Here is a 144,179-nt window from a genome sequence, read left to right as displayed (position 1 = left end):
AGTGTCTATTATATTTAGTTTTAGTTTTGTTTTTTAAAATTTCTATGTCAGTTTTACCTCAACTGCATTTTTCTTTTAAAATTTATTTAATTATGTATAGATTAATTGTATTTAGTTTTTAAATTTATCTGGTGATATAGGAAGATAGGTATTATTATCTCTAATAAAGCATAAAGAAATTTTAGCCCAATGTGGACAAAGCAGTGTCTTGTATTAGTATAAATTAGCACTAACACTAGGACTCGAATGAATGTTTTGGGTTTCACAATCCACTTTTTAACAAAATGAAACAAATTGCAAGCTCTTTGACAGGAGACAAGTTTCATTTTCAACTTTCATTACCTATTTGTACTTTGAAAAAAATTGTTTTGATTAAAGAACCTGTGTGCATGAAGCCAGTGGTATAAGTGATTAGAATTTAGCATGGCTTCTGCTTATTCAATTTTTACCTTTTCCCCTCATGAGCACATGGTGAAGACATCTCTCATTGTATTGCTTTAGCACTATCTCTTAACAGACCATTTCTGCAGTTCCAAGGGTATAACCCAGAATTTTCTTGCTGCACCATAGGATGGTCCATAGGTTTTTCTTCTTGACCTGAATGCTAAGATCAGGGATGTGTCCTAAATATTTTAGTACCCTTTAGAACCTTGTTATGAGAGTATGGCCCAAATTTGGAAGTTTTCTCTTTTTTCAAATTGCAAGGATTTTTTTGCTTAATGAATGTCATGTATTTACTCTTCCTTTGTGGAGTAAGACATATTTAATGTTTTAAATTTAAATTGTTTGAGTTGCAAGAGAATCTCAGCTTATTAATTAGTCTTCCAGGATTCAGTGGTCAAGGTTGTATTCCCTCAAGCTGGTCCCTTCACCATTTTAGAAGCAGTAGTTTTATTCTCCTCTCAGCCTTCATTTTCCAGACTAAGAGTCCCTAACTCTTTAGTCTCTTCCTCTGAGGATGTGCTACACACATAAATCAGGCTTCCAAGAAAGCTAAAGGAGGTAATTATTATTTACATTTTGGGCATTTAAAAACTCAAAGCTCAGAAGTGAGGATACTTAATTCTAGCTACTTCACCAGATTATAAACTTCTCCTGGGAACACAGCTCCTTCTGTTTGTTTTATCTACATCTCTACTCCTTAAGATTCCAGTGATACAACCATTCAGGTAACATGACTCTAGGGCTCTGAATAAGAAATACATTAAGACCCATCAATTTATTAATCCCAATTCTGGTTTCTAGGTCTTTCTCTGTAAAAGATAGTAGACTTGTGTTATTATCTAAGGGATTACTTTACCAAAGAAGGAGTCTGTTTAGATCACTGAGGTGAGAAATTTACTTTTACCTTCTATATTACAGAACTATTTCTGTCTGAATGATATGGATCCATGTTTACCTCTCTTGAGTGATGTAGGTACAATCCAAATATACTGCGAAAAATCAGCTGCCCCAAACTGAATGGTTTCCTATATGGTTTAGCTGCTACCAAAGGACAATGCAGAAGTCTTTTACAAGGTCTTTTTTAGACTTTAAATCAAATTTAAAACATCTTTTTTCTCCTTTGGCCTCAAAGTTACATTTTAATTACAGTGCAATAATTTGAGGAACATTGGTAATGGGGAAAACTTTTAGACCTTTTGTTCTTTAGTGCAGTCAAGGGAAACCTCATTAGAGAGGATTTTCTTAGTTAGCAGGGCTTCGAGGTTAATGAGCTGTGAGTGATAATATATAGTAGTAATCCCTCCTGGCAGTAACAGGTTGTATTTTATAAATTCCTTAATCTCAGTAGGAAAGGAGGTGATGGGAGAGGGTGAGAAGGAAACCAATTTAAGGGGCTTGGGGATGTTCTAAAAATCCCACTACTGGTATGAATCATAATTGAAAACTTCACATGTTCAAACCTGAAAAGCTAAAAGATGAGTGGATAGAAACATTTCTCCATAAACTGATTTCAGTGAAAAAATGGTGACTTGTGATTTTTCAAGCTGAACTGAATGAGGTTCCCTGATATTTGGCATCATCAGGGGCTAATTTCCTTTTCCTGTCACAAGAAGGAGCCAACAAATTTTGGAGTCACAAATTTTGGATAAATCTGATAGAGATAAGAAATAGTAGGAGGATGAAAGTAGATGAGGGTGGTGTTAATAAGGAGACATCCTGAAATAAATGCAATTTGGGGGATAAAATATATACAACTTAACTCCAAAATATAGATTATTTCTCAAATGAAACTTTTTATTAAATAGTCTTACTTTTAGTGACAGCACAGTGCTCTTTAAGAACCTATTTAGCCCATCCCATTCGGTATATTCTTTGTTGTTGGGGACACTCTAGAAATCAACTCAATTCATGCTGTAAGTTTAAGGAGATGAAACTGCCTTTCTAAGCAAGATTCAAAGCTCAGTTGGCTGAGCTACATGTCATCTTATTTGTGTGACATTAGACAACTTTATGCAAAGAAAGTAAAGGAGGGAAGGAAGAAAGAAGTTCCCTTTTTCCTCCTTTGCCAGTTTTGCCTTTATAAACTTGCATCCCAGAAATGCAAGTCTTTAAAGGCATCTACTGTTAACAAAATAAAGTTCAGAATCCTTGTTCTGACATTCAAGGTCATGCATGATTTGGCATTATCTAATCTTTCCATGTTATTTCCCATTTCTCTCCTCCACAAACTCTCTGTTAGAAACAAGCTGGAATACTCATTTTCTCTTAAACATGCAAAGCCTTTTTCTACCTTCGCTTAGCAGGACACTGCTTCACGGAATGTACTACTTCACTTCTAGTTATGTGCCTCCTTAAATGCTTCCTCAAGTATTTCAAGCCCCTGTTGAGGTTCCCCACTAAATGAGAACTCTCTTTTGTTTATCTCGAAGGATGGGATAAGACAAGGAATCACTCTGAAATTTTCTTTGACCAGCTCATGGCCAAAGCACATGAAACATCAAGAACACTTTAGATTGAAATGCATGTCTACTTTGTTTCACCCAGGGATAAACCAGGGAGTGTCAGGGCACCACAGGACTCTTCAGCCCTGCACTCTGGCTATTCTTTCTCATGTCCCTGCGTTGCAGGGACTGGGTCTAAGTGTGCTCTGCTTCTTTATCTTTGTAAGATCTGAATTTTAAACTCAGTTACTTGTATTCTATCCTCTACTTGAATTACCTCTTTTCTTTTCACCTACACATACCCTCTTTTATAATATTCAACAGTTTACAAAAACTCTGATTTCCTGTTTCTGTTTTGTCACATTGATTTGGGACCTTTGGTGATTTCAAAGACACTTAGGACTCACCTGTAATGACTACTTCAGTAGGAGTGAGGTTAATTACTTAGTTCTTTAATTTTACAACTTTTATTTTTGTTCTCAATATTTCCCAGGTCAAGATCTAATTGATAGAATAAACATTGTTCCTTTAAAAGGAAAATTATAAGCCAATAGAAAAATATATATAGACCATTTTTCTATGCTTTTTAATGAGATACAGTTTTAAAGATGAAAATCTGGGTGATTGGGGCGACTTGTGCCTTTTTACTCAGAATCATAATTTTGAGGTTTATATGCTAAAATAAATAACACTATCTATATAAATCTTATAGCCTTGATTTAGAAATTTAAGTCCTTAAGAGGACATATTGGCAATGGGATAGAATTTTGTTATCATTGCAGTGATGTCCTTAAAGAATTGTCTTATTTTTCAATCTCTCTTAGATAAAGTAGTTACCTAGCGTTTTGTAAGCAAACTTGAAAAAATAAGGTCCAAAACTTTTCCTAGAGTTTAATGTTAATATAGTCTTATTTCTTAATGAGATCAGTTCTAAAATATTTTACTGAGAACTCTAAATAGCTGAGCACAGTGAAGGTTACACTCCACCAGAGCTCATTAGGCTGGGAAGTACAACATATATGAAGCTGCCACACAACCCTAGAAATTGAGATGCTTTACCCATAACCTTTTTCTTCATATCTATATCTGGTGTCATACCTCTCCTCATAAATAAAACCTTTTAGATATACTATTTACAATCTATTTTTTCTTTTATTCATGGTTTAAGTCCTAACATTGATCTTGATGTTCCCCTTACCTGAAATATAAGAACAAATATGACTGGAAAAAAGAAGGATGCAAAGGCTGAGTCCACTGTGCTATATGCTCTGGGCCAAATGCTTCAGGTTTGTCCAGAGCCTTTTCTTTCTCCCTCCAGTGGAATAAATTGTTACCACTGTGGTTTCCTTAGAAATAGGTAACATCAACCTTTAACAATTCCTGAAATTAGTCCATTGCTTGACTCTATTGTATTTACTTTTCCCAAATTACTAACATTAATAATCTGTCCTCAAATTCCACTTGGACTAACTCCACTAAGTTTTCTGGATTAATTCTTATTTAATTTAATTTATTTATATTTAAAAATACTGCAAACACTATATATAATGAACTGTTAATGTAGAAATCATTTGAGTTTTGTTTGATTCAATCTTCTCATTTACTGAGTGTTCACTATGTTCAAACCAACTGCCAGGTACTGTGCAGAGGTAAAGGCAATGATAATTGTAATGATTATTCCTAAAAAAAAAACCCAAACAAACAAGCAAACTAGATGTGGTCATGAGTCTAGGTTTTAGAGAAGATTCCTCATTCCCATGTTCTACTCACACCAATCCATAACCCATTCCTGTCATCACACCCTCCAAAATATATTTCTAGTTCTGTTACTTCTCTACAGCTCCACCACTGCCATACTCATTCAAACCACTATCATCCTTTACCTGGACAAAAGAAATAGCCTTGTGAATGTCCTTCCTCCCCCAACACCTGCTTACCAATCCTTGTAGTACATTTGTCCAAAAGCAGCCAGATTCATTTTTAGAAATTTCAAATTAGATCATGGTCCTCTACTGCCTTAAATTTTCCCAATGAATTAAAATAAAATCCCAAATCATTTATCTTTTTTTTTTTTTGCTTTTTCTCATAACACTACCAGTCAGTTAAGGCAGTGTCGCCTGGGATCAGCATCACTCTAGGTCAGAATCACTGGGATGGAACCCAGGAACTGGCATATTAACAATTCCTCCTAAGTGATTCTGATGCATGTTAGAATTTGGGCTTATTGACCCACAGCCCTTTTCTCCTTGCTGTGTTTTTCCCAACACTACATAATTTATTTCTGATCTTTGAACCTGGGAATACAATTCTATTGTCAGGACCTATAACCCTTTATCTGCCTGGAAGGTACCTACTCTTGATCTTTGCATGGCTTTCTCCTAGCCAGTCAGGTTCCTGTAAAATACTATCCCTTCAGAGATGTTCCCCTGACCACAACACTCAATGTTGTCCTCCTCATCCTTTTCTCCCATGTTAAATTTAATTTTCCTAATAGTGATCATTACTATTTTAACTTATTTGTTTGTGTATCTATCATGATAATAGACTGAAACTGAAGTCCTAAGACAATAAATGCCTTATTCTAAAGCGGGGTGCAAGGCTGGCCACAGGACTGGTAAAAGGAGGATAGAAAAAACAAAACAAAACTATTTGGTACGCTTGCAGAATCATTCAACTCCAGTGTATAAAAGAAGTTTGAGATGCCTGGAAAAGCACTGTATAATAGAAAGATTAAGTGAGGAGGTGGCTGATGTGCTCTGGGTCTCACCCTCTTCCTTAGGTAAGGATGGGCATGTTTTCCTCATCATCTCAAATGACAACAGAAGACCTCAAAGAATTGAGAATTACCATGTGTAGAACACTGGGTTTGTGTCTGAGAGAATCTCAAGTGTGAGAGATGGGCTTGTTACTTGTTCTGGCAGTGAAAGGGTGGAAAAGTAGTTGGATACCTTGGGTGATCTGTGCTCCTAGACTTGAAGAGGAAAAACAGGTATGGTAAGCATCTCTCTTAGGCCACATGGTGTACACTTAAATACCACCCTAAAGTTCTTCCAGAAAGGCAAAAAAACCTCATAGAAAGAAGTAGAAGGTCCTCATGGATGGCCTTAGTCTAAAGAGGGTGTTCTGAGCAACCAGCTGTAGGAGAGAGAATCAACCACATAAACGGAATGACAGGTCTCCCAGCAGCCCACTTGGACAAATCAGTTTTACCAACCTGCCCAGACACAGAGAGTGGGCCTATCTCACATTATTAGTCAAGTAAGTACTCCACTCACCTACTTGCTCCTCCTTTCTTAGCTCTGAGCCTGAAAATATCAGCATAAGTCAAAGTTAACAAACTGGAAAATGAATAAGCTATTTGTAAGCCAGGGACATGCAGATGCCAGCCATGCTACTCTTTGTGCATTGCAAAGGTTTTGTCTATAGCCTGCTGGGCTAGGAAAGAGGAGTAACTATAACACTGAATAAAATGTAAGGTTTTGATTCTTACTGTATCTGGACTTTTTAATTGTCTATATATGTTTTCTATATATATGATAATGCTGTATGCAAACAGAAAATTTTAGTAGTTCTTGTAGTTCTTTTTCTTGCCTAATTGCTCTGGCTAAGACTTCTAGTACTACACTGAATAGACATGGTGAGAGTAAGTATCCTGGTCTTGTTCTTAAAGGAAAGGCTTTTAACTTTCATTGCTGAGTATGATATTAGTTGTGATTTTGTCATATATAGACTTTATTATGTTACGGTACAGACCTCCTATACCTAATTTGAGAGAGTTTTATCATAAAAAGGAAATTGAACTTTGTCAAATGCTTTTTTTTTAATTGTTATTTTATTTATTTATTTTTAACATCTTTATTAGAGTATAATTGCTTTACAATGGTGTGTCAGTTTCTGCTTTATAGCAAAGTGAATCAGCTATACATATACATATGTCTCCATATCTCTTCCCTTTTGCATCTCCCTCCCTCCCACCCTCCCTACCCCACCCCTCTAGGGGGTCACAAACCACCAAGCTGATCTCCCTGTGCTATGTGGCTGCTTCCCACTAGCTATCTATTTTACGTTTGGTAGTGTATATATGTCCATGCCACTCTCTCACTTTGTCCCAGGTTACCCTTCCCTCTCCCTGTATCCTCAAGTCCATTCTCTAGAAGGTCTGCATCTTTATTCCCATCTTGCCCCTAGGTTCTTCTGACCATTTTCTTTTTTTTTTTTTCTTTTTTTTTTAGATTCCATATATATGTGTTAGTATACGGTATTTGTTTTTCTCTTTCTGACTTACTTCAGTCTGTATGACAGTCTCTAGGTCCATTCACCTCACTACAAATAACTCAGTTTCATTCATTTTTATGGCTGAGTAATATTCCATGTATATATGTGCCATATTTTCTTTATCCATTCATCTGTTGATGGACACTTAGATTGCTTCCATGTCCTGGTTATTTTCAATAGAGCTGCAATGAACATTTTGGTACATAACTTTTTTTGAATTATGGTTTTCTCATGGTATATGTCCAGTAGTGGGCTTGCTGGGTCATATGGTAGTTCTATTTGTATTTTTTTTTAAGGAACCTCAATACTGTTCTGCATAGTGGCTGTATCAATTTACATTCCCACCAACAGTACAAGAGTGTTCCCTTTTCTCCACACCCTCTCCAGCATTTATTGTTTGTAGATTTTTTGATGATGGCCATTCTGACCAGTGTGAGATGATATCTCATTGCAGTTGTGGAATCAGGCTCCCTGACTTCAGACTATACTACAAAAGTACTGTAATCAAGACAGTATGGTACTGGCACAAAAACAGAAATATAGATTAATGGAACAGGATAGAAAGCACAGAGATAAACCCATGCACGTATGGTCACCTTATCTTTGATAAAGGAGACAAGAATATACAGTGGAGAAAAGACAGCCTCTTCAATAAGTGGTGCTGGGAAAACTGGACAGCTACATGTAAAAGAGTGAAATTAGAACACTCCCTAACACCATGCACAAAAATAAACTCAAAATGGATTAAAGACCTGAATATAAGGCCAGACACCCTCAAACTCTTAGAGGAAAACATAAGCAGAACACTCTATGACATAAATCACAGCAAGATCCTTTTTGACCCACCTCCTAGAGAAACGGAAATAAAAGCAAAAATAAACAAATGGGACCTAATGAAACTTAAAAGCTTTTGCACAGCAAAGGAAACCATAAATAGAACAAAAAGACAACCCTCAGAATGGGAGTAAATATTTACAAATGATGCAACTGACATAAGATTAATCTCCAAAACATATAAGCAACTCATTCAGCTCAATATCAAAAAAACAAACAACCCAATCCAAAAATGGGCAGAAGACCTAAATAGATATTTCTCCAAAGAAGATATACAGATTGCCAACGAACACATGAAAGAATGCTCAACATCATTAATCATTAGAGAAATGCAAGTGTCAAATGCTTTTTCAACATCAATAGAAATGATCACATGATATTTGTCCTTTATTCTGTTAATGTGGTATAAAACATTTATTCATTTGCATATATGGAAACATCTTTGAATCCCAGGAATAAATCCCACTTGATCAAGTTGTAGGATCCTTCTAGTGTGCTCCTGAGTTTAGTTTGCTAGTATTTTGTTGAAGATTTTTGCATCTATGTTCATCAGAGATATTGGCTGGTAATTTTCTTTTATGTAGTGTTCCTGTCTGGGTGTATATCCAAAATAAATAAAATCAGTATCTCAAAAAGATATCTACACTCCCACATTCATTGCAGCATTATTCACAATATGCAAGATAAGGGAACAACTTAAATGTCCTTCAATGGATGAATGGATAAAAATGTGATACACACACACACACACACACACACACATTCACTGGAATATTATTCAGTCAAAAAAGCTACTGAAATTCTGCTATTTGCAACAACATGAATGAAAATGGAGGGCATTATGATGAGTGAAAATCAAACAGAAAAAGACAAATACTGTATGGTATCACATATGTGGAATATTAAAAAAATTTAAGTCAATTTTATAGAAACATAGAATAGAATGGTGGTTGCCAGGAGCTGTGGGGAGGAAGTGGAGAGATGTAGATCAAAGAGAACACACTTTCAGTTTAAGTAAGTTCTGAGGTTCTAATGTACAGCATGGTGACTATAGTTAGTAATACAGTATCATATACTTGAAATTTGCTGAGAGGAAACCTCAAGAATTCTTACCAAAAAAGTAAAATAAAAAAGAGTTAATTATGTGAGGTGATGGGTGTGTTCATTATCTTGATCTTGTTAATCATTCCACAATGTATATGTACATCAAATCATCATGTTTTACACTAAATATATACAATTATATGTCAATTATTCTTCAATAAAATTGGAAAAAAATTTAGTTATCTAAAAGGGGACCTTTTATTACTCGAAAATCACCCCCAAATCATGGGAATTTACATACTTTTTACCAGGAGTATGAGAATACATTTAAAGAGATACAGGGAGACAGACAATAAATGTATTTTCCAATTACACTGTTATTAGAACTTGTTCAACATACAGGTTGCACTTACTTCCTGCTCAGCCATAAGCACCAAGAAACAGGGATCTTATGTATTATTGTTCACTGAAGTATTCCTAACATAAGATCAAAGCTGGTATCAAAGACTGCTAGTCACTTAATGAAATGAATATCTGTGAATGAATCAATAATTGAAAGAACAAATCCACAAGCAAAGAAATAAATACAATTGGTAGATCGGTGTTTAAGTTATGACTCTGCCATTTACATCACTGAGTGATAATTACTAAACCTCAGTTAATTTCTAAATCAATCAATCAATAAATAGATAAATAAATAAATAAACAAAAGCACCTACCTCTGAGGCAATTGTACGAATGAAATAAAATAATGCACATAAAATGTTTAGTATAGTGCCTGACCCATAATCATTATTATGATTATATTACTTTATTTTAGGAAGCAAGACATATACATGTGTAATATTACATTAAAATACAAAAACAATTAATCTCTTAGTGATTAAAAGGTCATGAAGGATTCAAGTTCTGAAGCTTTAAAAGTGGACAGGATTTATAGAACTGTAGAGGAGCTGAGGGGTCAGAAGTGCAGAGTCAGGAAGGAGACAGGAGGAACATTCCAAGTGTCTGGGCCCTGCTGGGTAAACACTATCAGCGTTCATCCCTTTATCCCCACACACCTAAATTAACTCATCAGCCTCCTAAATGATCTTAATGTCAGCCTTTACCTTTTTATTTTCCTCAAAATACTGCTTTGATGATGGCATTCCCATACCAAAAAATTAACAAAAAAAGCAAAAAACAGAAACAAAAAATACCCAATCAAAAATGCCCCACAGAAATTCTGTACAGTATAAAGCTGCAAATCTTTACATTGGTGGTCTAGGCCCATTGTTAAATGTCAGAATGTCTGGCTTCAAGTCATATTACTCCTCAGCAAGAACTTTCTTCAAGCCGTATTCATCTCTTTACTGCCCCTTGTCTGTATAACAAACATTTAACACCTGAAGTTTTTATTCATTTTGAATTCTTTCCAGGGAAAGCCCCTCTCCACTCTCAGCCTGCCTCCCCCCACCTCCTTCTTCAGAGTCCAGCTCAAGCTGACCATCCTGGGTTCACTCTCTCCTCCCTCTGAAAAGCCATCCTTCTACTTGGTCATAAAGCCTTTCTGTCCATTTATCACATGCCTTAGTACCACCTGCTTACTGTGCTCTCATATAATCTCATAATTATATGAGATTCTATTTCATATCAATACTCTGTTGACAGATACTCTATTTTTTACTTCTGTTCATCCTTCTCAGTAACTAATAGAATATTGTGTACATGATCTGTTTCATAGAATTGTGCTGTGATGTGCACATTGTGTGTCCTGATGGCTAAGGGTACTGCCAGCATTAAAGTTGTCACTACTTCTTATCAAGGGAACAGATATGACCCCCTGAAACTGTGGATCACCTTGAGGAAAACCAAGGGAGACACATGCTCGACAATAACCCCAGCCTCAGTCAGCAGCATCAACTTCAACTATTAAGACTTATTATGCTCAGTCAATATTGAGAATATCTATTTCTGGCTAGTTGAAAAGAAGTCAAGTACTTTTTCAATGTTTCTTTATATTTACTTGGCTTCTGGTACAGGGAAATAATAGGAGTTGGAAGAAAGAAGAAAAATTTGTATTGGTCACATAACCCCAAATAGGCTCTAAGACAGACAAAAATAGATAAAGAGGGGTTCAGATCATTTGTGCTATTTAGAATGAATTATTTAAATATCTCTGATAGAAGCAGTTGAAATAAATTTGGAAATAAAGGTAATATTACCACAGTCATATTGGTGACAAGAGAGCTAAAACAATAAGGAATAAATAACTAACTGGTAATATTTTAAAGGGTAACCAATGCTCACTAGCAGCTGCAGTAAGACATTAAGTAATAGAGCACAGTAATGTTAACTGCTCTCCTGGTAAGAGTAGTAAGTGAAATAAACCCCAGCATCCGGGGTATCATTAATCTATAGTGAATAATGGCAGTGGTAGTGTAAGGAGATTAAAAAGGGCATTGTAAACATTTGTGGCTGTATAATATACAAATTAAAAATGTGAGAATGCTTGCAGCTGCATAATCTACAAATTAAAAAGTGTAATAGCATGGCATTAATTACTGGCTGATCAATTTCCCCATAATTGCTAGCATGTATATGAACAATTATAGGTCCAAAATGTTATTTGAGAAAGAGACATTGACCTTGGAACTGTAAAGAATGATACTCTGTTATAAGGTAATACTAGATCCTATCAAATTCGGTTCCAGTATTTGTAGCAGCCGCCAGCTCAGCGCAGGGCTGTAATCACTGCACTATTTCTTTCGATGATGGAGCCAGAGGGGTTACACTTTGTTGTCTCTTTTTGAACAGAAACACCCAGTGACCTTCAGCCTTCTGAAAATGGGACCATCAGGCTTCATTTCCAAGTTCAAACAGTTTTAATAAAAATGAAATAGCAGGAGATAATGCACTTTACCCTTCTAGGCCAATGAAACAGTTTGAAAAGTTAGAAAGACACACTTCGTTCAGTGTGGACATTCCAACTGGGATTATGGCTGTAGATCTAAACATTTCCAGACCAGCTATTTTCAAGTTGACAGCTAATAGTAAGTAACCAGAGACTCAAATCTTTGATTGACGTTGGAAGCCAGAACACTTACCTCCATCCTCTAGCCCTCCTTAATGGCAGATGACACAGCAAAGCAGTGCTCTTGTTGACAGTTTGCTGCGACGGTGACCAATAAAAAAAGTGAGCTGAGATTCAGCACAGCAGTTGCTACATCAGATGTGTGGCTTCAACCAGAGTGAGCTCTGTTAGTGCCATTCTTGACACTGAATTACAACCTCATGTCCAGGAGTTACCAGCATTCTCAGTCCCCTTCATTCATTTGCTAAATGTGACAATCTGTATTTTTCTCACTACCCTTCTCTCTTTTTTTTTTAAAACAGATCTTTATTGGAGTATAATTGCTTCACTATACTGTGTTAGTTTCTGTTGTACAACAAAGTGAATCAACCATATGCATACATATATCCCCATATCCCTTCCCTCTTGTGCCTTCCTCCCACCCTCCCCATCCCACCCCTCTGAGTCGTCACAAAGCACCGAGCTGATCCTCCTGTACTATGCTGCTGCTTCCCACTAGCTAACTATTTTACATTTGGTAGTGTATATATGTCGATGCTACTCTCACTTCACCCTAGCTTCCCCTCAACCCGTGTCTTCAAGTCCATTCTCTATGTCTACATCTTTATTCCTGCCCTGCCACTAGATTCATCAGTAACTTTTTTTTTTTTTTTTTTTTAGACTGAAACTGTCTTCATCAAGATCACACTATCTGCCTAATGGACATTTTTCACACCTAACTTCATCTCATCTTGTGGGACTGGACTCAGCTGACCACTCCTTGCATTCAGAAACTCCTTTTTTAGGCTTTGTTGACCATCTTTCATGGCTGCCTGAGTTTTCTCTGTGTTGCTGGCTTCAGTGATAGTAACAGTATCAACCTCATTCCTTTTTTCTTTCTTTCTCTCCATTCTTTCCCAGTGCAGTTCCTTTCATTCTAGTATTTCTCAGAGCTAAATCTTTGGTTCAGACCTCTTCTCTGGGCTTCACAGTCTACAGCCAAAACCTTACTCAGCATGAGGAAAGGGAGGGCTCAGGCTTTCATACCAGCCATAGACTTAAAAATACTCCTCCTGTTCTGCTAACTGTGACTGGTACCAGAGTTCCACTCCATTTTTCAGACTCCCAAACCCCTGATGCAAAGTCAGTCATCATGGACTGTTTATATCAACCTCTAATTTTTTCTGGAATCTTCCTCTATTACTTTCTTTCACTGTTACTCTCTTCTTTGTTTTTTTTCCCCAAGATTTTTATCATAGTTTCATAATTTTTTCCTCTTCCATTTTAAGTACTGCCCCCAAAACACATCTTTCACCTCATTTTCTGCAGGGTCATCCACAGTCATTAACTGGACCACTTGTAACTTTTCAATTACTTTGTATTTTTACTGAGTAAACTTAAGCCTTTCATCATGACCCCTTCCACAACCAGGTCCCAGATTAAGTCTGCAAATGCATGTGCCATGGCTTTCTGATCTTGCATGTTTTCTTTAATAACAATTAAACACAGTACATGCTTTAAACAAGGCCAGCTTTATTAAACTTCAAGGCCTTGAAAATACTGTTCCCTCTGCCTAGACTCCCACTCCTTCCCTTGTTACCTTAAGGAGTTTCTCATTATCATTTTTCAAGGATCGATTTAGGATAGCCCTCTCTTATTTCCTTATCCCCACAGATACTTCCATTCCACACCTCTCAAAGTGTGCTGTTTGTCTAAATGGTTGTTCCCCATCTCCTGTGTCTTTGTAAATGTGCATCCTATCAGAAAACCTGACATGTAGTAGGTGCTCAGTAATTTATACTTTATGAATTGTATTGAAGTTGGTAAAACCAAAAGAAGTGCTTGAAAATTGGAAATAAAAAGGTAGACAAAGGACTGCTCCATTGGGGGTACTTTGCTAATGGTAAAGCAGTTGCAGTGACGATAACAACAACAGCAATATTAGCAATATCAAATGCTAACACTAGTCATAGTGTAACTAGCAATAGTAACACAAATATGCTAATCACTTCCTATGTACCAGATATTGTGTAATTTGGGGGTGGTGGTGCTTGAATTATCCCATTTGATCTTAACAGATAAGGTAACTGAAACTTAAAGAGTTAAAAGAAAAAACACCTTTCAGAATCACACAGAAAGTGGTGAAGCTGGGATTCAGTCCATGGCTGTCTGATTCCAGAGTTCATTCTATTAACCATTAATTATCACACCTCCCTGATCCACCTCTTCCCAGTCCTACTTAAATTATATTTTCATTGAACAGCTCATTTTTTTTAATTGAAAATACCAAACTTACGTGTTATTTTGGATTTATTTAAACCCAGAACATTTATCTCTGTATAGTCATACTCTTAGCCTGCAGATTTTCTTTGTAAAAAAAAATCCTAAATACTTTGAAGTTTTCATTAGAAATATTTTAAACAATCACATATCACATGTACACACCAAACAAATTTTCAGATAATACCAGCTCCTTCTCCCAAAGTAATATTCATCAATTTCTCCACTTAACTGTTCATTCTATTCAATACAATTATGGAGATTTGAAATACACAATAGATATTGATTCAGTCTCTCACATAGAGACCATTTTAAAATAAGAACTTGGGAGAACATTTTGAGTGAAACTATTTACATAAAAAAAAATTCTGACATATAGCTTGAGTTTGGCTTTAAAAGAAGACAAAAACATATAAAATTAAAGAAGTAACTATTGTTAGGAAATTTTAATAGACTCTCTCTTTTGTGCTAATCAAAATAATTAGTATTTATATTATTCCTTTGGAATCTCACTATAGAACTCTTCACTAAATAAAGGAATTCAGTAGTTTAAAAAAGTGATTAGCATTTATATTATTACAGGGGCAACACACTAGAACAATATTTCCTACGTATTAGAATTCATAGTTATGAAAGCTAGTATTTCTACTACATTGCTGGAAATTTGTGTAAATTTACTAACCATGGAAAGGAATTCACTAAGGAGGTCATGGGACTGGACCTACAGAAGAACAAAAAACAAACAGAAAGAAACAAAACTGAGAGGTGAGTGATTTTCAAGTATCAAAATGAATTTGTATTAGGTGTCCTACCCATAAGGTAGGCAGTCAGTAACCCCTCAGAATGGCTCCAGAGCATATTCCCCTGGGACCAACCTCATGCTCTTGCTTCTGCCCTGGAGAAACTGAGACTGCTAGCAAATCTGAAAGTGTAGGAGGAAGAATGTTAGACTTCTAGTTCTCTACTGGTTTCTCCATGGGAAATATTTTAAAGAAAAAAAAATCTCAAATTTAGAAAAATAATAGGTTGTTTAAAAATATCATCAGGTAATCTGGTTATTATTGTAATTAAATAATTTTCACAAAAGTCTGTTTCCGTGAATAAACCAACCTAGTATGAGTGATGCAGCACAGATACAACTTGCATCAAGAATGTGACAGTTCTTCATTTCCATGGCATCACTGTTTTGTTTTGGTTTGGTTTTGAGGGAATTAGAAACACTGACAAACCTCTCTACAACTCTACAATGTTCCTCAGTAACTCTCTATGTCCCCTTCCATTATTCAGGTCACTAGGGAAAGCTCCAGCCTGTTCCTCTTCACCTGACCCTAACCAGCTCAGATGTAATGAAGAGGTTCATGGACAAGAATGGATCAGGGTAAAAGTCCCTTATTGGGATAAGGTATCAAGTCATGGTCTGTTTCTCTTTCAGGGTTCCCTCCTCTGGGTCCCTCTTCAACTGTCCAACAGCAGGCAAACGTGGAATGAGCCTCAACCTCTTCTGGCAAGAGGGGTTGGTCTAGCTGAGAAAGATCTGGGAGAGGCAACTTAGAACTGTCTGCACTAGGCTCATGACAAATTTCTTTTTTTGTAAAATTCTTCTCTTCCTCTCTTTATCACTTTTTATTTTTTAAAAATACTATATATAAAATAGGTAACTAATAAGAACCTACTGTAGAGCAAAGGGAACTCTACTCAATACTCTTTAATGACCTATATGGGAAAATAACCTAAAAAGGAGCAGATATATGTACATGTATAACTGATTCACTTTGCTGTACACCTGAAACTAACACAACATTGTAAATCAACTATGCTCCAATAAAAATTTTTATAAATGATACTATAGTGTTCCACTTGCATCATGACAAAGAAGTGCCCTCTAGTTACCCATTAACAGTCAAATCCTCCTCCAACCTTAACCTTAACAACCATGTGTGACACAGTCTTCCTTTCCTTCCTCCATTTTTTTTGCCTTTATTCTTTCTAGACCACCATAATATGTTCCTGAGTTACAAAAATTACCTCTACATTGCCTTTCATCGTCTGCTTCCACCAATTTACTCCCCACATTGCAGCAAGATAGAACCATTTAAAATACATGTGATCATGTCATATCACTGTTTTATTCCCTATCTTAATGACATCTTCTATACTTTTAAAATTCTAGATTCAGTATTTCTTCCTAATCTGGCCCTTCTCTGCACCTCCTCCATGAATTTCTTATTAACTTTTCCCTTTGACTGCTGAAATCCAGCCTTATGGAAATGTCTTTCATTATCTCAGTTTGGTTACATTCTCTCTGAATCATCTTTCTCTTGCACATGCCAACTATTCTTTAAGGAACATGCTTCTTTCTCTTCTTTTTTCATCTGGATGATTCCTCATCTTACTCAACCCCTGCTTCTCAGCTTCAATGTTATTTCCTCAAGAAATCTTACTCTCATCCTCCAAGTTCTTTTTATGTGCCCCTTCAACTGTCCCTCATAAGACCTCGTACTTCTCCTGACATAGCATTCATCACACCCCATATTCTAAGTGTCTGTTTATATGTGTGTTTTCTTCATTATGCTGTAAACTTTAAGGGCAGGACTGTGACTGGCCTGTTCATAACTCCATCCCCAAAGTCTAGTACAGTGGCTGAAACAAGCTAAGTGCTTAATAAATGTTTGTTGAATGCATTAATGGGGAAAACATTTTCTCTGGATCACAAAGGGAATCAGGGAACATAACAGGACAATAAACTGTGGGCAAACAAGTAGAGTTAAAGTATTGATAGGATTGATAATGGAGGAAAAAGTTAAGCTTTTTCCCACAACTATATTTTTCTATATGCTAGTATTAATTACATATGTGGTGAGTATACCTTATAATAAAGATCTCTATTATGTCACATTCTATATCATCATTTCAAAATGATGAGTAAAAGCATACTGTATGCCGTGAAAAATGATCCTAAACTAGTTGCAACCCATTTCCTATTATGGAGGAGTATCCTTAGTAAAGCTTCACTTCTCAACTGCAGATATATTTGTGCCAGGTTGGAGCAAAATGAAACCCATACATCCCTAAAACTGTGAAACCAGTCATCACCCTAAATGCGAGTCAATAAAGCTAGAAAGACTTTCAGTTCAGAATACAGAACACCTCATCGCACATTTCATATTCCATATTCCTAGACTAAGTTATTAGAGATGCGTACACCATTTGCTGTTGCTTTGTGACATTGGCAAATGCTTTTAAATTTTCTAAATGTTTTTTAAAATGTGTGAAATGTGTTCTTTTCAAGGACGTGAACTGAGGCCAAGTGGCAGTGGGTGTGTTAGCTATAAATCTATTCAATTCATAAATATATGCATATTGAATTTTTCATCACTAAGTTGACTATAAAATATCTACCCTGTTGAATGTGTTATTTGTAATGTGCAAAGTTCACACTTCTAAAAGAACCATAAGTTTGCCTTCATATTTTGTTCTGTGACATGTAAAAGTGAGTTTATTTTTCCTAAAACATAAAAACTAGACTTTTGTGAATATAACACTGCATGACTAAGAGCTAGATTACAAAATATCTTGACCATTAAAGAATAGATATTAATATAGCATTTTACGTTAATTGTAAAGATTATTTTTCCCAACATACTTAGAGTATATCAATTTTTTGTTCTGTTAATCTTCTGAATAATGGAGCAGACATGGCAATTAATTTTTCAAAAATTTAATTTAAAATTATCTATTTGGACTTTATACATTATATATACACTCTCCATTATACATATCTATTGAATTTTTGAAATTTGTAATGTTTAGACATTTAGTGGATGAACTGTTCTACCATGGTTGTCACTTGACACCTTATAAAAAGAAGGAAAAAACACTCTTACTTCAGTTGAGCATGTCTCATAGAAGCTGTCTCCTCTTAAGTAAGTAAAAGGATAAAATATCAGTGAGAACAGCACCGTCCTTTGGAGAAAGGACCTTGCCTTTAGGTTTTTGTAATCTACAACTGATTTAATAAGATTTATTCTTTTTATGATTTATGAAACACTACTTGTATTTGAGAAATAACTCAGAATTATTCTAGACAGGATATGAAGAATGAATCTTTTCAGCATATAAAAGGAACTTATTCTGCTATTCTTTTAGGCAAAGAAATAAGATTGCTAATCTTATACACTGTTCCCCTGCAGATGGTACTGAACAGATCTAGTTCCTGTGGATGAAATGTGAATTTTATGCCTTTACTACAGTAAAAGGATTGAACTGTAACTTTAAAAGGAGTATGTATTCCTAGGTAAATGGAAAACTGTTTGACTTCACTCTGAACTGCAGTACTTGCTGGAAGCATTCGTTTTTCATAGTTGGCTATGAAAAATAAGAAAGACTCAAATGCATAAATTGCAGCAGATGCTTCCTTAACTTACCCTAGTGAAATAATTTTGATGGGTGGTTATGAATTTGTAAGTAATGTTTACTTCTGAAATGGCATAATTCCTTTTGGAACTATTTGAGGCATTTTGAATTGTATCTGTTTTTATTGTAATATGGAATTGTATTGCCATTTTATGAAGTGACATCTTTCTGAAACATGGAAGTTCTGAATACATTTGTTATCCATCATGAGGAAACCAGATAAGTAAATATTACAACTATAATTGAAATTCTTCTTTTTTACATGAATAAATGAAAACTATTTTGAATCCGAAGGCAGAAATATCTATCTGCAGACTGACAAATTGTGTATTTGTTTGGTTTGAAAAAAATGGTGTCTGGCTTCTATAGTATGACTGAGGGAAATGCCTGTCTCCTGCATTACAGAGCTTCTGAGATATAGGAGCTCTCTCTTTGGTGAAGGTGGAAGAGACCAACTGAATGGACCATAAAGAAAAAGATCCTTTATCTATGTAATTACTATTGAATGGAATAAGTCCACACACAGTATTTCCATCTGAAATGCTGTGTCTTAACTATATTGCTACATCCCCAAATCCCCCTAAGTTTTCTAATTATTTCCATAAGCATTTATTGAGCACATAATTATTGTTAAGATCCTTTGAGCACTGAGAATTTATAATGACATGATTAATTTGCCTTTAACATAATCCCCAAACATTGATCATATTAAGTAATATTTTTCTTATGTGGTTCAACCTAAAGATGTAGGATCTGGATTTCTCAGTGGCTAAATCAGTACAACTAACCTTTGAAGAGAGAATTATCTCATGGAAAACTGGTCAAGCAATTCAAAAGAACAACCAGGACTTTAGCTTCTGGCCTTTACCTGAGGTTAAAAGAGATTTTCTGGGAGGCCACCATGAAGTTAATTATGCAGTAAAGATTATATTGGGGAGGATGACTTGTTCTTGTTGAGGATTGTTTAGACGATATATAGAACATGTTATACAATGCAGACAAATTTGTTGGTCAGATAAAACATGGTTAGGAAGGTGATTGGTTGCAGGGATATTTAGAGTGAACGTAACAAGTTTGAAGACAGACAGAGAGACCACCTATACCAGTGCTTCTCAAACTTTAATGTGGATACTCTTTGGGGAAATCTTGATAAAATTCAAACTCTTATTCAGGAGTTAGACCCAAGAATCTGCATTTCTAACCTGTTCCCATGTGCTATTAGTGGTACTGGCCCATTCAGCACACTTGAAGAAAGTGAGATGTTACAAAGAACTTGAAATCCATGTACAGTATCTTCACCACACAGTGAATAAGGCAAAATAATGCATTAATAAATAAGTTTGACAAAGTAAAAACAATGTTCCATTTTCTTTGCTACAATTCCAATATCTGTTCACAAAGTTCATCTCTGTGTACTGATGCCAATATCAAATCCCACTTCTTCAAGGGCAATGGCATTATTATTTTACTTTCTCTTAGGCATGGCTTTTTTCATTCATACAAAAAAAGGAGATGAAAAATGTCATTGTTATTTTCCAAAGAGGGATCAAAGAAATTATTACAGACTATATAAATCAGTAAGAATGATCTAACTTCCAGACATAATTCTAGAATAATTATTGAAGGTCTGGTTTGTAAGTGCCTAAGTCACAAAAGGAGGACTTCCTGAGAATTTACTAAACACAAGTCATATCCCAATAGCCTAGCTTCTTTGGCAGTGGACATAACAAGTCTAGATTTCCACAAGACATTCGACAATGTCTCTCTCATTAAATTTAAGAATAAAGGAAATTTGTTTTTACCAATTATTATTTGAAAAATCATATCAAAATGAGGGTGATTAATTGGTTAGACTGGATAGAATTTTCTAGAATTAGAATAATGGGTTATGTATGTTTCTTTTTACTTAACATTTTGTTAATGTATTTGATAATAATTATAATAAAAAAGACATTAGCATCAAAAATTGTATATAGCATTGATCTGTGAGAGATAGCAAAGTTATTAACAGGTGCTGTGGATATACTGATACATACAGTTGATTGATGTTTTAATAGTTACAATAAGTCATATATTAAACCTATATATAAATAACAGCAATTAATGCTTTTATTTAACAGTTCTTATCTTGAAGTCAACAACAAAGTTTAAATACATTAACTCATATAACCAAATGCATAATTTTATGAGGAAAAAATTATCAGATTCTCAGAGGAGTTTTTTTCCTCTAAAAGTTAAGAATCATTCTTAAATAGTCCAAGATATGAAGACAGAGAGGAGAGCTGAGATGTGTTCCATCAAAGAGGTGGGGCTGGAGTTTGTCCATGTGAAGGAATTGATGGACAAATGGACAAGTGACAGTGCTTGTTTAGATTAGTTAAAATTGAAGGGAATATAAAAAGGAAAGGTGTAGGATCAAAATGTGCATGGCTTCTGTAGCAACATGCAAGAGTCTACCCATAAGGAGATGCAAATATTGTGTTGAACTGAGTCAAAGCAATGCAACCTAAAAAATTATAACATTGTCACATGTTTAATTTCATTTTTTAAATCTCAGAGCTTTTCCCTGTTTATTAACTATTTTCAAAATGCAGTTAATAATTTTCTAAAAACCCATAATACAAATCTTTAATAAAAGAATGGGAATCTAAGTGAATAAATGACACAGGATACTTTTTTTTTTCTTTTTGAAGAGGTACCAGTTACTCAGAGCAAGAGGATTCCTGGGTACCTTAGTCTCGAGGTCAAAGGCAAGGATGTGGATTTCAGGAACCTCTTGCCTCACAGTCCAGCAAATCTGGAGACTCCATTGCTCTGGCCGTACTTGCGTGAGCTTTTTACTTACTTCCAACTGCTCTCCATATCCTCACTGGACCTGACTTGGCTTTCCTTGGTTGAATGTTTTAATAAAATGTAAATGGAATTAGGAGGACTGTGAGTGTGTGTGTGTGTGTGTGTATGTGTGTGTGTGTGTGTGTGTGTGTGTGTGTGTGTGTGTGTGACTTCTAAGTGAGGTACATCCTCCAAGTCACAGCTGGCCCATTAGAAAAAAGAAATATAGTAAAATATATTCTCATTCACAATTTCCTAGAAGCCCCTTGGTTGTTAATTGAAACTTTTGCCTACTTTATTGAACAATAAAAGTGGCAGCAACTACTCCCAGGTGTCCTTCAGAATTAAAAAGAGGATAAAGTGTTCCTGGCAAAGGTGACAGAAATTAATGTGGTGAGCCCAGCTATCAAACATTCTGATATGTGAATTGCCTGATATTTTTATAATGCTGTCTTATGATTGGAAATGTTATCGCTTCTATTGAATCAATAGAAAATGTTAAAGCTCCACAGAACCCCAATTACAAACTAAAGCTGGAAGGTTAACATCTGGGAGCAGCAGAGATAGAAACAATCTCTATTGTCATACCTTCCTGACAAGTAAATGTCAGAAACATAACGTCTTTGCCTGGTCTCAGCATGGAGCACATGTAAAAGAGTGATTGTAAGGCTGCCTCAAGTCAAATCGCCTGTCATCTCAGCTTTGACACAGAATTATTTTTGTTTTATGAATCTATTAACCTTGAACTATCAGCATTTGTTTTAATGTTCCAGGCTGAATGACCTAAATGCTCTTCTCTCACTAAGAGGGGATCTGTGAGAGGAGAGAGCAGGTGGCCAGAGTTGGAGCTGGTCTGTTGGGAAGGCAGAGTGAATGTGACCGGAAGGACCACCTTCCTCCCAAATGGCGATGCTCTGCTTTGAAGTCCATTACAAGGGTATTCTTGTGTGTTTTAAACAGTTGCCCTTTTCCTAAGAGTCTCCTGTGGAAATGTGAGCATCATACATCATGGAGAGATCACATATGATCATTGATCGTATGATTATCACACAATCTATTTGGAAGACATCCTTGGCTCAGTCAGTATGGGAGGGGCAGAGGGAAAATATAACCTCTGTTTCTTACAGTGGAAGATAAGGCAAAGAGTGATTAAGTAACTTGACTTTGACCTGAATCCTGATGTCATCTCATTTCTCATCTCTTTTCACTCTTGTTAGACCTTGCATATTAAATGCTTTGCATCTCACACATTACCTTCAGTATCATCCTTTAAAGAATATCCATTTCAGGTTCATTTCAACATTACACTAGATAAGGCAAGTTGGATAGTTTTGTGACTAGCTCCAGAACTTCTGTTCTAGTGCTTTGTGTGTGTCTGTGTGTCTGTGTGTGTGTGTTTGCTTAATCCCAAGGCAACTTCAGTTTCATCTAACACATGGCCCCAAATTATGAAGTCATTATTTTTCTTGTATTGTTTTATTCAGTGTTGTGTATCTGAGTCTGAGCTCTAGAAATCCTATTTTGCCCTTGATTCAATATTTCATGTACCCAAAAGCACATTTTGAGCATAATTTGCTCAAATCTTATTGTCCCAGATGAGCTTCTTCCTTTTTGATGTCTAGCTTCTTCAGCTGGACTTCTAGGCTGGATGTAGCTCAGTTTTCCTAAGAAAGAAGTAACGCAGTGAAAGGTTTTATCTGAACCGTGGTCTATCTTCAACATAAACTCTTTACAGCGATCAGAAAACTTCTGAGTCTTCCTATCTGCATTCTCATCCACCTTTCCATAAGGCCAATTTTCTGCATTTCTAAAATCTTGAATTCTCAACTAATTTGCAAAGAGAGGTGACTAAAATACTTTGCTTTTCCTGGTTCAGGATCCTGGCTCTATTCAGTTCCTGAAGTTTCCTTCATGACTTATCTGGGCACATATTCATGGCCACTCTCCTGTTCCCATCAATCACAAACTCTGAGCATGGGGTCCTGGGGCACATAATCATTCTCTTAGATAGTAAGCCTTTCTGTGTTGTATACTATGTGCCAGTAACTACTATCAGAATTTAAGACCTGTAACCTCATGGACTTTCCATAAGAATCTTATAAGATAGAAAGTCTTATGTTCCTCATTTTATAAATGAAAAAACTGAAGTTCAGAGATGTGTAGCCTGAAGTCTTAGAGTTAATAATTAGTAGAAGTTGGAATTGAACCCAATTTGCTTTTAATCTCTGCTGCACAACCACCCCACCAGCTACCGAAGGAGCTAAAGTTTAAAAAAAGAAGAAGAAAAAATATTCATTTGAACACCTATCATAAACTAGACACTGTGACTATTTAATATAAATATTTTATTTCATCCTCACAAAAAACATATATTATAAGGACTCAACAATGAGAGAAAGTAACTCACACAAGGACATACAATTGCTAAAACTCTGACTCCAAACTCCAAGTATATATAACACTTGATGTGGTACTCACTAGTGATCCTGTGGCATAGAGAGTATGCAGTGAAGAATATAGGGTTTTCATCCTAAAAATTGGAGGAGTAACCAAAGCCATACAGTCTATCCCAATGAGCCCTGTTCCTGGACACCAACATTTTCCTCTAATCCTTTCCATTTCCAGAATCATTATCTATATCATCACTTCATTTTAATAAACCTCTTTTGCCAGAAGTTACTATCTTTATAGCAGGGATGAACATTGCATGGTCAGATAAGGAAGATTTAAGACAATAGCTTTGAGAATGAAATAATGCCGTTTGCAGCAACATGGATGGACCTAGAGATGATCATACTAAGTGAAGTAAGTCAGACAGAGAAAGACAAATACCATATGACATAATTTATATGAGTAATCTAAAAAAATGATTTAAATTAACTTATTTACAAAAGAGAAACAGACTCACAGACATCGAAAACAAACTTATGGATATCAAAGGGGAAAGGGAGGAAGGGATAAATTAGGAGTTTGGGATTAACAGATGAGCACTACTAAATATAAAATAGGTAAACAACAAGGACCTACTCTATAGCACAGGGAACTACATTCAATATCTTGTAATAACCTATAATGGAAAACAATCTGAAAAAGAATATATATATATATACATATATATATATATGTATATATATATATATGAATCACTTTTCTGTACACCTGAAACTTAACACAACATTGTAAATCAGCTATACTTTAATAAAAAAAAGACAATAACTTTGAAAAACATGGCACCTCAAAATCAAATTAGGTATGCGTTTAGTAAGCTCAAATTTATAAAAACAGGTTTCAGTATTCATGTTGTGGCTGTATATTTTAGAGTCTTGATTGCCCTATAATCAGACCTCATGTTTATATTTATTTCTTTCCTTTGTGAGAACATCAGCTTTTGTGAACTGTTTCAGATTAGCTCAATTCTGAAAGCAAGGTGGCTGACCCCAACTTCTATTAAACCATAGCAACAGAAAAATCAAATTGTAGTAAGTGACTTCATTTTTCTATAAGTAACTATAAAAATACTGTCCACCAGTTTGGAAAAGTACTGTCTTGGTGAAATAGTGCTTGTGGCCAAGAATTGAATAATTACTGTAACACTCATTTGACAAAATTCTCTTTGAAGTAGAAAAAGTTTACATTGAAGGAAACTAGAGAACAAGATTTGATCATGACAGTATTTCTCTGTTTCAGGCCAGAGGACATTTAAAAAGATGTGTACTGCAAGAATGATTGGATCAGTTTGTCAACAGATAAGGCAATTTTATCGTACGATGATGGGGCTAACTGTAAAAAGACACAATATTACTCATATCACAAAGCTCTAATTCACATTTATGCCAGCAGTCCTGTGCACCAAATTGCTTATTTTCTTTGTTATATTCTGGAGCCTTAGGATCAAAGAACTTTAAGTCTTGCAGACAAGTTTATGAAAACCCAAACAGTTTGAGGAGAATTGTTACCCATGGAGGTCACACTGATATAAGAGCATTGCTCATTTGCCTTCTCTCTTCTATTTTAACTCAAAAAGAGCACTAATCATTGTAAGATAAAGTATTATCAGATAATTGAGTTAAAATCCATTGTTTATGTTCAGGTTGTATAAAATATATACAAGTACAAATGTACATATATGGGGTGTGTGTGTGTGTGTGTGTGTGTGTGTGTGTGTGTGTGTATATATATATATACATATAGAGAGAGGGACAGAGAGACAGAGATAGAAAGAATCAACCAAAGTATATATTACCATATGTCTAGCATTGTACAAGGGTCAGTGGGGTAGGAGATGTAGGAAAGTTCATCACTTAGACTCAACTGTCCACAGAACTTGCTTTTTAATTAGAAGACAATTGCATGCACATGAAATCAAAAAAATGGAAAAATAATACATAGCTGCATATTATATTCAGTAACATAGACTTATTATTTCAGAAACTCAAAAACTCCCAATACAAAGACTTGGAAAAGAACAGAGAGGTGTGGAGTAAAAGCCCCGCCAATTACATACAAGCAATTGGCTCATTTATGTATTAAGACAATATTTATCAGTAACTGCTGCAAAAAATGAGGGAGACTTAAAAAATTAATACAGCACAATCTCTTTCCTTAAAGAGCTTACAGTTTAGTGGAAGAGATGGACAAGTAACAAACATCCAGTGCCCAATACATTAGATGGTTGTAAGCACAAATTGCTGTATGTATTATTCAATTTACAAACTTACTTTGTGCTAGCTTTATCTGCTCTACAGGTGGACATTATGTTTGCAAGAAATAAGCAACAACAATAAAATGATAAAATAGGAGAACAGGGATTTTGCAGTGCTGCTTCTACTATTGAGACTTCTAGCCTTCAAGTAATATCCTCATGCAAAAATTTAAGAAAAATCTAACTTCTGTATTAAAAGAAACAGCAAAAATAATTCTTTACTTAATGCCTTGCTAATCTTTATATGACAATATAATACCCAAGAAATGAGTGATTGGTTAGATGAATAAATGATCCCTTTCTCTTTGAAGACATAACCTCATAATAGTTAATGTTACTAAGGTTCATTCCATAATAATTTCATTTTTCTTTTCAATTTTTCACAATGTAATTTAAACATCATATCTGTTTGTTTTCTCTGGGTAAGATTTTTGAGAACAAATTCTACTCTATGCCATTTGTAATCTTATTCATACCATAAAATAATACTGTGTATATAATAATTGCAACCCATCTCCTGAGAAAACACACACACTAAATATCTTGATATATCAAGGATTAAGGTGGATCTAGGTATGAAACCAAGTTTCACCAAGCACAAAACTGTGATTGTGACCAAGAGATGGCACAAACTTCAGTTTTTCATCTGTTAGATGAGGGATATGCTATCTACCCAATAAGGATTTTGTGAAAATTACATAGAATGCCATCTATAAAAAGCTCATAAGAATGCTTTGTCCAAGAAATGCCAGATCTATTTCTTTGGTGTCCCAAACACTCATACACACACATGTAACGAAAGAGGTGTTGCATTCAGGGTCAGTACCCACTGACACACATGGTGTAAGATGCTCAATCCAGGGGCACTGCACACATAGAACAGAAGATGAGTGATGCCCTTTGAAACTGGGGAAAGTAATTACCCGAATAGGGTCTGTTGGGTTCTGAATTATTGAAATCAACAATGGTCATTATTCCATTCAAATGGTGGAATTGGGGCTTGGTCTAGTGATATGAATAAATATCAATCTGGTACATGATTGGATACTATGTATACAATATATAAAGCCCATTGATGGTAAAATCATACACCACATGTAATATCAGTGCTATGTACTATAGTATTTTAGAATAAAATATCTATTTTGGTCAATTTTTTTCATAATTTTCTTTATGTTCTATCCCTTTGGCAATTACACATAAACTACTTCTCTGTGTTTTATGTTTTACTATTTTCTCATTATTTCTAAATATATGTTATATATGTATATACATTATTTTCTCTGTACCTTTCTTTATGTCATTCTCCTGATAAGTATATTCTTCCACATCTTCTCTGCTCTTCTGAACTCTTCCAGGCTTTGAGAGACAAACTAATTTCCAAATTCCAGTCTCATCAGGGGGCCTTCTTTCTTCTTCCCTGGGCAGCTTTAGAACTCAACATCCATACCTTATTGAATTCTTGAACAACAATTAAAGGTAGACCATTTACTCTATTTTTATACATCTGGTTGTCCAACTTTACAACTGTTACAATCTGCTTCACAACATGGACCACAAATACAGTTCAAGCACTTTAATATTTCTAATTAAGATTTTATTTCTCTCAAGAGTTCCTAACAAGAATGTGTTCTCTTTTTTGAGTCTCAGCCACCCTGCATCCCCATAACCCAATCCTGGAGGTAGAGTAGGGACTGAGTCTGATAAGACTACCTCCAACATTGCTTCTTACTCTCACATGATGTGACAGTTAAAGATTGATCCTTAAGAGCTGGGTCTTGCAGCAATATCTCCCTGACTCGTTTAGTTTATTGTAGGCAATGGGTTTCCTTAAGGAAAAAGATCCAGTGCCTCCAGACTAAGTTTCATCAACAATACACTATTGTCAAACTCTCTATGTATTACAGGCCCGTGTATACCCCCATTCTCTTCTGTTACAAGACAATCACAAAATAATGGATTAGTTTTAGTTACCCTTCTTTACCACATTTGGTCTGGTTTAGCCAAAAGGACTGGCTAGGAGATAACTTCCAGTCTCAGCCACTTCCCTGACTGGAACCAGCTTTCCTCCCAGTGCCTCCTATACATTTACCTTAAGCCAAGGTCTAGAATCAATTTCTTGATTTTCAGGGCAATTTATACAAGAGTTTCATGGTCTTTTCCTTCTACAAACTTTGAGGGAAATCACCCTGTCCAGTGACTAGGTCTTCTTCAAATCTTGGGCATTAGGAATCAAAAATCTTCACTTCTAGAACACATTTAGGAAAATGAAACTCTTTGGGCAAAATTATTCACCTTTTTTGCAAAGCAGTTTCATTTACCATGAGTCTCAGAGAGTGGAAACACTGATTGAGTCATGAAATATATATATTTTTTAAAGATTATCTTTAAACAGTGGAAGCCTACCCATTTTACAGTAAAAAAATCTGATTATTCATACAACCCTTTCATTTAAAAAAAAGAAAAGCTAAAAGAGAACAGGCAAATAAAAACAACAAGAGAAGAAAAACATGTATCTTCTCTTCTTAACTAAAGGCAATTATCTTAAGTATCTTCTTTGTATCTTCAGAAATTAGCACTGCATTTGCACATAATATTCATCAGGATATAAAAGCATATAAGCATCAAAATTAGGTATGGGAGGAAACTTAGAGACAGAAAACTTGAAATCAGACATGAGCTGTGACTAGCCCAAGGTCATCACACTAGTTTGTATCAATAGAGTAAACATATTTCATTGATTATGATAATATCCAGTTTAAATATTGTTTTGTTAAACTGTGAAGACCTCAAAGAGGAGGACCTCGACATCAACTTCCCTTAACTTTCCTATAGTAGTTAATCCAAGCATATATAGAGTGGACACGCAATGGGTTATTTCACAAGTTTTTGTTGAAAGAATGAAGGAAAACGTGAAATTTTTATATTTTGTTCCATTTCTTCCCACGCAATTTCTACATGTCATCTTGAAAATATAGACTGAGCTTAATATGAAATATTACAACTGGATTATATGGATCATACTTTGTAAATTATTTCTTACTCTTCGACAATCTAGATAAAGTAAAATGCTAGTGGCAGGCAGAAAAATTATGACATGTAAAATTTATTTTCTATCTATTGTTGTCATATTTATTGCCATTTTCAATGAATGTACTTATTTTGAAATAGCTTACACCATTTCCATATGAATCATTGCTGAAACTCAAGAAAAACAGCTAGTATCATTCAAGAATGGCCCCGTGTATAAATGAAGAAAGAAAAGTATGCCATTAGCTATCTTTCTGTGTTCCCTTTTCATGCTCCTTTAATCCTTCCAGAAATATCCCTTTGTCCACACTTAATGCTTGTTTAATGCTTATTGGCTACCTGAAAACCAATTCACTTGAACATGTTCCTTCCACCATGAAGCAACTGAGGTAATCTCAAGTCAAAACAGAACCTCCTGCTCCACTGTTCTACCAAACCAGAATGTAAGACATTCAGAAGTTTCTTCCATTGAAAACTCTCATTTATATATATATATCCAGATTCAAGAACGCATGTGAAGAATTATTTGTGGATGGAAGGCACCTGAAAATTCTAGAGACTCTATAACCATTTGAAAAAATGATTTTTTTTTGTATCATAAGGGTAACTGTGTCTACATCCCAGTGGTTTTAAACTTTAACAATTACCAAAACAGTGCTCACTCTTAAAACATGAGTAATATTCCTATGATTGAAAGCAACCAAGGTTTATAGTAACTTTAAGGGCTATTAAGCAAGTTCCTATATGAATCCAGAGAGTGAATTGTTTAAGCATTTAGAATGTGCTGATGATAAAGGGATTCATAAAAGTTGTTGTGCTGATATTATATTGATGGATGTTTGAATATAAGGTGAGTTATTAACCAGAGGCAAGTGAAATTAATGTTTAAGTGTTATGATATATGTGTAATTGAAAGTGAATTTTCTTGGCAAAATTGGGAGCACAATGAAAGAGAAGAATGAGTGCATTCAAATCAATATAATAACACAGATAAATCCATTTGCAATGCCAGTATAAGACACCAAATTTTACACAAAGCCAAGAAGTTTAACCCCTAAAGAAATCTAGTCCAAAAATATTTGAAGTGTTATATAGATTTGTAGTATTTCAGTAGATGACACTCAGTTCTGCTTCTTAACTAGATCTATGCAGTCATCTTTCTTCCTCCTCTTCACCATGTATTTTTCAATGTTTTTGCAGCCCGTTGCCTCCTTGCTTGCCTCCTTTTCCTGCTGCATTATCAGTAAAACTACTGGATGAGTTATTTACATTCTCTTTGGATGCTGTCCTAATTATTGAAAAACTAGAGTTCTGCAACCAAACCACAGCAGTTTGTTTAGCGTTTGGACTCTAGAGGCTTATCCATTTGCCCCACAGCATAAACTTGGACCTAATAATGGTTGGAAAGTTGAGACACAAAGACACATGGACACATCTCTGATTCTCCTCTTCTGTTACTTTCCACCATGGCCCTGCTGCCTTTTCTGCAAAACTACACTTCATCACAGTACCAGGGCATAAAGTGGAGAGGAAATGTTCACCTGCCAATACATATCCAAAAGAGACCTCTCATCTGTACTTTCTAGTAATGCTGTGAACATCCATCATTCACATTTTCTAAGCAGTTTTATATTACTAACCTGGTCACCTAATCTGTGCATGTAGGTATACATGCTTTTTCTCCTTTACTTCTACTCTTATCTTTATCGATACAAAAATGAACTTTAAAGGTGCAGAGGATATTTTTTTCCCTGTTTCATATTTCATGCTCAAATAATCTGATATGAATATATATATATATAATATTTACATATACATATATATATGAAGATTAAGGTACTATTTTTGACTATTTTGAGAAAGATTTAATAAGTATGGTAATGCTGAGGTGGTGTTGTTTTTATGGTTGGTTAGTTAGTTAAAGCCAAACAAGCCTATACTAGAGGGAAGAAGAAAACCTCTTCTAATACTTGAGGAAAACAAGGTAACTTCAAAACATGTTAGAGAGAAAGCATATGGATCTCTCCCACAACAAAGTTTTTATTCACATTTTATGCTGTAGGAAAAATTGAGACCAGGAAATGGAAAGTTGTTCAGCATCTAATCAGCTTAAACTCTCCAAATTAAAAACAAACATAAAAAATAAATGTTGACAATACTATATTATAGGATCATTGACAAAAAGTTTTTAAATCCTGAAGAGAAAGATATTTTTCTTAAAAAAGATTAATAACTGGAGAAGAGAAAATGTCAAACAACAATTATATCACTTCCACTTTATACAAATTTATCCCCTGTTGAAACAAAATATAAAGAAACAAACAAAAAAGTGGATATTGGGAATTAGAAAGGCTGTATTGTTTTATTATATTGAAATTCTATAGTATATTATTAAATAGATAATTGAGAATTCATTTGGATATGTTATGCCAAACTGTCCTTGCAAACATTTTCTAAGGTACATTGTTAGAAACAGTGAATTCCTTAGATCTAGGTTGTATTGCTTTTGTATAACTTCTCCCAATGTCTCACGTAACATCCTTATTGTTAAGTGGGAAAATGTGAGTTATATGACAGAACCAATATGTAGATTCATAATTAGTGAAAAATTTACTCCAGCTTCTCTCCCATTTAAAATGTCATAAATAGGGCTTCCCTGGTGGCGCAGTGGTTGAGAATCCGCCTGCCGATTCAGGGGACGCCAGTTCGTGCCCCGGTACGGGAGGATCCCACATGCTGCGGAGCGGCTGGGCCCGTGGGCCGTGACCACTGAGCCTGCGCGTCCGGAGCCTGTGCTCCGCAACGGGAGAGGCCGCAGCAGTGAGAGGCCCGCGTACAAAAAAAAAAAAAAAAAAAAAATGTCATAAATAGGTCTTTACCAACCTAAGAGTTACTACAGTTCTGCCCTTCGCCTTGCAAAACAAAGATACATCAAAAATTTAAATAAAAATATCAAAGGCTTATTTATCAAAATTGTGGTTATACAAACTATAAGAAAAATAAATAATGCCATAGGTGATTTTAAATTCAAAATTGTTCTCCTGACTGAGGTATTAACGCATCATCAATAGCATACCATAAAATTGGAATAAATTTCATAGTTTTAAATTTAGCTCCAAAAAGATTAATTTTTAAAGTTTTGGGTAGTGAAAACTGGTTTAAAAGCTGTCATGTAGAAAGATCTGAGATTTTTAGCTCACAGCCAACGAATAAGAAACCATATTGTAATGAAATTGAACTTAGACTTCATTAATGTATGGATTTTGTTGACGTAATGAGAAGTCATTGTTCTGCTGCATTTTGCATAGATCATATCACCTCTGAAGCTCATGCCTGACTAGTGGTTCTGCATTTTAGGGAAGCACTGGCAAAATGAAGAGTCGGAATCAGAGGAAGTTGCTCAATATTGCAAACTGTCTAGAAATTATATTGCTCTAATTATTATCAAAGAAACTGGGTATATTCAGCCTGAAGATTAAACTAAGGGTCATTAATATAAAAAAAACACTGACAAAAAGAAAGGCAAATGTTTTATTTCTTCTCTTCCAAACAACTTATCTTAAACCATGGCAAGGAATTTATAAGGATTCTGGATTTGACTCAAATGAGTTTTCAACAATTGAAGAGTTTGTCCTCTGTATGATGCAGAATGGAACTACTCTTTCTGAGATATTCAAGCAAAGATAGAATATATATATATATATATATATATACACATATATATATGTGTGTGTGTGTGTGTGTGTGTGTGTGTAAAGAGTTGTGAAGGAGTGTTGCTCTGGTGAAGGGTTGTATGAGAAGACTTCCATGGTCCTTTTTAGTTCAAAATTATATGATTCTACCTATGCATTGAACATAAATAGTACATGCTTGTTGTGAACAGGTGATGAAGAAGTACCCTAGATATCAGGAAAAATGGAAAATTGCCCTCTGCCTTCAGTATTTTTGTCCCACCATTTATATACTTTGTAACACACTATGATAAACTGACTTAAAGAAAATAAACTTTCTATAGGTAATGCTAATTGATTTTATGTAATTATTCATCAAATAAACCTTTTTTACATTTATAGAAATTGCATTGACAGAATTAATACTCTTTTCTTTTTTAAAAAAATGGATCTCTATTTTCATTTATTAAACAATTAAAAATTTTAAATTAATGTAATGGAATATTAATTATCATTTGCATCACCTACATAAATAGTAATAATTATACACACGTATCCCCACATACACATAGTAGAAGAGAGATTGACTGTTACAGTTTTTATTAAGGGCCATTTTTCCAACTGGTTTGTCAGTCTGGAAATGACTATATTGACAACTTAGAATCGGTGTGGCCTTGTTTTCTTCCTGGAAAACTTTAAGAAGAAACAGAAAAGGGGGCATCAGCAACCTGCTATGATCTGGCACAAAAAGCATGCTGATGAATTTGAATTCTGTGGTGCGCAATTTTGCATATTCAAACTACTTTAATGTAAGTGTCTTACTAAGTATTTGGGACGGTTGTATACTCTCAACACCTGCTATTTGTGAAGGACTGAAAAGAACAACTATTGGCTTTTATGAATCATGGAAGAGTAGTTAAAATGCAGTTAGTTTTTTAAGATGTTTGAGAGCAAACACTCCAGTGTCTCATGGAGGTTGACTGGCAGCACAGGTTGTGGCACAGGCAGCAGTTTCAGCAACAGAAGGACCAAGGTGATGTTCCAGCTGCACCACTTAATATTTGTGAGGCTCTGAAAAGGCCCTCTATGAATCTCAGCTTCCTCAGCTAGAGTCTCAGAATAGCTTTTCTTCTTTAACTATCACCCAGAGTTGTTTTGAGGATCAAAAAAAAAAACAAAAAAGAAACTTTTTTTGTGGGGGGCTTATTAAAAGACAGAATAGAGTAAGGCATTATCATCCTCAATGCACATGTGCTTTGCTTCATAATATCTTAAATTCATTTGTTTGTCTTTTGGTCTCTTAAAAGTTCAAAATTTATATTGAGCCATTTACAATGGCTCAGAAATTGCTTATTTTCAGGAACTAGAAAAGGCATAACTCTTAGAAGTCACAAGAAAATAGACATGTGATGGGGTAGAATAGGAGGTGGCCAAGCTCTTCTGGCAGCTGGAGAAAAACTGCCTGTATTTGTACTACGTGAATGTGGTAAACCAGTAAATGCAAAGAGAAACATCTGCTTCATGCTTAAGATAACATTTTGAGTTGATTAGCAAGATTAAATCTTGCTCCAAATTGACAAACTTTTAAAACCTCATCCTCAGTCTTTTCTAAGCAACCCAACAACCTCTTGTCCTTAAATAGCTTTATTTCTAGAGTTTAATAGTCACTTGGGGTAAAATTATCTGGTCAAGAACAGAACTTATGATGACTATGTCTGGTCTAAAGTTAACAAGGCCTAATGTATACCTTACAAAAAGAACTAACAGAAAAGGCGAAAGGGAATCAATAACCCACAACCTTTCCCTCTAAATGACTTTAAGTAGTGACTCTGGAAGGTTCCATTTTTTCTAAATTGGTATTTGTAGAGTAGGTTTCATGAAAAGACTCAGACTTAAAAATGTCCACTGAAAGCTGTGCTAACTCTTTAACCTAACCTAGTTAAGAACTATTTGTGGGTAACGGAACTGTGACATAATGTGTGGTAGACTGAGAGATGAGGAAAGTATAGAATAATTTTCAACAGACACTGACTTTAAAAAAAAATTCTGATTTATCTGGCATATTTCAATGAAGAAGTCTTCTCATTTTTCTATATTTCTGTATCCATCATTATTCATGTTTATTCTATGCAAGGCAGAATGACCCTAAATAGAGTGGAAAAAAGTACCATATTTTTACTAGCAAAACTGAGAGTAAAAACCCTTTAATTAAAAGAATAGGCTGTGCTGGTAATAAATTTAGTCAGACTAACTGTTGTTCTGTCTGAAGATCACCAGGCTATCTGTAAGCCTGTACAGGCATCTTTGCAGGCTTGAGGGTCATGCCAAAGCTGGTTTCCATCAGATAACTTGTTTTAAGATCTCTTCAACATGGGACTGAAGAAACAAATTTAAGGTCAACTGCTGTTGTTATAGTTACAACAAACTCCAATGTGTATCATAATGGCTTTGTTTGGAAATAATAGAATAGAGTCAATCATGGTTTGAAGCAGTTGATTGTAGAATTATTTTCACTGCAGATGTTTTATTGGTATTATCTTTATTAGCCTCATCGCCATCATTCTCATCATAATCGTCAAGTTCTTGCTACACACTGAGCTATTAGAGATAGAAAGAAGAGTTAAGTCCCATCCTCTGCCTCTGAAAAGTCATTTTGAAGGGATAGCACATATGCATAGAAGACCCAGTAATGATTCTATATAGAATGATATCAAACAAAATGCACAGGAGTTTATGGAAGAGACATCATTGGGAGCTAAAGAGAACAATGGACAAGCCTACATTCATTCATTTATTCATCTGCTCAACAATGTTTTATTTTATCGGTTAGAAATATATTTGTCTGAAATTAATGGAAAATGTAAGATTGGCTAAAATAAATAGTTTTCGCTGTTGTTGTTATTCTTCCATAATAAGAACAAATGGTAGGTCTAGCTATGCCATCAAGGACACAGATCATTTTTATCAGTAGTCACATTCTAAGTGTGTTGGATTCTGCTCCATGACTACTACCTCTCGTTTACTCGATATTGCTATAGCTCCAGGTAGTACATCTGCAATCAAGGTAGAGTGAGGTAATAGGGGCATGAAATAGTAAATCGCCAAAAGTGTTGGAGGAGAATGGAGTAAGGAAGGTAGGAAGACCGGGGGAGAAGAGATAAAAAGAGAAGATAAAGAAGTTATATAAAGGGAGTTAAAAGATAATTATTTCAGGTAGGTGAGGCAGTGTAAGCAAATGATTAGATGGAGAATGATAATGCTTTGTTTTGGATAAAAATTAGCAGCACAACAGGAATGTCTATTATAGGATATCAATTTAGCTAAAATTATTTATATATTCTGCTTAATAAAAGTGGCACATCTGGGCTTCCCTGGTGGAGCAGTGGTTGAGAGTGTGCCTGCCGATGCAGGGGACACGGGTTCGTGCCCCGGTCCGGGAGGATCCCACATGCCGCGGAGCGGCTGGGCCCATGAGCCATGGCCGCTGAGCCTGCGCGTCCGGAGCCTGTGCTCCACAACGGGGGAGACCACAACAGTGAGAGGCCCGCGTACCACAAAAAAAAAAAAAAAAAAGGCACATCTGTGATCTCAATTACCAGTTGAACGTTGCCAGGCAAAGATGAAAATAAAATGAAGTGACCTATCATGAGAATAAACCATACCCAAGGAGTTCTTAGAATTTGATTTAAGAACAGAATCGGGAGCTGCAGGCAGGCAGGCAGCAATTAGAAACAGGTAGGTTTCAAGATTCAAAGTAAATAATCATATCAGAATATATTCTTATTGATTAGAAATACTAAAGTCTCAGAGGTCAAGCCAATGCACGTGGGTGAAGAGTGGTCGGGAATCTGATGGAAATTTGCCACAATGAAAAGAGTTTAAGAATAAGTCATCTTAAGTTTAAGAGTTCAAGAATAAGTCACCTACTCAAAAATATATATATTTAAACCCCTAGTCTGTAGGTGAAAGTAAGAGCAGCACATTGACCTGACGGGAACTGTACTAAGTACCGTTGTGACATGGACAGATTCTAATATCACTTATAAACTATTGTCAGCAAAACAGTACTCTCTAGGTTTTTGTTTGTTTGTTTGTTTTTTAATTTGGAGCCAGATAATATATGTTTGATCTAAATACACTTTCAAACGGATCTAACTATTCTCCACCCCTGTACCTTATCTTATTTTGCACAAATCTTCTTGGCTCACTTTATGCATTACATTTATCAAATCTGCTAGAAATCCTGTGACATAGATGTATATATTAAGGGCTGTATAATATCAGTTCAACTCAACCATACCTAATAACTCACCAGGGCCTAGTATTACTTTTCTCTGTTCTTTAGAGATGCACTGACTTTTCATCTAGTCATTTCTTACAATCTGTTAGAAATTGAGGGTGATAAAAATATGTATTAATTTTGTTCAAGGATGTTTTCCTTAGTCATTCCAGTCTTTCCTGACTCCAAAAGACACACACACACACACACACATACACACACACACACACACACACTCACACACATTTTATTGCTACTCTTGCACTGTAAGCAGGCCATTTTTCATTATCTATGCAAAGTCTTAGACTACTTAACTGTAAAAGTCCACTGCAGGTCATCTTCTGGACTTCAAAAGAAATCCACTTCATTGCCTCTATAAAATGACTTTTCTATACTGTATCAGAATACCCTCCATGGTGGTTTGCCTGCTCTGAGATTCCATCCTGCCAGTAAGCACCATGTTATACTGACATATCCAGTGGAGGTTACAGATTTTCTATACTCACATAGAAATGATCCCTAAGATAGAAAAAACTATGAGAACTATGTGAGTTTTATTATTGTAATTATATTTCTGTTAATTACTTAGTAACCTATGTTCATGTGTTTATTTTACTATGATTCTAGACACCTAAAGAAAATCCCTAGGAAAAAAAAGTTTTAAAAAGTATGGGGCTGTCAAGTGTGTCTGTTTCCCTTCCTGTTGATTACCTACATATGGGTGAAAAATATTAGCCCACTTGCTGGAAATTAGCTTGTCTTCACATGATAAATTAAAGTAGGAAAAAAAATTAAGGAAACAAAGAACTAAGTGAAAGTTAGAGATAGGAGCATCCTCCATTCCAGTTCTAGAAAACTGGGGATTCAGCACATTCCATTCAATCTCACATATTTACTGAAGGCCAACTCAGAGTCTAAAACTTTTAATAAGTCTAATTTGGGTTACAGAGGAGGAAGTTTAGAAAGGGTTTTTTACTTCTTAGAAAAATTTTTATTCTTGAAAAAATAATATTGTTCTTGTAGCCAAATACATACAGCTGATTCACTTCACTGTACAGCAGAAACTAATACAACACTGTGAAGCAATTATAATCCAAAAAAAAATGACATGCAAATGGCATATCTCTCTAAAGAAACTGCCTCTGTAGCTACACAGAGCTCATTTAGGATTATCTGCCATCTCCGTATTGGCCAATTACATTAACAAACACTTGAGGTTAAGATCCACATTCTGCTTTGTACTGCCTCTTTGTATACAAACATAGTTAAAGTTAACCCAAACAGAAATAAATAAGATTTGAGTTTTCTGCTTTATTGTCATGTCAACTTCTGGTTTAAACATTTCAACCAAGATTTTTTGCTTGAGTGAGAATCAGCCCACTAAAGTAGAGTAAATATTTTCCTCATATTTTTTTTCTTTTTCTTTCATTTAATCCCTTCTCTCTCAATAAAAAGATTTTGTCTTTCTGTTGCCCTGTCACAATGCTCCTAAATAGCTACAAGAGGTAACTCAATGTAAAACTTGTTCTTACTGATGATGTGACAATAGTGCATGGACAGCCTAAGATGACAACACAGGTTTCCTAAAATCATGCATCATAGTAGGTAAGTTGTTCAGAGTTATTCTGATGTGTTAATTAAATGCCTTTATATCCTGAGCCAATTAAAAACAAACAATCCACTTATAATAGAAACAGAGCATTAGGTGAAATGAAAAGTTCCTCAAGAAATGGTGACTAATAGAAATTATGTCCTCCTTTCAGCCAGCCCAACAAAAATTGCCTTACTGAGTCATTTTTGACTTGAAATAGTTTCCTTTTCTCAGTCTATAAAGCCGTGAGTGCAGATTTGTGTTTCTTATGGTTGCCATGAATTTGGAAGCTGTCACTGCATCTGGGAGGGCCAGTTGTGACTTTGCAGGACCATATTTAAAAATATAACCAGAGGCAAGAATTCCTCTACAATTAGTGAGGTGTGTTTTAGGTTCTGACAGAGAGGTAAGCTCAGGACTTAAAGCAGCAACCAAACTTTTCAGGATCACAGAAGCAAAATTACCTTTATTTACTTGTCTAGGAAAGAAGAGGAAGGGAATAGAGAACTAGAAAAGCTTCTTACCATATTTCACTATGCTGGTAGAGCTCTCAAGAAAAAAATAAACCAAAAATCAATGTTAAATATAAACCATGATTATACATAAAAATCACATATTTATTTCCATGAATAAATGATATTAGGCCAATGTTTTCATTCACTCTATAGTTCCATTTTTGTTTCATGTTAGCAAATAAATTGTTTCTCTTGGGAGGTCACTCTTTACCCTATTTTCTGCCTGAGACTAGTCAAATAGGAACAGACATTTCCTAGAGTTACTGAGAGAGGAGATATCAAAAACATTATACATGTATCTCTAACTTTGCTTTAGGGATCTAGGCATACACATGGAATAATTGTTAATTCATGGATTCCAAGTAGCATGCTCAGTTAATCAGAATGCAATAGAAAAGGCTGCATTTAACACCAGGCTACAATTTAACTCTCCAATATTAATGTGCAATCCTGTATGTCACTTAAGCTGCCTTCTACAGTTTTCTCATTTCATAGTATCATATTTATCGTGTGCTTCAGCTTACACAAAGCCCTAACTGCAAAGTATCCTATCACATATATCTATCTCTATTTTAATGCATCGTCTCTACTGAATTCCCATTTTTTTCAATGCAAAAATGATAGATATTTTTTCTTCTACAAGGTCAGTTGGTTTGCCCAAAATAATTTTTTGAATAAACTTGAATATACACTTTACAGCTTATACCAACATTAAACAAAATATTTTAAATATTGAAATACAAAACACAAACCATAGAAAGCTAGAAAGAAATGAATATATCTGTGTATACAATCTTAGGATGAAGAAGAACTTATTTAATCAATGACACAAAAATAGATACTGTAAAGATAGGATTGTATAGCATTTAAAAAATACTCTCAAAAAAAAAATACTCTCAGAGGTCAAACCATTCTAATTCATTCTAGTTCTGTCTCTATTACTGACAAACTATATAACTTTGGACAAACTACTTAACCTTTCTAAACCATCTACCTGCTGCTACCTGGGAATAACAGGACTTCCATCATAAAGTTCTTAGGAGACAATGAGTGTAAAGCACTTCACAGAGTGTTTGGCTAACAAAAAACCTTTGTAAATATCATTACCATTGCATTTATAAGTGAAACACTGGATACATTTGACTATATGCCCACACAGAGAAAACTAACTTGCAGGCAATGAGTAAATATACATGGCTGCCAGTGAGCTAACATTTTTCAATATAGAAAACTTAGTAATCAATTAAAAAATTTGAATATCCACTTAAAAGATTCATGGAAAAGAGTAGACAAAACACAAAAGAAGGAATATAAACTTTCAATATTCTTGAAGTATTATTCAATCTTCAGGATGTTCACTGGTAATCAAAGAATTAAATTATGAGAACAAATCAGTTCCAGCGATCAGTTTGGCAAATATTTACATTTCCAAATTACAAAAACAATTGTGGTAAGTGCTTAGACAAACTGTACTTTTAAAAGATACAGATAGACATATAAATTGGTAGGTATGTTCTGGTGAATAATGATATATTTTCTTACTTGCACATTTCCTTTTATTAATAGTTTAAATGTTTCTTTAATAGAATATTTAATTCATTTGAAAAATTAAGAAAAAACTATATACCTATATCTTTGTGGAATACATAGGTATGGCATATATACATATATATATAATATTTTTCAATATAATTGACTATTATTTGAGAGAACAAATTTTAAGAGCTACAAAATACTTTATAGTATGGGTATATTATCAATAGAATATATGTAACCACAATTATTTTGTTGTCCATTTTAGTATGATTACAAAATTCCATCATCAGCATAATGCTACCAAGGAAAGAATAAAAGACCTTGAAGGATTGTTTTGTTTGTGGGAAGCCAGTCAGAGAAGGGGTAGAAAAGGCAGAAAAGTGAAGAGAAGGGAAAGAAAACTGTTCTAAACAATTATTTTTGCAAAGTTTTATTATGTATGTGTGTATTTATTTATTATTGCCACTTTTTAAAATTAGACATATCTTTAAGATGCCCTGGGAGAGAAGAGTGATTATGTCTTGGAAGGAAGGTTAAGAAGGAACACCTGAAAAAATTAAGAGGAAGGAAGGAAACATTTGAAGCCTGAGCAATATGACAGAAACAGCATCCCCACAGATGAAGACCAAGGACCAGGCCTGTGGTGGTGGGAGGCAGAATTTTGAAGCAGAATTTGTGTTACAAAATGTCCTGCAATATGCCCTGTTATTCATGGATTGAATTCCCTTTCTCTGCGTGCATGCTTGCAGAAGTATTTGCCTGAATACAATAAGTATCTTGTGCCAAGGATGGTTTGGGTTCATCTTAGAGAAGTGTAGACACAAAGAGAATACACTATTATGGGAGATGGTGTCTTGAGTGAGAAGAGTTCATCAGAAACAGAGATGTGAATGAAAGAAGACCTTAGGACCACAATCCCCTGGGAGTTAAAGAAATCATAGGAATTTCCATAGTTCATAGGATGGGATTAAAAGATTGCTGTATACCCGGATAGCTACTACCTAAATTATTCAGGCAGGGCTCAGACATCTTAAGAGTGTTGAGATTATTTCCAGGCAAGAAAACACCTGATCAACTAATAAACAACTGACTGCTAACTTCCAAACAAGGCAGAATGTAGTAAGTTCTACATACTGGTGAACAGAAGGGGGCCCAAATACTAACAAGAATACCCACCCCCTTTTCCTAGATCAAATTTGACAATAGAAAGAAATTTTGATAGAAAAGAAAGCAGACCCAGGAACTATGCCAGTCTGAAGATGCTGTCAGCCAGATGGATGGGCTGACAATAGCACTTCAAGGACAGGCTTATGCCTGCAGGAACAACCCTAGGTTCAAATGAAAGTGGCTTAAAACAGCTTTGTTAGCTTTGGTCTGAAGAGTAAAGACTGGAAAGGTAACCGAGGGAGTATATAGCAACCCCATCCCTGAGGATCTTTCAAAACAAGGATGATTTAGGAAATTTTAAAATTGAAGCATAGAGTCAAGTCTTGCATTACACAGTATTAAAACAACAGGCAACATTCATAGAGGTAACCACATTCACTGAAATGTATGCAAAATGGATCTTTCATCCCTGTAAGAGAGGAGAGGAGAGTTGAGGAGGATAGGAATACCAGAACATGAGGGCACAGGAAATTTCAAGGGACCGCAAAGATGGGTCACCCCGTGTGGTATCAACATGACAGGTGGAAAGTTTGCTGTCATTGAATCCAGTCTCAGCTCTGCTACAAACTGTAGCTATTTATTTTGCCTTATTAATTCTCTGAAGTTAATTATATTTTTAATTTTTGCCAAAGACCTCAAGGAATATTTCATTCCAAAATTTTGTTTTCACATCGAATCTAAGGGTAGTGCATAGTGTATAACATCATCAATTTCCAACATTTTATACATACACACACACATATACATATATTTGATTTCTGTTCTTGGAGCAGTGGGTTTGCTCCTGTACCTTTAAGACATTGAACAAGTGAAATCAGCTAAGGGAATTTAAGGTATGAGATACCTTAAATGGGAATGATATACCCATTGCAGTGCAATGGTGAGAATTAAAGGATAAGCAAGGTATCTAGAAAAACCAGTTGTTCAGTTAATGGAAGCTAATACATAGTGTGAAATAATGAACATGTGTGCAGAAAGACAAATTTTAGGGCCTTCCATGTCGTTTCTGCAGGAGACAGAATAACTTTCTGAGGTTACTTTCAGCTCTGTGATCCTCTGTTTTTCAGAAAAGCAGGCCAAAAGGAACCTATTTTTCCCTTTACAAAGACAAAGTAATGCATACTTTAAAATAGGAGTTTTTAGGGCTTGCAAAACATAGAACAACAAAAGAAAATATCTTCATCATTTAAGACCTAAAGCTTTACCCACAAAAGTCAAACCAGCATGATTTTTTTCTCATATTAATCTTGGAAGATTCAGATTTAAAAAAACCGAAAAAAAAAACAAAAAAAAAGAAAACAATCATCAATATATTGCTTTGCTTTAGAGTGGTAATCATTTTGGCCTTCTCCTGAGCTCTCCTTAGCTGCTCCCAGCACTGCTACCTGTTGGCTCTTTCTTGCCTTTTGTTGCAGTTCTTTCTTCTCCATATCCTGGCGTTTGTCTGAGACCTCCCACAATCTTACTTGGCTTCTTTCTCTTCAATCCCTGATTTTGTTTGGACTGCAGATATTCTATGTTTATTTTACCTTAAATTCCCTTAGCTGATTTCATCTGTTCAATGGCTTAAAGGTACAGGAGCAAACCCACTGCTCCAAGAACAGAAATCAAATATATGTATGTGTGTGTCTGTGTGTATGTATAAAATGTTGGAAATTGATGGTGTTATACACTATGCATTACCCTTAGATTTGAAGTGAAAATAAAATTTTTGAATGAAATATTCCTTGAGTTCTTTGGCAAAAATTAAAAAATAAAAAAAATCTGTCTGCTGAACTAAAATCATTAATGTTTCAATAGTCGAATTCCCCCCTTCATTTATATGACTATAAGTACCTAGCTGTCGAGATCCTCTGTAACCTTAGTTTATCATAAGTAACCTCGCTCTTTCCCTTATGCATTCCTTCTTTTTTTAGTCAGGCCAGTATTCTCAATGAATCCTCTAGAAAGCAAGGTTAATTTCTGTTTTATGCCTATCCTTACTGTATCACTTTTTTTTCTGAATTGTCCTTATGGCTTTCCATTTACACACTGTACTTCAGGTCACACAGCCTCCAGAAAACTTCTCCAGGACAGCCAACCTACAGTTACTTGTCCTTAGCTGACCTCACACAGCACCATATGCTCATGATGATTCCCTTACACTGGCGTATTATCTACTTCGGCATAAAGATAGGTTTTCTATCTGATAAGAAGCTAGAAGTGAGTGAATACAATCTCCTACTCACAGTAGCATAAGCATGACATTGGCATCATAAAAAATTGGAATTGAGTCCATCTCGGCCACTGACTGTGTTTTCTTGGATAAGTTATTTAAAATTTTCTGATTCTTCTCACTTATGGAATGGTAATAACACCATAAGACAGAATTGTCTTGAAATATAGAAATAATATATGTTTTGTGCTCAAGTAGTTGATTAAGAAATGGCAATGATTTATATCAATATACTTGTGATTTGATGCCCCATGGTGTCTGCAACATTACCCTAAGAAAGGTATCCATTGTACTCATGGTGTTGTCTGGTATAAGCTAGCCAATACAGAGTAAATCTTTGGGTAAAATCAAATACGCTGTTGCTTCTACCCCTCTGTTTCTTATACTTTGCCCAAATGTAGTTCATGCTTCTGAACTTTTTCTTGAATAGTTCAGGGTTATCTCCTCAATGGAACAAATTGTTCAGACCCTGTTGCTTTTCTATTACTCTTCCAAAAGAAATGCCTTATCACTATTATACAGCCTGTTTTATCAGCCTGTCGGACTGAAAGAATGGTGCTCAACTTGGGGATGTATAAAGAATTTCTAAGAGGTAAAAGACATGGATAGATTTAAGAGAATTAATTTCCAGATCCTCACTGTGGTATACAGAACCTCAACTACTTGTGATGTAGCTACTCCTTTCCTATCTCCATTTCACAGTCATAATCTGGTTCATTGACAAAAGGAAACCCAGCAGAGCACCAAAAACAGGGCAATTAGATCATGTCTTTAATAGGGTACTGTAATTGCTTTTTTTTTTTTTTTTTGGTACAATGTGTGTGTAGTTCTTTATCAATTTGTCACAGGTCTAGATTCTTAAAACCACCTCTGAAACCAAGATACAGAACGTTTCCATTAACACAAAGATCTCCCACATTCTACCCTTTTATACTCACCTCCTGCAAAACCATCCCTAACCCCTTCACCACTACTAATCTAATTTTCATCTCAAAAATTTTGTCATTTCAGGATAATAATGTATAAGTTCCATCCAAGTTGTTGCATGTATGAATACTTCATTCTTTTTGTATTGTTTTATATTCCATAGTATGGATGTACTGCAATTTGTTTAACCATCACCTATTAAACAGTATTTTAGCTATTTTACAATTTTATTTATTTATTATTCTATATTTTTATTGGAGTAAAAGTGCTTTATAATGTTGTGTTAGTTTCAGCTGTACAATGAAGTGAATCAGCTATATGCATACATATATCCCCTTCCTCATGGACCTCCTCACCCTGTCCCACCTCCCTCCCCATCTAGATCATCATAGAACATGGAGCTGAGCTCCCTGTTGATACAGCAGGTTCCCATTAGCTACCTATTTTACACATGGTAGTGTATTTATGTCACACCTAATCCCCCAATTTGTCCCACCACATGTGTCCACATGTCCATTCTCTACGCCTATGTCTCTATTCCTGCCCTACAAATAGATTCATCTGTACCATTTTTCTAAATTCCACATATATGCATTAATTCATCATATTTGTTTTCCTCTTTCTGGCTTACTTCACTCTGCATGACAGTCTATAGGTCCATCCACACCTCTACAAATGACCCAATTTCATTCCTTTTTTATGGCTGAGTAATATTCCATTGTATATATGTACCACATCTTCTTTATCCATTCATCTATCCTTCGACATTTAGGTTGTGTCCATGTCCTGGCTATTGTAAACAGTGCTGCAGTGAACATTGGGGTACATGTGTCCTTTTGTATTATGGTTGTCTCAGAGTATATGCCTAGTAGTGGGATTTCTGGGTCCTATGGTAGTTCTATTTTTAGTTCTTTGAGGAACCTCCATACTGTTCTCCATAGTTGCTGTATCAATTTATATTCCCACAAGCAGTGCAAAAGTGTTCCATTTTCTGCACACCCTCTCCAGCATTTATTGTTTGTAGATTTTTTGATGATGGCCGTTCTGACCGGTGTGAGGTGATACCTCACTGTAGTTTTGATTTGCATTTCTCTAATGATTAGTGATGTTGAGCATCCTTTCATGTGTTTGTTGAAAATCTGTATATCTTTTATAGAGAAATGTCTATTTAGGTTTTCTGCCCATTTTTGGATTGGGTTTTTTGTTTTTTTGATATTGAGCTGCATGAGCTGCTTGTATATTTTGGAGATTAATCCTTTGTCAGTTGCTTCATTGGCAAATATTTTCTCCCATTCTGAAGGTTGTCTTTTCATCTTGTTTATGGTTTCCTTTGCTGTGCAAAAGCTTTTAAGTTTCATTTGGTCCCATTTGTTTATATTTGGTTTTATGTCCATTTCTCTAGGAGGTGGGTCAAAAAGAATCTTGTGATTTATGTCATAGAGTGTTCTGCCTATGTTTTCCTCTAAGAGTTTTATAGTGTCTGGTCGTATATTTAGGTCTTTAATCCATTTTGAGTTTATTTTTGTGTAAGGTGTTAGGGAGTGTTCTAATTTCATTCTTTTACATGTAGCTGTCCAGTATTCCCAGCACCATGTATTGAAGAAGCTGTCTTTTCTCCATTGTATATCCTGGCCTCCTTTATCAAAAACAAGGTGTCCATATGTGTGTGAGTTTGTCTTTGGGCTTTCTCTCTGTTCCATTGATCTATATTTCTGTTTTACTGCCAGTACCATATTGTCTTGATTACTGTAGCTTTGTAGTATAGTCTAAAGTCAGGGAGTCTGATTTCTCCAGATCCATTTTTTTCCCTCAAGACTGCTTTGGCTATTCAGGATCTTTTGTGTCTCCATACAAATTCTAAGATTTTCTGTTCTAGTTCTGTGAAAAATGCCATTGGTAATTTGATAGGGATTGCATTGAATCTGTAGATTGCTTTAGGTAGTATAGTCATTTTCACAATATTGATTTTTCCAATCCAAGAACATGGTATATCTCTCCATCTGTTTGTGTCATCTTTAATTTCTTTCAGCAGTTTCTTACAGTTTGGTTCAGTGAGTTGTGTAGGCTTCCTGGTGGAGGAGACTGGTGCCTGTGTTCTGGTGGATGAGGCTGGATCATGTCTTTCTGGTGGGCATGACCATGTCCGGTGGTGTGTTTTTGCATGTCTGTGAACTTATTATGATTTTAGGCAGCCTCTTTGCTAATGGGTGGGGTTGTGTTCTTGTCTTGTTAGTTATTTGGCATAGGGTGTCTAGCACTGTAGCTTGCTGGTTGTTGAGTGGAGCTGGTTCTTAGAGTTGAGATGGAAATTTGTGGGAGAGCATCTGACGTTTGATATTACATGGGTCTGGGAGGTCTCAGGTGGACCAATGTCCTGAACTCTGTTCTCCCACCTCAGAGGCTTAGGCCTGACACCTGGCTGGAGCACCAAGACCCTGTCAGCCACAGGGCTCAGAAGAAAAGGGAGAAAAGAAAGGAAAGGAAAGGAAGGAAGGAAGGAAGGAAGGAAGGAAGGAAGGAAGGAAGGAAGAAAGAAAGAAAGAAAGAAAGAAAGAAAGAAAGAAAGAAAGAAAGAAAGAAAGAATAAAATATAATAAAATTATTAATATAAAAAATAAAAATATAATAAAAAATTTTAAAAATAATAAAGTAGTCAAAAACAAAAAATGGAAAGAAAGAAAGAAGAGAACAGCCAAATAAAAAACAAGCCCACCACTGACAGCCAGCACTAAAAACTACTGGAAAAAAAAAGAAAAAAAACGGACAGACAGAACCCTAGGACAAATGGTAAAAACAAAGCTATACAGGCAAAATTATACAAATAAACATACACACTCACAAAAAGAGAAAAAGGAAATGAATATATATATATATATATATTAAAAAAAAGGAAGAGAGTAACCAAGTCAATAAGCAAATCTATCAATAATAATAAACTCTAAATACTAAGCTAATGATAAAACCAGAAACAAATTAGATGCAGAAAGCAAACCCCAAGTCTACAGATGTTCCCAAAGTCCACTGCCTCAATTTTGGGATGATTCATTGTCTAGTCAGGTATTGCATAGATTCTGTAGATGCGGGATACATCAAGTTGATTGTGGAAATTTAATCCGCTGCTCTTGGGGCTGCTGGGAGAAATTTCCCTTTCTCTTCTCTGTTTGCACAGCTCCTGGGGTTCAGCTTTGGATTTGGCCTGGCATCTACGTGTAGGTCACCTGACGGTGTCTGTTCTTCCCTCAGACAGGATGGGGTTAAAGTAATAGCTTATTAGGGGGCTCTGGCACACTCAAGCAGGCGGGAGGGAGGAGTATGGAATGTGGGGCAAGCCTGTAGTGGCAGAGGCCGGAGTGACGTTGCAAAGGCCTGAGGTGTGTTGTGTGTTCTCCCGGGGCAGTTGTCCCTGAATCACGGGACCCTTGTAGTGGCAGGCTGTATAGGCTCTCGGGAGGAGTGGTGTGGATAGTTACCTGTGCTTGCACAAAGGATTCTTGGTGGCTGCAGCAGCAGCCTTAGCATCTCATACCCATCTCTTGTGCCTGCACTGATAGCCGTGGCTCATGCCTGTCTCTGGAGCTCATTTAGGTGGTGCTCTGAATCCCCTCTCATCGTGTATCTGGAAACAATGGTCTATTGCTCTTAGGCAGTTCCAGACTTTTCCCTGGACTCCCTCCTGGCTAGTTGTGGCACACTAGCACCCTTCAGACTGTGTTCACATAGCCAACCCTAGTCCTCTCCCTGGGATCTGACCTTCGAAGTTGGAGCCTCAGCTCCCAGCCCTCACCCACTCCAGTGGGTGAGAATACAAGCCTCTCAGGCTGGTGAATACTGGTCAGCAGTGATCCTCTGTGTGGAAATCTCTCTGCTTTGCCCTCTGCACCCATTACCACCCTCTTCTCTGTGGCTCTGAAGCTTCCTTCCCGCCACCCCCTGTCTCCACCAGTGAAGGGGCTTCCTAGTGTGTGGAAACTTTTCCTCCTTCACAGCTCCCTCCCAGAGGTGCAGGTCCTGTCCCTATTCTTTTTTTTCTGTTTTTTTCTTTTTTCCTTTGCCCTTCCCAGGTACTTGGGGGTGTTTCTTGCCTTTTGGGAAGTCTGAGGTCTTCTGCCATCATTCAGTAGGTGTTCTGTAGGAGTTGTTCCACATGCAGATGTATTTCTGATGTATTTGTGGGGAGGAAGGTGATCTCCACGTCTTAATCCTCCACCATCTTGAAGGTCTCTCCTGAAACAAAAGCTTTAAATGACACAATAGACCAGATAGATTTAATTGATATTTTTAGGACATTCCACCAGAAAGTGGCAGAATACACTTTCTTCTCAAGTGCACATGGAACATTCTCCAGAATAGATCACACCTTAGGTCACAAATCAAGCCTTGGAGACTTTAAGAAAATTGAAATCTTTTCAAGCATCTTTTCTGACCACAGCACTATGAGATTGGAAAACAATTACAGGAAAAAAACTGTAAAAAACAGAGATACATGGAGGCTAAACAGTGCACTACTAAATAATCAAGAGATCACTGAGGATATCAAAGAAGAAATTTTTAAAAAAATCATAAAAACAAATCACAATGAAAACATGATGGCCCCAAACCTGTGGGACGCATGAGAGAAGTTTATAGCAATTCAATCTCACCTCAAGAAACAAGAAAAGTCTCAAGTACACAATCCAACCTTACACCTACAGCAACTAGAAGAAGAAGAACAAAGAAAACCCAAAGATGGTAGAAGGAAAGAAATCATAAAGATCAGAGCAGAAATAAATGAAATAGAAATGAAGAAAACAATGGCAAAGATCAATAAAACTAAAAGTTGCTTCTTTGAGAAGATAAACAATTTTGATAAATCTTTAGCCAGACTCATCAGGAAAAATAGAGAGGACATAAATCAGTAAAATTAGAAATTAAATAGAAGAAATCACAACTGACACTGCAGAAATACAAAGGATTATAAGAGACTACTACAAACAACTATATGCCAATAAAATGGACAATCACGAAGAAATGGACAAATTCTTGGAAAGGTACAATTTTCCAAGACTGAACCAGGAAGAATTAGAAAATATAAACTGACCTATCGCAAGTAATGTAATTGAAACTGTAATTGCTCTTTTATTTTAGTTGTCTAATGCCATGAAACATATTATCCCCAAACCTAGTGGTTTAAACCAACAATATATGTATATATTTTTTACTTCTTATGATCATTTATACATTGTCTTTCTGCCTGTCTTGGTTGAGCTCACTCATGGTGCTATAATCAGCTGATGGGTTGGCAAGGGTGGTGCTCAGTGTAGATCCTAGGAGGGCTGGGCTCACCCTCTCATGTAGTTTCAGAGTTTCTTTCCCCATATTCTCCTAAGAAATCAGTAGTCTAATTGGGGCTTCCTAACTTGGTGATGGAAGTGTTTGAAAAAGGCAATGATAGAAAATCTAAGTCCTTTCAAGACTTAGTCCTGCAAGTTGCCTATACTTCACCTGCATTTCATGGTCAATGCCAGTCACTGAGCCAGCATATACCCAAGAGGAGGAAATTAGACTCTACCTTTTAATGGAATGAGATACAAAGTCGCACTGCAGAGGGGCTGCAGGATGGGAGGGAAGATTGTGATCATCATTTCAAACCATTCACCACATGCCTCCAAACATCTTATGAAATGATGTCTTTCAAATAGTACATTACTTTTTTAATGAAAATTTATTTATAAAAATTATGTTACATTTGTACAGCAAAGTGAATGCTGGCAGCCACCAGAAGCTGGAACAGTCAAGGAACAGGTTCTCCAATAAGACCTCCAGAAAGCATGCAACCCTATTGATGCCTTGATTTCAGCTCAGTGATACTGATTTTTGGCTTCTGGCCTCCAGAGCTACAAGAGAATAAATCTGTGTTTTAAACCAAAAGTTTTGTGTAAACTTGTTACAGCAACCGTGAGAAACTAATACATCAGACACTTTGAATGATAGCAACAGCAATAATTTCCAAAAAAAGAAAAAGTTTAAAAAGTTTGTGTAAATGTATTTTTAGAAAGTTCTATTACTCCAGCATATAATGTAAATAAAAACACACCTTCGTATGAAAATAAAATTATATTACATTTATGCTTTGATAGTATCTAATAATAATCATCGTAACATGTTCTGTAAGTAATATTTTAAAATTTAGAGCTCTTTGGTTAAAGAAATATTTTAAAAATTCAATTTATGTACATAATTTGTTTTAAAAATATGTTGTTGATCAATAAAATATCAATCAATAATAACATATGTACTATTTTTTTAAAAATACAATTCTGCAAGGGAAGAGGAATGGAAATGTGATTTTAAAAAGTTAAAGGATGGATATAAAGTTTCCAACTATAGAATCATAACTAATTCATAAACCATGTTAAATAAACACTGGTGGGTATTAAACTACTTTGTCATTGTATTTCATTGGAAATCTTTAATAGTTTTATATAAAAGTATTATTACCTACAGTGCACCAGAATTTATACTCATTTTAACTACATTTATAATAAAAAAAATAGAAGCCAACTTAAAGTATTCTTTTAAGGAGTACATAACCAAATTAATGTGAACATCCCTTTGCCAGAACACATTACCAATTATGCTAAGTTTATTCCAATGCTTTTAGGTCACCCTAACACTCACAGGTAGCCATTGTTTTTCAACATTCAGGAAGTCTGGTTTTCTTCTGGAGCTACCTAGCATACTAATTTATTTGTATAGTATAATTCAATCATTAGACAATAATCATGTTTCTTTCTCCTCCAACTCATCTCTTTATTCCTGAGATTTTTAACCTTTTTATGCCATGAATTCCATTAACAGCTGGGTGAAGGCTATGACTCATTCCCAGAATAATAATTTTAAGTGATAAAATAAAATATATAAGATTATACAAGAAACCAATTACATTAAAATTCAGTTACAATATATTATAAAATCTAAATTTGTGATGAGCTCTGTGTATGATTGTCTCACATAGAACAAAATTCAGCAGCAATTCAAATAACTACTATAATTTTGAGTGAAATCTCAAGGTATCTGTGGCAACAGTAATGCAATGTGAAAATATCTGTGGTACCTATTGTTGACAGCCTGAGTTAATAATGCTGTTAATAATACTGTGGTTTGTAGCCTACATTCACAATTGAAGTAAACACTAAATTTTATTTAGAAGTTAATGAAGAGAAAGATGCAATTTTTTCCCCATCCAAATTCATAACCCACTGAAATTTACACATGAATCTTTTAGGAGGTTTTTGGACTCCAGGCTGAGTCTCACAGGATTAATGTGTTTAGTTTTTATCTCCTCAACTAAACTGGGACATTTCTTCAGAAGCCCAGTGAGCATATAGGTAAGAACACTGTTCATAGGAGATGCTGAATGTATATTTAGAGAAATAGTTAATGAACTACTAAAGTTCAAGGTCACTTGCCCTAGATTGCAAAAGTATGAAATACCTGAGCTCAGACTCAATTTTTAGGTCTGACACTAAATTGTGTTCTCATGCGTTGTGCTATGCTATATGACAGTCATCAATCTATTTATTGAAATACCTATTCATTCTTTAAAAATATTAACTATATTCCTACTACAAGCCAGGTATATATTGTGTTCAGCATAAACATCTGCCTAATTATTGATCCACTCATCTTGCTCTCTGTCACCTATAGATATGTTTATACTATTCTCTGTGTTGTTATACTGATTGTTTTTCATGGATTTTACTTCTTGACACCAACAGAACATATTTATCTGAAACTCTCATCATATTTCTGGAATATGTTCATGGAATGCCTTGTCCCAGAATGAACGCATAACTCTGTTAGTACTTTTAGGCCTATAAGTATGTTTTCATATTTTATGTATTATCACATGTTCATTAGATGATGAATTAAATAGCCTCTCCAAGAAAAAAAAAATTAAGATCAAGAATGGAATGTTAACTAAAGCTGAAAATAACATATTGTCTTCAGCATAAAATAAGGCACCTGAGATTCCACATTCCCTAGAACATGCATTGTGTAAGCATTCATTCAAACAAATATTGAGTGCCTACTTCCTACTATTTTCTGTAACTGAACGTAACTAAGTTGTAACATACGTGAATTTTCATTGCTGAAAGTGGCATTCCATTGTGAACAAAATTTTCATATGTGTGAAAGCTAAATTTTGTCACATAAGAATATAAACTACAATCCAGATCTGAGTTTAGTGGTCTGACCTACTAAATTTGCCACTAAAATAACAGTAGATATTCAGATAGACTCTCCCTTTATATTCAACCCTGAGTTTAAGATTATTCTCAGAATGTCAAAGTCATCTGTCTGATACTTGGCCTTTATATCTAAATTGGTCTTACGTTTAACCTAACCCACATCTATTTGTTTCCTGTAAATTCCCTCTTTAAGCCCCTAGGTGGAGAGAAAAAATATGCTTAATGACTCTTCTTTAAATATAAATAACAAATACCACTTACTGCTCTTCTTTGAAGAATTAAAATTGATTTTCTCCTTCTGGATGAGAGACTACCTGGCTTGGGTTAGCACACAGTGGCTCCTATCACAAGTGATGCTGCAAAATTTGCTCTGAAGAAAACAAAGGGTGGCTATGACTGAGATAATTTGTCAAGCATTGCACAAAGTGTACAACCTCTGACAAACTAATCATGTTGGAAGGGTTTGCTTTGTAGATCCAAGAAAGTTTTTCCAAAACTCTTTTGTTTTCAGGCTGCAATAGGCAAGAAAGTCCTAGAAAACTTTAGAACAACATGAGCCAACATTGAAAATGGTGACTGAAGTGAAGAAAACCTACCTTACTGAAGTGAAGAAAACCTACCTTACTGATAACAGGATGACTCATCTGTAGGAGGTGCAGTTCTTTCTTCTGTTCTCATTAGCTCTAGGATCTGGGGCTAAGCATTCCTGTGTCTCAGTAGTAAAGTTGCCAAAGGAAACAAGACACATGGTCAAAGGACCATCTTGGCCCCTGGGTTTTGCAAGACCTTTGTTTTTGCAAAAGCCCTTTTGAAATGGACTAAGAGTTCCTATCCTGTCAAAGGAGAATAATATTCCAATTGACAACTTCTAGGATCAAGAACGCTTCTCAAATGATCAATCTTATGTCCCTTCCTTTTATCTCATATAGTTTCATAAGTCTCTAATTCCATGTGGAGTTAAAAACTGCAACATATTAAACATTTGGACATTTGGGCACTTGATGAATTGTTCTTCTAAAACTTTTCCTCTTTTTTTTTTTTTTAATGTCAATAACTTAGTCCTATAATATCCAACATGTGAAAGGGAATAGCATTTACATTGTTACCTGAAAAGCGCAACCAAACATTGTACTTTGCTGCAGTGCCTAACATTTGGGGAAGGTTTTTATCACTCAGTACAAATACATTTTAATTGTTTCCTGAGCAAAGACATCCCAACCAAGCTCTTTGTCTGGGTATGCACTGTTGTATTCTTGAAGTATTAATTCCTGGCAAACAGTGCACCCACCTGGCCCCAAAGAAAAATTACATAACAATGAGCATGCATTCAGCCTCAGAGCTATGTGTTGCACTTGCTACCTCGCCACATTTACTGCAGTGCACGATCTGTGGATGACAAATGTTGTCTCTCTCTACCAGACCATGAAGCAAAAGTATCCAAGTATTTCTAAGTGTCCTCTTTCTCCTTCTTATTCTTTTTTTATTTTTCTCTTTTGATATTAGGAATGATTTTAGAGATGATTACACTCAATTACCTCATTTTGCAGATGAGAAAATTGAGACTCAGAATGGCTAGGAAGAGGCAGAAGAGAGCCAGAATGGAAACCAAAACTTAAAGACAACTTTGATCTCAAAGTATTGGAGGAGGGTCAGAGCAACTTCTTTTCAGGCTCTGTTAGAGTCAATAACATCTTGATTAAAAAAAACTCATTCCTTTCATCCTATAATAGACACTATAGAAATGGAGCAGATTTTCAGAAAAGAAAGACCATCCCCTATAGATATTTGGAAAGGAGAATCATTCTTTAATTTCCAAATTAGATAATATTATTGTCATGGAAATTCCCCCATCTCTATACTACACATTTAAGGGACCCCTTCACACCATTAGTGACTCTATAAATACAAGACTAAAGACATTAAAATAAATTTCTCTTGAATTACATTTTCATTGAGATATAAGAGTTTCCTATGCATGTCTTTATACTATAGATAGATTGAATCTCCAACTTTCATCAACCTTTATCTCTTATTTGACAAGAATTTTTATACTGGCCAGGTTATTTTTGACACATACGCATACACATAAGTATGTGTGTGCATAAACACATACACACCTATACACACACATATACAGAAGGCTCATTTTATATCAAAAATCAAAAATACCATCAAATTGATTCTAGTTTTTAAACATTTTCTAAAATTTATATTTTCTGTATAAAATCCACCTTCTTAGTAGACCTCTTTACTGGCTCTTTATTTTGTCACTATCACTAAAAACAGCTTTATTTAATCTATCTGTTTCATAGAGAGCTTTCTTGACCAAGTTTTCTTTTTCAAAATAAGAAGAATTGAAGGATCATCTTCCTAGCAAAGTTCTTATGGCCAGACGATAGTGGCTGATGAAGATACTCTCTGGACTTCTTTCATGGTACAGTTCCCCAGCCAGACAGTCTGGCTAAAAGACAAAGCATTCTTAAATAACTGATGATTGTAGCTACTATGTTGTCCTACAACCTCAAAGGGAATGAAATTGAAACTTGCTTTCAGCCCTAAATTAGATTTAAGGTGGGATAGGAACAATTCTCACATATCTCTGAACACACAAGGACACGATAAGGAGTAATGAGCAAACTGAGACTGTGAGCCATGTAAGGAGGGGAACAGAGTCAGGGCTGTAAACATGCCTTCATATTATTCAGAGGACAATTTGAACATTCATTCATTTTGGTTATACCAGTAAGTGCTGCTGCTACAGCTGAAAGTCAGATCATTCTGCTTCCAAAAACTTTCCAGTGTAAGAGGAGATGCCAACAAGTTTGAATTAAAAATACAAGAGGGAAAATGGGGCAAATGTTTAGTATTTTACAAAATAAAACTGTAAGACCTATCAGGAAGTAGTATAAATATGATATAGTTTGCTCTGTCTACAGTATTTATACTTTCCTGAAGTCTTGTCCGTATGCTAACTCTTTCAATTTTAATTTAGATTCCCTCATGTCTCCTCAAAATATCCTTTAATCCAAAGTTCAAAGTTATTTTTTATTATTAACTCTCCTCTTATTTAATTGACATGTATAGGATACTGCCAAAATATTTACTTGTCAACATTCCCAGTGAATTTTAATTTTACAGTAGGTGCTTATGATTACATGAATTACAATTGGATTTTTTTATCATGTTTTGTTTTTGTTTTTCTTATTCCATACAGTTTTAAAAGCCTACACTTCACGCCAGCTACCATAGAGTTATACCCATTGTAAGCATCCAAGGAATCTATGGATACCAATAAAGATTAGATGAGTAGGCACAAAGCTTATGAAAAGGTCAATCCATATTCAACATACATTTCTGTTTGAGCTCTTGCTTTAGCTGATGTTCAAGAATAAAAGGTTAAATAAACAAAAAGAAAACAGGAAAGGAAAAGCTTTCTCAATATTTTCAACTTTTTCAAGAATAACTTGTTTCGCTTCACTGTAGTTTGAAAATATGTCATTTTGTGAGATTGATCCAATTCTGGGATAAAGAATATGTTCTGAAAATCTCTTTTAGAAAGATTTATAATATTAACCTCAGGCTACTTTAAGTCCCCGTCGATCTTTATGAAAATAGCCAAGAGATCCATTTGTTTTCTGAACAGTAGAAAGTCTCTGTTACCTTTTGTCAACCATGATTGAACAAATGACTTTGGGTCAAAGTGATTCAGTTGTGAAATGCCTGGGGTCCTGCCAGCCCCCTGGAATAGACTCAAAAAGCAGTCACTTTGGACCTGAGATGCCCATTGTAGCCAGGGGCTAAGTAGTCCTACTCAATTTTTCTGGGACTAACACCGTTATGAACCATTTTAAAACCAGGATTAATAGGAAGCAGTGCAGTGGCCACGTGTTGACACATGACTAGCATGACTGGTCAGAAACTGAAGGTTCTATCAAACTATTCAGTCTGGTTTTTCATTATTGTTTTCCTTTTATGCAACTAATTAATTATGTGATAAGTTCAGTAAAAGATTCCCTTTCTTGATTATTCCTTATTCTCCTAAAGATGCCAGAGATCTGTCCAAGGCATGGAACTAGAATGACAGACTCACTGTTTAGCTAATAGGAGGTTAGGATCTAATACCTATTACTCCTACCCTACAGTCTTGTTCAAACCCAAATCCTTTATGACATCACTATTGCCAAATAACTTCTTCTGCCAAGATTTAACCCATGTGGGCATTCCTCTTTCTTTAAACAAGTTTATTGTGTTTAAAGAATCATTAATGGTCCACATTTATATAGAGAACCTGCTTCCTCCTGATGTTTGTTCTAAATCCTTGCCCTCTTCATCACCACCCCCACCAACATCACTCCTCAGGGCACACACACATACACATATACACACACCTCATTTTGGTTTCACTCCAGCAGCCTAGTCAATTCAGGATTTTTTATGAATCTGAAGCTTCTTTCCCTGCCTTGATTCTAACTTCATTTAACCTTCATTGCTAAGGTGTCTGTATGAGTTGGTTCCAAGTCTATCTAATATATGCCAATGATGAAATTATTATCTCAAGATATAGTTAGTTTAATAATTTTCTTAATGCATTGTGTATTAATTCCTGGCTTCAGGAAGTTCACAGTCTGGTTTTGGCATTTATCTTTGGGTGCCCTTGAGTATATTTTTCTTTGACTATATTACACCTGGATTTGTTGTGCATTTTTAATTTGGGGCTCAGAGAAGACAAGAAGCTTGCCTACTTATCTTGCTCTGCAGAGAATCATTCATATATTAGTACTTAACAAGTCTTTTCTCCTGTTGCTACTGATGATGATTAATAGTGTTCTTCTCCAGCATTTTCCAAACCCTTACAAAATACATTAATTATTTCCAAAAGGACCCAGGAAGGAAAGGAAATACCATCACTGACATTTAAGAGATGAGGAAAATGAAGTTTTGTGTATTTAGGTGCATGATCCAAAAATTTACTATAAGTAAGAAACAAAATCAAAGAAAAAGAACTTGACTATCTCTTCTTCCAGCTCCTAAAATTTCCAATTCAACTTAATTCAATTTAACAATGTAATGAGTCTTTAGATATAATATTTTGTTAGGTGCTGTGGAAGGAATGAGAAAATATGGTCTGATCTCCTACCTCAAGGAAGAAAAAGTAAGAAGATAAGATACACAGATAAGTAACAATTAGACAGCAATTTATTTTAATTTAGGGTAAACTTAGGCAATACTACTCTATGAAATAAATAGTGCTAGGATAGATTCTTTGCTTGGAAGTACTCAAAATGTGCCAAAAAATAGTAGGAAAACTGGAATTTTTTTTTCAGTTTGTAATAGATCTTCTTATTTAAATGCTAAAGAGGGCACATAAAATGTAACAGCTCTGTTTAGTAAGAGACAGACATCTGAAAAGGTTTTGGAGGAAAGGTGGTAATTGTGGATTTTGTGACATTATTCTGGTGACAAACTACAGACAGATAGGGAAAGGAATAGAAATAAAGATAAGTCATTGGGGAAGGGGTGTCAAGTCTAGAGAGGGAATATGAGTTAAGAAGCTATTGTAAAGTCAAGATGAGAATGAAGGGGGCCTAAATTATAGGAGTAGTAATGGGATTAAAGAAAAGCTAATGAATAGACAGATAATTCAGAGGTAAATAAATGCAAAGAGAGAGGACAAAGAGAACAAAAATTCACCAGAGATTTCCTTCAGGCAGTAATGAATTGCCAGGTAAATTGTGCTTTATGAGGTCAAGAAGAAGGTAGAATTGTTGGGAAAGGTCTGGAATGAAGTCAGACTTAAGCTTGGTTTTGAATGATGCCTAAGGCAGATGTGTGGGATCTTTTATGATCTTCCTCAGTATTTCCTTGGCACCAGAAGTAAAGTTTGTTCTTCCCTATTTTCACTGACCTTGTCTTCTTATTACCTGAAGAGTCTTGCTGATTATCTTCAAATTTAACTCAGTTTCTTAAATGTCTGTCTAAGAAATTTAATTTTTTAATGTTTTGATATTTTTCATCTTTTCTTACTCAAAACATCTCCTAAGATAATAATTAAAAGTTTTTACCCTCTCTTATATTCAAAATTTTTCTAAAATTTGGTATCTTTTGTGAAGCTTTTCATAAGTAACTGATAGAAATAGGTTTCTGGTATTTTCTGAATGTTTAATAAGAGTTAGACAATGTTCCAAGCTCTCTAGCAGTATTAGTTCATTTCATCCTCACAATATAGCTCACTGAAGTATGGAGTATTAATAATTCCAGTTGAAAAATGAGAAGGCTAAGTAACTTTCCCAAGGTTTCACAGGTAGTATGTGACAGGCTGAACTTATAAACACTAGAATACACTATTTTTCTAGCAACTCCACACCTTAAATCAGAAAAATCCTTTTATCATCACAATCAGGTTTTGTTTGTGACAACTATAAATCATTACTCTCTAAACATGGACTTTGATGAGAGATGATTGGTGTGGGAGTACAGTTCCACAAAATAATAAGTGGGAAGTTGAATGTCCATTCTTTGAAATGGTTAAGAATCAAAAAATTCTTAAAGAACACTAAGCAAGAACTGGAAACAAACAAACAAACAAAAAAACCCAACAGACAAAAAAAAAACCACACAATTAGGACAATCGTTTAACTACTGGAATAGGTTGGTAAGAAATCATCAACTAACGATCCTTCAGACATGAATTACCTTGAGTCATTCCCCAAACTTTCCATGATTTTTCTTGAGATTCAAATTATCTGGCAAGATGACTAAAACTTAGTCACTGTACTGTTCTTTTATTAAACTACATATTAAAAAAATAAAGCTAATTAAATTACACACAGTATAGAATAGCAGTCATAGGTAAAATTTTTAAAAATACATGAAACAGATTAAAAATGAAAATGTATTATGTAGAATCAAAACATGTAGGGCTTCCCTGGTGGTGCAGTCATTGAGAGTCCGCCTGCCGATGCAGGGGACACAAGCTCGTGCCCCGGTCTGGGAAGATCCCACATGCTGCGGAACGGCTAGGCCCACGAGCCATGGCCACTGAGCCTGTGCATCCGGAGCCTTGCTCTGCAACAGGAGAGGCCACAACAGTGAGAGGCCCGTGTACCACAAAAAAAAACAAAAAATAAAAACAAAAAAAACAAAACAAACAAACAAAAAAACCATGTAGAATGCAGCTAAAAAACATTTATGATGCAGTGCTTAATTTATAAATCAGTGATTAAATCAATAATATAAGCACCCACATTAATAATTTTTAAAAAGAGGAACAATATGAACCCAGAGCAAGCAAAAGAAAAAGAAATAATAGAGAACACAAGTCAATGACATTAAAAACAAAAACAATAGAGAAAATAAATAAAATTAAAAGCTCATTCTTTGGAAAAATCAATAAAATTGACAATCCTCTAGCAAGACTAACAAAAGAGAGTAAATACAAATTACCAATATCATGAATTAAGTAATGGCCATCTCTATAGAACACAAAAGCACAAAAAAGTTAAAAAAAGAATATTATGAATAAGGCTAATCACATAAATTTAACAATTTAAATGAAATAGACCAATTCCATGAAAAACACAAACTATCAGAACTCATCTAATATAAAATAGGTAAATCTATAACTACTGAAGAAGTAGAAATTACAATTAAACCACTCTTAAAAGGGAAATCTCAAGGCCCAGAGTTTTTCACTGGAGAATTCTACCAAACTTCTAAGGAAGAATCAACAGTAATTGTACACAATCTCTTCCAAAAAAGGGAATAGAGGGGAGACTATCAAACTTAACTTTATGACTGTCAAATAGAATTTTATCATTCTAATACCAAAATGAAAAACAGAAAATTAAAAAAAATAAGACAACTACAGTTCATTATCCTTCATGAACATAGGTACAAAAATTCTTAACAAAATATTATTATATTTAATGCAGTGAAAAATCAGAACCAAGTGGGGTTTGTTTCAGGGATGCAAGACTGAGTCAATATTCAAAAGACAATTTAGCTTATCAATAAGCTAAATTTATATATATATATATATACACACTAGAAGCCCTAGCCATTGCAACAAAGCAAGAAAAACAAATAAAAATCATATAGATTGTAGAAGAAGAAATAAACTACACTATTTACAGTTGACATGATGGTTTGTATAGAATAACCCAAAATATTTTTTAAAATCAATATCAACTCTAGAACTAGTAAATGAGTGCTGCAAGCTCATAGGATACTACATTAACATAGAAAAATCAACTGTATTTCTGTAAACTAGCAATGAAAATGTGGAAACCAAAATAAAATAAAATTCTATTTTAATTACTCCAAATAAAACAGATTTAGCAAAATGTAATCAGTACTTATGCTTAAAACTAAAAATCCCTGAAGAAAGAAATCAAATAAATGGAGAAGTACTATGATTGGAAAACTAAACAGTAAATATGACAATTCTTGACAACTTAACCTATAAGTTTACTGTAATTCTTATCAAAATCCCCAGCAAGATTTTTCATGTAGATAAGCATATTCTAATAGTTGTATGTAAAGGCAAAGGAATTACAATAGCTAAAACAATTTTGATTAAATAAAAAAAGGAATAAAGTGAAGTAATAACTCAACCAGATTTTTAAGCCTTACAGTGTAAGCCACAGTATTTAAGGCAAGGTGGTGTTAGTGGAGAGATGACAGAAAGCTCAATGAAATAGAAAATAAAATATTTTCAATAAATAGAGCTTAGAAAATCAGATATCCACAAGCAAAAATATATTAAAAAATAAAAATAAATAAATAAAATAAAATTGAACCTTCACCTAAACCTCACACCTTATACATAATTTAACTCAGAATGGATAATAGATTTATATGTAAATATAAAATTATAAACTTTTAGAAAATAAAACATAGAAAAAAATTCCTTGGGCCCTAGGGCTAGGTAAAGAGTTCTTAGACACAACATAAAAATTATGAGCCATAAAATATAATAAATTGGACTTCATCAAAATTAAAAATTTTGTGAAAGCTCTGGTTAAGGGGAAAAAAAGTCAAGATGCAGATTGGGAGAAATATTTGCAAACTTCATAACTGGCAAATGACTCCTATGTAGATTATAAATAGTTTAGCATGTTCACACCAAACATATGTTCACTGTTCACTATATGACCCAGACACTGCACTCCTGGACGTTTATCACAGGGAAATGAAATCTTATGTACACATAAAAACCTATACATGAATGTTCATAGCTGCTTCATCTGTAATAGCCAAACATTGGAAATGACCCAAATGTCATTCAATGGGGGAATGATTAAACAAACTGTTACATCCATATCATGTAATAAGACTCAGCAATAAAAAAAGGAACAGACTGCTAATATACACAACAAATATGTTTTAAGGGAATTAATCTGAGAAAAAAAAAAACAAAAAGCAAAAAGGCCAATCTCAAAAAATTACATAATCCATGATTCCATTTATACAAATTATACAAAGGATAAAATTATAGAAATGGAGAATGGATTAGTAGTCACAAGAGGTTAAGGATGTTGGGACAGTGGGGTGAGACTATTGACTATAAAAATATAGCACAAGGGCGATCTTTATGGTAAGCAAACAGTTTTGTGTCTTAATGGTGGTCCTGATTAAACAAATCCACATCTGATGAAATTTCATAGAAACACACACACACAAATGAGTGCAAGTACAAATGGAAAAATCTGAATAAGTTATGTGGGTTATACTAGTATCAATTTCCTTCATTTTAATATTGTACTATAGACATGTAAGATGTTACCATTGGGTAACAAGTAGTACCTTTGTGTGCTATTTTTGCAAAGTCCTGTTAATCTATAATTATTTACTTATTTTCTAACACAGGCAAGAACAGCCAGTAACATGTTAAGTAGATGTGGCAAAAGTGTACATTCTTGCATTTTTTTTCTAATCTTAGATGAAGCAATTTTTTTTTTTTTTTACCATTAACTATAAACTTAGCTGTAGGTTTTTCATAAGTGTCTTTCAACTGTTGAGGATGTTCCTTTTTATTTCTAATTTTTTGAGAGCTTTAATCATGAATGGATACTGGATTTTTCTCAAATGTCTTTTTATGCATCTACTGAGGTGATAAAGTACTTTTTGAGCTGTGTTTATTAATATGATGTATCACATTGATTTTTAGATATTAAATAAGTCTTACATTTCTGGTATAAATCATAGTTGGTCAATGGTATATAGTCTCTTTTAAATGTTTGCTAATATTTTGTTGAAGCCTTCTGTGTTTAAATTCATTAGATATATTTATCTATTATTTCCTTTTAAAGTCTTTATATAGCTTTTTTTGGGGGTAATACTGACCTTTTAGAATGTGTGGGGAAATCTTCCATCCTTCTCTATATTCTGGAAGAGGTTGTGAATAATTGATATTATTTGTTCTTTAATATTTGGTAGAATTTATTATACATTTTGGTCTGGGCTTCCCTCTGTGGGGAAATGTTTAATTTCAATCAAATTGCTTTGCTATTGGTCTATTCAAGTTATCTATTTCTTCTTGAGTCAATTCTATAATGTGTCTCTAGGCAATTATCTTTTTACCCAAATTGTTTAATTTGTTGACATAAAGTTGTCCATGTTATTTCCTGAAAATTATTTTAATTTCTGTAGGATCCTTAGCGATGTTTCCTTTTCATTACTAATTTTTGTATTTGTTCTTTTTTCCTTTTTTTTATTTGTTCAAATAACAATTTTGTAGTTGTTTTTCTTTTTTTTCTACAAAGAACCAACTTACAATTTCACAAATTTTCTCTATTGTTTTTCTCTTTTCTATTTAATTGATTTCTCTTCTAATATTTATCAATTCTGCCCTTCTTACACTGGGTTTAGTTCCTTCTTCTTTTTCTGGTTTAATAAGATGAAAACTTCAGAATTGATTTGCCAGTTTTTTCTATTGTCGACCTTTAAAGTTTTAAATTTTCTTCTAATAACTATTTGACAGCCTCCCAGAAATTATAATATAATTTGACTTCATATACATTCACTTCCAAATATTTTCTAATTTCCTCTGTGATTCTTTATTTTACCCATTGGCTACATAGAGGTACTTTGTTTATTTTTCCGAATGTTCAGGAACTTTTCAATTTCTTTGTTATTGATTTCAAATTTGATTATAATTTGGTAGTAGAACTTAATTTGCATGATTTCAACACATATATCTGTTGAGACCGGTTATATGGTCTAAGACATGGAGAATATACCACATAAACTTGAAAAATATGTATATTTTGCTCTTGTTGATGGAGTATTTTATAGATGACAGGTATGTCTAGTTGATTGACAATATTGTTCCAATATTTATGTCTTTGCTAATTTTCTTTTTTTTTTTACATCTTTATTGGAGTATAATTGCTTTACAATGGTGTGTTGCTGTCTGCTTTATAACAAAGTGAATCAGTTATACATACACATATGTTCCAATATCTCTTCTCTCTTGCATCTCCCTCCCTGGCACCCTCCCTATCCCACCCCTCCAGGTGGTAACAAAGCACTGAGCTGATCTCCCTGTGTTATGCAGCTGCTTTTCACTAGCTATCTACCTTACGTTTGGTAGTGTATATATGTCCATGCCTCTCTCTCACTTTGTCACAACTTACCCTTCCCCCTCTCCATATCCTCAAGTCCATTCTCTAGTAGGTCTGTGTCTTTATTCCTGTCTTACCCCAAGGTTCTTCATGATATTTTTTCTTTCTTAAATTCCATATATATGTGTTAGCATATGGTATTTGTCTTTCTCTTTCTGACTTACTTCATTCTGTATGACAGACTCTAAGTCTATCCATCTCATTACAAATAGCTCAATTTCCTTTCTTTTTATGGCTGAGTAATATTCCATTGTATATATGTGCCACACCTTCTTTATCCATTCATCTCATGATGGACACTTAGGTTGCTTCCATCTCCTGGCTATTGTAAATAGAGCTGCAATGAATATTTTGGTACATGGATCTTTTTGAATTATGGTTTTCTCAGGGTATATGCCCAGTAGTGGGATTACTGGGTCATATGGTAGTTCTATTTGTAGTTTTTTAAGGAACTTCCATACTGTTCTCCATAGTGACGGTACCAATTCAAAGTCCCACCAGCAGTGCAAGAGTGTTCCCTTTTCTCCACACGCTCTCCAGCATTTATTGTTTCTAGATTTTTTGATGATGGCCATTCTGACTGGTGTGAGATGATATCTCATTGTAATTTTGATTTGCATTTCTCTAATGATTAATAATGTTGAGCATTCTTTCATGTGTTTGTTGACAGTCTGTATATCTTCTATGTCTATTTAGACATATATCTAAATGTCTATTTAGATCATCTGCCCATTTTTGGATTAGGTTGTTTGTTTTTTTGTTATTGAGCTGTATGAGCTGCTTATAAATTTTGGAGATTAATCTTTTGTCAGTTGCTTCATTGGTAAATATTTTCTCCCATTCTGAGAGTTGTCTTTTGGTCTTGTTTATGGTTTCCTTTGCTGTGCAAAAGCTTTGAAGTTTCATTAGGTCCCATTTGTTTATTTTTGTTTTTATTTCCATTTCTCAAGGAGGTGGGTCAGAAAGGATCTTTCTATGATGTATGTCATAGAGTGCTCTGCCTATGTTTTCCTCTAAGAGTTTGACAGTTTCTGGCCTTCCATTTAGGTCTTTAATCCATTTGAAGCTTAGTTTTGTGTATGGTGTTAGGAGGTGATCTAATCTCATACTTTTACATGTACCTGTCCAGTTTCCCAAGCACCACTTATTGAAGAGGTTGTCCTTTCTCCACTGTATATTCTTGCCTCCTTTATCAAAGATAAGGTGACCATACATGTGTGGGTTTATCTCTGGACTTTCTATCCTGTTCCATTGATCTATCTTTCTGTGTTTGTGCCAGTACCGTATTGTTTTGATTACTGTAGCTTTGTAGTATAGTCTGAAGTCAGGGAGCCTGATTCCTCCAGCTCCGTTTTTCGTTCTAGGATTGCTTTTGCTCTACGGAGTCTTTTGTGTTTCCATACAAATTGTGATTTTTTTTTTGTTCTAGTTCTGCGAAAAATGCCAGTGGTAGTTTGAGAGGGATTGCATTGAATCTGTAGATTGCTTTGGGTAGTAGAGTTATTTTTACAATGTTGATTCTTCCAATCCAAGAACATGGTATATCTCTCCATATTTATATCATCTTTAATTTCTTTCATCAGTGTCTTATAATTTTCTGCATACAGGTCTCTTGTCTCCTTAGGTTGGTTTATCCTAGATATTTTATTCTTTTTTTGCAATGGTAAATGGGCGTGTGTTCTTGATTTCACTTTCTGATTTTTCATCATTAGTGTATAGGAATGCCAGAGATTTCTGTGCATTAATTTTGTATCCTGCTACTTTACCAAATTCATTGATTAGCTCTAGTAGTTTTCGGGTAGCATCTTTAGGATTCTCTATGTATAGTATCATGTCATCTGCAAACAGTGACAGCTTTACTTCTTCTTTTCCAATCTTCTATTCTCTGATTGCTGTTGCTAAAACTTCCAAAACTATGTTGAATAAGAGTGGTGAGAGTGGGCAACCTTACCTTGTTCCTGATCTTAGTGGAAATGCTTTCAGTTTTTCACTGTTGAGGACCAGGTTGGCTGTGGGTTTGTCATATATGGACTTTATTATGTTGAGGAAAGCTCTCTATGCCTACTTTCTGCAGGGTTTTTATCATAAATGGGTGTTGAATTTTATCAAAAGCTTTTTTCTGCATCTATTGAGATGATCATATGTTTTTCCTCCTTCAATTTATTTATATAGTTTATTACATTGATTGATTTGCATATATTGAAGAATCCTTGCATTCCTGGAATAAACCCCACTTGATCATGTTGTATAATCCTTTCAATGTGCTGTTGGATTCTGTTTGCTAGTATTTATTTGAGGATTTTTGTATCTATGTTCGTCAGTGATATTGGCCTGTAGTTTTCTTTCTTTGTGACATCCTTGTCTGGTTTTGGTATCAGGGTGATGGTGGCTTCGTAGACTGAGTTTGGGAGTGTTCTTCCCTCTACTATATTTTGAAAAAGTTTGAGAAGGACAGGTGTTAGCTCTTCTCTGAATGTTTGATAGAATTCACCTGTGAAGCCATCTGGTCCTGGGCATTTGTTTGTTGGAAGATTTTTAATCACAGTTTCAATTTCAGTGTTTGTGATTGGTCTGTTCATATTTTCTATTTCTTCCTGATTCAGTCTTGGCAGGTTGTGCATTTCTAAGAATTTTTCCATTTCTTCCATATTGTTCATTTTATTGGCATAGAGTTGATTGTAGTAATCGCTCATGATCTTTTATATTTCTGCAGTGTCAGTTGTTACTTCTCCTTTTTCATTTCTAATTCTATTGATTTGAGTCTTCTCCCTTTTTTTCTTGGTGAGTCTGGTTAGTGGTTTATAAATTTTGTTTATCTTCTCAAAGAACCAGCTTTTAGTTTTATTGATCTTTGCTATTGTTTCCTTCATTTCTTTTTCATTTATTTCTGATCTGATTTTTATGATTTCTGTCCTTCTGCTAACTTTGGGTTTTTTTGTTGTTGTTGTTCTTCTTTCTCTAATTGCTTTAGGTGCAAGGTTAGGTTTTTTATTCAAGATGTTTCCTGTTTTTTAAGGTAGGATTGTATTGCTATAAACTTCCCTCTTAGAACTGCTTTTGTTGCAACCCATAGGTTTTGGGTCATCGTGTTTCCATTTTCATTTTTTTCTAGGTATTTTTTGATTTCCTCTTTGATTTCTTCAGTGATCACTTCATTATTAAGTAGTGCATTGTTTAGCTCCATGTGTTTGTATTTTTTGCAGATCTTTTCCTGTAATTGATATCTAGTCTCATAGCATTGTGGTCGGAAAAGATACTTGATACAATTTCAATTTTCTTAAATTTACCAAGGCTTGATTTGTGACCAAAGATATGATCTATCCTGGAGAATGCTCCATTAGCACTTGAGAAAAATGTGTATCTTGTAGTTTTTGGATGGAAAATCCTATAAATATCAATTAAGTCCATCTTATTTAATGTATCATTTAAAGCTTGTGTTTCCTTATTTATTTTCATTTTGGATGATCTGTCCAATGGTGAAAGTGGGGTGTTAAAGTCCCCTACTATGAATGTGTTATTGTTGATTTCTCCTTTTATGGTTTTTAGAATTTGCCTTATGTATTGAGGTGCTCCTATGTTGGGTGCATAAATATTTACAATCATTATATCTTCTTCTTGGATCAATCCCTTGATCATTATGTAGTGTCCTTCTTTGTCTCTTGTAATAGTCTTTATTTTAAAGTCTATTTTGTCTGATATGAGAATTGCTACTCCAGCTTTCTTTTAGTTTCCATTTGCATGGAATATAGTTTTCTATCCCTTACTTTCAGTCTGTATGTGTCTCTAGGTCTGAAGTGGGTCTCTTGTGGACAGAATATATATGGGTCTTGTTTTTGTATCCATTCAGATAATCTGTGTCTTTTGGTGGGAGCATTTAGTACATTTACATTTAAGGTAATTATCAATTTGTATGTTCCTGTTCCCATTTTCTTAATTGTTTTTGTTTTGTTATTGTAGGTCTTTTTCTTCTCTTGTGTTTTCTGCCTAGAGAAGTTCCTTTAGCACTTGTTGTAAAGCTGGTTTGGTGGTGTGGAACTCTCTCAGCTTTTGCTTGTCTGTAAAGGTTTTAATTTCTCCATCAAATTTGAATGAGATCCTTGCTGGGTAGAGTAATCTTGCTTGTAGATTTTTCTCCTTCATCACTTTAAATATGCCCTGCCAGTCCCTTCTGGCTTGTAGAGTTTCTGCTGAAAGATCAGCTGTTAACCTTATGGGGATTCCCTTGTGTGTTATTTGTTGTTTTTCCATTGCTGCTTTCAATATGCTTTCTTTGTATTTAATTTTTGAGAGTTTGATTAATATGTGTCTTGGCATATTTCTCCTTGGATTTATCCTGTATGGGACTCTGTCCTTCCTGGACTTGATTAACTATTTCCTTTTCCATATTAGTGAAGTTTTCAAGTATACTCTCTTCAAATATTTTCTCAGTCCTGTTCTTTTTCTCTTTTTCTTCTGGAACCCCTATAATTTGATTGTTGGTGCATTTAATGTTGTCCCAGAGGTCTCTGAGACTGTCCTCAGTTCTTTTCATTCTTTTTTCTTTATTCTGCTCTTCAGTAGTTATTTTCACCATTTTTTCTTCCAGGTCACTTATCTGTTCTTCTGCCTCAGTTATTCTGCTGTTGATCCCATCTAGAGTGTTTTTAATTGCATTTTTTGTGTTGTTCATCATTGTTTGTTTCATCTTTAATTCTTCTAGGTCCTTGTTAAATGTTTCTTGCATTTTATGTATTCTATTTCCAAGATTTTGGATCATCTTTACTATCATTATTCTGAATTATTTTTCAGGTAGACTGCCTGTTTCCTCCTCATTTTTTAGGTCTGGTGGTTTTTTATCTTGCTCCTTCATCTGCTGTGTGTTTTTCTGTCTTCTCATTTTGCTTATCTTACTGTGTTTGGGGTTTCCTCTTTGCCAGCTGCAAGTTCGTAGTTCCCGGTGTTCTTGGTGTCTGTCTCCAGTGGCTAAGGTTGGTTCTGTGTGTTGCTAATTTTCTTAATTTTATCAATCATTAAAAACAATATATTTAATTCTCCAACTACTATTATTTAATGGTTATTTATCTTTTTAATTCTACCAGTTTTTACTCTGTATATGTTGGGCCTCTGTTTTTAATTACATCAATTTATAATTGTTTTATCTTCCTTATGAATGAATACTTTCTTCATTGTGAATATCCCTTTCTGTCATAATAATCTTTGAATCTTTATCTCAAAAATGGCTTTAGCATTGCTCCTGGCATTTAGTAGTCATTCTATAAACAGTAAATAAATAAATGTGTTGATGCACTTATTTAATAATTATTTATCACTTACTCCATGTCAGTAAATATTCTAGGCACTAGAATATTTACTGTTATTCAATATTGACCTGTTACTGATATCTTATGCCTTTATTTATGTACAGGTGTTGTTCTATGTGGATTTATTTACTATGGTGCATATCTCCATAACATTCCAAAACATTTTAAGTTATTTGCTGTTTGGTTTAAGTCTCACTATATTTTAATGAATAATGATATATCAGAAACGTTGACTTGATTAACTAATATCCAATGTCCCAGCAACACTTGTTTTATTGAATTAACTATGAGCTCTGGTAAAAGACCACACTTTCTAGCCTCCCTTATAGGTAAGTGTGTCCTTGTGACAAAATTCTGGCTAATGAGATGTAATCATAAGTTGCCAGGTTGAATTCAACTTAAGCTCCATAAAAGGGCACTTCCTATTTTCTGTCTGGAATATGAATGTGATTATTCTCTTGTGAGCCTGCAAATGGAAAAATATGGATGCCAAAGGATGTGAGGCATAAAAGTATAAGGAACTTGGATTCTTGATGTCTTTATGTTCAGACTTAACTTCTGATTTTCTATTGAGGTCTCTTTATCATGATCCCACAACCAATTTCTAAGTAATACAGATGACCACTATGATGCTGCTGCTGATGGACAAGCTCCTGTCCAGGTCTACCTAAACTGATACCCAGTACAAAAGAAGTGAAATATGTAATAACCCAGATCTCTCAGGTTCTGGAATCATCCAAACTTGTCTATTTATTTCTCTCCAAGCACTCACTCTCTTGTTAGTGGGCCCAGAACAGATTCTGACACAGCTGTAAAAAACATATTTTTTATCATTTAAAGGCTGTGGATTGGAGACCCAGAAGTGAGTGATTAAGATTAGTGGGCTTATACAGGATTGCCAGAGGAGGTTACCTTTTCCAAGGCATTATTCATGGAATGAAAATTTATAAAGAAATAAGTCACTTAAAACATTTCCTAGATATGCTGACCTTCAGTCTTTGTTGAGTACCAATTTTCCCTGAATATTTGTTATTGCCAAGGCACTGCATTTCGACAGTGATTCCTATGACCTTGAAACCGACTTTATTGTCCTGAACTGCTGGCTACTCAGCAGATACTCAGCCTGCCCTCATCTCTAGATGCTCCGATGATGCCACATCTGCACATTCAGCTAGCTCCTGCTGACTTTCTTTCTTTTCTTTTCTTATTTTGGCTGGCTGAAAAGACAACCAAGTTAAATTTTCCAATAAAGGTCTCAAAAAGGACTAATTCTTTAAATCTATTTGCACTCATCCTTAACTGATAATTGAACTCTGTGTGCAAGGAGGCCAGAGGTGTGCAGTGAGATAGTTCCCTCACAACAGCATGCAGAATCAGCCCTTTACCACAGTTGCTGCTAATGTACAGAGCAAATAACTATTTTAATGACTCAGAGTTTGGGACATTTGAGTGATCTGTCCTCATTTTTGTTTGTAATTGCCCTCTAAACCTGATCCTCCCCCCAAAACAGGGGGTATCTGAATAAAAGTTAACTGCTACCTTAGCAGATGAAAAACTTGATTAGTTCTAATGGAAGCAGGGGAGTTCTGTTGACATTTCATACTTCCAGTTCTTGCATGGCAATAAGACATAAGTACTGATTTATAAAAGAGTGTGCGCCTATCAAGCATGAGTGAGACAGAGAGAGAAAGTTCATGTTGCACAAAATAAGCTGCTAATTTCTTTTCCATTTCACTGACAATGTGCTCTTTGAGTTCAGAGCAGCTGGGATGAGAACAATGGATGTTCCCAACCTATGCTCCATTTAACTTCTGCAACTCGACAAGGTCAAACAGCAAGGAGAGAATCTCTCTCTCTCTCAGAGGTTTATACTGTGGCAAAGCTAGGAGATTGAGGGACAATCTAAAAGACACATTTGATTTCTTTAAAGAAACTCCTGTATCTAAACAGAGTTTTTATTGGCAAAGATTTGGATGCCTTTTTGTTGTTATTTCTACTTGAAATTCATAGGATTTATATATGGTTCATTGTTATGAGCATGTGTGTTGGGGTGGAAGAAGGTGAGCATGAACACTTGAATTTGAAAAGATATGTGCTGTCTGTTGTCTAGATCCTCACTGATGAAAAATGAATCCAAAGGATTTGCTGTGCATTGTCTCTACTACCACTGACAGGGAATTTTCAAACTCTTTTTTTTTTTTGCAATTAACAATGTCTATCAGAGAGCCTTAGTGTTCAACACGCTTCCCTACAACCCATACTACCAGAATGGCAGAGTCCTTTGGGATATAGCCTTCATTTCTTCTCTTTTGATGAGTATACCAACTCCCCTCTTATCTGCTCATGTAACTTGGATCTCAATTAGCACAGATTTGTGGCATTCTGCTTTTAGTGGGTGGGAGGTGAAAGAACTAGGAATGTGAACTAATATTCAGCAAGAGCATCTTGTCAGGTTTGCAGTTCAGGAACCATCACCTACTATTAGAATTTATATTCCACCTTAGTACCTATGATATTAGGTTCTGAGAAACAAGTATTTACTTATAAAAATATAACCTTTGCTTAAATATTGGAAAGCTACACTTTTTACAAAACTTACTATTTTAGTTTCAAGATCAAAGGACAAAATTAATCTGATGGTTTGACTTAATAATTATAATTTTAAAAACATTGTTTTCTTTTCAACAAAACAAATGCATTTCATGCATACACTAATATCATCTTCAGAACTCTATTCTGGTTTATTTAATACTAAATAAAAAGTTAAGGTGAAAATATGAATTAGTTGATAAGACTAATTCTCTGCAATTTACTTTTCTAACAATTTACTGTAAAATAATTATTTGAAAAGATAAACCATGTTTTGACCCTCACCCTTTTCTCTAAAGGTACATTCTGCTTTTCTTACTTATGCTCTTCTGTGTTCTAGGCACGTGGAAAGACATACGGTTTTCCATCTTTCTTTTTCTTCATAGATTGACTTTTCTCATGTTGTAATCCCATTTGGCTGAAAGCACAAGTAACCTCTATGCTTCAAGGCCCAGAGCAAACTTATCTCTATTCACCTTTTCTGGTTCATTTGAGAGGTGTGAATTGGTCTCTCCTTGAGTTCTTCACCTTATCTGAGGACTCTTCTATCAATCATAATCTGTACACACTGAACAATGCAAGTGTTTAGGTAGCCCTCTCTTACTTAAGGGGTGAGGAGCAGGGACTATGTTTGACCTATCATTGTATCTCCATGACCTAGAACAATTCCTGACACAGAACATGGTTTCAGAAATGTTTGCCAAGTGAATGAATGTAGACCTTGTATCTATTTGTCTTTCCCAAGCTAATAATTTGCTTGCAAAAATTGTTTTCAAAAAGGCATATTTGCTTATTTAAGAAAAATATATGTCCTAATCTTAAACTTACATTCCATATACTTCTGTACTATATTAAAGGTAACAGATTACCCATTATAAAATTATGTTACTAAACTCTGATTAATGCATTTGTTAATTTTTCACCCTGTGGTGGACATTGGTTATTATTCAGTACTTTTAATATTCATGTATTTAATTTAACAGCTAGAATAAAGTGAGAAATTGAACCAGTTGTACTAAATTTTATGTCAAACTATAAAAATGTATTCAGAAACATTTATTATCCAGACTAATAATTTGGGATTAAATTAAATGGGAATTATATTGAAAAGTTAACGTACTGTCTTCAAATAAATATATTCAGTTTTCTCTCCCTTTTTTCAAGAAATTGCTTTTGTCTCTATGTGAACTACTTGAAATGAAGATGAGATGTTCCATTGGAAACTCTTGTCTACCAACATGCAATACAAGAATTGCTTAGTTAATCTCTTAGTTCTTCTTATTTAATGAAACTTCCTAACCTTGAATGTCATGTCCAAAACAAAGATCTAAAATTAAAACAAGAATATATATATATATATTTTATATTTATATATTGCCTATATAAGTATAGATCTCAGCAATAACTATATTTATAGAGTTATAAAGGAGAGAGTTGTTTCTGAGAAGATATTGCAAGGAAGAATTGCTGTTCAAAGTAGAAATTCAAATTCAAAGGCTGATAGATTCTAGAAGTATGTGCTTAGTAAAGCAAGAATGGTAACAGCAATCTAAGAGAAGAAAAGAGAATTCATTGGAGATATTAAAAATGGAAGCCCTAAAGTTTAGCTTATATTCATGACCAAATTCTTCTTCTTCATGTATACATTCTCATTCTATTTTTGATAATATAAGTAATGATTCCAGTACCTCAGGAAATTCCCCAAACCATTCCATTTCACCATAATCTCTTAATTCATTAAGTTATTATTGTGCATTGTCTTGCATCAGCCTTGGTTGTGTCAATGTCTGTCACTTACTATGTAATTTTTAATGAGATTTCATTTCCTCATCTACAAATGTAGGCTAGTCATATCTATCTCTTAGTTTCAGTCAGAAAAGAAGAACTACCATAAGTGATATAAAATAAAGGATGTATTATAGGAATGTAACCTTGCACAACTTGGGATCAGGTTATACAGTCTATGTAAGAGTGTTATCTGTGCTTATGGTTCTGGGGCTTGATGTCAGCAGTTGGAAAGGAAGGACACAAAATGGAGAAGAGCAAGGACAAACTGGGACCACAGGGTATAATGGAACTCATGTTGATGTCTCACCACCACCTCCAAGCCTCCAATATTGATGATGAGGGGTATGTACAGAAGAAGCTGGTACCCTTTTTCATGAACCTAAATATGCACCAAAACTAAGAGTTAGTTAGACATGTTGAAGCAAGACCTGACAGTAGTTAAAGGAGCTGCAGAGCTGGCTGATGCCCCATGCCAGTGAGATGAGCCAGCAGATAAGCAACATTTGTGAGCTCAAGTAGTACAAGAGTCCTGCATGAAGCATGTGATTTAAAGGAATAGGGCTATTCACTTCAACCTTTTAACTCTAATGCAAACTGTCTCTTGGATCTCACATTAATCCAGAACTTCACAAGGAGGGAAGGTCAAGAAAATGTAGACACATTAACCCAGAACTGCACAAAGAAGAAACTCAAGGAAATGTAGACTCAACTTAGCTAAGATAACAATGCAAAGCCATCACAATATCCTGTCTTCTCCGAGTGTTGGGTTTTTGGAATAAAATGTATATAAAATCATTTTAAAAGCTTTAAAGCACAAAAGTGATAAAGGGTAGTACTATTTCCAGAAAGTTTCTTTACAATGATCTGATCATTGTTTCACCTGTGTAGTTATATTGAGTATAACTAACCATAAGCATAAATAGTAGATCCTTGTGTACTGTGATTTTATAGGAGTCAATAGGCCTAAGGAACCTAAAATTTCCAAATAATTGTCAATTATAAAAAGACAAGCAACTGCTTTGTCTATTCAGTATACTCATGATATTTAGCACAGAGCCTGATCCATACCAAGAAAAAAAGAATGAAAGGAAGGAAGAAAAGAAAGAAAGAAAGAAAGAAAGAAAGAAAGAAAGAAAGAAAGAAAGAAAGAAAGAAAGAAAGAGAAAGAAAGAAAGAAAGAAAGAAAGAAAGAAAGAAAGAAAGAAAGAAAGGAAGAGAGAGAGAGAGAGGAGGGATCAAGATAATGGAGTAGGAGGAGCCCACACAAATATATCAAAATTGCAACTGCATATACAGCCACTCTCACTGAGAACAACCTGAAGACTAGCAGAATGGCTTTTCTACAGTAGCTTTAAAGAAAGAACCACATGAAGTCTGGTAGGAGAGAAGGAGAGCAATCTAGTCAGGACCCACACTCCCAGTGGGTGACCTAGATGAGTGATCACAGGCTCAGGGATCATCCCTATGGAGTGAGGGATTCAAGCTCCATATTAGGCACCCCATCCCTGAGTTCCAACACCAGGAAGATGAGTCTCCTTAGCTGGTTTGAAAACCAGTGGGGCTTACTAGAGACCTGTAAGAAACTGAGTCTCCATTCTTAAAGAGCACATGCACAGACTTGCTTGCTCCCAGTCCCAGTTTAGAAGCAGCAGATAGAAAAGTGCCTGGTGCTATGGTTGACCTTCCAGGACTTCCCCAGTACACCTCCAGCCTGTACCAGGCACATGATTTAGCACGGCTCCTTGCTAAGGCAGAGACTGCCATTGCCATCATGTGTATGTACACACACCAGAAAAAAAGTAGAGCCAGCTCAGAAGTATAGCTCCATCCCTTCAGGACTCAATGCCATTTCTAACCAAGATGGGAACCACCATCACCATTGCACATGCACATAGCAGGGGAAAAGCAGAGCAAGCTCTGAAATGCAGGTCCAAGCCCTCAGGTCCTGGCCATGTCTCATCCAAAGTGGAAACTGCCATCACAGTGAGGAAAAGCCCAACTCCCTCAAGGATTCTGCTCTAACCCCTCAGTCTCTGGCACCATGCTCCAGTAGAATAGCAGCCATCTTTGAGCCTGGGAGAAGTTTCAGCTTGCAAACGACTTTGGCTCTAGTCACCCCAGTGCCAGCCCCACGTCCCTCAAAGGAAATGGCTGCCAGTATAACCAGGGAAGAGGCAACATGCATTCACTTCAGATCCAGTTCTTCCACCAAAAACCACAGGGATGATCCCTATGTGAAGACACTCCCTCATGACTGAGATAGGTACCAGTTTCACCTAATTTTATAGACACAAACAGAGAAAGTCAAACAAAATGAGAAGACAGAGGAATATATTTCAAATGAAACAAGATAAAACCACAGAAGAAAACCCTAATGAAATAGGGACAATTTCCCTGATAAAAAGCTCAAAGCAGTAGTAATAAAAATGATCAATGAACATAGGAAAAGAATAGAAGAATACAATGAGAACTTCAATAATAAATGAGAAGTTATAAAAAAGAACTAGTTATAACTGAAGAATATGATAACTGAGATGAAAAATACACTAGAAGGAATTAAGAGCTGATTTGGTGATAAAGAAGAATACGTAAGTGACCTGGAAGACAGAATAGTGGGAAGAACCCAATAAAAATATCAAAATTAATTAATTAATTAATTTTAAAAAATGAGGATAATTTAAGGTACCTCTGAAAGAGTATCAAGTATACTAACTTTGACATTATGGGGGTCCCAGAAGGAGAAGAGAAAGGAGCAGAAAGTGTATTTGATAAAATTATGGCTTATCCCTAACCCGAAGAAAGAATAGATATCTGGGTCCAAGAAGCAAAGAGATCCCGAACAAGATAAACACAATGAGACCCACACCCAGACACATAATTGAAATAGCAAAAGTTAAAGATAAATAGGTAATTTTAAAGGCAGTGAGAGAAGAACAAAGAATCAGAGACAAAGGAAGCCCCATAAGGCTATCAGCTTATTTTTCAGCAGAGATTTTGCAGGCCAAAAGGGAGTAACATGATATATTTAAATGATGTAAGGAAAAAAATATACAAAGTAGGATACTCTACACAGCATGTTTGTCACTCAAAATTGAAGGAGAGGTAACGCATTTCCCAGATAGTAAAAACTAAAAGATTTCATCACTAGTAAATGGACCTTACAAGAAATGTTAAAGTATCTTCTTTAACCAAAAAAGAAAAGGCTATAACAAGAAATAAGAAAATATATACTGGAAGAATCAATAATGTCAAAATGACTATACTACCCAAGGAATCTACAGATTCAATACATTCCCTATCAAATTACCAATGACATTTTTCACAGAACTAGAACAAAAAAAAATTAAATTTGTATGGAAAGACAATATATCCTATAGTCAAAGCAATACTTAGAAAGAAAAATGGAGCTGGAGGAATCACACTCCCTGATTTCAGACTATACTACAAAGCTACAGTAATCAAAACAGTATGGTACTGGCACAAGGACAGAAATATAGATCAATGGAACAGAATAGAAAGCCCATAAACCCATGCACCTATGGTAAATTAATCCATGACAAAGGAGGCAAGAACATACAATGGAGAAGACAGTCTCTTCAATAAATGGTGCTGAGGAAACTGAACAGCTACATGTAAAAGAATGAAATTAGAACACTCCATAACACCATACACAAAAATAAATACAAAATGGATTAAAGACCTAAATGTAAGGCTGGATAATATAAAACTCTTAGAGGAAAACATAGGCAGAACACTCTGACATAAATTGCAACAATACCTTCTTTGATGCACTTCCTACAGTGAAGAAAATAAAAACAAACAAACAAAAAAAAACAAATGGGAAATAATTAAACTTAAAAGCTTCTGAAGAGCAAAGGAAACTATAAACAATATGAAAAGACAGCCCACAGAATGGGAGAAAATATTTGCAAACATAGTGACAGACAAGGAACTAATCTCCAAAATATGTATACAGCCCATGCAGCTCTCTATAAAAACAAACAAACAACCTAATCAAAAATGGGTAGAAGATCTAAATAGACATTTCTCCAAAGAAGACATAAAAAATCATATGAAAGATGCTCAACATCACTAATTATCAGAGAAATGTAAATCAAAACTACAGTGAGGTATCACCTCACACCAGTCAGAATGGCCATCATCAAAAAATATGCAAACAATAAATCCTGGAGAGGGTGTGGAGAAAAGGGAACCCTCTTGCACTGTTGGTGGGAATGTAAACTGGTACAGCTATTCTTGAGAACTGCATGGAGTTTCCTTAAAACCTAAAAGCAGAACTACCATGTGATCCAGCAATCCCACTCCTGGGCATATACCTCCAGAAAAAACATACTTCAAAAAGATACATACACTCCAATATTCATTGCAGCACTATTTACAATAGCCAGGACATGGAAGAAACCAAAATGTCCATTGTCAGAAGAATGGATAAGTAAGATGTGGCACATATATACATACAATGAAATATTACTCAATCATAAAAAAGAATGAAATAATGCCATTTGCAGCAACAAACCTAGAGACTATCATACTAAGTGAAGTAAGTCTAAGAAAACCAAAATCATGTGATATCACTCATATGTGAAATCTAATTAAAAAATGATACAGATGAACTTGTTTATGAAACAGAAATAGACTTACAGATATTGAAAACAAACTTATGGTTACCAAAGGGGAAACATGGTGAGGGGGATAAATCAGGTGCTTGGGATTGGCATACACAAAATGTTTACATATAAGATGGATAACAAACAAGAAGCTACTGTATAGCACAGGGAACTCTACTCAATATTCTGTGATAACCTATATGAGGAAAGAATCTGGAAAGAAATTAATATATGTGTATGTATAGCTGAATCACGTTGCTGTACACCTGAAACTAACACAAAATAGTAACTCAACTATACTCCAATCAAATTTAGAAAAAAAAATCCAGTAACAGTAATTATCCATTTCTTTTCCTAAATCTGTGTTCAACCCCACTCTCTGCATTTTTAAAAAATTCAAAAATATTTACTGAATGTCAGTGCCTGGTCCACAGCAAGGGGGACAAGAAGTTAGTTTCCTTAGGACGAAGGAGGTGCCCTCGCAGCTGCAGGACAACTTGTTGCCCCATCCATAGTGAGGAATAAGCTTCCTGTTATGACTGCAATTGCTAAGAAGCCAGCCTTGCAGTGGTTTCTACCAGAAGGTTTTTAGATAACGTGTGGTTGACAGGGCCTTGCTGTTCTCGCTGGGTGTCAGACCTCAGCCTCTGAGGTGGGAGAGCCAAGTTCAGGACATTCATCCACAAGAGACCTCCAGCTATATGTAATATCAAACAGAGAAAGCTCTCCCAGAGATCTCCATCTCAACGCTAACATCCAGCTACACTCAATGACTGGCAAGCTACAGTGCTGGACACCCTATGCCAAACAACTAGCAAGACAGGAACACAACTGCACCCATTAGCAGAGAGGCTGCCTAAAATCATAATAAATCCACAGACACCCCAAAACACACCATCAGACATGGTCCTGCCCACCAGAAACACAAGATGCAGCCTCATCCACCAGAACACAGCCACCAGTCCCCTCTATGAGGAAGTCTACACAACCCACTGAATCAAACTTAGCCACTGGGGGCAAACACTGAAAAAAACTGGGAACTATGAATTTGCAGCCTGTGAAAAGGAGACCCAAAACACAGTAAGGTAAGCAAAATGAGAAGACAGAGAAACACACAACAGATGAATGAGCAAGGTAAAAATGCACCAGACCAAACAAATAAACAGGAAATAAGCAGTCTACCTGAAAAAGAATTCAGAGTAATGAGAGTAAAGGTGATCCAAAATCTCAGAAAAAAAATGGAGAAAATACAAAAATGTTTAACAAGGACTTAGAAGAATTAAAGAGCAAACAAACAATGATGAATAACACAATAAATGAAACTAGAAATGCTCTAGAAGGAATCAATAGCAGAATAACTGAGGCAGAAGAACAGATAAGTGACCTGGAAGACAAAATAGTGGTAGTAACTACCAAAGAACACAATAAAGAAAAAAGAATGAAAACAATTGACAACAGTCTTAGAGACTTCTGAGACAACATTAAATGCACTAACGTTCAAATTATAGGGATCCCAGAAGACGAAGAGAGAAAAGAAACAGACTGAGAAAATATTTGAAGAGATTATAGCTGAAAAATTCACTAATATGGGAAAGGAAATAGTCAATCAAGTAGAGCAACAGCAGAGAGTCCCATCCAGAATAAATCCAAAGAGAAACAGGACAAGACACATAATAATCAAACTATCAAAAATTAAATACAAAGAAAAAATATTAAAAGCAGCAAGGGAAAAACAACAAAAAAAAATATACAAGGGAATTCCCATAAGGTTAACAGCTGATCTTTCACCAGAAACTCTGCAAGTCAGAAGGGAGTAGCAGGACAAATTTAAAGTGATGAAATGGAAAAACCTACAATCAAGATTACTCTACCCAGCAAGGATCTCATTTAGATTTGACAGAGAAATTAAAACCTTTACAGAGAAGCAAAGCTAAGAGAATTCAGCACCAAAAGCACCAAACAAGCTTTACAACAAATGTTAATGGAACTTTTCTAAGAAGGAAACACAAGGGCAGGAAAAGAACTACAATAACAAACACAAAACAACTAAGAAAATGATAATAGGGACATACATAACAATAACTACCTTAAATGTAAATGGATTAAATGCTCCAACCAAAAGACATAGACTGGATGAACGGATACAAAAACAAGACTCGTATATATGCTGTCTACAAGAGACACACTTCAGACCTAGGGACACATACAGACTGAAAGTGAGGGGATGAAAAAAAGATATTCCATACAAATGGAAATCAAAGGAAAGCTGCAGTAGCAATTCTCAAATCAGACAAAATAGGCTTTAAAACAAAGACTATTATAAGAGACAAAGAAGGACAGTACATAATGATCAAGGTATCAATCCAAGAAGAAGATATAACAATTGTGAATATTTATGCACCTAATATAAGAGCAACTAAACACGGCAAATTTTAACAGCCATAAAAAGGGATATCAACAGTAACATAATCATAGTAGGGTATTTTAACACCACAATTTCACCAATGGACAGATAATCCAAAATGAAAATAAATAAGGAAGTACAAGATTTAAATGATACATTAAACAAGATGGACTTAATTGATATTTATAAGACATTCCATCCAAAACCAACAGAATACACTTTCTTAAGTGCTCATGGAACATTCTCCAGGATAGATCATATGTTGCGTCACAAATCAAGCCTTGGTTAATTTAAGAAAATTGAAATCATACCAAGTATCTTTTCTGATCACAACACTATGAGACTAGATATCAATTACAGGTAAAAAAATCTGTGAAAAATAAATATACATGGAGGCTAAACAATACACTACTAAATAACCAAGAGATCACTGAAGAAATCAAAGAGGAAAACAAAAATACCTAAAAACAAATGACAATGAAAACATGACGATCCAAAATCTATGGGATGCAGCAAAAGCAGTTCTAAGGGGGAAGTTTATAGCAATACAAGCCTACCTCAAGCAACAAGAAATGTCTCAAATACACAACATAACATTACAACTAAAGCAATTAGAGAAAGAAGAATAAAAAGCCGCAAAGTTAGCAGAAGGAAAGAAATCATAAAGATCAGATCAGAAATAAATTTTTAAAATATGAAGGAAACAATAGCAAAGATCAACAAAACTAAAAGCTGGTTGTTTGAGAAGGTAAGCAAAATTGATAAACCATTAGCCAGACTCATCAGGAAAAGAATGAAGAAGACTCAAACCAATAGACAGAAATGAAAAAGGAGAAGTAACAACTGACACTGCAGAAATATAAAGAATCATGAGAGATTACTACAACAACTATATGCCAATAAATTGGACAACCTGGAAGAAATGGACAAATTATTAGAAAAGGACAACCTTCTGAGACTGACCAGGAAGAAATAGAAAATATAAACAAACAAATTGCAAGCACTGAATTTGATACTGTGTAAAAATTTTCCAACAAACAAAAGCCTAGGAACAAATGGCTTCACAGGCGAATTCTATCAAACATTTAGAGAAGAGCTAGCACCTATCCTTCTGAAAAAGAAGGAAGCTAACACCTATCCTTCCCCAAAAAAAATATAGCAGAGGGAGGAACACTCCCAAACTCATTCTAGGAGGCCACCATCACCCTGATACCATAACCATAAAAGATGCCACAAAGAAAGAAAACTACAGGCTGATATCACTGATGAACATAGATGCAAAAATCCTCAAAAAAACACTAGCAAACAGAATCTAACAGCACATTGAAAGCATCTCACACCATGATCAAGTGGTCCAGGAATGCAAGGATAATCAATATATGCAAATAATCAATGTGATAAACCATGTTAACAAACTGAAGGAGTAAAAACATATGATCATCTCAATAGATGCAGAAAAAGCTTTTGACAAATTCAACACCCATTTATGATAAAAGCCCTCCAGAAAGTATGCATAGAGGGAACTTACCTCAATATAATAAATGCTATATATGACAAAACCAGAGCCAATATCGTTCTCAGTGGTGAAAAACTGAAACCATCTCCTCTAAGATCAGGAACAAGAAAAGGTTGTCCACTCTCACCACTACTATTCACCATAGTTTTGGAAGTTTTAGCCACAGCAATCAGAGAAGAAAAAGAAGTAAAAGAAGTAAAGCTGTCAGTGTTTGCAGTTGACATGATACTATACATAGAGAATCCTAAAGATGTTACCAGAAAAACTCTAGAGGTAATCAATGAATTTGGTTATGTAGCAGGATACAAATTAATTCCCAGAAATCTTCTGCATTCCTATACACTAATGATGAAAAATCTGAAAGAGAAATTAAGGAAACACACACATTTACCATTGCAACAAAATTAATAAAATGCCTAGAAATAAATCTACCTAAGGAGACAAAAGACTTGTATGCAGAAAATCATAAGACACTGATGAAAGTAATTAAAAATGATACAAGGAGATGGAGAGATATACCATGTTCTTGGATTGGAAGAATCAACATTGTGAACTGACTATACTACCCAAAGCAATCTACAGATTCAATTCAATCCCTATCAAACTACCAGTGTCATTATTCACAGAACTACAACCAGAAATGTTACAATTTGTATAGAAATAAAAATGACCCCAAATGGCCAAAGCAATCTGGAGAAAGAAAAATGGAGCTGGAGGAATCAGATTCCTGGACTTCAGACTATACTACAAAGCTACAGTAATCAAGACAGTATGATACTGATACAAAAATAGAAATATAGATCAATGGGAGAGTATAGAAAGCCCAGAGATAAACTCATGCACATATGGTCACTTTATCTTTGATAAAGGAGGCAAGAATATACAATGAAGAAAAGACAGCCTCTTCAATAAGTGGTGCCGGGAAAACTGGACAGCTACATGTGAAAGAATGAAATTAGAACACTCCCTAACACCATACACATAAATAAACTCAAAATGGATTAAAGACCTAAATGGAAGGCCAGACACCATAAAACTGTTAGAGGAAAACATACACAGAACACTCTGTGACATAAATCACAGAAAGATCCTTTTTGACCCACCTCCTAGATTAATGGAAATAAAAACAAAAATAAACAAATGGGACCTAATGAAGCTTAAAAGCTTTTTCACAACAAAGGAAACCACAAACAAGATGAAAAGACAATTCTCAGAATGGGAGAAAATATTTACAAATGAAGAAATTGACAAAGGATTAATCTCCAAAATTTGCAAGCAGTTCATGCAGCTCAATATTATAAAAATGAACAACACAATCCAAGATGGACAGAATACCTAAATAGATATTTCTCCAAAGAAGATATACAGAAAACCAACAAACACATGAAAGGATGCTCAGCATCACCAATTATTAGAGAAATGCAAATAAAAACTACAATGAGGTATTACTTTGCACCAGTCATAATGACCATCATCAAAAAATCTACAAACAATAAATGCTAGAGAGGGTGTGGAGAAAAGGGAACCCTCCTGCCCAGTTGGTAGGAATATTAACTGATACAGTCAGTATGGAGGTTTTTAAAAAGCTAAAAATAGAACTACCATACAACCCAGCAATGCCACTACTGGGCATTTATGCTGAGAAAACCATAATTCAAAATTAGTCATGTACCACAATGTTCACTGCAGCTCTGTTTATGATAGCCAAGACATGAAAGCAACCTAAGTGTCCATTGACAGATGAATGGATAAAGAAGATGTGGCACATATAAACAATGGAATATTACCAGCCATAAAAAGAAATTGAGTTATTTGTATTGAAGAGGGTGGACTTCCTAGAGTCTGTCATGCAGAGTGAAGTATGTCAGAAAGAGAAGAACAAATACCACATATTAACATGTGTATATGGAATCTAACAAAAACAAACAAAAAAGGTTCTGAAGAACCTAGGGGCAGGACAGGAATAAAGACACAGACGTAGAAAATGAACTTGAGGACATGGGGAGGGGGAAGGGAAGCTGAGACGAAGTGAGAGAGTGACATGGACATACATACACTACCAAATGTAAAATAAATAGCTAGTGGGAAGCAGCCACAGAGCACAGGGAGATCAGCTCGGTGTTTTGTGATCACCTAGATGGGTGGGGTAGGGAAGATGGGAGGGACATGCAAGAGGGAGGATATATGGGGATATATGTATATGTAAAGCTGATTCATTTTGCTACAAAGCAGAAACTAACACACCATTGTAAAGCAATTGTACTCTAATAAATTTGTTTAAAAAATATTTACTATATATAAAATAGATAACCAACAATGATCTACTGTATAGCACAGGGAACAATACTCAATATCTTGTAATAACCTATATGTGTGTGTGTATGTATATATATATAGGGTTAGGCAAAATGTTTGTTTGTTTTTTTTTCCCGTAAGATGGCTCTAGTAGCAGTTGTCTTTAACTTCATTAGAAATAATTTTGTTAGATTTTATGTGAAAGCTCTCATATCAATGTGCATTTAAAAAAAGACATATAAAAATTGGTTAATATTTTGCAGTCATTTTAATATTGAAGATGGAAGGAAAAAAACAACATTTTTGGCATTATTATGCTTTATTATTTCAAGAAAGATAAAAAATGCAACTGAAAAGCAGGAAACAATTTGTGCAGTGTAGGGAGAAGTTGCTGTAACTGATCAAAAGTGTCAAAACTGGTTTGCGAGGTTTTGTGCTAGAGATTTCTTATTGGACGATGTTCCATGGTAGGGTAGGCCAGTTGAAGTTGATAGCAATCAAATCGAGACACTGTGAACAATCAGTTTATACCACACGGGAGATGGCAGACATACTCAAAATGTCCAAATCAAGCACTGAAAATCATTTGTACCAGCATGCTTATGTTAATCACTTTGATTTTTGTGTTCCACGTAAATTAAGCAAGAAAAAACCATCTTGACCTTATTTCTGCATGCAATTCTCTACTTAAACTTAAAGAAAATGTTCCATATTAAAAACAATGTGACAAGTGATGAAAAGTGAATACTGTACAATAATGTGGAATGGAAGAGACTGTGGGGCAAGCAAAATGAACCACCAACAACCACACCAAAGGCCAGTCTTCATCCAAGGAAGGTGATGTTGTGTATATGGTTGGATTGGAAGGGAGTCCACTATGATGAGCACCATCTGGAAAACGAAATGATTAATTCCAACAAATACTGCTCCCAATTAGACCAACTGAAAGCAGCATTTGATGAAATGCAACCAGAATTAGTCAACAGAAAACACATAATCTTACATCAGGATAATGCATGACTACATGTTTCTTTGATGACCAGGCAAAAGTAGTTACAGTTTGGCTGAGATTTTCTGCTTCATCCACCATATTCAGAAGACATTGCAACTTCAGATCTCCTTTTATTTAAGTCTTTACAAAATTATCTTAATGGAAGAAATTTCAATTCCCTGGAAGACTGTGTAAGGCACCTGGAACAGTTCTTTGCTTAAAAATATTAAAAGTTTTGGGAAGGTGGAAGTATAAAGTTGCCTGAAAAATAGCAGAAGGTAGTGGAACAAAAGAGTAAATATGTTGTTTAATAAAGTTTTGGGTGAAAATAAAAAATGTGTCTCTTATTTTTACTTAAAAAACGAAGGCATTTTTTGGCCAACCCGATATATATATATATATCACTTTACTGTACACATGAAACTAACATAACATTGTAAATCAACTCTATTTCAATAAATACTTTGTAAAAACCTGAAAAAAGAAAAAATATATGAAAGGAAAAATCTCACTGGGAAAGACAAATATATAGTAAAAGCAGTGGATCAATCACTTAAGCTAGTATAAAGGTTAAAAGATAAAAATTGTAACATCAACTCTCACTGTAATAAACACTTCAGGGATAGACATGAAGATATAAAATATGATATAAAAAACATTGAATGTTGGGGAGAGGTAAAAAAAGTACAGATTTTAGAAGGTATTTGAACTTAAATACCTATCCATTGAAAACAAGTAGATATAGTTATAGGTCAATATATATAAATATCATGGCAACCACAAGTCATGAACTTACAACAGATACACACAAAACAAAGAGAAATAACCCAAACATAATGCTAAAGAAAATTACCAAACCGTAAAGGAAGAGACTAAAAGAAGAAGAGATCAACTGAAAACAAGTAACACAATGACAATAACATACCTATCAATAATCACTTTAGATGCAAATAGACTAAATGATCCAATCAAAAGATCTGTATGCTGTCTCCAGGAAACTCACTTTAGAGCTAAAGACACACACAGACTGAAAGTAAAGTGATAGAAAAAGATATTCCACACAAATGGAAATGAAAAGAAAACTGGTTAACAATACTCACATCATACAAAGTAAACTTTAGAACAAAAACAAAGAATGCCAATATATAATGATGAAGGGATCTAATCAAGAAGAGGATATAACATTTGTAATAATATATGCAAGTATTTTATGAGCACCTAAATATACAAAGCAAATATTAGCAGACATAAAGGGAGAAGTTGACAGTAATACAATAATAGCAGGAGACATATACCCCACTTGTATTAATAGAAAGATAATTCAGACAGAAAATCAATATGGAAACAGTGGCCTTAATGACACATCAGACCAGATGTACTTAATAGATAGCTACAGGACATTCCATCTAAAAACATCAGAATAAACATTCTTTTCAAGTACATGGCAAACTTTCTCCATGATAGATCACATGCTAAGCCAAGAATCTTTCCAACCACAATGATATGAAACTAGAAATCAATTACAGGAAATTAAGTGGAAAAAACAGGCACATGGGGACTAACCAATGGGTCAATAAAGAAATCAAAGACAAAATCACAAATAACTTGAGATGAATGAAAACAGAAACAACACAACTTTCCAAAAGCTATGGTAAAAAAAAAAAAAATCTACAGGACACAGCAAAGAACAGTTCTAAGAGGGAAGTTATAGTAATTCACGCCTACCTCAAGAAACAAGAAAAATCACAAAGAGATTAAGTTTCCATCTAAAAGAATTAGAAAAAGAGGAGCAAAACAAAAGTCCAAAGTCAGCAAAAGGAAGGAAATAATAAAGATCAGAGTATACATAAATAAAATAGAGACCAAAAAAGAAAAAAATAGAAAAGATCAATGAAACAAGGATCTGATTTTTTGAAAAGAAAAATAATAGATAAACTTTTAACCAAGCTCATTAAGAGAAAGATAGAGGGCTCAAATAAACAAAATTAGAAATTAAAGAGGAGAAGTTCCAACCAATATCACAGAAATACAAACAATCATAAGAGAATACTAAGAACAGTTATATACCAACAAACTGGACAATCTAGAAAAAATGGATAAATTCCAAGAATCATACAATCTTCTAAGATTGAATCAGGAAGAAATAGAAAAATCTGAGTAGATTGATTACTATTTTAAAAATTGAATCAGTAATCAAAAAACTTCCAATAAATGAAAGTCCAGGACCAAATGGTTTCACAGGTAAATTCTACCAAACATTTAAAGAGCTAATGATATCCTTCTAAAACTATTTGAAAAACTTGAAGAGGAAAGAACACTTTCAAACTGATTCAACAAGGTCAACATTACCCTCATTCAAAAACAAGATAGACACTACAAAAAAAGAAAATTACAGGCCAATATCTCTGATGAACATAGGTGCAAAAATCCTCAGCAAAACTTTAGCAAACTGAATTCAACAATACATAAAACGATTCATATACCATGATCAGGTGACATTTATTGCAGGGATGCAAGGATGCTTCAAGATCCACAAAGCAATCAAAGTCATACACTACACTAACAAAACAAGGGATAAAAATCACATAATCATCTCAATAAATTCAGAAAGAGCTTTTGGCAAAATTTAACATCCATTAGTGATAAAATCTCTCAACAATGCTGGTATAGAGAGAACATACCTCAAATTAATTATGGCCATTTATGACAAAACAACAGCTAACATCATACTCAATGGTGAAAAGCTGAAAGCTTTTCCTCTAAGATCAGGAACAAGACAAGGATGCCCATTCTTGCCACTTCTATTTAACATAGTATTGGAAGTCCTAGACATAGCATCCATACAAGAAAAAGAAATAGAAAATATCCAAACTGGAAGGGGAGATGTACAGCTGTCACTATTTGCAGAAGATATGATACTATATATAGAAAACCCCCAAAACTCCACCAAAAGCCTATTAGACCTAATAAATGAAGTCAGTGAAGTTGCAGGAAACAATATTAATATATAGAAATCTGTTAAATTTCTATACACTATTAATGAACTTCAAAAAGAAATCAAGAAAATAATCCCACTTACAATCACATCAAGAATAAAATACTTAGGACTAAATTTCACCAAGGAGATAAAAGACCTATAGTGTGAAAACTATAAAACATTGATGAAGAAACTTGAAGTTCATACCAGTAAACAGAAAGGTATCCCAAGTTCATGGATTGAAAGAATTAATACTATCAAAACTCAAAGAAATCTATAGATTTAATGTAATCCCTACTAATATACCCATGACATTTTTCACAGAACTAAAACAAATAATCCTAAAATTTGCAAGGAACCATAAAACTACAAATAGCCAAAGAAATCTTGAGAGGAAAGAACAAAGCTGGTGGTACCATGCTGCCTGACTTCAGACTATACTACAAAAGCTACAATAATCAAAACAGTACTGGCACAAAACTATATCTAGATGAATGCAGTAGGATAGAGAGCCTAGAAATAAACGTACACACACACACGGTCATTAATCTATGACAAAGAAGGCCAAAATATACAATGGGGAAAAGGTAGTCTCCTCAAAAAGTGGTACTGGGAATCTGGACAGCTACATGTAAAAGAATGAAGTTAGAACATTTTCTCACACCATATACAATAATAAAACCAAAATGTATTAAAGACCTAAGTGTAACACCTAAAACCATAAAATTCCTAGAGAAAAACATAAGCAGTACCCTCTTTGACGTAGGTATTGGCAACATTTTTTTAGATATGCCTTCTCTTTTTAAAAATTTTTATTGGAGTATAGTTGATTTACAATGTTGTGCTAGATTCTGCCATACAAAAGAAGTGAATCAGTTATACATATACATATATCCACTCTTTTTTACATTTTTTCCCATATAGGTCATTACAGAGTATTGAGAGTTCCCTGTGTTATACAGTAGGTCCTTATTAGTTACGTTTTTTATATATAGTAGTGTGTATACATCAATCCCAATCTCCCAATTTATCCTTCCCCCCCTTTCCTCCCTGGTAACCATAAGTTTGTTTTTTACATCAGTGACTCTATTTCTCTTCTGTAAATAAGTTCATTTGTACCATTTCTTTTTAGATTCCACATATAAAACTATCATATGATATTTGTCTTTCTCTCTCTGACTTACTTCACTCAGTATGACAATCTCTAGGTCCTTCTATGCTGTGGCAAATGACATTATTTCATTCTTTTTTTATGGCTGAGTAATATTCTATTGTATATATGTACCACATCTTCTTTTTCCATTCCTCCGTTGGTGGACATTCAGGTTGCTTCCATGTCCTGGCTATTGTAAATAGTGTTGCAATGAACATTGGGGTTCATGTATATTTTTAAAGTATGGTTTTCTCTGGATATATGTCCAGGAGTGGGATTGCTGGATCATTTGGTAGCTTTTTTTTAGTTTTTTAAGGAATACTCATACTGTTCTCCATAATGGTTGTACAAATTTACACTCCCACCAACAGTGTAGGAGGATTCCCTTTTCTCCATACCCTCTCCAGCATTTATTGTTTGCACATTTTTTGATGAAGGCCATTCTGACTGGTGTGAAGTGATACTTCATTGTAGTTTTGATTTGTCTTTCTCTAATAATTAGTGATGATGAGCAACTTTCCATGTGCCTCTTGGCAAAGGAAACAAAAGCAAAAATAAAGTGGGACCTAATCAAACTATCACACTTAAAAGCTCATGCACAGTAAGGGAAACCATCAATAAAACAAAGAGCTAACCAACTGAAAGGGATAATATATTTGCAAATGATATGTCTAATAAGAGGTTAATATCCAAAATATATAAAAACTCATACAACTCAATATTAAATGGGGACACACACACACACACACACACACACACAAATACAACCAAAATGGGCAGAGGACCTGAATAGGCATTTTTCCAAAGGATACATACAGATGGCTAACAGGCACATGAAAGAATGCTCAGCATAACTAATCATTAAGAAAATGAAAATCAAACTTACAATGAGATATTACCTCATATCTGTCAGAATGACTATTATCAAAAAGACAACAAATAACAATTGTTGGCCAAGATATGGAGAAAAGAGAATTATAGTAAGCTGTTGGTGGGAATGTGAATTTGTACATCCACTATAGAAAACAGTATGGAGTGTCCTCAAAAATTAAAAAATTAAAAATAGAACTATCATATGTTCTAGCAATTTCACTCCTGGGTATATAACTAAATAAAACTAAAAAACTAAACTAAACTATAACTAAATAAATAAAAGTAAAAATTAAATAAAATAAATAAAACTAAATAAAACTAAAATTTTGCAAATATATATGCACCCCTTTGTTCATAGCAATATTATTTACAACAGCCAAGATATGAATGCAACCTAAGAGTCCATCAACAGATGAATGGATAAAAGATGTAGTACAGACACACACACACACAGAATATTACTCAGCCATAAAAACGAATGAAATCTTGCCATTTGTGACAACATGGACAGACTTGGAGAGTATTATGTTTAGTGAAATGTCAGACAGAAAGAGACAAATACATCATGTTACAACTTACATGGAACCTAAAAAATAAAACAAACAAACAAATATAATAAATAGAGAGAATAATGTTGTCTTAGCACAGATACTGGAAGAAGCCTGTCACTCCCAGTCCTCTCTTGGCACACACACACACAGAGGCAAGATCTTCTGTGCTCACAACTGCCTGAGGTTAATCCAGCTCCTCCCTTCTGGAATGTTCAGGTGCAGCTCAAGGTAGCTCAAGACAGAAGTATTGATAAAAGTAAGAAGCATTATTGAGGGAAAAGGACAGTCCATCCACCTGTATAATCTGACAGCTTTCAGCATTCAGCAGAGAGTCTTATACTTGCTTTAAAAAAATAAAAAAGCCAAATCTTGAACAAAAGAACTGAAAGACATATCATATTGGGATACAAAACTGAGGTGGACAAAGGAGAAGGTATTCTAAAAGCACTACCAACCATCATGTTCAGAAGTCAGTAGAGGAAGCTGTTTAAATTAATACATGTAAGAATATACTATATGACAGTAAAGATTACAAAAGGAAGTGAATATGTACTATTTACAGTAAGTCTCAATGCATATACTTAAAATTTATTGTCTACAATCCAGTCTAATTTTCACGACAGCTGGAACCTTGCATATCTTGTTCATTAGTGAAATTCAATGCAAATCTCTGTACCAGAATAAATAAATCCAGAAGGAGAAATAATTTCAAACTAGATATAATAGAAAGCATCAGATTGCCACTAAAATATGAATGGTTATTTGGAAAAATCATTGGGATGACCACTAAAAACCCCTATTTATTCATTATATCAATATTTGCTTTTTCCTTCTGTAAATATATAGCTAAACATTCATCACGTTCCAAGCACTAAACTATATGTTGAGTGAACAAGAAATCTAGCTCCTGCTGCCATGGAACTTATGAGGGAGCAAACAAAATGAACTTAAGATTCTAACATATATAAGTACAATTTTCAAATACTTGTATATCAATAAAATATAACTTCTTATAGAAATCCATTAAACTGCTTATATAAGAATTGATACTCGACTCAATTTTGACAAGAAGGAGGAAGTGGAAAGGAGAGTGTAGAGTGTATAAATTCATTATTGCTAACACACAGCTCCAAAACTCAGTGGTGTAGAACAATAAGGATTAATTAGTGCTCACAAATCTATGACTGGGAGGAGTGATTGTTCCTGTTATGGGTGAGCTTATCCTTTATTATCAACTGTGGGTCAGGTAAGCACCTCTCATCATTTGGCTAAACACTCTTATATGTCTAGTTATCAGCTGGTTCTACACAGGTTCAGGATGGCTCACCTGGAACATCTGGACTCTTGTCTTAGGTCTTGCTTCCTTTAGCATGTTATCTCAGCCTTGTTCAAATGGCAGGATCAGGGATTGAGACAGAAAGAGCACTTTAGTCCCAGCTCAAAACTGGAAGTGTCGGTTCTGCTGCCTTCTCAGTATTGACCAATACCACAAAAGTTCAGCTCAAACTCAAAGCATGAGGAAGAAAAGATATCTTGATAGAAGGAACTAGAAAGTCACATAGGAATGAGCAGTTTCAGATGGAAGTGTGGAGAGTTGGTCTATCTCTTCAATAAATCCACCTTACATAGAAACACTGGAATAGGAGAAAATGACAGAAACACCAGAAAGAAGTAACCATGCCATCAATGTGTAATAAAGAAAGAAGCATAATAATGGTCATGACATGTCTTAGAATTTAGTAAATACATTCAAGCAGTAGAAAAAAAAAAAAGAATCCATTTTCTATTTAACAGAGTCAGGCACTGTTTTAAACACAGGCTATATAAGGAAAACATAGTAATAATAAAGTTTTTCCTCTATTTTCCTTTGGGAAATAAAGTTAACAAATACATCAATAATTATAGATAATATAACTTTAGATAGTTTTAGAAAGAAAATCAAAGGGGACAGTAGAATGATAGGTGTCAGGGTTGCAGAGTGTGTGAGTCTACTTTAGCTAAGGGAGTGAGGACATTTCTCTTTAAGGAAGTAACACATGAGCAGAGATTTAGGTGACAGAATGAGAAAGCCAGGTGAACACATGGAGGAAATGCAGAAATCAGCCAGCACCAGGTTACTTAGAAATGAAAAAGAGTTTGACTCATTCACCCAAAAGAAAATATTTTGTGAGGTTATAGTTTACAAAGCAAGGTAGAAAAATGGGGTAAGGCCAGAACAGGTATGGCCTTGTGAAATAGGTAAAGGCTTTCAGATTTTATTCTAAGTATAACACAGGAATCCATTAAAACATTGCCATCAGGGCAGTGATGGGATATGATGGAGGTTTAAAAAAAAAATACTTGGTTATTATGAGATTGAATTAATAGGGAGGCAAAGAGGAAGTAGAAAAACTATTGTGTAAGTACAGGATGGGCAAGGATTGGAAAAGGAAAACCAGTAAGGAGATAGTTTAGTAATCCAAGATGAGAGTTGCTGGTGGCATGGGTTACAATTAGACTTTGTGAGAAAGAGTGAAGTGGTCAGATCTCTGAGCTACTGTAAAAGTAGAGCCCTCTATATTTGTTGATTAGGCAGGAGATAAGAGGAAAGAGTAAGAACTAAGGACTGAGTGAGTTGAGATAAAGACAGCCAAGTCAGCATTGGATACATGACTGATTTTTAAGGAGAGATCAAAGGGAGAGAAATAATTTTAGAGTAACAACATAGAGATGAATCTGGATAAAATAGACTTAGGAAGACATAGCATAGAAACAGCAAAAGTCTGATGAAAAAAAAAGTCTGAAATATTTAGAGACTTAGACATAGGTAGATAGAGAAAAGTATTTTATTATAAAAGAGCCCAATCATATCAAATGCTTCAAAGAGTTTGAGAAAGAAGCAGCTCATGATGCTGTGTAAAACTTGAGAAGCTCATGATACTGTGTGAAACTAGGCTCCTGGTGTAGAGATGTCCTCTAAAGTCAGTGGGCTGCAGCATTTTGGGAGAGATAATAATCCCACTTGAATCATAAAGTGACATTAGAATTCTGGTTAGGCTCTAAGCTTGGGGAGGGGGACCTAAAAGGAATGATATATTGAAAAAGACAGAATGTCTTACAGAGGTTAAATTCTGACAAAGTACTTGCAAATCCTCCTAATGAAGAGAAAAGAAAGAGTCTCTAAAATATTCATGTGGATCAAGGGAGTTTTAGTTTCCATTCAAGAAGGAAAAACAAGGACTGGATTTACCCTCCCAATGAAACAACCAAAGGAGCAAACAAAAATATATGAAACACGGGTTTTCAAGACACTAGGTATCAAGCAATAAGGGACAATGATGGCTGAGAAACAGTGACCAGGTGAGGTGAACTCTGTGATTGGCTCAGCTTGTTGCCTTGAGAAAATTTCCAGGCTGTGGAACTTTTCTTCAATAAGTACTTTGTAAGAAAAGATAAGCAATAGACATGGAGAAAATATTTGCAAATCATATATCTGATAATGGACTTATACCCCAAATAAATAAATTCAATTAACAAAACTTAATAAGAAAATAACAATTTTTTAAATGTGCAAAATATTTGAACAGTTACTTACCTCCCTTACATCAAAGAATATATATGCATGGCAAATAAGCACATAAAAACAGAGTCATTAGTCAAGAGGAAAACTCAAATTATAACCAAAATGAGATACTACTACGCACATATTTCAAAGGCTAGAATTCAAAGTTTAGGCTAAAATGTGGAGACACTGAAGTTGTCATGCCCTAATAGTGAGAATGTTATGCCCTAATGGTGAGAATGTAAAGCGTTACAACTCCTTTAGAAAACAATTTGGCAAGTTCTTCAATTTTTAAACATATGTGTAATATATGACCCCATCATTCCATACTTAGGTACTTAATCACAATAAATGAAAACATACATCAGTGCAAAGATTGTTACATGAATGGTTATAGCAGCTTTATTTCCATTAGTCCAAAACTGCAAACAACACAAATGTCCAACAATAGGTAATGGATAAACAAATGTGGTATATTCATAAAAAGGAATAATATTCAGCAGTAAAAACAAATGAATTGTTGATACATGTTATAACATGGATGAATTGCAAAGTAACAATGTTGAATAAAAGAAGCCAGGCAAAAATGTACATATTGTATTATTCCATTCATATAAAATTCTAGAAGATGAAAACTGATGTATAGTACCAGATAATAGGCCAGTGTTTGCCTGAGGATGGAGTGTTAGAGGAAGGACATTGCAGGAGGGAAGGATAGTAAAAGGGCATGAGAAAAATTCTGAGGGTTCATTCTCCTGATTGAAGTGATGTCTTCTCAGTTGTTTATATATAAATCAAAACTTATGAAAATGCACACTTTAAATATGTGCAGTGTATCATATGTCAGTTAAACAATAAATCTCTTTAAAATATAACTAAAATAAATAAAAACAATGGTGTCAATTTACAGGGACGTTTAAAAGAGCTTGGTTGAGAAAGAGCTTGCTTAGATGAAAGGACCAGGACTATAGTATAGAATGAACATAAAAAAGAATCTTATATTTATAGGTTGTGCCTCGAAGGCACAAATAAATAAATAAATAAAGGTTACAGAAAAACACTAATGAAAAACAAACAAAAAAAATAAAATAAAGACACAAGGTAAATATATATATATAAATTATGTGTGTGTGTATATATATATATATATATATATATATATATATATATATATATAAAATATACATAATTTTCTGGCTTTTCTGGCTTTCTTAATGTGCTCAAATTGCCCAAGTCAGAAGATTAGATCCCAGGATCCTGTGTGAAGTTTCTAAAGAGTTCTCAAAGCTGATGAGCATTAAGAAATCATAAATAATGGCAAATCTCTGGGAAAAGCAGTAAAAGTAAAATCTCTCAACAGTAAAGCACAACACTATATTAGACTATCTTCTGAAAGAGGGTATTAAAAAGATGCTATAAAGAAATATCTTTATAGATAAAATTAAGCCACTTTGAGCTGAATGTGTCCAATAGGTTGTCTTCCTAATGTCTTGAATTATTACACCTCAAGAGTTGTGATTTATGATAATGCCAAGTAGTAGGAAGACATGTATCATCATATTGAAAAGCTGTAGTCCAGATGTTGACAAGAGCACATATTGATTAATGAGTTTATTGAGAATATCGGGTGTGATATGACACGGCAAGTGCTGAAATTAGGCCAAAGACCTGTGTTCCATTCTGACACATAGAACTAACTCACCAGTGAGGTATTTCAGAAGCCAAATATCCTGAATTTATAGGCAGGGTTAACAAATAAATTAACTGTAGGTCCTTGCTAATAACATGGGGAAAAGCTAATACCTTTAAAGACAAAATGGATGTTTTTAAACTAAAGTTGAAATCCTTACCATACTATCCTTACATTAAGATCATTATGAAATTTGAAGATAAACTGAATTCTCAAATAATAGTGGTGAAAGCATATGCACCCAAAATTTCTCAACAGTAAAAATGCAGCAATTTCTGCACCTGGGATGAAAAGCTATAGAGCCCACTTATTGTGTGAGGAGATGGATTCCTAACTTGTCAAATGTGGAAGACAAAGCTAAGCGTGTTCACAGTCTCTCCTGTTGCTTTCTTCCATCCTGTAGCTCAGCCAGTCTTAATTCATACTTACGTCGAGAGGCAGCAGAGGGAACAAAGAGAAGAACTCAGTCATACTGGAGGGGAAATTTTAACTTTAGAATAGACAGAATGTTTTCTGAAGCCAAATTCAGCCCAGTAAGCAGGTGGAATAAACCACTATATACTGGGGGTAATATAAAATATCTCCTGCTTTCTGAAAATTATATCTTCTACTAACCTACCACAGTGCCTGGAATTTCTCCAGTTAGAATTTATGTTTGTATATAATTCATGGCTTGGTTATAGAAATGAATCTCTTACAGATACCTATTAAAAGGCAAATCACTGTAAAGAAATAACATGCTATCCCTTGGAACTGCACATGGATGTGCTTATTTAGGGAGATCCTGGAGAAAACATTTGTAATGTAAGAAATTTTTGAGGAAAGGAAATTTAAAGAAGAAGGAAACTTGGCCCAAGAGAACAGGTGGGTAAAAAACAATACTGAGGGTCTAAAGGGAGGGAGCAGAAATCAGAACAAGGAAGTGGAAAAACTCTGAAGAAAAATGTTGTCTATATCATAATATGATGGCAGTACTTCCATTGTTCTCACACAGATCTTTCACATTTATTTGATATCTGAGTCACTAACTATACTCTGCTGGTTTACTCAATAAGAATTTATTGAACCCCTACTGTTTTACAGCTTTCTTAAACTGAAAATTCTCAAAAGTTGACTCTATGACAAGGAATTAGGAGCAGATAATTTACTTATGAGGTGATTCCAGGAACCACAGATAAAGTAGAGAATAATAGCAAGAATGGAAATACTATAAAAAAAACATACATTAATGTGCAAATTAACTGATGTTCAATGCCTTTAAGGACTTCTGAGAAACTATCAATTGTACCTTTGAATCTTCCCTCAAGTGACAGGGAAATTGGGCCATGTTTCTACTGATAACTTCTGCCCATGTAATTCCCTACCCTTCCGGATTATGCTTGTTAATGGTGAAGTAAGTGCCTGTAGTACAAAAGACCTCAAGCAAGAAAAAAAAAAAAAGAGTTGGCAAACTAAGAGTGCTGGGACTTGAGCTTTGCTTTAGAGGATCTTAAAGATGGAGTGGGTATCAACAGAAACCCTACATTTATAGTCTGGAAGAAATAGTGGGAAAATAGTCATAACAAAAGCTCAAACAGATAAAATATAGACTGAAAATTCAAGTGTATAGAAAATAGACAGGAAGACATTAATTAAAACAGTGATTAAATTAAAGATGGATTCCTGAAAGAGGTTAGAATTTTACCAACTCTGAAAAGTGTTAACATGAATTATCAGAGCCTTGGTTGAGTGGTGGAGGTAGAGTGATGAGATCAATATACTTATCTAGTATATTCACACTAATTTGGAAACTGGAAGAGAATTTTGTGAATTTTGTGAATGGTATAATTGTCCTATGCTGGAGTATGAAACCCAACAAAGAGCCAAATCCAAACTAACAAGATTACAAAGTTCCAGAACTGAAAAGAACCATATACACAAACATATAGTCTAAATTTTTATCACTGAGTGTTTTTGGTTTTTGCTGTACTTTACAGCAAACCAGGTATTATGTAAAGGTTTTCTAAATTCAAAATCAGAAAAGCTTGAGACCATCAGTCTGTATGTTCTAACAAGGTTCTGAATGACTCAGTGTGAATTTTTCTTTGGAAATGTTCAATAAAGCTCACTTTATTGAAATGTGATCTGGAGCTTTGAACATATTTTTCTTCTCCTAATAATATGCATGCTATATATTTATATATATTTATAGCAGACAATTTTCTGGAAAACCTTTTCTCCTTATTTTTTTTTTTAGTAACCTGTATGAAAATGAGAAAACATGCAAATATTTTCTCTTTATGCACTAATTTATGAAAAATTTTTATAATTGCCTATACTTCAACTTGCCCTGTTGTACAGCACTCCATTAAGTATTACCAGGTTTAGCTTTAAGGGACCTAAATACAGGTGTTCATTCTTTAAAATGAAGTATCATTCTCCAACACTCCAGACAATATTATTATTTTTATTCTTGTTAGATAGATTGTAAGAACTAGGAGGGTTTTAATTATAACGAATGTGAAAAACTTTGGAGTAGGAATAACATTTTAGAAAAACAATCTACCCCATACCAGTCTAACCCAAGGTATACAATTTATTCATTTGCATAGCATTAATTGAGATCTACTATAAGTCGGATTCAAGGCAATAGCCCAGAATTTTAATTTTTATCTTAGGATAAAAACAAATAAGACAATATATGAAAGGATAGTTTTAATACATATGATAGATACAATGTATCACATGTACCATTTGTACTGTAGTATTATACAGTTTATTTGGGAAACTAGAGGACACTAACCCAGGCTGAGGTTTGGCTATGGGAAATGCCTGAACACTTCTAAGTGTCAAGACAAGTCAGAGTTGAACTTTATCTCAATATTGCTGGCATTTCTGATGATAAATTGAAGGCAACAAGTCTGGAGTCAGAGAAGAATATGGCATAGACAATGTACGTAAGAAATGATAAGAATGAGGGCATGAGGATGAGTGAAGTGGATCACAGAAACTACTTAAGAGAAGAAATGAGCAGAACTTGATGACACATTGTGACATAAGCAGATTTAGGATAAAGGTCACAGCCAAGCATAAGTTTAAATGGTATGTATGTGTGACAGGGGTGGATGCTGATGTATACAACTATGATAAAAAAAGCACATCCCCGATGAGTGTCTTTCAGAGTCATTATTATACGTTTGACATTAATTCTGTATTTAGATGTTCACATAAAAATATTCAGTTAGAACTTTGTAATTGCCCCATCCAGGAGCAACATACCCTACCAACCTACACCAATAATAACCTATACCAACCAACCCTACCGATAATATATATAATATATATATTATATATATATATGAAGATACATATATATGTATATATATAAACACATACATACATATGTATATATAAACATATACATATATATGTGTATACATATGTTGATATATGTGTATGTGTGTTTATATATTTATACATATATATGTATGTGTATATATATAAACACATACATATATATGTATATATATAAACGTACATGTATATGTTATATATATAAACACATATATATGTATATATATAAACACATACATATATATGTATACAAATATAAACATATACGTATATATGTGTATATATAAACACACATACATACATAAACATATATATACACATATATGTATACATTTATATATACATATATATGTATATATATAAATGTATACATATATATGTGTATATATAAACACATGCATATATAAATATAAACATATACATATATATGTGTATATATATAAACACATACATATATGTATATATAAACATACATATATATGTATATATAAACATATACATATATATGTGCACATATATATAAACACATATATATGTGTATATATAAGCACATACATATATATGTATATATATAAACACATACCTATATATGTATTATAAATACATACATATATATGTGTATATATATATAAACACATACATATATATGTATATATATACACATATACATATATATGTGTATATATATGTAAACACATATATATGTATATATAAACATACATATATATGTATATATATACATATAAACACATACATATATATGTATATATATACATATGTAAATGGACTTAAATTCATAAGCATAGAGAATTGCTACCAAAGAAAAGTTATAGAACAAGTGTCCGCTCTTCAACCTACAGACAATCAGACTCCAGAAACCTTAGTGTAACCATAATTTTCTCTATGTCATTAAATAATTACCCCCTACCAGGGAAGGAAGTCATAGAATTCATAAGTTTATGGATTCATCTGTGATCATTTTTTTCTCTCATCCCTTACATCTAATCCATCAACAAATCTAACTGACCCTACTTCCATATATATGTGCCAAGCTTTCTCTCCATCTCCATTTTCACACATTTATACATTCCCATGTCTTTTTATCTATTATAGTAAATACTGTATTTTCTTAGGTTAATAGCCACGAACAAGCCACATGCCCATTAACTGATGAAAGAACAAACAAACAAAATGTATACAATGGAATACTTGTCACCAAATTTTTTGTTGTTGGAATAAAGTACTGATACATGCTACCACATGGATACAGCTTGAAAACATTATGCTATATGTGTAAGAAGCCAGTTACAATGACCACATATTGTATGATTTCATTTATATAAAATGTCAAAAATCCACAGAAGTAGATAGAAAAATTAGTGAGGGGCTTAGAGATGAGGAGAGGGGAAGCAGGATGGAGAGTGAGTACTTACTAATCAGTACAGGGTTTCTTTTGGGGGTGATGAAATGTTCTAGAATTAGAAAATAGTGATGGTTGCACAACTTTGTGAATATACTAAAAAACATAATTTTTTGCACTTTAAGATGGTGAACTTTATGGCATATGAATTATATCTCAACAGGAAATCTAATATAAGGTTTCTTAATTTTGGGAGGAGGGTGATGAAAACCTTTGCTAGGGTTACAGCAATATAAAAAGACAAGCAGTAATATTTATATGGCAAAATTTGAAAGAAGGAATGAAACAACTTGGTGACAAATTGAAAATATAGCAAGGGAAGGAGACCAGCTAGGACCATTGCCTTACTGGAATGAAGTAATTTGCAAAAGTAATCCAGTTGTGTGAGAAGAAGATTAATTTACTTTTGAATATGGTGAGATTTGCACAAATATGATTTTTTACATGGAGATGCCTTTAGGCAATTGAACATATGGGACAAAAGTGCAAGCTGCTGGAGACACAAAATGAGAGTCGTCAACTTCGAGAAGGCACTAGGAGGCATGGGGAAATGTGGAAAGAATGACAGAAAACTGAGGGCTGGAATTCTTCCAGGAGTATCCTTCACTTAGGGGATGGTCTTTCAAAGGGATCTTTGAAAAGAGAAAGTGAAAAAGATGGCAGAAAAGTGTCTTACAGCATAGGCTAGGAGAGAAAAGTTGCAAGAAGGAATGAGATGCATTCTAAGGAGCTTTCAGAGTGTCTGGGTGAGGGAAAACAAAGTGAAGCAAACTGTTGGACTATTTCATTAAGTTATACACACGGAAGGGTAATTAAGAACATATCTAATTAGGATCAAGAGGAGGTGGGGGAGGTTTTAAACTGATCTGAGTTTGGCACTTTTAGATGAATGAGGATAATTTAATTTTATATATGAGAGGCACTATATATGGCCATCAAGGAAGCAAGAGAAAGGGGAAAGTCACGAAGCTTAGAACATGAAGTGCCTAGGACACCAGGCTGGGAAAAAAAAAGAGAGAATGTACATGGAAACAAGAGAGAGGCAGAAAAATGACATGATTCAATCCATTCTTAAAACTTGAGTTTAAGAAAGATATAGTGACTGTATTTGAGACTATCTAGAGACTAGAGCTTGGAAAGAGTAACAGGTGTGGAATAGAGATGAAAGTAGTACATCCAAGTAGCAAGGTAGGCATGGGTGCACTGTTCGGCAATGCACACCGTAAGAGCAAAGTCTCTTATGCAACAGACTCACTCAAGTGCAGAAGTAGATGTGATATAATTATCTGTCTTCATATATTACAAATATTGTTGGCTACTTAGTTAGAACACTAATCTTACAGAAGACATTTTGTGGATTTCTGCCTCCCTGATGTTAATGATTTGTGAATGCTATTGACAGTCCATTTTTTCCTACTTTCCTGCTACCCAACTGCCCGACATGAAAAGACAGTCTGTCAAAAAGTGAAAATGATTTTATATTTACAAGGCAAAGGAACCTTTAAATGACCTTAGAGGTTTACATGAGGTAGTCACAGCTCCAGGATGATCAGTAAGCTTGCTGTTGACAGATACCACTTGATGGACTGGAAATCAATTTGATCAGATGTTGTTATGGATTATAGTGGCCTTGACTAATTACAAAAGATTGTCTTCCTAGATCCCACAGTTTTCAGAGCTGACTTTGAGCAGATGTACACAGGATTAAGCTGCAGTCTTGACAGTTTTCCCTAATTATCTGTTGCAAGGGCAACTCTTGGATTGTCTTGACTCTTATGTCAAAAACAGGCTGAACTTTTATTTCTTAGGGCACAGGCTTTTTTTGTCAGAGTCATTTTTATTTAGGTGATGAGGCTAATCACATCATCATCATTTACCTGGACTTAGAAGAATGGAAGAGACTTCAAATATGAAGAAATGAGTATAAAGTTTTTTTAAAAATGTACCTAAAGCAGATGTGATCATTGACATGAAGGAAAATAAAATAAATATTGTGTAGATTCAATCATTCAGATATGACTAGAAAGCATGTGTTCATTATATGAATTTATTTTTAAAAGAGGTTAAAAGAAGAGAAAAAGTAAAAAATATTGTATTATATGTTGTAATCAACAGCACTCTTTACCAGGCCTAATTATAAGCAGGTCTTACAAAAATTTATGTTCACCATCAAGAGACTAAATTGTGTCATCCCTAGGAAGATTTTGACCAGTGTATAGTTGAAGTAAGTGTTTTGCTTTGTACAGGGTAACCACTTAAAAAGAGAAAGCATTCCTTGGAATATATATTAACTTATATCTGTTAACTTAAGATGATATTGCAGCTAAGTGAAAATAAAATCCAGATATCACTGCCTGTGAAGAACAAGTGTCTGTGGAGAGAGAGTTAACCTGATCATGGGTAAGACAGCCTGCATAGAGACGGTGGTATGTGGAAACAGTAAGTTAGAGAGAAGAGAGAAGGGAAAGTGGGGGAGAATAGCAAAGAATCCTTATCTTGGATGTGTGAATGAGGTTTGGGGCTTGGGAGAACAGGGTTTTAGACTGGAGCTGAAGAAATTGAAATCACAAAGATTTATGTGACATCAATCCAAATGTTTTTGCTGGACACCATGAGTGGCAAGATATATCCTTGAGTGTGGAAGAAAATCCTCCTTGTTTGTCCTGTCCAGAACCCAGTTTACACCTGGCAACATGAGGGGTTTGGGATTTCTATGTGGATCCCTGGGAGCAATTGCTGAGTAAGATGGAAAATGAAGGAAACAGGAATAATGTTTGAACAAGGAACATTATCCATAATGACAGACGCTTTTTATAATATGGATTTAGAGGTAAACTTGGCTTGATGTGACACAGTGACTTTTTGGAAAGTTAAAAGCTTATTCTAACATTCATTCAGCAAATATTTACAGTGCATGCTTTGTGAACTCTTGAGTTAGGTATTGGGGATTCATCAGTGAAAAATTAAACAGACAAAAAACCCATAATCCTGTGAAATTTGAGGTGTTGTGACCCTTTTTGTACTAACAACCTTGTGAAGTCTGAATAATATTAGGTTACATTAACAAAATGTTAAAAAAACATAAATTATATTATTACTTGATTGATTAAAGAACTTAATCTACACTTCATTTCAAAAACATTATCAGTTCTGAAGAATTTACTCATTGAAGAAACTTATGTGATCTTTTCAACTTCTTATCTAATTTTAAGGTTTTATAAATTTTTGTTCAGTTAATTACTTCTGGAATTAGAAAGAGTTACAACTGAGACCAGTTCTAGTAGGAAAAAACCTCAAAATATTTAAAAAATTACATGTTATTAGCTTACTTAGAAGGGACAGTAGTTTCATTGAGCCATTTTGGGTTGTTCCTTCAGATGCTAGACCATAAAAACAGATGATGTGTAGAAGAAACTACAACAAGTGGCCTGTAAAATGGCTGTAATCCCATCAAACACCAAGAACAATTATACTCCAAACTTATAACACTAGACCTATCAAGTTATAATTTGTATATACCTATTTTAGAATCTGCATCATTTAACCTCATTCACAAAGGTGTTAGGAATATTAACTAACTAGATAATTTCACAAAGTGCTTAGATAATAAAAGGTAAAGGGATAAATGTTAAAGATTATTGCTTTAGACCCTCTGCCAATGCTAAGAGACCAAAGTTAATCTTTTGTTTCATTTTCCACTGTCTAGGTAACTCAAGTTCCTTAGTTCCAAGAATGGGAGTGGTGTGAGGAGGGAAGTTTTGCTCCAAGAGAAAGAGAACATAGATTCACATCCCAAGGGGAGTCAAAGTCATGGGCTTTATCAGAGCATTTCTCCACTTAAAAATTGTTGGAAAACAATTTTTCATGTGTGTTTTGTGCTTTTCATTTCTTGCAAGCAGAGACACTGATTACCTTTGCTTTGGATTATCTTTACAAGGATGTTTATATACTCAACAGCCTTGGAAAATAGAGATTTTGTCTCCCTCAAGAGCCAAGGGCAGGTTTGCTTGTAACCTTAGGGCATAAAAATAGAGCTACTTCTAGAACAAAGGATAGACATGTTTATTGCCCATTTTAAAAGATTTGGATACTGTGTAATGTAACTGTCCTGCAATGTAACTCATCAGGATATCTTTGTTTCAGAGGGCTCTCTGTGTCATGCATTGGGAATTGAGGCTTAGGGAACTGGTGCAAGAAAATGCCGATAATCTGGCTGCTGCTATTGCCCTAAGTAACATAGTCCTTTGTCTCTGACCCAGGAGGCTCATGTCTTCTGCTAACATCCATGACATTGTGGCAGGCTAAATTGTTAGCCTGATAGTAGGATAAAATCTCAAACCCTTGACAGTTCTTGAGAAATACATATATTTCTTATATATACATATATATGTGTCTTAATTTTAAAAAAGTAGCCTGTGTTGGAAGCTGTCTGAAAGGATTTAAGATTTACTCTCAACATTGTCCTTAGACCCCTGTAAAGAAGTAATCATAAGTCAGGGATAGTAATTTTAGAAGTTGAGCAAAACAACATGTAGCCATGAAGCATGATTCCATTTGATGTGGAGGATTAGCTCATCAACTCTGGTTCAGTCACACTTTCCTCCTGCCATTCCATTCATTTTTCTTCTCAACCCTGCACAGTTACTCACTGAATGATTACCACCATGACCCATTCCTCTTTCACCCTAAGGCTGATAGACTGTGCTTCCCAATGTTCACTGTCTCCTGATTTATGACTGCAGCACTTCACTGAGTGAGGGTTTGTGACAATTTATGTCATTACACAAATTATACAAATTACCATTAACTGATGTAATGTACTATAAAGAAACTGGAAGCATGAATAAAAATTTATTTGTATTTCCTTTCTACACGTTTGTAATATTTTATCACTTAACTTTTCAGTTCAACTAATAGAAATATATACCCTTAGAAGAAATAGCATTTTGTTTACCACATCCATCTTATCTCCCCTTATTTTTAATTATTTAGTTACTTTTCCTTGTTAAAGTACCTCTTTTTAATTAAGGATTTAAAAAAATAATAATGAAAATCTTTGAATTACCAAATCAGCCATTATATCTAAAGTTAGAATAGGAAGAATTAAAAGTCAAATGCCATATTAAAAAAAAATTTATTCAGGGTGATTGGGGATTGAATGAAAAAAAGATCAAGTAATTAAGGAAATCAGGCTGTGTAGAACCTTATCTGAGTGATGGTATGAGTATATCTAAAGTTCAAAGTCAGATTTTCCTCATTTCCATTTCCCCCTTCCTCCTTGGATGAGTCCTAACTGTTGACTTCCAGGAAAGACATGTTAATTTGGATTCTGGCCTACCTGTTTCATGTTTACTGATTACAGAAATAATTTGGAGAGGTAATCCAATTGCAATGTCTGAAAACTGTCCAGGATCACCTTATGTAAACACAGCTGTTCTGTTGCTGCTAAGTAACGTAACATTTAGATGGAGGTCAAAAAGAAGATGTAACCAGCCAATCGAACAAACCTCACTGAGTATCTACTTTACATTACAGGTCTATAAGTTGAGGATATTTAGGAGAAGAAAACTGGAAATGGAAGAAAAGGAGAGAAAGAGCTTTTGGAGAAAATACAGAATACAGTAAGGGAAGAGAGAAAGTATCTTAATACATGATTGCTCTATGATTTCTTCCTCAACCAAACCAACTTGTCATCCCACACTTCATCCAACTTCACAACATGCTGACCTAGTCATACCCCTCCCACTTACATTTAAAGCTTAATTTCTTCTGTCTAGAATCTCAGAACATTAATGCATCTAAAAGGAATAGAGAGAAAAGATGAAAAGACAACAGAACTTGGGAGTGATGAGGATCAACCTCACCATGCTGATTAAACTGTAGAATTTTGATCCTTAACTTTAATCTTCACTTCCTGTTACAAATGTAAACACAGCTACAGGACCTAGCAATACCAATATCATATATAGAAAAAAAAAGTTATATACATTAAATTTGGACCCCTATGTCTGACTGTCTTAAGGGACCCGTAATTTGGTTTTATGAACTGTCAGATGTTAATTTTGTTAAGATCCAAGAATTATTACTTAGTACCAAATGGTATCCTTAACAATCAAAAACACTGAAATGCTATGGAGTCTGAAAATTGTAAAGGTCAAAATGAAGCCTGAAACAGGTGTTTTGATGTTTCCACATAAGCCTTTGATTTCATTGGTGTTTATAGTGTTTTATGTTAATAGAAAATTTCCCTGATATTCCCAAAAGCGTTTCCAGAACTCAGTTGGTTTATATGTCTATTATTTCTAAGAGAAAACAGTTATTAACAGGATTTGGGGGTTAATTGAAGCTCCTTTAAGTAATAGAATATAGATATAGACATGAAGCTTACCTTTTTTCTTCCTGGCAGTAAGTCCTGTCTTTCCTTACCACGGCCCCCAATTTAAAGAGTGTAAGAGTGAACTGTAGGGCAAAAGGAGTTGATAGAAATGCACCTGACCATAGATACAGAATAAGAAAACATGGAAGTTAGTTTGAGAGAGAGATATCATATAAATCATACAAAATTTTGTTTTGCTTCTGTTTTTTTTTTTTTCTTCTTCAATTGTAGAGTTTTTTTACCTCAGTACTGTTGATACTCTGGACCTTATATTTCTTTACTGTGGGGCCTGTCCTATGTGTTGTAGGATTTTTATGAATATTTTTGTCTTCTAACCACTAATTGCCAGTAGAACCTCTGCCCAAGTTGTGAAAACTAAAGTTGTCTCCAGATAGTGCCAAATGTCCCTTGGTAGTCAAAAACACCCTTAGTCTAAACACTGCTCCAGGGGACCCAAATAAGTCTATTCATTGCTATTGCAATCACGGTAATTTTGAAAAATTGATTGTGTGCCCTCGGTCAAGTTATTTTCCATTTTTGGGCTATGGTTTTCTCTTCTGTAAAATTAAGTGATCCAAAATCTTCTCTAGCACTAGGACCAGAAGAGTGTAAGGTCTCTATTCCATAAAGGTTCTCTGAACATTTTCTGACGGCAGTCAGAAGATTCAGTGATTATTTTGTTACGAGCTACCTAGGACAGATGTAAAACTTGTATTGCGGAGCCTTCTCTTTTCTGGTATAACTGACTTATTCAAGAAGGAAATACATAGTGACAATGGTATTTATGGCTGTTTGGACAGATGTGAACTACAACAATAATGACGTCTTAAATGTCTTAAATTAACGTCTTAAATTCATTCAGAATAAAATATCAAGAATCACACAAATAAGAAGACATAAACTCGGAGAAGGAGTCAGTGAGCCAGGGAAGGAGCGCTCTGCCAAATTCTACCCAAACTCCCTCACCTACTGCAAGCCATCCATAAAGTAAGAGGGCACATTTAATTGTATTACTTTATTAAGGGTCCTACATTCTCTAAAACATCAGTTAACTGTCTCTTGTCGATTAAAAAAGGTATAAACAAGACTATGATATTCAATTCAGAGATACAGGAGCTCCTCAGGCCCCTACCATATCCTGAAGGCCTGACTTAGTCACTATGAAAGACACATAATAAGAAGAAAAATAGAATATAAGCTCTGTTATTAAGAAGATTTAAATCCAGTTAAAGTGACAGGATTAACCCAAGGGATTCAATAACAAGTGATAATTAGATACTATATATTTCAGTACTAAATTGTACTTAAGCATCATAGGAGGGCTTCAGAAAAAAGAATGTGATATATTAGGTGAGACACAAAGCTTATTCAGCCCAGCATCTATGCTTGAAAAGAGCCCAAAAACATATGTTTGGATAACATCTGAATGTTTTTTTTTTTTGCATTGTATTTGGTCATAAATAAAGATTAATTTAAAAAAAAATATATATATATATATATATATATGTATATATATATATATATATAATGGGAAGCTGCCTGACATATTTTTAAAGACGATGGATGTTGCAGCTTATTTTTCCTGTATATGTTTTATTGAACTCCATTCTGAAGGGTTGTGGGGATCTGGCTTAGGGTCCAGAAGGACAGAAAGAGGAAGAACCTGCAAAGGTAGAAGTCACTGGGGGGAAATGAGTTACATGAAATGTTTCTTCTTAGATTTCTCTGTATTTCACATGACAGCACCTACTAGTGACCAAAATTGCCAATTGGAGAAGGCTCATCTTATCTTGTTTCTTCCTTATTAACACAGAGTATTAGCTTTTGCTAACCATAAAAACACAAAAGTTGGCTTCCAATTCATCTTAATAACTAGGATACCTACTTTGTAACCTTCTAATATTTTTACTTTTCATCCCTTTTGCAAAGAGGTTTTGATTAACTGAAGCCACATAATGCCAAGCTTTGATGTCAAACACTGTGTCCCTCCTGGTATAAAGGAATCATCAATTTGGAAATTCCTTTTGAAACTACTAGTAGTATCTTTGGACCTTTGTATCTATGGAATATCCCAGCCAAAGTGGGTTACAGCAGTTAATATATCTCATTAGGTAACTTTAAAGATGAATCATTCTCCCACATACAACACCCAAAACATGTTGCCTCCTGTTTGTTTAAATGGTTTTAATGTTCATCACAATGAAGTGAACTAAGTGTAAAAGTAATGTTACTTGAACCAAAGGGATATACTTGTATACTAAAGCAATTAAAAATAAATTAATCAGACTTGGAACATACACTCTTCCACTGAATGTAATTTGGTGATGTTACATCTATAGATCCTGCTTCTGCTCTTGCTTTGTTCAATTGCTCTGATACTTAATAAAGGCATGATTTGGACAAATCACATCCTATACACGAACTCTGTCTCTTCATTTTAAAATGGGAGGGTTAAACTAAATAATCACTATGACCTCCTCAACGCTAAGAATTTGTAAGTGTAATTTTAACCTCTATTTTTTATCAATCTTGTATACCTTAATATAAATAGTAATCTTACCATTTCACATGCAGTGTTTGTAATGTTAATTTAGTTTTGGAACATTTATTCTTTGTAACGATTATAATCATTATTTCTATGAACATCTTACTTTCTCAGCAAAATGTTAAGTATTTTAAGGATAGGTTTAATATTATGTACTGTTTAATTTTTTTCAGTGCCATGATTGATGATTCATAGATATCTCAATTGCATTTGACTTATTAGAACACTTGACTCCATGATAGCTTGTCTCCAGGTCCAGGGAATGGAAGAAAGGAACCAACATTTATTTAGCACTTACTGGGCCAGGCACACCTGTAAGGTAAAAAACATGTTCCCATTTTATAGGGAAGGAAACTTAAGGGAGTAAAATGTGGTAGACCTAGAATTTACTCCCTAAATGTCTGATTCCAACAGCTATAGATTTTTTCTATTAAACACATTATTAATTTTTTTTCAGAAATAATATTTCTTGACTTTAAATTTTGCCTAGGTCACTTTCTTTTGCCAGTTTGAGTCCAGTGCCATGGCTACCTATAAAATTAATATGCCACTGCCTTCTTCTTCTTTTACACACATGGATATATTCACAAGTGTACACTCACACATTCACCAGAACACTCACCAGAAACAGATAGAATTTACCTCTTAGGAAAAGAAGGAGGAAATGAGGAGAGTCAGTCATTTCACCTGATCTGCCTTTCAATCTCTCTTCAGTTTATTTATCTTTTTATTTTTCTGATAATAGAAGCTATTTGAATCATTACTAAATAAGAAAACTCATACCATAAAAACAAAACAAGACTGAACAATGTTTATTGATGATAACCGACTAGCCCTTTAAAGTCTACAGAGGACACTTGAGAACTCTTAAGCTGAAGAGCACAGGGGAGGAGTTAAACGTCTTAATTAAATGTGCTAATTTAAACATCTTTCCAACTGAAGAAAGAAGTAAGGCCAAGACCTTTCTGGAACAATTGGGAATGGAATTGTGAACCTGAAGTTTACAGCTTGCTATGATACAGGTAGCTGCTTAGGTATTGATCAACACAGTCATGAAGGCAACCAACATCATGGGGTGGGGAAAAAAATAATTTATGATGAATCTGTCCATCTCTCTCTCTCTCTTTCTCTAGTGATGTGGTCCTTCCACTGGTGAAATACCCCTAGGTATTGACACCATAAGCTATTTTACTGTGGCCCTCAAATTGTTCTCATGTTTTATTGATGTATCCAGTTTCTTTCTCATTTCCACCAGCAAATACATCTGGCCAGGGATTTTCATATCCCACTGTGAAAATAACCCTTTGATTCAATTCTTAGATTCCCTAGCCTGCTACTTAGAGCAGTCACAGAATTATATGAGATTTTTAATGCAAATTTGCTTTGCAAATAAACAAGAAGACAGGCAGAAATACACTGGAAGTTTCCAAAACTTTGGACAAAACTGTTCTTGGCTCTTAGTTTTCACATAAACTCTATCCCATCAATGATATTTAAATTTTGATTCAAAGTCTATTCTTGCTTATTTATCTACTTTTGATAATGTTGAAACTTAAGTACTGACCATGTATTTAAGAGTTTTCTCCTAGAATATATGCTGGTCTTTATATCTGGATCTAGTTTAATTTCATGTATTAATAAGACATGTAATACTAAGTAATTTATCTTATGGGTGTCAATTATTTTATCCATAAAATAAGTTCATTGAAGTGCATGCCCCTTCTCCTTTTATCTCAAAAATGCTAAGGATTACCACCCATTCATTTGTTTCTTCATTCATTCTTGGTTATTATTAATTATTAGTTATTGAGGATTTTTTCTTCACTCTTTGTATATTTTTGCATAAACTGAGTATTTGCCTTGGCCTTGTAAGACAATTTTGAAGAAGGAGGTGTTCACACCATTGAGAATTTACTGCTTAGTAATATAGAGAAAATAAAAGGAAAGAGAGTAAAATAAACATGCCAGAATCAATTAGCAAATCCCTCCAAAATTTTGATTTCAAGCTTTCTTGATTACATTTAACCTCAGAGATACCTCAAATCCACTTACCCATGCAAAATCCCAGGTTCTCAGTTCCTTGACCTCCTCACTTCCAATGAGCTTTCCGTCCATATCACATGAGCCGTTCAGTTCTGTGGTTATAATCTTGACCTTACCATTACATATACCTCTGAAATATTAAATCCTATTATCTTACAATCACCTCTCTCATCCCAGATTATTTACTCTAGTCCTCTGCACACAGTCAGTTGACTTTGCAACTTTTCTACTCCCTGTCATCCCAATCACATCTTTGTCTCCATTTTTAAGCTATGGAGGTTTTGTTCTTCAGTAATATAAACACACACATGTACATACCCTTTGCACTCCTGTCCTCTGCCTTATAAATGCTCCTTGAAAAGTCAAATCCTTTTTAAGTCTAACTAACTGCTTACTCTATGTGTATATCTGAAAAGCTGAATATGGTTATAGGAGAACACACAACTCTGTTGACTGATTTCACTTTGAATTTATCAACATGTCAAGATAGTCTTACTGTACCTTCCTACTAAATTTCTTATTTTAGAAAACTACTATTTTATACACACTACTTTCCTCTCAAATATCTAAAGTCCCTTCTTCAGTCAATCACTCACAACTCATGACATCATCTCATTTTTTATTAAGAAAATAAACAAAAAGAAAAATGACCTATCTAACCATCAAGTGGTCCATCACTTTACATACATCTCTGCCCAAATTACTTTGCCTTCTTCTGCATTATAATGAAGCTAACCTTTCCAGATGGGCCATGAATCCTTGTCACCTTCCTAGTACTCAAGGCCAAACATTGACTACAATTCTCCCCTCACCCACCTCTCTGACATCATCAGGTCTTCCCTTAAAACAGGATATTTTCCTTAATTATAAAAACATGCCTTAATATAATGTTTTGTAGAATCCTCCTTTGATCTCATTCTTTTTCTATCCTTCACCTCATTTTTTTGCTTCCTCTAAGAGTGGAACTAATAAAATATTTGCTCTATTCACAGTCTCCAATTTCTCACTTCACATTCTCTCTCCAATCACTATTATTCCATTTAAATTTCCTCTTCTCTACAAATAGCTCTTAGCAATGTCACAAATGATCTCCCTCTTTGTTGTTGTCCAAATGTGGGTTGGAAAAGAATTTCCAGACACAAGGCAGAATGTAAAGGAGATAGAATTTATTAGAGGGAAGTGTTGCTGCCAGAACAGTGGGTGGACTTCCTAGTAGTTTGGAAGAGTCAAGTCAGAACATGCGCCATAGATCAGTTTTTATAGCTAGAAAACAAAGGAATGGTCCTAGGTAAAAATTTCATTTAATGATTGGTCAAGGCACATATACCTTCTTTCTATAGGGTGGGAGTGGGACAGGCCAGATGCCTTTCCTTATTTGGGACAGGTCCCATTGCCCAGGTGGAAGTCGCCCAAGTGGGCTCAGGAATTTTGTAACCACCGCAACATGGTAGGGAGGGTGATTAAGAGTCTGGTAGGGGGTGTATCAGTGAAACTTTTCCAGGCAGGGTCGTCCTTTGTCCTTGAAGCACCATTGTTCTTGAAGGACCACACTCTTGACATTTCTGAGTGGTAATCTTCTATTCTCATCAAGATGACTTTGTATCCATATTTGACACAGCTGACCACTCCCTCTTTCTAGAATACATTTTTCCATAAGTTTTTCTATTCTGTTTTTTTTCTTATGTCTCCATTCTTTTTCAACATTTCTTATCAACCTCCATTTCTGCATCCTCTTTTGCTCAACATATTAACCTTTGAATGTCCTAAGCTGAGGTTTTGGCTTTCTCCTCTAACCACAGTCTATCCCTAGGTTAGGTCATCTGAATTAAAAATATATATATATATATTATTAATGAATTAAATAAATTTAAATACTGTTTCTATAATGTTGAATCATAAAAAATATAGTTCCAGCTCAAATGTTGGAGTTTTAAACTCATGTGTTCATCGAATACATGACACCTCTTTTTGGATTTATATGAGCATCTTAAAATCAATATGTCTAATTCAGAACTCTTTAATTTTATACTCCAAAATTTTTTTTCTGTCAGTTTTTATTAACTCAGTATGTGACACTACCATTCATCCTGCTGCTAGGACTCAGATGTTTTCTCTCACACTTCCTTCATCATCAACAAGTCTTATCAATCCTATTTGTAGAATATATCTAGAATCTGCTCACTTCTTATCATTACTGTACCTCTAATCCAAACTACCACCACCTGCCATTAAGACAACTAGAATGGCCTCCCACCTGGCTCCTCTTACTCCTCTCCATCATCTTTTCTCCACTGGTTTTACACAAAAGCCAGAATAATCTTTTGAGAGTATGCAACTGAATACATCAGACCCTCTCCAACATACATAAACTTATGACCCACCAATGACTTACTATTTCAATTAGAATAAAACAAAAATGTTCTTCCATAGACCATACAGCATATAAAGTCTGACATGACCTGGAAAATGTCCTTCAACCTGACTTGATCACCTACTATCCTTGCTTTCTACTCTCCAGTTAACCTTTCTCTTTGTTGAAAAGACAAATATTTTGGGATAATTTCACATGTTTCCTCCTCATACCACCTGAAATATTCTTCCCCTGGCACTTTGCAGGCTTGCTTCCTCCTAAGTCTGGTTTTACTTTAAATAAATTACCCCTGACAATGGCCCTTTCTGACTAGATAATCAGTGGTAGCCTCAAGCTAGCCTCTCTATACCCTCATTATTTATCACTATTTAAATTTATCTCCTATAGCTTTGTTTAACCATTAACTCTCTCCTTTCACTGGGATGTAAGCCCCTTTAGGACATGGAATTGGTCTTTTCTTCTACCCTAATTCTAGGCTTGAGTTCAACACCTATGGGCTGGATGAATAAATGTATAGCTTGCTATAAAAAAATGTATAAAATCAGGAAATCAGGAAATTCATAAAATCATCTAAATGGGAAAGGAGAAAACATGGCATAATATTATTTTAAACAGAGGTGACCAGTCAGGGAGATATGAATGTCTGGCATTTTCTGTGAAAAATAAAGTTTTCAGTGTGACCTTAAGAGGGGGGTTCATAAAATGGAGTGAGGTAGATTAGCTTGGAAAATGTGGACTCAGTTTGAAAAAGTCATCATGTGATATATTAAGGTGTCTTCACTTTACCCTCACATACTGAGAAACAAGCACAGATTTTACATTGAGTTGTAACATGATAAGTTGTAAGCATAACAAAGGTAACTGAGGTAGTTAGACATCATGAGAAAAACTGAAATTTCAAGATAGTGGAGACTGGTTAGGAGGCTTGGACAGTGACCTAGAAGGAAGAAGAAAAGGGCCTGAAATGAGGCGGGATGAAGAGCAAGGAGGATCAGCTTCTAACTCAGGGTTTTGCTTGAGTTGCCAAATGTTCCCATGTGAATTTAATTTATTAGTATCTCCAGATATTGATTCTTAATTTCTGATCCTATGAACATAACAGATGTCCCCGACTGATGGTGACTTCACAAACTTGAAGATGTCTACAAATCTCAAACTGAAACTCTGAACTTGACCCTGCTATTTACCTGATTGATCTTTATTTTGAAATGTCTCACCAAGAAATGAAACTGATTCAGCACCATATTCTAATTATTTCAAAAAACAAGTGTGCAAACATACATACATACAATCTATTCTATATATACACGTGTATATAATATCTAACAATGTGCATCACCTATATATATCTATATATTAACTGCTGTGAATGTATTCAACTATATCTATATGATACTTATCCAAACAAATAGTAAGTTTATATTGCAGAAAACATACATATAGACAGGCCAAATAAAACTAAGTAGTAAAGAAAATATTCTTTTCCATCAAATAATTTTTAAAAACTTGAATTTTGAGAAAAATGAAACATTTGTTGTTTTCAAATAGATGGGGAAGAAGAAAGTTTAAATCTAAAGTGAGCTAGTCTGATGGAAGAATGAGGGTATGAGTTTACAAGGTGTGGGGAACAGAGGAATCTGGAGCAACTGATTGTTGTACAATGACAAAAACTGAAAACTTGCCTTAGATTATTGAAAAATGTGAAACTCTGCCTTGTGAATAGTCGGGCATGACAAATCTGTCATTTCCAGTTGTAGGTGTTCAAATTGCATTTGCAGTCTAGACGTAATTGTTTATTTGCTCATCTAACTACTAATTTAAGACTTGGAAAAACTGTAGTCCATAGACTACTAAGGAGGTAACCAATGAGAATGCCTAGCTACATTTCAGGTAGAATTGCAAAACTGTAATAACATGTTAGAGATTCATAAATTGTATTAAGAATAGTGATAGGGCTTCCCTGGTTGCACAGTGGTTGAGAGTCTGCCTGCCAGTGCAGGGGACACGGGTTCGTGCCCCGGTCTGGGAAGATCCCACATGACACAGAGCAGCTGGGCCCATGAGCCATGGCTGCTGAGCCTGTGCATCTGGAGCCTGTGCTCCACAACAGGAAAGGCCACAGCAATGAGAGGCCTGCATACCACAAAAACAAACAAAAAACAGAATAGTGATACATCCTCCTCCTAAGCACGCTGTGAAGTTATGCCCATTCTACAGGCACAAGGAAGAGGGAGGCTGAAAATAGGCTGAAGATTGGATCATACAGTGAAGGACACTTGCTGTATACATTCACAGCATGACTTATTTTTCTGTTCATTTAAAATTGTTGTTCAGTCCCAACCTGGGAATAAATAGCTGTAAAGTGTTTCTAAAGTAAGGACACACAGAATGTCTGCTTTCCAGCAGTTGACGAATAATAATTCCCCTCTCAGAAAAGCCTTCAGCAAAAGAGCAACTTAGCATATAGACAGTCTCCCAGTGACCTGCCATTAGCTGAGAATAGGTTGGGAAAAAGCATCGATGCCAATGAAACCTGCCTCAGATCTAAAACTTCCATTCTATTAATGCTTTTCTTTGGTAATCATAGAAATGAAAGGTGGAAGGAGGAAAATCTGAGAAGGCAGTGAGGTATGAGAAAGAAAGAGCCATGTCTTGCTTTATGCAGGGCTTTTTCACAGCCTCCCTCATTTCCTGGGTATTGTTATCCAAGAGACCAGGTGGGGTGCTGTGTGCAAATACAAGATTATCCCAGACAATGAGTGGTAGTGCATCAGAGTTAGTCTATATGAAATAGATCAATAGCATGATCCGTAAGACAGAGAAGTGACCAAATCAAATGGGCTTTCTGTTTGCTTTGTTATTAAGGCTTTGAAGCTCTATTTTTAAAATTTCACTTTGTCTTGCTTCTTAAAGCTGGCCATGCAAGTAAAAGACCACACATTCTAGTCTGGGCTAAATACCCCTTGGCCTAATAAAGGCAAGTCAGTGCTAATTTATAGCTGGGCTTTTTTAGACACAAAAGCACAGTTTGAGATAGAGTTATACAGCACTCCTTAAGTATCAAATAAGAGCTGACTTTTTTGTGTTCTTTAGAGATGTGTTTGGATTTTGGAAATATTTCCATTATAACTTCTCTAATCCACCTTTCTTTTGGGTACTATCCTGAAAAGAAGAACATATTTATATCATGCATTCATTCTCCAATGGATGGATGTGTTTCACTGCATCTCTTACCTAAGAATTCTTATCCTTTTCAAGGTTCCCTGTGGCTCCATCAAGGCAGATCACACAGTTTGTGATCTGTAATCATCTGTTTGCATTCCTAAGATCCAAACCACTTAGAAGAAACCATGAAATTTTGCATTTCTTTACACAAACTCATCTAAATTTTCTTTGAGAAATAATAATAAGTTCATTTAGGGAGTAAAGGAAACAGAGTAGGTATTAAATGCACAAAAGAGGTTGCTACCCTTAAAATAAAAGTGGAAGGTCTTCAGAAAGATGCTTTAGGTCTAAAATGCCAACACAAGTATCTCTTACTTATGAAGTCATTGACTTGTTAGGCAACAAACTCCATTCTGGCTTCTGATCTGCCATCACCACTGGGTAATCACTAGCATGATGTCTTGAAGAAAAAGATTTAGCCATGACCATTAGAAATCCACTAAAATCTTGAAGAAATTTTAGTTATTATAACAGCAGAACATTTCAAACATAAATTTAGTAACATTTTTTCCCCTGATGACCATGAGGTACAGCATTGGTTTTCAGAATGTGATTTACTGAGTAGAAAGAGAATCACTTGGGAACCTGTGAGAAATCCAAGTTCTCAGCCCTAATGCAGACCTAGTGAGTCAAGAACTCTGGGAGTTGAGCCCAGCAAACTGTGCTTTAACAAATCTTCCAGGTGGTACACTTAAGGAGGAGAACCATTAATCTACAACATAGGGACATTTTTAGACACAAGATTTGATTTATGTTTGCTTTCATTTTAAAATATATATTTATTGTACTATCTGAGGCATATACTCTCAACAAAAGGAGATTTTGTCCCTAATGAGAGAAACTTGTTTTAAAGGGGAGGGGGTAATGGGAAAAATCTTAGATGTTACAATAGCTATTGTCCTCAAAGAGCTACTGTACACAAACAGATGTAGTGTATCTGTGGCATTAAAGTATTATGAGTGAGAGAGGCAAATGGAAAAAAAAAAAAATATATATATATATATATATATATATATATATATATATATATATATATATATATATAAAAAGTATCCTGGGCATCCCTGGTAGTGCAGTGGTTGAGAGTTTGCCTGCCGATGCAGGGGACATGGGTTTGTGCCTTGGTCCGGGAGGATCCCACATGCTGCAGAGCGGCTAGGCCCATGAGCCATGGCCGCTGAGCCTGCACATCCGGAGCCTGTGCTCCGCAACGGGAGAGGCCACAGCAGTGAGAGAGGCCCGTGTACCACAAAAAAAAAAAAAAAATGAAATAAAATAAAGAATTGAGAATCCCTAATCTAAGGAAACCCTCTAATTTAAAATCAATTTTATCCCTAAATTCTCCTCTCCCCAATTACATAAACAAGATACTAGATTTTGGATTTCTGCCAAGAATCAATTTTATTTAATAATAGGTGATTCATTCCAAAATAAAGACACACCTATATTACATATATTTCAAAAATCATAAATATATAATATATACCTATATAAAAATATTAAATATATTAAAACTTATTTTCCAGATTAGAAAATCAGAGAGGAGGAACCAAGATGGTGGATAAGAAAAAGGTGCTCTAACTCCCTCTTGCAAGAACACCAGAATCACAACTAGCTGCTGGACAATCATCGACAGGAAGACACTGGAACTAATGAAAAAAGATACCCCACATCCAAAGACAAAGGAGAAGCCACAATGAGATGGTAGGAGGGGCACAATCACAGTAAAATCAAATTCCATAACTGGTGGGTGGGTGACTCACAGACTGATGAACACTTATACCACAGAAGTCCACCGACTTAAGTGACTGTTCTGAGCCCCACGTCAGGCTTCCCAATCTGGGGGTCCAGCAACGGGAGGAGGAATTACTAGAGAATCAGACTTTGAAACCTAGTGGGAATTGATTGCAGGACATTTACAGGACTGGGGGAAAAAGAGACTCCACTCTTGGAGGGCACACACAAAGTAGTGTGCATATCAGGACCCAGGGGAAGGAGCAGTGACCCTGGGGAAGATGGAACCAGACCAACCTGCTAGTGTTGGAGGCTCTCCTGCAGAGGTGGAGGGTGGCTCTGTTTCACTATGGGGACAAGGACACTGGCAGCAGAAGTTCTGGGAAGTACTCCTTGATGTGAGCCCTCCCAGAGTCTATCATTAGCCCCAACAAAGAGCCCAGGTACGCTCCAGTGTTGGGTTTCCTCAGGCCAAACAACCAACAGGGAGGGAACCCAGCATCACCCATCAACAGTCAAGTGGATTAAAGGTTTACTGAGCTCTGCCCACCAGAGCAACAGTCAGCTCTAACCACCACCAGTCCCTCCCACCAAGTCTCTTAGATAGACTCATCCACCAGAGGGCAGACAGCAGAAGCAAGAAGAACTACAATCCTGCAGCCTGTGAAACAAAAACCACATTCACAGAAAGATAGACAAGATGAAAAGGCAGAGGGCTATATACCAGATGAAGGAACAAGATAAAACCCCAGAAAAACTACTAAATGAACTGGAGATAGGCAACCTTCCAGAAAAAAATTCAGAAAAATAATAGTGAAGATGATACAGGACCTCAGAAAAAGAATGGAGGCAAAGATTGAGAAGATGCAAGAAATGTTTAAAAAAGACCTGGAAGAATTAAACAACAAACAAACAGACATGAACAATACAATAACTGTAATGAAAAATACACCAGAAGGAATCAATAGCGGAATAACTGAGGCAGAAGAATGGATGAGTGACCTGGAAGACAAAATGGTGGAATTCACTGCTGCGGAACAGACTAAAGAAAAAAGGATGAAAAGAAATGAAGACAGCCTAAGAGACTTCTGGGACAACATTAAACACAACAACATTCACATTATAGGGGTCCCAGAAGGAGAAGAGAGAGAGAAAGGACTGGAGTAAATATTTGAAGAGATTATAGTCGAAAACTTTCCTAACATGGGAAAGGAAATAGACACCCAAGTCCAGGAAGTGCAGTGAGTCGCATACATGATAAACCCAAGGAGAAACATGCTGAGACACATAGTAATCAAATTGGCAAAAATTAAAGAAAAACATAAATTATTGAAAGCAGCAAGGGAAAAATTACAAATAACATACAAGGGAAGTCCTATAAGGTTAACATGTGATTTCTCAGCAGAAACTCTACAAGCCAGAAGGGAGTGGCATGATATACTTAAAAGTGATGAAAGGGAAGAAACTTGAACCAAGATTACTTTACCTGGCAAGGATCTCATTCAGATTCTACGGAGAAATTAAACACTTTACAGACAAGCAAGAGGTAAGAGAATTCAGCACCACCAAAACAGCTCTAAAACAAATGCTAAAGGAACTTCTCTAAGTGGGAAACACAAGAGAAGAAAAGGATTTACAAAAACAAACCCAAAACAATTAAGAAAATGGTCATAGGAACACACATATCGATAATCACCTTAAATGTGAATGGATTAAATGTTCCAACCAAAAGACACAGGCTTGCTGAATGAATACAAAAACAAGACCCATATATATGCTGTCTACAAGAGACCCACTTCAGACCTAGGGAAATATACAGACTGAAAGTGAGGGGATGGAAAAAGATTTTCCATTCAAATGGAAGTCAAAAGAAAGCTGGAGTAGCTATACTCATATCAGATAAAATAGACTTTAAAATAAAGTATGTTACAAAAGACAAGGAAGGACACTACATAATGATCAAGGGATCAATCCAAAAATAAGATGTAACAATTATAAATATATATGTACCCAACATAGGAGCACCACAATACATAAGGCAACTGCTAGCAGCTATAAAAGAGGAAATTGACAGTAAGACAATAATAGTGGGGGACTTTAACACCTCACTTACACCAATGGACAGATCATCAAAAATAAAATTTAATAAGGAAACAGAAGCTTTAAATGACACAATACACCAGATAGATTTAATTGATATTTATAGGACATTCAATACAAAAACAGCAGATTACATTTTCTTCTCAAGTGTGCACGGAACATTCTCCAGGATAGATTACATCTTGGGTCACAAACCAAGCCTCAGTAAATTTAAGAAAATTGAAATCATATCAAGCATCTTCTCTGACCACAATACGATTATATTAGAAATGAATTACAGGGGAAAAGCATAAAAAACGGAAACACATCAAGGCTAAACAATATTTTACTAAAAAATCAAGAGATCACTGAATAAATCAAAGAGGAAATCAAAAAATACCTAGAGTCAAATGACAATGAAAACCCAATGATCCAAAACCTATGGGATGCAGCAAAAGCAGTTCTAAGAGGGAAGTTTATAGCTATACAAGCCTATCTAAAGAAACAAGAAAAATCTCAAGTAAACAATCTAACATTACACCTAAAGGAACTAGAGTAAGAAGAACAAACAAAACCCAAAGTTAGCAGAAGGAAAGAAAAAATGAAATAGAAACAAAGAAAACAATAGCAAAGATCAATAAAACTAAAAGCTGGGTCTTTGACAAGATACACAAAATTGATAAAACATTAGCCAGACTCATCAAGAAAAAGAGGGAGAGGACTCAAATCAATAAAATTAGAAATGAAACAGGAGAAGTTACAGTAGACACCACAGAAATACAAAGCATCCTAAGAGACTACTACAAGTAACTCTATGTCAATAAAATGGAAAACCTGGACGAAATGGACAAATTCTTAGACAGGTATAACCTTCCAAAACTGAACCAAGAAGAAACAGAAAATATGAACAGACCAATCCCAAGTAATGAAACTGAAACTGTGATTAAAAATCTTCCAACAAACAAAAGTCCAAGACCAGATGGCTTCACGGTGAATTGTATCAAACATTTAGAGAAGAGCTAACACCTATCCTTCTCAAACTTTTCCCAAAAATTGCAGAGGAAGGAACACTCCTAAACTCATTCTATGAGGCCACCATCACCCTGATACCAAAACCAGACAAATATACTACAAAAAAAGAAAATTAAAGACCAATATCACTCACGAATATAGATGCAAAAATCCTCAACAAAATACTAGCAAACAGAATCCAACAACACATTAAAAAGATCATACACCATGGTCAAGTGGGATTTATCCCAAGGATGCAAGGATTCTTCAATATATGCAAATCAATCAATGTGATACACCATATTAACAAATTGAAGAGTAAAAACCATATGATCATCTCAATAGATGCAGGAAAAGCTTTTGACAAAATTCAACAGCAATTTATGATAAAAACTCTCCAGAAAGTGGGCATAGAGGGAACCTACTTCAACATAATAAAGGTCATATACGACAAACCCACAGCAAACGTCATTCTCAATAGTGAAAAACTGAAAGCATTTCCTCTAAGATCAGGAACGAGACAAGAATGTCCACTATCACCACTATTATTCAACATAGTTTTGGAAGTCCTAGCTATGGCAATCAGAGAAGAAAAAGAAATAAAAGAATACAAATAGGAAAACATGAAATAAAACTGTCACCGTTTGCAGATGACCTGATACTATACATAGAGAATCCTAAAAATGCCACCAGAAAACTACTAGAGGTAATCAATGAATTTGGTAAAGTTGCAGAGTACAAAATTAATGCATAGAAATCTCTTGCATTCCTATACACTAATGCTGAAAAATCTGAAACAAAAATTATGGAAACACCCCCATTTACCATTGCAACAAAAAGAATAAAATACCTAGGAATAAACCTACCTATGGAGAAAAAAGAACTGTATGCAGAAAATTATAAGACACTGATGAAAGAAATTAAAGATGATACCGACAGATGGAGAGATATACCATGTTCTTGGATTGGAAGAATCAATATTGTGAAAAAGACTATACTACCCAAAGCAATCTACAGATTCAGTGAAATCCCTATCAAATTACAAATGGCATTTTTTACTGAACTAGAACAAATCATCTTAACATTTGTATGGAGACAAAAAAGACCCCGAATAGCCAAAGCAGTCTTGATGGAAAAAAAAGGAACTGAAGGAGTCAGACTCCCTTTCTTCAGACTAAACTACAAAGCTACAGTAATCAAGATAATATGGAACTGGCACAAAAACAGAAACATAGATCAATGGAACAAGATAGAAAGTCAGAGATAAACCCATGCACCTATGGTCAACTAATCTATGACAAAGGAGGCAAAGATATACAGTGGAGAAAAGACAGTCTCTTCAATAAGTGGTGCTTGGAAAACTGGACAGCTACATGTAAAAGAATGAAATTAGAACACTCTCTAACACCATACATAAAAACAAACTCAAAATGGATTTGAGACCTAAATGTAAGACTGGACACTATAAAACTCTTAGAGGAAAACATAGGAAGAACACTCTTTGACATAAATCACAGCAAGATCTCTTTTGATCCACCTCCTAGAGTAATGGAAATAAAAACAAAAATAAACAAATGGGACTTAATGAAACTTCAAAGCTATTGCACAGCAAAGGAAACCATAAACAAGATGAACAGACAACTCTCAGAATGGGAGAAAATATTTGCACACGAATCAACGGACAAAGGATTAATCTCCAAAATATATAAACAGCTCATGCAGCTCAATATTAAAGAAACAAACTACCCAATCCAAAAATGGGCAGAAGACTTAAATTGACATTTCTCCAAAGAAGACATACAGATGGCCAAGAAGCACATGAAAAGCTGCTCAACATCACTAATTATTAGAGAAATGCAAATCAAAACTACAATGAGGTATCACCTCACACCAATTAGAGTGGGAATCATCAGAAAATCTACAAACAACAAATGATGGAGAGGGTGTGGAGAAAAGGGAACACTCTTGCACTGTTGGTGGGAATGCAAACTGATACAGCCACTATGGAGAACAGTACGGAGGTTCCTTAAAAAACTAAAAATAGAATTACCATATGACCCAGCAATCCCACTACTGTGCATATACCCAGAGAAAACCATAATTCAAAAAGACACATGCACCCCAATGTTCATTGCAGCACTATTTACAATAGCCAGGTCATGCAAGCAACATAAATGCCCATCAACAGGTGAATGGATAAAGAAGTTTTGCTACATATATACAATGGAATATTAGCCATAAAAAGGAACAAAATTGAGTCATTTGTTGAGACATGGATGGATCTATAGACTTTCATACAGATTGAAGCAACTCAGAAAGAGAAAAACAAGTATCGTATATTAACGCATGTATGTGGAACCTAGAAAAATGGTACAGATGAACTGGTTTGCAGGGCAGAAGTTGAGACACAGATGTAGAGAACAATTGTATGGACACCAAGGGGGGAAAACCGCGGTGGAGTGGGGATGGTGGTGTGCTGAATTGGGCGTTTGTGATTGACATGTATACACTGATGTGTATAAAACTGATGACTAATAAGAACCTGCAGTATAAAAAAACAAAAAAAGAACAACAGCTAATACTAAACTTTCTTTGGTTATTTGTATGGAAATATGTTAATATAAATGTTTCAGACATTACATGAAATTTCTAAAAATCTTATATGTTCTGGTATAATGTTATAAGTCATAATTCTAGTTATTACTTTAAAATGTATATCTCATAAATAACTAAATTTCCTTGTCAATTGCATTATTATCAACTTTCTTCAAATCTTTAACCGTGGTCATTTTTAAGTCTTTTGTCATTTACAGAGAGTTCTGGGTGTACTCTGATGCTTTTGCAAAAATGTTCCTATAAAAGGGTTTCATCTTCAAGGAATTCATGCAAAAGACTCTGACAAGTACAGGTTTCTGGTAACTGACTATACTGCTGAATTGAATGAATAAGCATTTTCAGAACTCTAATGGAAAACTGATGAATTCATAAAAGTGCTAACAAAAGATCAAGAAAAAAAATTAATTACATGGGACTGAGTGAACTGATGAGGATGATTATAATTTTTGTGACTTTCTGTTTGAATTAAGAAAAAAAACACAAAAAACAGGAGGTCTAAATGGATCACCAATAGCAATGACAACAGACATTTTGTAATACTTTGTAGTTGAAAATTACAAGCTTTCGATTCCAATAAACATTTGTTTAAATCCTAAAAAAACAAAAGGAAAAATAAAACAAAAAAAGAAAACACAGAAGCAATACTGTAACAAATTCAATAAAGACTTCAATAAATAAATAAATAAATAAAGGCTGTGTTACAGAGACAAAAATAAAAAAAAATAGAAAATCAAAAACCTGAAAGATTGAATTAATTAATCCACTAATTCTTTCCAAAAAGAATTTATTGAGTGATTAGTATGTGATAAAAACTATTTCAGGCACTGGTGATTAGCAGTGAGCAAAATCTTCCTGCCTTCCTAAAGCTCACATCCTACTGATCTTATTCATGGAGAGATACACCATAAACAAGATAAATAATTGAAAAGTATAGATTTTTAATTGGTGACTTATTCCAAAAAATAAATAAATAAAAAAGAAGGCTCAGTGTTGGGTGGTGTCTGGAGGATGATCAAGGAATTACTGGTAAGAAGATTATTAAGGTTGTATAGGGTAGGAAGGGAGAGATCCATGGAAGATGCAAGAGTTTTAGACTCACAACAGTGATGATGAGACAGTCAAGAAGGACTGTGGAGAACAAAGTACATATGATATCTTTGAGGGACAAGAAATAAAATAGTCTGATGACTTCATATTTTATGGAAAATAAAAAGAGGTGATAACATTAAAGAGATATATTTGGGTAAAACTGTAGAAGCCTTCAAAACCTAAGGTCCACCTCTCTGAAATAGGTAAATATTGAAGGTGTTTAAAGAATGAAAGGAGCAAGATTTAAGAGGTGTATTGATCAAATAAACAAGGAAGTAGTAAGCAAAATGTATTAGAAAGAAGGTAAGTGGAAAAAGAAGTCAAACGTCTATCAGACTACAAGCTCCTTATAGCATAGGATCTGTGTCTATATTAAAGTTAATGTCGTCTAGAACTATGGTATATGTTTTCAGTGTTCAATAAATATCTTTCACATAATTTATCTAGACACAAAGATATAAGGGCTGGAACTAGTATTCTGGCAGTGGAAAAACTATGGCTACAAGAAACCTTACAAGTCAGTTATTGAGAAGATTCAGTGAATGAATGTGGGAGACAAAGAAAGAAAGGAGCATTTCAACGGCTTAAGCCTCGTGGAGAATTATGAAGACAGTATGCTTATATTAACCAAAATTTTGAGATCGTTTTTGGACATCCAAGATGAAAGTTCCATGGATATAATTGGAAAGGAAATCTGGAAAATAGAAACAATTTGGGGGTTACTTGTTACTATAAACGTAGTGGTTAAAATCGTGAGGTTGGAACTTGGCTGGAAAATGGCGGAAGAGTAAGACACGGAGATCACCTTCCTCCCCACCGATACACCAGAAATACATCTACACGTGGAACAACTCCTACAGAACACCTACTGAAGGCTGGCAGAAGACCTCAGACCTCCCAAAAGGCAAGAAACTCCCCACGTACCTGGGTAGGGCAAAAGAAAAAATAAGAAAAAACAGAGACAAAAGAATAGGGACGGCACCTGCACCAGTGGGAGGGAGCTGTGAAGGAGGAAAAGTTTCCACACACTAGGAAGCTCCTTCGCGGGCAGAGACTGCGGGAGGTGGAGGGGGGAGCTTTGAAACCACGGAGGAGTGCACAGCAACGGGTGCAGAGGGCAAAGCGGGGAGATTCCCGCACAGAGGATCGGTGCCGACCGGCACTCACCAGCCCGAGAGGCTTGTCTGCTCACCCGCCGGGGCGGGCGGGGCTGCGAGCTGAGGCTCTGAGGCTCGGGTTTCGGTTTCAGACGGAGCGCAGGGAGAGGACTGGGGTTGGCGGCTTGAGCATAGCTTGAAGGGGTTAGTGCACCACGGCTAGCCGGGAGGGAGTCCGGGGAAAAGTCTGCACCCCTCCCGGGGAAAAGTCTGCACCTGCCGAAGAGGCAAGAGACTTTTTCTTCCCTCTGTGTTTCCTGGTGTGTGAGGAGAGGGGTTTAAGAACGCTGCTTAAAGGAACTCCAGACACGGGCGCGAGCCGCGGCTAAAAGCGCGAACCCCAGAGACGGGCGCGAGCCGCGGCTAAAAGCGCAGACCCCAGAGAGGGGCGGGAGACGCTAAGGCTGCTGCTGCCGCCACCAAGGGGCCTGTGTGCAAGCACAGGTTACTCTCCACACCCCTCTTCCGCGGAGCCTGTGCAGCCCACCACTGCCAGGTTCCCGGGATCCAGGGACAACTTACCCGGAAGAATGCACGGCAGGCCTCAGGCTGGTGCAAAGTCATGCCGGCCTTTGCCGCTGCAGGCCCGCCCCGCACTCCATGCCCCTCCCTCCCCGCCCCTCCCTCCCCACCGGCCTGAGTGCGCCAGAGCCCCCAAAACAGAGGCTACTTTAACCCCGTCCTGTCTGAGCAAAAAACAGACGCCCTCCAGCGACCTACACGCAGAGGCAGGGCCAAATCCAAAGCTGAGCCCCGGTGAGCTGTGAGAACAAAGAAGAGAAAGGGAAATCTCTCCCAGCAGCCACAGAAGCAGCGGATTAAAGCTCCACAATCAACTTGATATACCCCGCATCTGTGGAATACCTGAATAGACAACCAATCATCCCAAATTAAGGAAGTGGACTTTGGGAGCAAGATCTATGATTTTTTTCCCTTTTCCTCTTTTTGTGAATGTGTATGTGTATGTTTCTGTGTGAGATCTTGTCTGTATAGTCTTGCTTCCACCATTTGTCCTAGGGTTCTATCCGTCCATGTTTTTTTAAAAAATTTTTTTCTTAATAATTAATTTTAATAACGTTATTATACTTTACCTTCGTTCTTTCTTTCTTTCTTTCTTTCCTTCCTTCCTTCCTTCCCTCCTTTAGACAACAAATCATCCTAAATTGAGGAGGTGGTCTCTGAGAGCAAGATTTATGATTTTTCCCCCTTTACCTCTTTTAGTGAGGATGTATGTGTATGCTTCCGTGTAAGATTTTGTCTGTATAGCTTTGCTTCCAACATTTGTCCTAAGGTTCTATCCGCCCCCCCTTTTTTTTTCTAAATACGAATTTTTTAATTCAATAACTTTATTATACTTTATTTTATTTTTACTGTATCTTTTCTTTCTGTCTTTTTTCCTTCTTTCCCTCCTTCCTTCCTTCCTTCCTCCCTCCTTCCCTCCTTTCTTTCCTTCTTGCCTTCTTTTCTTCTTTCTTTCTTTCTTTCTTTCTTTCTTTCTTTCTTCCTTCCTTCCTTCCTTCCTTCTTTCCTCATACTTCTACTAATTCTCTCTACTTTTTCTCCCTTTTATTCTGAGCCGTGTGGATGAAAGGCTCTTGGTGCTCCAGCCAGGAGTCAGGGCTCTGCCTCTGAGGTAGGAGAGCCAACTTCAGGACACTGGTCAACAAGAGACCTCCCAGCTCCACATAATATCAAATGGCGAAAATCTCCCAGAGACCACCATCTTAACACCAGCACCCAGCTTCACTCAACGACCAGCAAGCCACAGTGCTGGACAACCTATGCCAAACAACTAGCAAAACAGAAACACAACCCCACCCATTAGCAGAGAGGCTGCCTAAAATCATAATAAGGCCACAGACACCCCAAAACACACCACCAGACGTGAACCTGCCCACTAGAGAGACAAGATCCAGCCTCATCCACCACAACACAGGCACTAGCCCCCTCCACCTGGAAGCCTACACAACCCACTGAACCAACCTTAGCCACTGGAGACAGACATCAAAAACAGCAGGAACTACGAACCTGCAGCCAGCAAAGAGGAAACCCCAAACACAGTAAGATAAGCAAAATGAGAAGACAGAAAAACACACAGCAGATGAAGGAGCAAGATAAAAATGCACCAGACCTAACAAATGAAGAGGAAATAGGCAGTCTACCTGAAAAAGAATTCAGAATAATGATAATAAGGATGATCCGAAATCTTGGAAATAGAATGGACAAAATGCAAGAAACAGTTAACAAGGACCTAGAAGAAATAAAGATGAAACAAGCAACGATGAACAACACAATAAATGAAATTAAAAGTACTCTAGATGGGATCAATAGCAGAATAACTGAGGCAGAAGAACGGATAAGTGACCTGGAAGATAAAATAGTGGAAATAACTACTGCAGAGTAGAATAAAGAAAAAAGAATGAAAAGAACTGAGGACAGTCTCAGAGACCTCTGGGACAATATTAAACACACCAACATATAAATTATAGTGGTTCCAGAAGAAGAAGAGAAAAGAAAGGGACTGAGAAAATATTTGAAGAGATTATAGTTGAAAACTTCCCTAATATGGGAAAGGAAATAGTTAATCAAGTCCAGGAAGCACAGAGAGTCCCATACAGGAGAAATACAAGGAGAAATACACAAAGACACATATTAATCAAACTCTCAAAAATTAAATACAAAGAAAGCATATTGAAAGCAGCAAGGGAAAAACAACAAATAACACATAAGGGAATCCCCATAAGGTTAACAGCTGATCTCTCAGCAGAAACCCTACAAGACAGAAGGGAGTGGCAGGACATACTGAAAGTGATGAAGGAGAAAAACCTGCAGCCAAGACTACTCTACCCAGCAAGGATCTCATTCAAATTTGATGGAGAAATTAAAACCTTTACAGACAAGCAAAAGCTGAGAGAGTTCAGCACCACCAAACCAGCTTTACAACAAATGCTAAAGGAACTTCTCTAGACAAGAAATACAAGAGACGGAAAAGACCTATAGTAACGAACCCAAAACAATTAAGAAAATGGGAATAGGAACATACATATCGATAATTACCTTAAATGTAAATGGACTAAATGCTCCCACCAAAAGACACAGATTGGCTGAATGGACACAAAAACAAGACCCTTATATATGCTGTCCACAAGAGACCCACTTCAGACCTAGAGACACATACAGACTGAAAGTAAGGGGATGGAAAAAGATATTCCATGCAAATGGAAACCAAAAGAAAGCTGGAGTAGCAATTCTCATATCAGACAAAATAGACTTTAAAATAAGGACTATTCAAAGAGACAAAGAAGAACACTACATAATGATCAAGGGATCGATCCAAGAAGAAGATATAACAATTGTAAATATTTATGCACCCAACACAGGATCACCTCAATACATAAGGCAAATACTAACAGCCATAAAACGGGAAATCGACAGTAACACATTCAGAGTAGGGGACTTAAACACCCCACTTTACCCATGGACAGATCATCCAAAATGAAAATAAATAAGGAAACACAAGCTTTAAATGATACATTAAACAAGATGGACTTAATTGATATTTATAGGACACTCCACCCAAAAATAACAGAATACACATTTTTCTCAAGTGCTCATGGAACATTCTCCAGGATAGATCATATATTGGGTCACAAATCAAGCCTTGGTAAATTTAAGAAAATTGAAATTGTATCAAGTATCTTTTCTGACCACAACGCCATGAGACTAGATATCAAATACAGGAAAAAATCTGTAAAAAATACAAACACATGGAGGCTAAACAATGCACTACTTAATAATGAAGTGATCACTGAAGAAATCAAAGAGGAAATAAAAAAATATCTAGAAACAAATGACAATGGAGACACAATGACCCAAAACCTATGGGATGCAGCAAAAGCAGTTCTAAGAGGGAAGTTTATAGCAATACAAGCCCACCTTAAGAAGCAGGAAACATCTCGAATAAACAACCTAACCTTGCACCTCAAGCAATTAGAGAAAGAAGAACAAAAAAACCCCAAAGCTAGCAGAAGGAAAGAAATCATAAAAATCAGATCAGAAATAAATGGAAAAGAAATGAAGGAAACAATAGCAAAGATCAATAAAACTAAAAGCTGGTTCTTTGAGAAGATAAACAAAATAGATAAACCACTAGCCAGACTCATCAAGCAAAAAAGGGAGAACACTCAAATCAATAGAATTATAAATGAAAAAGGAGAGGTAACAACTGACAATGCAGAAATAAAAAAGATCATGAGAGATTACTACAAGCAACTCTATGCCAATAAAATGGACAATCTGGAAGAAATGGACAAATTCTTAGAAATGCACAACCTGCCAATACTGAATCAGGAAGAAATAGAAAATATGAAGAGACCAATCACAAGCACTGAAATTGAAACTGTGATTAAAAATCTTCCAACAAACAAAAGCCCAGGACCAGATAGCTTCACAGGAGAATTCTATCAAACATTTAGAGAAGAGCTAACACCTATCCTTCTCAAGCTCTTCCAAAATATACCAGAGGGAGGAACACTCCCAATCTCATTCTACGAGGCCACCATCACCTTGATACCAAAACCAGACAAGGATGTCACAAAGAAAGAAAACTACAGGCCAATATCACTGAAGAACATAGATGCAAAAATCCTCAACAAAATACTAGCAAACAGAATCCAACAGCACATGAAAAGGATCATGCACCATGATCAAGTGGGGTTTATTCCAGGAATGTCAGGATTCTTCAATATACGCAAATCTATCAATGTGATAAACCATATTAACAAATTGAAGGAGAAAAACCATATGATCATCTCAATAGATGCAGAGAAAGCTTTTGACAAAATTCAACACCCATTTATGATAAAAACCCTGCAGAAAGTAGACATAGAGGGAAATTTCCTCAACATGATAAAGGCCATATCTGACAAGCCCACAGCAAACATCATCCTCAATGGTGGAAAACTGAAAGCATTTCCACTAAGATCAGGAACAAGACAAGGTTACCCACTCTCACCACTCTTATTCAACATAGTTTTGGAAGTTTTAGCCACAGCAATCAGAGAAGAAAAGGAAATAAAAGGAATCCAAATCGGAAAAGAAGAAGTAAAGCTGTCACTGTTTGCAGATGACATGATCCTATACATAGAGAATCCTAAAGATGCTACCCGAAAACTACTAGAGCTAATCAATGAATTTGGTAAAGTAGCAGGATACAAAATTAATGCACAGAAATCTCTGGCATTCCTATATACTAATGATGAAAAATCTGAAAGTGAAATCAAGAAAACACTCCCATTTACCATTGCAACAAAAAGAATAAAATATCTAGGAATAAACCTACCTAAGGAGACAAAAGACCTGTATGCAGAAAATTATAAGACACTGATGAAGGAAATTAAAGATGATGCAAATAGATGGAGAGATATACCATGTTCTTGGATTGGAAGAATCAACATTGTGAAAATGACTCTACTACCCAAAGCAATCTATAGATTCAATGCAATCCCTATCAAACTACTACTGGCATTTTTCACAGAACTAGAACAAAAAATTTCGCAATTTGTATGGAGACACAAAAGACCCCAAATAGCCAAAGCAATCTTGAGAACAAGAAGAGGAGCTGGAGGAATCAGGCTCCCTGACTTTAGACTATACTACAAAGCTACAGTAATCAAGACAGTATGGTACTGGCACAAAAACAGAAAGATAGATCAATGGAACAGGATAGAAAGCCCAGAGATAAACCCACGCACATATGGACACTTTATCTTTGATAAAGGTGGCAGGAATGTACAGTGGAGAAAGGACAGCCTCTTCAATAAGTGGTGCTGGGAAAACTGGACAGGTACATGTAAAAGTATGAGATTAGATCACTCTCTAACACCATACACAAAAATCAGCTCAAAATGGATTAAAGACCTAAATGTAAGGCCAGAAACTATCAAACTCTTAGAGGAAAACATAGGCAGAACACTCTATGACATAAATTACAGCAAGATCCTTTCTGACCCACCTCCTAGAGTAATGGAAATAAAAACAAAAATAAACAAATGGGACCTAATGAAACTTCAAAGCTTTTGCACAGCAAAGGAAACCATAAACAAGACCAAAAGACAACCCTCAGAATGGGAGAAAATATTTGCAAATGAAGCAAACGACAAAGGATTAATCTCCAAAATTTACAAGCAGCTCATGCAGCTCAATAACAAAAAAACAAACAACCCAATCCAAAAATGGTCAGAAAGACCTAAATAGACATTTCTGCAAAGAAGATATACACACTGCCCACAAACACATGAAAGAACGTTCAACATCATTAGAGAAATGCAAATCAAAACTACAATGAGGTATCATCTCACACCAGTCAGAATGGCCATCATCAAAATATCTAGAAACAATAAATGCTGCAGAGGGTGTGGAGAAAAGGGAACACTCTTGCACTGCTGGTGGGAATGTGAATTGGTACAGCCACTATGGAGAACAGTATGGAGGTTCCTTAAAAAACTACAAATAGAACTACCATATGACCCAGCAATCCCACTACTGGGCATATACCCTGAGAAAACCAAAATTCAAAAAGAGTCATGTACCAAAATGTTCATTGCAGCTCTATTTACAATAGCCCGGAGATGGAAACAACCTAAGTGCCCATCATCGGATGAATGGATAAAGAAGATGTGGCACATATATACAATGGAATATTACTCAGCCATAAAAAGAAACGAAATTGAGCTATTTGTAATGAGGTGGATAGACCTAGAGTCTGTCATACAGAGTGATGTAAGTCAGAAAGAAAAAGACAAATACCATATGCTAACACATATATATGGAATTTAAGAAAAAAAATGTCATGAAGAACCTAGGGGTAAGGCAGGAATAAAGACGCAAACCTACTATAGAATGGACTAGATGTTATGGGGAGGGGGAAGGGTGAGCTGTGACAGGGCGAGAGAGAGTCATGGACATATACACACTAACAAACGTAGTAAGGTAGATAGCTAGTGGGAAGCAGCCACATGGCACAGGGATATTGGCTCGGTGCTTTGTGACAGCCTGGAGGGGTGGGATAGGGAGCGTGGGAGGGAGGGAGACGCAAGAGGGAAGACATATGGGAACATATGTATATGTATAACTGATTCACTTTGTTATAAAGCAGAAACTAACACACCATTGTAAAGCAATTATACCCCAATAAAGATGTTAAAAAAAAAAAATCGTGAGGTTGAATGGTAGATGACCAATTGAAAATTACTCTTCTTTCACTTCCAAAAAGTCTTTTCTCCCTCCCTGATTTCAGTTGCATTTACAAAATAATATCTCCTTAATGTAAAATTTAGGATTAAGACTTTATGATTTCTCATAAAAGTGGAATATTCAAGACCAAAACATTGTGAACGAAGCCATATATAGAAGATGCAAGAGGGAAGAGAAGGAGATAAAGGAAAGAAGAGAGTTGTAAATATATTTGCCACAGGTATTTAGGTGACTAAAAAGTCACAAGTGATCTTTGTGAAACCAGTAGCAGTCAAGTGATTGGTACAAAAGTCAGACCCCTGGGTGCAATGGAGCATACAGCAGGATGTGAGAGGCCTCATTAATCATTCTGTTTGCCTTCACATGCATCTACCACCCACCTCTCTGGAGTCTTCAAAAGTCATGATGAGATGGATAGATAGATAGATAGATAGATAGATAGGTAGATAGATAGATGGTAGGTAACCTCATAAAAATTATGAAAGATATAGGATCTCACTTAAAATTTAGGACATCTAACCACTTAGGAGTCATTAGAGACCGAGATTGGGGTTACTCAATTATAAATATTAAGTTTTCCTTCATTTTATGTCACCACTTACCTATGATTTTTACATATTCAATATTTAATACACCCAAGTGATGAACAAAGTGTTTTTGTTTGATTAACACAAGATGGTAAGTGCTTTGGAAGTCATTATCCTGAATACAAAATGATTTAAAATAATCCTTCAAAATGTAAAGGCATATATGGTATAAGCAATTGTTAAATATTTTTCAGAGGGGAAGAAATTAATTTAAAACATTTGTGATATGCACTACCACTCAGGACAGTTGTGAAAAAATTCTTACACTATGATACACCTAACAACCCATATTGTCCTTTCTGAGGTCAGAATAAGCCCAGGCAAAATAATGATGTCCTGAAGTTTCATTTTTGATAGCCCTAGCTCCCGGTTTTCAGTATTTCCCTTCCTACACTTGGTGCCCCTCTTTCCTTATGTGTTCCCAACTAACACTTAAGTAATTCCAGGGGAGTTTTAGCTGTTAAGGGTTTAAAGTATTAGCTCATAGTAGATATTTGTATTTCAAGAAGGAAATTAGGGAGACTAAACTTTGAGATCCAAAGGGGAAATGTGCAAAGTTTTAATCTCAGTGTATATATATGCCATATCTTCTTCTCAAACATTGGTGAAAATGGTGGGAAAAATATTTGGAAATGGTGAAGACATTTGGCAAACCCAAATCATAACAGAATAGAAATTATTAATATTTGGGGAACTACATTTCACTCTCAATTGAGCTTGAAAATGATTAAGGCCATCTTTCAATAACTAACTCCAAACAGCTTAGCTGAGTTTACATAAAAAGTCATTTCCACCTCTGGTAATATCTATTAAAATTATTATTTTTTCTTTCTAATAAAATAAAAATCCATAGCAGTCCCTCCTCAGTCAGAGTTTTGGACTTAGTACAGTAAGCATTGAAGTATATTCAACAAAGTCAATGGTATCTCTTGTTCCACCTTCCAAGGAGTTTCTGGCTTCTTAGATACCAAGGGAATTAATTTTCATCAGGAATTTCCTGCTTCATCAATAAGAACTAATCATGTACAAGATTGATGCAGTGTCAGCAGAAAGTTTTATAGCTTTAAATTAAAACTCTCATGTTGTCTTCATACCTTTAGAAAAAAAAACAAAATTATTTCTTTACGCTTATTTAAGAGGTAGTATAGCATAATGGAGTATTTGTTGGAAAACACTGTTACTAATTTGATGTTACTTTATGCAAATTACTAAGTTTGGGCCTCAATATCCTCATTTATAAGTATACAATTTTCTTCAATATAAAACTAAATGGAGAGTTGGGTAATGATCACAAAAATTCCCTTTGGTCCACATGGATATGTCACTTCTCCTGACTCTAGCAGTTCTAAAATTCTCCCTCTTTAAAAAAAAAAAAAAAAAAAAAAAAGGAAAGCTTATTAATTCTGGTGATCACGTGCCATTATCTCATTTGCTTATTAATCTTTTGCTCAAGAAGTGCCTATGCCCCAGAAGCAGTTTATGTAATCTAGCACTGTTCTAAATCTAGATCCAGAAGAAGGAAATAACTTCTGAATCTCCCAGCTTAGATCTGTGAAGTAAGGATACTGTTCCTAATTTAGTTCTCCTTTGAAGTGGCCTTCTGTTTTGCTCTTTTTTTCCAAGACATTGGATAAATTTTTATTGAGCCTTTTAGTTTACAACATGAGGTAAAAGGCAAGTCAGTTTATTTTAAGTGATATTCTACACAGTTATAGTAAAATATTTTAAACTTCAAGGATTTATAATGGATTACATTTCTTAAAAGTTGGGGATCAAGTAAACAAGTTCTAACTTCTTGAATTTTCCAGTTGACTCTTCCCTTACAATAGTAACCAGTTCTAATTAGATACCTAAGTTTCTTCAAGGCCGTGTTTTATTGTTGCTGATGTCTTTACTATTTCAGTCAATATCCACTAATTCCACTTCAAAAATAAGTTTTGCATTTGGTGGAATTTTGGCATCAAGCTGTCCTTTCTTTCCATAAGCCCATTCTGGTTCAATCTCCAGTCGAGCCTTTTCTACTTTACTCATAGCCAAGAGTGCTTCATTCCATCCTCTGATAACTTTGTCTATCCCAACCTTAAAACTTAACAGCTTGGCATTTTTCTTCTTCTTTGAAGTCGTTTCAAAATTAGTATCAAAAACAGTCCAATCCTGTAGTGTTCCTGTATACCAGCAGTGAACAATATCTCCCTTTTTGGGAAAGTTGGTTTTATCTCCTTTTTTAAGAACAGATTTTGTATATTTTGGCCTTCTTCTTCTGACAGACCTTGATGTACACAAGAAAGCAGAACAGAATGTGGATGCACTGTGACAGGGTAAATCTGTTATGTCTCCTTTTGCCAACGACCTTTATCTCATTATTATTACCCCTCTGTCAAGTATCTAGTGCAGAGGAGACTCTTCACTGCATGCCTCCCAGCCCTCATTCTCACTCCTTGTCCCCCACAGATGATGTTTCATCTAGGTCTGCCAAGACATGAGCAATTCCCTTAAGGGAACTGCCTCTGGGTACCATTCCCTCAAGAACACTGATTAATTATCCTAGGTAAATGGAAATATGTTCCCATTATAATATAAATGATGAATGTTGGGATAAGTCTTATTTACTCTTCCTGAAATGCTAAAACTGCAGATGTGTGTCACCTTAGCTCAAATGATTCAGCTGTTGAAAGACCTAACAGAGTTGTCAATATATTATTTTGAGCCAAGTGCTGATTTGTCTTGTGGTGGTATATATGGTATATAGTCCTCCAGTTCTCTTGAAGGTTTATCTCTTAAAATTCCATATACTGTCTCTACCCACCACTCAAACTAGACTAGTCACTGCTCCCACATACTCGGGTTTAAAACACAGCTTAAATTTAACTTTTCTGAATCTTCACTTCCATAGAATTTTGTTTGTACCTACCTTATAGGATAATAAGAATTCAATGTAAAGCACTTAGCACAGTGAAATTGTAACCATTATTACATTACTTGTTATATTTTCTCTTTTCATCCCTTTAGCACTGAGACAAATATTTTACATAAGTATTAGTCAAATTAATAATGAGTTGAATTAAACTGGACTAACACTTGTTATTTGGTTAGATTAAAAATAGAGAAAAATAGCACCCAAGAAGGTGGATTGGGAAGGTAACAACAATAGTCTAAATAAACACGGACTGAGTTTATGAAGGGGTTTCAGCAAATCTCTGTCAGATTCCACTGAGAAAGCACCCAAAGTGGTGACTGTCCTACCTACATGGATCAATTTTCTTTTCCAAAGCTATCTTTAATCATTATAAATTATATATAAATTATAAATTATATATTATAATTATAAAAAAGTGTTATAGACATGGCTGCTTTATTTTTGCAATAGTTTTATGCCTTTACATTTTTACAGAACTCAATCAACTTTTCAGCTTTTCTCTTCAAATCCTTTCCTTTTCCCATTAGTCTGTTAATAATCATTGCTTTCCTGGCATCCTTATTTTGTCAGGTTATTATGCATTCCTCAGCATTGTGAAAAATGAAAAGTGGAAAAATCACATATTTTCAGCTGACTTAACACTGTGTAAAGTGCTGAAATTATTAATTGAACATCTTGATTATAAATTACGTGTAAGTAATGTTGAAGAAACAGCCCCTAGTCATACAGGATTATTATTAGGGCTACACACTGAATGATTTGAATATCATTCTGGTAGTAGTAAATATAGTCAATGCCAGTGAATATGAGCTCATAGATTTTGGCTGAATATCAACCAAATCAAGCAAGTAATTGCCTCTGCGATTTTGAGGTTTACAGCCTAAAACCACGTGACTATTGCATCTTTGTCCCTTTAACTGCTTGAGGACTACATCAAGAGTTTAGAGCCAAGCTAATAGCTATCTCTCTTCTGGAAATATTTAATCCAAAAATCACAACATTTTTAAAACCTCAGTAAAATTCACTCCATTAATTTCAAAGAGGTGATACTCCAAAATGAAGCTTGGTGGATATTCACCTTTAAATAGTACCATGAAAAATGTGTTCATCTTGGACCGATTAAAGCATCATCCACATTTTAACAAGTGTTTAACTTGCTAAAGATAATAAACCAACTTCAACATCACAGTAAAATTTACTAGCATATCAACATTCAATGCTTTATTATGGGCTACTTTCATCTATTCTTTGAAGTAGGACTGGAAAGATCTCTATTTAGTAATATTTTGTATATTGTTTGGAGTCAGTTTAGTTGAGGAAACAAATCTCAAAAATTCAATGGCTTAAAACAATAAGCTTTCACTTCTTACTTACATAACATTTCTGTGTGCATGCCCAGATTGTCAAGGGAGCCTACTTCCATGTAGTCATGTAGAAACTCTGGAATAATTTTATGTGTCAACTTGGCTAGGCTGTAATATACAGTTATTCAATCAAACCTAATCCACATGCTGTTGTGAAAGTACTCTGTAGATGTGGTTAACATCTACAATGAGTTAACTTTAAGTAAAGGAGATTATCTTTTGTAATGTGTTGGGTTTCATCTACTCAGTGTAAAGGCCTTAAGAAAAAAACTGAGTTTTCCTCGAAGGAGAAGACATTCTGTCTCAAGATTGTAGCATCTGCTCCCAAGTTTCTAGCCTGCAGGCCTGCCCTACTAATTCTGGACTTGCCAGCTCCCACAGTAGCATGAGCAAATTTCTTGAAATAAATCACTTTATATATGTTTATATTTTATATGAATGAATATAAAATGTAAGCATATATATATTTCTGTTTCTCTGGAGAATCCTAATACAGACTCTCCAACTCCTTCCATTTTCATCTTCTTCTTTTCACTGGCAGAGGAGAAAGAACACAGAAAGAGTGTGCACAGAGAAACATATCTGAAAGTTTTATAGATCCAGAAGTGCCACAGAACATTATCTGTTTACACTCCTTGAGAAATACTTGGTCACCTGGTTATACCTAAATGCTGGAGAAACAAAGAAATGTCACATGTCTGGGCCCCAAAATAGAAAACTTGTTTTGGTAAACAGCTAGTAGTCTCTACCAAAATTTTCAGTAATATAATCTGTAAGACAATATTTGTAAAACTGTGTTTATATTAAGTAATTTTCATTTTATATTTCTTATTTTATCATTCAATGAGGCATTTGAAGTGAGTCTCACATTTGGATGGGGAGAAAATGTCATTGTAGGCTGCAGGAAAAGAGGACATTTGATGAAAGAGAGAAGGGTAGGAAGAAGGAGAAAGAGAGATCTGTTTGATGTGAAAAAGAGATACACCTCTCTAGAAACTGGAACTTTTGCCCATCCCTCTCTGATAGTGAGGCATCATTACCGATGGGAGTTGCATATTCTTTGACCATGTTTGAACAACAACACCAAAAAGTTGAATACACTTATTTGGATACTAGAGTGAGTGAAGGGGTGGAGATAAGTGAAGCTAGAGAGAATGCATGGTCAAGAATTTGAATTTTACTCTTCAGACAATAAGGAGTTACGTAAAGCTTTTACACAAAGTTTGATGTGATCAATGTCAAAGTCAGACATTATACTTGCTTTATTGAAAATGGGTGGAGTAGGGGAGAGACATGAATTAGACAAGCTAAAAAGAAGATTTCAAAAATGGTATAAGACAGAGCTAAATTCCTGTGTTGTGAAAGATGAAGTGGGAATTGAAAGAAAAGGAAAAGGAGTAATGTCATAGTAGTGTTATGGACAGAACTTAATGCCTCATTGCATCTAGGGATTAAGTTGGAGAAAATATTTTAAAATACTGCTTAGATTTCAAATCCTGGTGTAGGGAGGCTGGTATATGTTAACTTAAATTAGGGGTAATTTACCTATTCTCCTGAATATGTAAACTTCCCTGAAAAAGATGATCAAGGTACTAGGTCCTACTTGTAGCACACAGAACCCAGAGGAGGGCATGGCCCTTTCAGGAAAGCCCAGTTTCCTTTGCCATCTTCAGACCTCCTGTATTGCTATCCCCTACTTCATCACTCTAGAAAGACATTTAAAGTTCATTAAGGAGATATAAATAAATTGCTCCCTTATCAACCCAGCAACTGGGTCAGTTTCACACTGAGTCATTAAATGTCTTAAGAACTGGTAATCTATCACATTTTAATGACAACTTTAAAATGGTATTTTAAAACCAAAAGATTTATATCCTATTAAGAGATGATTATAATATACTAATAAAAGACTTGACTCACCTATTGAGACCTGTGTTTTATGGAGGAAGGAGAGGGAGATAACTACCTTGTAATATTGAAAACAGCTAACCATTTTGGATATTCCAGTTAGCATTCTTTTAATTTGTGTTTTGGCAGACACAGAGGTAGCCAATATTTGAAAACTTTACTCATATTTGAATGGGACATTTTAAGTGGTAAGTGTGAACCCAAGAGCTGGACCAAAAACAAACCAAAAGACAAAAAACAAACAAACAAACAAACAAACAAGCAATATGCCAATTGTTAAAAGTAAATTAAACCCATATATAAATTATGACAAAATAATTACATAAGTAGTTGATGGGAAAATATGTATCACAGGGACAGTCCCCATGTGATCCTTTCTCCTCACTAAAGATTACAATAAATGAAGAGAGACATCCTCATTGCTAGCTGTCCCCCTTCTCCTTGTCTCTGTTCAGCCTTGCTGATAGCCAGGCAGGTCATTTGCAGGGACAGCTGTCTCTGTATATATTATGGTGGTAAGCATTCTCTTGAATCTCACAATATTTAAATAAATTGTTTTTTTAATAAATAAAACTCCTTTTGCCTGAACTGTTCTTGCTACTGTTGCTATTATTCTGTACCTATGATTTTATTTTCTTCTATCAAATCTTTACAATAGCACATCAGTGTAATAGATCACATTGAGGAGAAAACACCTTTGATCACTGAAGAACAATGCTTCAAGTATGTTTTAGAATTACAGCTAATGCACTCAGCTAAATTTGGCAGTGCAAAACCTGATAAAAGTTATAAAAACTAATAGTCTTGCTCTTTCTTATATCACCTCATATTTCTTTACCTCTAGGTTAGAAAGTAATGCCAAACATATAAAGAGAGTCTCAAGAAAAACTGATGAAAACAAAAACAACTCAACAGTAAAATGGGCAAAAGACTTGAACAAGTAATTAGCAAGAGAGGTAAACATAAGGATTTAACTTTACTAGGCACCAGCAAAAGGAAAAATAAAAACCATAATGTGATACCAGAAAAAAACTTGCCAGAGTGTCTACTATGTAAAATAGGTGTACCAAACAAAGACAAGGATATGAATCAACTTGCATTCTCATACATGTCTGGTGGAAGTTTAACTTGATAAACTGTTTTGGAAAACTCTTTGGCAATATATAGTAAACCTGAACTTATGCATTTCTTTCAGTTCACAAATCTCATTTCTGGATATATATCTAAAAGAAATCTAATTTCATTCTTTTACATGTAGGTGCCCAGTGTTCCCAGCAGTTGGTGGGAGTGTAAATTGATACAACCACTATGGAAAACAGTAGGGAGGTTCCTTAAAAAAACTATAAATAAAACTACCATATGACCCAGCAATCCCACCACTGGGCATACACCCAGAGAAAACCATAATTCAAAAAGACACATGAACCCCAATATTCTTAGCAGCACTATTTACAATAGGCAGGACATGGAAGCAACCTAAATGTCCATCAACAGAGGAATGGCTAAAGAAGATGTGGTACATATATACAATGGAATATTACTCAGCCATAAAAAGGAACAAAACTGGATCATTTGTAGAGATGTGGTTGGACCTAGAGACTGTCATACAGAGTGAAGTAAGTCAGAAAGAGAAAAACAAATATTGTATATTAATGCATATATGTGGAATCTAGAAAAATGGTATAGATGATCCTATTTGCAAAGGAGAAATAGAGACACAGAAATAGAGAACAAATGTATGGATGCCAAGG

Source organism: Pseudorca crassidens, chromosome 12 (assembly GCF_039906515.1).
Source record: "Pseudorca crassidens isolate mPseCra1 chromosome 12, mPseCra1.hap1, whole genome shotgun sequence".
Taxonomy (NCBI): Eukaryota; Metazoa; Chordata; class Mammalia; order Artiodactyla; family Delphinidae; genus Pseudorca; species Pseudorca crassidens.
The sequence above is the reverse complement of the archived record's forward strand: the minus strand, read 5'-3'. Positions refer to the sequence as shown.